This window comes from Chiloscyllium punctatum, chromosome 18 (assembly GCF_047496795.1).
Source record: "Chiloscyllium punctatum isolate Juve2018m chromosome 18, sChiPun1.3, whole genome shotgun sequence".
Lineage (NCBI taxonomy): Eukaryota > Metazoa > Chordata > Chondrichthyes > Orectolobiformes > Hemiscylliidae > Chiloscyllium > Chiloscyllium punctatum.
This window is the reverse complement of record NC_092756.1, coordinates 77,205,114-77,337,218: the sequence shown is the minus strand read 5'-3', so window position 1 is coordinate 77,337,218 and position 132,105 is coordinate 77,205,114. Positions and strand designations below refer to the sequence as shown.

Here is a 132,105-nt window from a genome sequence, read left to right as displayed (position 1 = left end):
ATTACAGGAAGGACATGGAAGCTTTGGAAAGGGTTCAGAGGAGGTTCACTTGGATGTTGCCTGGGATGGAAGGAAGGTCTTATGAGGAAAGGCTGAGGGAACTGAGGCTGTTTTCATTGGAGAGAAGAAGGTTGAGAGGTGACTTAATCAAGACATGTAAGGTAATCGGGAGGGCTGGATAGGGTGGACAGCGAGAGCCTTTTTCCTTCGATGGTGAAGGCTAACATGAGGGACATAGCTTTAAATTGAGGGGTGATAGATTTAGGACAGATATCAGGGGTAGCCTCTTTACTCAGAGAGTACTAGGGGCGTGGAACAATACCTTCAACAATAGTAGACATTAAAGGCATTTAAATAGGCATTGGACATACATATGGATAAAAATGGAATAGTGTAGGTTAATGGGCATCAGATTAATTTCACAGGTCGGCACAACATCGAGGGCCAAAGGGCCTGTACTGTGCTGTAACATTCTACAATGCATCTACAAAAGTTGGTAAGAGTCTTTGTGGACATACTGAATTTTCTTAGCCTCCTGACAAAGCAGAGGCACTGTTATGTTTCCTTGACTGTCAGATCAACGTGAGTGGTCCTTAACAGATTGTCGGTGATCGTCACTCCCAGGCTCTTGATGCTTTTTACCATCTCCATCTCACCACCAGGGACTTGCTGACAGGGGCATGCTTACTTCCTGAAGTCAATGACCAGCTCCTTCATTTTGCTGATGTTGCAGGAGGACGTTGACAATGCAATCCAGGAGCCCAAGATAATTCTCTGGAGACATGGTTTCAAGTGTCCCCTTGGAATCTGGAAATGAAAGGTAGTCTCAGGATAGGTGACCATAACAATTGGCAAATTAAGCCTCTCAGTTTAAGGCCAATTACAGATAGGCAACAATACTGGCCTTAGCAATACCCACATCCCCCCCAAAAAATAGAAGATGGGAAAGAAAGGTTACTGCTCCTCCAATCTGGGTAACTGGAGAGTCTGACTGCTTTCCAATCTCTGTGGGAAAAAGTGAGGGCTCAGATGCTGGAGATCAGAGTCGAGAGTGTGGTGCAGGTCAGGCAGCATCCGAGCAGCAGGCGAGTCGACATTTCGGGAGGTAAGCATAGGTGTGGGCTAATTGGACATGGCTGATAAATGTGATTAAAAACAAGGACTGCAGATGCTGGAAACCAGAGTCTAGATTAGAGTGGTGCTGGAAAAGCGCAGCAGGTCAGGCAGCATCCGAGGAGCAGGAAAATCGATGTTTCAGGCTGGAGCCCTTCATCAGGAATGTGATGACAGCTCAAGAAATACACAGTGCCAAAGTTGGCAACCATAATTGGAGGTGGGTTGATACATCGTTGATATTTGCTGGAGCCCTTCCTCATGCCTTTGTTACCTCAAGACTTGGAAAGCAACACATTAATGGCCAGGTCTTCAGATACAGCAGTTTACTCATGGCCAGATACAGCAACCCGCTCACAGCCAGTGTCCCTTGGTCTGCTACCTGTAAATTCAAGGTCATTCAAAACTCTGCTGCCCAGGTCATAACTCCCCTTTACCTACTGCTAGCCTCAATCATCTCAAAGTTAAGCAAAACCTTAATTTTCAACCCTCATGCCTGACATTCCCATTCAATATTTCCATCATCCTACACCTCCCTATCTCTGTAATACCCCCAGGTCCAAATTTTTTCAAGATAACTGCATTCTGGCCATTGAGGGAGTGCAGCGTAGGTTCACGAGGTCAATTCCTGGAATGGTGGGATTACCTTACGCTGAAAGACTGGAGCAACTGGGCTTGTATACCCTTGAGTTTAGAAGACTGAGAGGGGATCTGATTGAGACATATAAGATTATTAAAGGATTGGACACTCTGGCAGCAGGAAACATGTTTCCGCTGATGGGTGAGTGCCGAACCAGAGAACACAGCTTATAAATACAGGGTAGACCATTTAGGACAGAGATGAGGAGAAAGTTCTTCACCCAGAGAGTGGTGGCTGTGTGGAATGCTCTGCCCCAGAGGGCAGTGGAGGTCCAGTCTCTGGATTCATTTAAGAAAGAGTTGGATAGAGCTCTCAAGGATAGTGGAATCAAAGGTTATGGAGATAAGGCAGGAACAGGATACTGATTAAGGATGATCAGCCATGATCATATTGAATGGTGGTGCAGACTCGAAGGGCAGAATAACCTATTCCTGCACCTATTGTCTATTGTCTACATGCAATTCTGGCCTCTGTACAATGGCCAAATCTGATTGTTCCAAGAGTTGGTTGGTCTTGATCTGTGAAATCCCCCCCCCAAGTTGCTTATTTTGGTATACTCCTTTAAGACATTGCTTAAAACCAAATCTTGGACTAAACCTTTGGCCATCTGCCAGAATATCTCCCTATGTTACTTCCTAATAGTCAAGGTGTTTTATTGGTATGGAGCAATTGTCCATAAAGAACCATGTGCCTCTCTCTCCAGTAGAGGGACAATTGATTATGTATAATGTGAGGATAATCATTCCAAAAGCCTGGGGTAAGGTGAGGGTGTCGAGTCTCCATAAACTATATCAGCGAGTGTGGAAATTCAACCAGCTTCATAATATATCATAATCTAGTCCTTTAGCCAACTGAGCGAACAACTAATGCTTTATTATTAAAAATCCCGAAAGAACTGTGGATGCTGGAAAAACAGAACAGGTCTGGCACCATCTGTGGGGAAAAATCAAAGTTAACATTTCAGTGACCCTTCTTCACTGGACCTGAAGTGTTATGTCTGATTTCTCTCCACAGATGGTGCCAGACCTGCTGAGTTTTTCCAGCAATTTCTGGTTTTGTTACATGCTTTATTACACCGAAAGTGTTCTATGAATGCAGATGCTTGTTATTCTTTTTCATCTCTTTTGCTGTTGTGCTGTTTGCCTTACACAATGGAGAGAAAGCATTTTCATTTAAACTTCTCTCACTGAAACAAAGGACAGGTCTGTCCCACGATTGAATCGTTGTCACTGTGTCGGTAATGTGCACCCCTCTGAATCAGAAAGTTGTGAGGTTGAGTCACAGTCTGGGTGCTGAGCTGTCCAGGCTGTCACTGTAGTGTACAACTGAGGGAAGGTCTTTCAGAGGAGATTTTAAACCTGTCTGAAGTGGATTGAAGATATCCCTCAAGGCATTATTTCAAAGAACAGAGGAGGTAGGTTTTAAGGACTGTCCAAAAGGAGGATTGTGAGGTAGAGTTATGTAGGGAGGGCATTCCAGAAAGTGCCCAGGCAGATAGAGGTGGAACCACCAATGATGAACCAATCAGGGAAGTTTCAGGTGGCAGAATTGAATGAACACAGACATCGCAGACTGGGGGAGATTCCAGAGAAAGGGATGAGTGGGACCATGTGGGAAGTTGAAAACAGGTTGAGGGTTTTAAAGTCAAAATGTTGCTTAAGTGGGTGCTATTGGTGTCAAAAAGTGTGGCGCTGGAAAAGCACAGCAGGTCAGGCAGCATCCGAGGAGCAGGAGAGTCGACGTTTCAGGCCTAAGTCCTTCATGAGCAATGTCAGGGTGAAGGGCCTATGCCCGAAATGTCAATCCTCTTGCTCCTCGGATGCCGCCTGACCTGCTGTGCTTTTCCAGCGCCACACTTTTCAACTGTGATTTTGCAGCATCTGCAGTCCTTACATTTTCCTGGGTGCTATTCATGGTCAGTGAGCATGGAGGAGTGGCAATAGGAAATGTGTCTTGGTCTGAGTAGGACACTGCTGATATAAAGTTTATAAAGAGTAGATAATTGAGGCCAGTCAGGGGTGTGTTAGCTTAGTCAGGTCAAAAAGGTGCCAAATACATGGATGAGGATTTAAGCAGCAGATGAACTGAGAAGGTATTGGTAACCTCACAACCTTTAAAAAGTACATGGATAAATACTCGAAATATCATAACATTCAAACTTACGGGCCAAGTACTGGAAAGTGGGATTAATATAGATAGGTCAGTTTGGGCGGCACGGTGGCACAGTGGTTAGCACTGCTGCCTCACAGAGCCAGAGACCCGGGTTCAATTCCCGCCTCAGGCGACTGACTGTGTGGAGTTTGCACGTTCTCCCCGTGCCTGCGTGGGTTTCCTCCGGGTGCTCCGGTTTCCTCCCACAGTCCAAAGATGTGCAGGTCAGGTGAATTGGCCATGCTAAATTGCCCGTAGTGTTAGGTAAGGGGTAGATGTAGGGGTATGGGTGGGTTGCGCTTCGGCGGGGCGGTGTGGACTTGTTGGGCCGAAGGGCCTGTTTCCACACTGTAAGTAATCTAATCTAATCTAATCTAATCAAACTCAATGGGCCAAAGGGCTTGTGTGCTGTATGACTCTATAGAGTCAGGTGATATCAAAAGAGCTGAAAACTGGGATTGTTGATGGCTGCACAGATATCTATTCAAAAGCTGTCTTAAGGTCACTTAACATTATGATTGGACTCGTTCAGCTTCAGACGTTTGCTAAGGAGTGTGACTTAATGACGTAATTCTGTAGACATTTTCTGTGATGTTGGCAACATTCAGAATGGATGGGTGTAAGGTGCACTCTAGTGGTTGCAGCCAGAATTACGTGTGAATTGCATTTACTGAAATGGGATTGATTAAGTAGCACATCAAATTTGATTATTACCAGCATAAGTACTTTTTTTTAACCAACTTGAGAATTGTTGATGACTGCCAATTATCATCTTTGGCCCAGGAGGTGGACAAGTTTAATTATCGAGACTCATTCATTTAGGTAGTAAATTGTTCTAGGAATTTTTTAAAAGTTTCAAATTTTAAATTTTGATATTTCTTTCTTACTATTCAGTTGCATCCCTTTTTCTCTCATTTAAACCTTTCTTTTTCTACTCATTATTTAGTTTTGTACCTGACTTAAACATTAAATTCATTCACTTTCCTCTGTTAATTTCCTTTAATCATTGAATCAGAATGAAACAACTCAGAATGAAGCCATTGAGTCTCAATCAACTCTTCAGTAAAATAATCCAATTTGTTCCACTCCTTTGATTTTCTTCATATCCCCACAAATATTTTCCTTCAAGCATTTATTCAATCCCTTTTATATAATACGCACATCTAATAACTCAGGAAGCCTAAATGGAAAGGAACATCAGGGCAGGAATTACACTTAATGGAGGATCCTGGGGAATGTTGCCAAACAAAGAGATCTTGGGGTGTAGGTTCATAGTTCACAGGTTCTTGATAAATAAAGTAATCAAAGGTTATTGGAGTCACAGGTTGGCAGGGCATTTGGTATACTTGCATTTATTGGTCAGTGCATAGAGTATAGGAGTTATGTTTTTTAGATTAGATTACTTACAGTGTGGAAACAGGCCCTTCGGGCGAACAAATCCACACCGTCCCTCCGAAGAGTAACCCGCCCGGATCCCATTCCCCTACACCTAACACTACACACAATTTAGTATAGCCAATTCACCTAACCTGCACATCTTTGGACAGTGGGAGGAAACCGGAGCACCTGGAGGAAACCCACGCAGACACAGGGAGAACGTGCAAATTCCACACAGACAGTTGCCCGAGGTGGGAATCGAACCTGGGTCTCTGGCGCTGTGAGGCAGCATTGCTAACCACTGTGCCACCATGTTGTGGCTGTACAGGACATTGGTTAGGCTGTTTTTGGAATACTGCATTCAATTCTGGTCTCTCTGCTATTGGAAAGACATTATTTAACTTGAAAGGGTGCAGAAAACACTTACAAGGATGTTGCCAGGATTGGACAGTTTGAACTGCAGTGAGAGGTTGAATAGGTTGGATTATTTTTCCTGGAGCTTTGGAGGCTGAAGACCTTATAGTAGTTTATAAAATCATGAGGGGCATGGATGAGGGTGAATAGCCAAAGCCTTTTTCCCAGGGGAGGGGAGTCCAGAACTTGAGGGCATAGGTTTAAGGTGAGAGGAAAAGATTTGAACACGCAGAGGGTGTTACTTGTATGGAACGAGCTGCCAGAGGAAGTGGTGGAGGCTGGTACAATTACAACACTTAAAAAGCATCTGGATGGGTACATTAATTGGAAGGGTTTAGAGAGATGTGAGCCAAATACTGGGACTTAATTTAGGATATCTAGTCAGCATGGACAAGTTAGATTGAAGGGTCTGTTTCTGTGCTATATGACTCTATTATTTATAAAATAAAGTCACTAATTGTGGCTTACAAAGGCTCATCCCAGACCAGGACAAACAGTTCTGCAAACCCATTCCTTGGTCTGCTTTATATATTTTTTTAAAGTAGCTTGTTCAGAGATGTTATTACATACTTCTGGAGCAAGTGGGACCTGAACAAGCCTCCATAGATGGGGATACTACCACTGTGCACAGATGATCAGTTCCTGCTGGGCAGGCCATTGCCTGTTACCAAAGGAACTCATACTCAGCAAGTTCCACAAGGAGATTAACTAGTGACTCCTCATGGGCCTTGTAAGGGTTATCACAAAAACCCAAATTAAGAGCACGACAGCCATTCTGCCCCTCAAACTGCCCCAGTATTTGATAAGATCATTGAAGATCTCATTGTTTCTGTCTACTCTCGAAAAAACTTTGACTGCCTAGTTTTAGAGTTGTACCATATGGAAACAGACCCTTTGGCCCAACCCTTCCATGCTGACCAGATATCCCAACCCAATCTAGTCCCACCTGGCAGCACCTGGCCCACATCCCTCCAAATCCTTCCTATTCATATACTCATCCGGATGTATCTTAAATGCTGTAATTGTCCCAGCCTCCACCACTTCCTCTGGCAGCTCATTCCATCCACGCACCACTGCGTGAAAAAGTTGCCCTTTAGGTCCTTTGAAGTGTTTCCCCTCTCACCTTTAAACCTATACCCTGTAGCTTTGGACTCCCCCACCTTGAGGAAAAGACGTTGGCTATTTACCCTATCCATGCCCCTCATGATTTTATAAATGTTCATAAGGTCACTCCTCTGCCTCTGACGCTCCAGGGAAAACAGCCCCAGCCTATTCAGCCTCTCCCTATAGCTCAAACCCTCCAATCCTAACAACATTCTTGTAAATCTTTTTTGAACCCTTTCAATTTTCACAACATCATTCCTATAGCAGGGAGACCAGAATTGTACAAGTATTTCAATAGTGGCCTAACCAATGTCCTGCACAGCCACAACATGACCTCCAAACTCCTACACTCAATGCACTGACCAATAAAGGAAAGCACACCAAACACCTTCTTCACTATCCTGTCCACCTGCAGCTCCACTTTCAAGGAGCTATGAACCTGCACTCCAAGGTCTCTTTGTTCAACAACACTCCCCAGGACCTTACCATTAAGTGTATAAGTCCTGGCCTGATTTGCCATTCCAAAATACAGCCCCTCACATTTATCTAAATTGAACTCCATTTGCCACTCCTTTGGTCCATTGGCCCATCTGATCAAGATACCCATGTATTCAGAGGAAACCTTCTTCACTGTCCACTCTTAATCAAGAATCTGTTTAACTCAGCTTTAAAATGAGTCAATGGTGCTGCCTTTCCTGCTGACCAGGGAGAGAATTTCACAGAGTAAAAACTCTTTCAGAGGGAAACTTAATCTCATCTCTGCCTTTAATAGGAGAACCCTTATTTGTGCTCCTGTTTCTCCTACTGAATGAAATATCCTCTCAGCATTCACTCCTGTCCCTTCAGAATGTTATATTTTTCAATATTAACAGTGCTCACTCTTCAAAGATCTAAAGGATGCAGACCCCACGTCCAACCCAACATCATAAGATAACCTCTTCACCCCAGCAATCAATTAAGTCCACCTTTTCCACTAACTATTGTAATATGATCAATGCAAAGGTCCAGCAAATTTCCACAAACAGCAGCAAATTTCCACAAACAGCAGCATGGTAATGAACAGATCCTCTGTTTTAGTTGTATTGATTGATAGGTAACAATTAGCAAGTGCATCTTTGAAATAATGCCACAGGCTCTTTAACGTCCACCTATGAGAGCAGATGAGACCTCAGTTTAAGTGCAGCATACTCTCAATGTGACACAGGGAGTCAGTATTGACTTTTGTGCAGATTCCTGGAGCGGAACTTAATTGGCTAATCTCAGAACAATGGCCAAAGTATGGTTGCTAAAAGTGACATGTCTCCATGTGTAGAGACTTATTCTCGGCAAACGAAAGGATTACTTTCAAGCCTTGTGTCTTAAGCCTATAATTTCCCGCTGCTTTCTCCATGGAGAGGCCTTGGCTATGAAACCCTTATGCTCTAAACATTGACTCTCCTGCTCCTTGGATGCTGCCCGACTGGCTGTGATTTTCCAGCACCACACTTTTCGACCTTGACCACAGTCAACTTATCAACCAATCAGCACTCTATTCTCCTGTACCATAAACTGCAGTGATTGAAATTTAGACACTTCTGCTTTTAGTCTTGATGAGTGCAAGATGTAAAGCTTTGATAACATCTCTCCCTCTTTCTTTAGCAATAATTCTTAATTTTTCTAATTCTGTTGCCCAATGTTTTACCTTTTCTAATCTATTTTCGGGGTATGTTTGTTTCTCTTGGCACTTAGTTTTTAGCATGATTTTTAATTAATCTATGAACACCAGCCTTTTTGTACATCTCTACTGTCCCTCTTCATGTTCTTATCTTCACTCAGTCATAAACGTCTTACCTGATTTAGATGCATAGATTCAAAGTCCAAGCCCATCGTGGCAGGACGGAGGACATGCTGCATTGTCAGAAATGCCATCTTTTATCCAAGATGCTACAATAAAGACCCATCTACCCCTTCCATTGTATCACCTTTGTGCAAATTTGAAGAACTTGGCACTCTTCCAATACCTTGACAAAACCTACCACAAGTGATATGTATATATAATCAATAAATATTCAGTTATTAACTTTCATCCATCTAGATCATATGATTTTAATCAACTACTTTAGCTCCTAAGTTGTGCTTCTTTTATTCTGCATGAATAGGAAGGGAATAGAGGCATACAGATCCTGTAAGTGAAGACAGTTTTAGTATGGAAGGGCAAAATATGTCAGCATAGACTTAGAGGACCAAAGGGCCTGTTCCTATGCTGTATTTCTTTTTTAATTCTTTTCTCATTACGATAACTCAGCTTTCTTATTGATCTTTTACATGAATTTCTTGATGATGGCAACTTACAGATTTGCTGTTTGAGATATGATGCACTTTGTTCCTATGCCTTCTTTGACACCTTTGCAATCTAGAGAAAAATGCTTCTGCCTCCAAGACTTTAGATTAGATTAGATTCCCTACAGTGTGGAAACAGTCCCTTCGGCTCAACTAGTCCACACTAACCCTCCGAAGAGTAACCCACCCAGACCCATTACCCTCTGACTAATGCACCTAACACTATGGGCAATTTCGCATGGCCAATTCTCCTGACCTGCACGTCTTTGGATTGTGGGAGGAAACCCACGCAGACACGGGAGAATGTGTAAACTCCACACAGACAGTTGCCTGAGGCTGGAATTGAATCTGGGAACCTGGTGCTGTGAGGCAGCAGTGCTAACCACTGAGTCACCGTGCCGCCCCAAGACTTGGGCCTCCCTACCCGCCACCATTCTCCCTCCCCATACCCCTCTCACTGTTATAATGCATTAGGTTCCTCTTTTTTTTGTCTTTGTGTTACCATGATTCAGAAAATTCAGGGGAGCAGGATTTACCATGCATTCACCTCACCACCGCTCCAATGACTAGTAGTGATAAAGGTACTCGTTACAAAACATGAAGTTTCAGAATATTGTGGGACTCTCTTTTTTTGGGTAAAATGGAGTGAAGGGGGTCACATGAATTGTTTTCATGTGTTGGTTGTATAAAGGATGAAAATAGCCATGTGTTCAGTAAAGCAGAGGATGGTTTTTTGCAGGGAAGATGATACAAGATGGCCTGTAAACAATTACCAAAGCATCTGTGCAAATTGTACATAAACAATTACATCTTCAGTGACTGAGTTCCTAGGAAAGAATTAGGCATGGCAGGTTTTGTAAACAGTTCCACTTTAAACCATCTGTTTGGATTCAACTTAGAATGAACTTGGGAATCTAAAGGGTATAGCTTAGTGGCATTGGGAGACAATGGCCTAGTGGGATTATTGCTGGACTGTTAATCCAGAGACCCAGACAATGTTCTGGGAACCCTAGTTTGAATCCTGTCACGGCAGATGGTAGAATTTAAATTTAATGAAAATCTGGAATTTTAAGTCTAATGATAGCAGTGAATCCATTGTCAATTGTTGGAAAGACCCACATGATTCACTAATATCCTTTAGGGAAGGAAATGGCCATCCTCACCTGGTCTGGCCTTCACGCGAGTCCAGTCCCACAGCAGTGTGGTTGACTCTTAGGGTTGGGCGACAAATGTTGACCTAGCTTGCAACATTCTCCCTCAGTGATTGAATGTTTAAAAATTCTACCTGACTACAAGGTCCATGTGATTAATTTAACCATGGAGATGAGTTCATGAGGGAGCTCAAAGAAAGTTATTGTAGCATCGGTTTGCAGCAGGTTTTCTCATAATCTCCGAATCTCTCTGTCTCAGTCTAAGGGAATCTGACAGAGAGTAAGCAGAGAGGTAAAGGCAGTAAGTCTCTGATTCAATACATGGGCAAGAGTGGGAGCTTGTGCCAGGAGGAAAGAAACCAGATTTTTGAAGATTAATGTGATTCAAAAGATTGACTGAATTTTGGTCAAAGAGAAGAATCTCCAGTTTAATCACATCATAAAGACCAGGTTAACGATTAAAAGCTAAAGTAAATAAAAACAGAAATTGCTAGAAAAGCTCAACTAGTCTCACTGTACTAAACAGTACTGAAGTAGTTCTTAAAGAGTCACTGGATCTGAAATATTAACTCTGCTTTCAGAATAGATGTTGACAGACCTTGAGTTTTTTCCAGCAATTTCTGATTTTGTTTGCGATTTCCAGCATCTGCAGTTTTGTTTCGGTAATGAGAAGAAAAGACAAGTAATAAGCTCTCAAGTTATGAATCACTTTGGATTGTTCCCAGAGAATGGAGCACCTAATCGAGAGGCAGAGCAGTAAAACCATGGGAGGGGGATTTTTATTTCTAGTGTTAAACGTACAAGCCTTTTCTCAGTAAGTTGCCTATCAAAACAGTATTTATTCAATGTTGCTTTTAGTTTGTGTTACAATTGAACCTTAAAATGCAAAATTTTATCACATGATCCTTCCAAGCCACAGTGGAAGCTTGAACATCTTTTAAGTAAGAAGCTTAAAAACAAAATACTGATGATTCATTAAGTTACCCATGAAGGACAACAGCAGCTTCAATTACCCAAAGTACCAGGAGGAGTCATTAACATTAGACTCAACATTGTTGCATTTGGCAAATATTTAAATACCAAATGCCATACAATGACTTTGGGTAGTTCACATTTGGAGTTAAGAGTTGTACAGCACAGAAACAGAACCTTTGGTCCAAATTGTCCTTGCCAGATATCCTAAATTAATCTCGGCAGTATTTGGCCCATATTGCTCTAAACCCTTCCAATTCATGTACCCACCAGATGCTTTTTAAATGTTGTAATTGTATCCACTCACACCAGTTCCTCTGGCAGCTCATTCCATACACGCACCGCTGTGTGTGTGAAAAAGTTGTCCTTTAGGCCCCTTTTAAATCTTTCCACTTTCACCTTAAAAGGAGATATCAGACTTGATTGAATTAGCCTCCTATGCTATCCTGTCAGATATCCATTAATCTCAATGGCATTACTTCATTATTCAGTGCTTGCATAGCCAGCTGTAACTGATGAAGAATAATAATGACACAATCTATTGAAATAAGACAACCAAGACAGACTCAAATATAAAAACTCATGATTTTTTATGTATTACATATAGCACACAACTACGGTTTACAGTGCTCAACTAAAGACAGTTCAAAAAGCACTTATTATAAAAGCTCAAGATGTTTAAAAAAAATTCTAAACCTTTACACATTTTCTTTTAAATTTTGGAAGTAAGAATACATTTTAATGGCAACACCCAGCCTGTAGATGGGAGCACAGGTTTTGGAAATTAGTTCATCGTGGTGCTAAAGCATTGAGAAAGGAAAACAGCTTGATCAGTAAGACAGCTCGGTACTTACGTTGAAAACAGAATAGGTCCAATGACCCATGGTTTTCGCCCAGAAGGGGGTGGAAATTGAGCTCAACATGTATTGAGGAGGACGGTGACCTAGCGTGTGATTTGAACTCATCAGGATGAGGTACATTAGTATGTTTCTGGCACGCAGTAGAAGCATGTCTTATCAGAGAAGATACAGTCAAGAGTAATGGACAGCTGAAGCAGGGAGCGAGGAGTGGTGGTGGGGGGAGGGGTGGCAACTGAGGAGGCAGATATAGTAAAGGTCCCCCTACTCAGCTCCAACAACACACACTGCTATTTGCGAGTTTGACATTTTCTATTCCCTTAGCTGCCATCTCCATGATCTGTTAGCCAGAAGAAACAAGTCAATTATTTATTGCATGCAGTTGAGCTGCATCCAAATTCTGATCGCAGAGGTGAAAAAACAAGTACAATTAGACTTGAAGAAACAGTGTCAGAGACCTATCTTGGATTATGAGGCACACATTTACTTGACTTGGATTTACAAGTTCTGATTCAGCGGCAGCTTGGATTGGTGGAACAAGCTTGAAGAATTGAACGGCCTCCTTATGTACCTGTTCAATTTCTCACCGACTGCCCAAACAATTTAATCTATTTGCTCAGTAAATAACCCAGGGTTTAGCAAGGTGGACTCAGAGCTGCATCCAAACCAAATCTTTGTATCTAAAATGTAGCATGAATTTGGAAGAACGAGAGTTTATCTTATCGAAACATATAATCCTGAGAGTATGTGCCTTGTCAGATTCCGAGAGAATGTTTGGTGTTGCAAACAATTAGAGGGGGTCAATTTAAAACGGAAATGAGGAGACATTTCTTCAGCCAGAGTGTGGTGGGCCTGTGGAATTCACTGCCACGGAGCGCAATGGAGGCTGGGACGTTAAATGTCTTCAAGGAAGAGATTGATAGATTCTTAACCTTGCAAGGAATTAAGGGTTATGGGGAGAGTGCGGGTAAGTGGTGTTAAAATGCCCATTAGTCGTGATTGAATGGCCGAGTGGACTCAATGGGCCAAATGGCCTTACTTCCACTCCTATTTCTTATCTTATAGTGTTGCACGGGTGTCCAGAACGGATTTAAAAATAAAGGCTGTCCCTTTTAAGGCTGATACAAGGAGGATTTGTTTTCGCTCAGAGGGTTGGTCAGCCTGGAGTTTCTACTCCAACAGCAATATATTCTGTGAGAGTTTAACAGATTTTGGATCAAAAATGGATTTTGGGGAATAGGCAGGAAAGTGGAATTGTGGTCGCAATCGGATCACAATCGGAACGGCCTACTCCTATTCTCATTTCAGTTGATCGCAGTTATAAAGAGGCCAGCCAGTTGTTTCAGCAAGGTGCACTGCAGTGCAATCAGGCTAAACCAAACCAAGCAGATTGTGTGCTTACAAAGGGATATCCTAGAACTGGACTGTTTTACATTTCCATCCAAACATTCAGAACTGCCCAGCCTGGTCAGATTTCATATGTTAAAACTATCAGCTCGTCATTGGCAAGATAGACATTCTTTAAAAGAAATATTTTATGGGAATGTGAGCAACGCTGTCAACGGCAGCATTGGTTGTCCATCCATAAGTGCCTCTGAATTCTTGAACTGCTATAATCCACGGGGTGTAGATGGAGGAGTTGTAGGGATTTGATCCAGACACAGTGAAGGAACAGCAATGAGGCAGCACAGGCAGGTCCATGTCAGAGGTGAGCTAACTCATCCCTACAATTAAACTGGGTGAAAATAAAATAAATCACACCACTTCAAAAGAAACATCTTTAAATAGTATTTAACCCTTTAAATGTGTTTGGGGAGGGTAATTTTGATAGCAAATAATTGACAATGTGAATATTTAATAGCTCCATGCATATTTTCCATTTCGTCAGAGGAGGCATATGAGAAGGAATAGTTAAAATTTACTTAGTAACCTTCATGATTTTAATAAGGACATGTCACAACACAACTAGGTCCATGTTGTGATTCAGTTAGCAATACACCAAATACTATTTTATTCTAGTAATGGATAGTTAGCTGTACAACAAGTCTCACTGAATACTTACAACTGCCTGCCCTGAGTATCAAAATAATTTATGATTTCTTAACGATAGGAACATAGAAAAGAGAAGCAAGAATCAGCCATTCCGATCCTTGATCCAAAATTCTAGATCTTCTACCTCAGCACCATTTTCGTGCACAATCCCCACATCCCTTAATATCTTAATCTATTGATCCCGGTCGTGAATAGATTCAATGACTGAATCTTCACAGCTCGCTGGGGTAGAGAATTTCAAAGATTCAACTTCTCCAAGTGAAGAAATTCCTCCTTATTTCAGTCCTCAATGTCCTACCCTTTTCTTCTGACATTGTGTGTCCTGATTGGACGTATTGGATGGTATGGTGGCTCAGTGGTTAGCACCCGGGTTTGATTCTACCCACGAATGGAGTTTTGCACATTCCCAGTGTCTGCGCAGGTTTCCTTTGGGGAACCTGGATTTCCCTCCCACAGTCCACAGATGTGCAGGTTAGGCAGATTGGCCATGCTAAATTCACCCGTAGTGTCCAGGGATGTGCAGGCTAGGTGGATTAGCCACGGGAAATGTGGGGTTACAGGGATAGGATAGGGAGTGGGTCTGGTGGGGGAATTCTCTTCAGAGGGTCGGTTTGGACATGTAGGACCAAATGGCATGCTTCCACACTGTAAGGATTTGATGTTTCTAAATTCCCCCACAACCCCACACCAACAACAGCCAGGATGGGAGGTGCTTCCTGAATTTAATCCATTGAGGTCTGGAAGAGTTTTTATATGACAACTGCAGAACTACTGCAAAGCAACTCTCAGCTCACACTACAGCCTGCAACCTAATGGAAAAACAATAAAGCACGGTTATATTAAAAGGCACCGTGTAAAGGCAAATTGTCAGTGAATATTTCAAACCTTGTTCAGAATGTCTCAGCCAATTTGACAAAAATCACCAGTTTTGTTGTGCAACTTTAAACTAAGATACAGATGCACAATTACTGGCTTAAGCACAAACTCTCCATGCAGAGAAACTTTCTCAACAATAAGCATACTTGACAAGAGATGGCACTTATTAATGAAGAGCAGATACACAGTGGCCTCAAAGACATCATTATCCTACAGAAAAGAACTGAAAAATGGAGCAAAGTAAGGGAATGGTGTTATGTACCTTCCAACAACAACTTGTATTTGTAGAGTACCTTTGTGGGAGAATGTCCTAAGGTGCTCAAGGAAAGATTAAGCCTAAATGTTTGAAGCTATTATCCGTAATGAACTCAGTCCCGAACTGAAAACTCAACTATAGAATAATTTCAAAAAATTCTGGAGAAACTGAACAAATTTGGCAGCATGTATGGTGAGAAAAACAAAGTTAACATTTTGAATCCAATATGGCTCTTCTTTTGAAGATGTTCACTTCCAATGAGCAGGTAATTTCCATCTATTACTAAAAACACTATTTTAATGCTGTCTGGTTAATGCAATAAAATGTTCATACAAAGAAACTACTAGAGCAATAATGAGGTTTTAAAATTAAATGGAAGAAGTAGTTTCCAGTGGCAGGTGGGTAGGAAATCTGAGGACCCACGGATTGTAAATGAACCAGGATTTTAAAAAAAATACAGTTCGAGAGAAAACTGCCCAAAAGCACATGGAAGTAAATTCAATAAATATCAAAGGGGAGTTTTTTTTGCAGGGAGTTAGAAAAAGGGTAGGACTGGAATAGCTCAACAAAATATACCAATCTTAACACAGAGCATCCAGACTCACTTCCTTCGACAGCACCTTCTGAACCTGCAATCTCCACCATCTAAGGGACAAGGGCAGCAGAGATATGGGAACACCGCTACTTGCAATTCCTCTCCAGACCATATGCCACCCTGATTTAGAAGTATAGCGCCATTCCTTCAGTGTCACGAGGACACAATCCTGGAAGTCCCTCCCAAACAGTACTGTGAAGGCTCCTTTGCCAATTGGACTACAGTGGTTCAGGAAGATGACAAACTCACTAGCTTCTCCAGGCAATTAGGAATGGATGTAGTGCTGACCTAGCCAGCAATGCCCACGATCTGTGAGTGAATAAGTAAAATCAAGAACAATTACGTAGGTACCTGTCAAGTTGTTCAGGAAAGGAAAGGTAGAGTTAAGATGTAATGGATAAAGAGACAAAACTTTGCAAGGTTTTGCTAGTCTAAAGCAAAAATGAGGTGGTGTTAAACCCTATGATCCTGTATGAGGCAGTCTATGCATAGAATCAACTTTGAAAGAGAACAATTAATCACAAAACATTACATCCCTTATAAGCTGTGCTCAAAGCAAGGGATTCATATGAGTGTACCGACAATAAAAAAAACCATGGAAGAATTAAATGGAGTTAATGCACCAAGGACAGAATGGGAACTGCTGTGAAACACAAGAGATGCTGCATTTTCAATTGTATAAAATAATTCAATTGAAATAGAAAGGTAACTGCAAACATAATGGATAGCTGAGCACCTAAAAGTTCAAGGTAGGTTTGGCACCTGTGAATCTGGGCTTCCATTGGAACACTGCAGTTTCTTTGTTTCAGTGGGCAACTAAGCAGTTACATATTACCAACTTTTTTTTATTCCAGATTCACAACTCTAAAACAAAATTTGTGACATACATCTTGTTTAAACATTACAGACTTACAAAATGACATGTACCCGTGATAACATTTAGACTTCAGTGTAAGATGATCCAGCGCTTGCTTTCTCATTTGGTGTTGAAGTGGTCCCACGTAGGTGCCAGTCAGTCCATAATCTCTATGGTAAATCGCAATCTTCCCACTACGCCCTGCAGTATGTGTCTTGACAGTTCAAAACCAGGCTTTCACCCCACTCAACAATAATTACAATACTATGGGAAAGGGTACAGAACACACGTGTTCCTCCACAGCCAAGTCTTTATGTACAATATATTATTCAGTTTTCTGGTATTCTTCCAGTTCCAACAATCCACAAAGATCAAAGGCCTGGCATGATATAAGCAATGTTATCCAGAGTATGGGCCTGGGTGGATAAACAAAAATATCATCAGAAAGCAGTTTCTGTAACTCGAGAGGACAATCTGATCTTAGTCCAACTAATACTATGCAAATTCCACCTCCCGTCAGTCTTTCTTGGACAAGGAAGATGGTTAGAGGGAAGAACACAACCGAAAGGGCACTGTTTCAACCAACATGATATACATGTGGCAGAACTTGCAGTCAACAGCCTACTTCAGCAAATCTCTATAAACATCAGCAAATAGAACTCCTGACAAAAAACATCTCCCCATAAAAGCAGGGTGAAACACAGCAAGTATATATTTTTTTAAATCCAGAGGACTGCGGATACTGGAAACACCAAATCAGAACTGAAATTGCTGGAGAAACTCAGCAGGTCTGGCAGCATCTGTGGGAGAAGGCAGAGTTAATGAAGAAGTTCTCAAAAAAAGGTCACTGGACCTGAAATGTTGACTTTGCTTTCTCTCAACAGATGCTGCGGAGTTTTTGAATAGCTTTACAAATTCTGTGCCCACAATTATTCTCCATATATGATAGAAGGAGAGAGTTAACCTTGTGGCTGAGGAATAACGTGCATGGGGGTTTAATAGTATCTTGGACTATGGATAATACTTTGCTTGGGATCTGTTATGATGCACTTGCTATGGTCATCAAATCAAAACTTGAACCTGAAACTTCAAATGTAGGGAAGCTATCACCGTGCACAACGCCTTAAGGCCAAGAAATACTGTCATAGTCAAAAAACAAAGGATCTTGCTCTTCTTCATTGTCCAATGCCCCCTGTATTTATCTACACAGGACCAAGTAAAGCCTTTCAGTCAAAACTGTCTGCCAACAGTCAATTACTAGGCTTAGAAATGAGTAACATCTGATATACAGAAGGCAAGTCAATTTGTTGCACCATACCAAATAGAAAACCATGGTTCCCACTGATATTTAAATCAGTAAAAGAAAACACAGAAAACCGAGCTGGTCTGAATCACAAAACAAAAACAAACCTCAGCAATCCAGCATCCAAAGCCAAGATAATGCCACATCAGCAACAGAGTGTTTACTGACACCGACTGATGTGCTCTCTGTGGCAGAACAAACAGACTCACTCTGAAACACTAAAGCCACCCAGTATTTAAAATGGAGAGAGATAACGAAAGTAACTTACATCCTACGATTTCCAGAAAATGCTTAAGTATCAGTACTTAGTAACAGCACCCTTGCAAAATCACAAAGAAATTAGGTAGTCACTTTTTTGTTTGTGAAAAGGAAATCATGTCTGACCAAATCATTTTTTGAGAGTATAACAACCAAAACATATTCTGTTTTCCAAAGTGATTAATGTCACACTTGTTCACATTTCAATCCATCTGTCACCTTCTTACCCGCTCACTTAACCTGTCTACCTCTCATTGCAGCTGTCTATCTGTGTCCTCTTGACAGTTCACATTACCACCATGCTTTGCAAACTTGAACACGAACTTCAGCCTCATCATTTAAATACGTGACATGGACCGTAGAAGCTAGTATTAAAGCGCAGATCCTGTGGGATTCCACTAGTTCCACACAGTTATCCTAGCCTCTGCTGTCTGTCCATCAAGTGCTCCTCAACATTATCTTCCAATCTCATCAGTCTTAATCCTGTGTAACAACCCGTTGTGTGAAAATTCAGATAAACCAGATTCTCCATTATCACCTTTTTGAAAGTTACCATTGAACCTGTTTTAACCGCCTTTTCATAATAACGCAGTGTTGACAAAAAGGATTTTCCTCATTCCTAAGCGGTTTCCCAATTACCTGAGCTGGGTCTTCTAATTGTCAGTCTATCTGCCACTAAAAAAGATTTTCTGTCATTATGATAAGAGAAACAGTCTTCTATTCGCTTAGTAACACAGAACGTGAGCACTGCTGAGAAAAAGAAATGAAATTGAAGTTTTTCATTTTGCATTCATTATGAATAACAAAGATGAAAAGGTTCAAACAACTGAAGTGTGTTATTTATGTGTTTGTCCCAATATGCGCATGATGAAAAGCTTTGATTGCAGGTCTCCCTTTGCCCTCATCAGAAAGATTTGCTTTGATTTGTTAGTGTCACATGTACCTAGGTACAGCGAAGAGTTTTGTTTTGCGTGCAGTACAGACAGATCATATCTGAAAATGTGTTGTAGCAACACATTTTCAGCTCTGATCTCCAGCATCTGCAGTCCTCACTTTCTCCAGACAGATCATACCATTCAAAGTGCATAACGGTACTAGAACAAATAGACAAATACAACGTTACGGCTGCAGAGAAGGTGTACAAACAGAGAGGTCAACATTAAATTTGAGTGGTCCATTCAGAAGTGAGAACTTGGGATAATCCTGGCTTGTAAATATTAGGTTAAATTCTACAGGACCAAGCACGGTCTTAGCTCACTTGCGATCAGGAGACTTAGAGTACAGAGAGGCATCAGCCTCAGATTATTCACTCATTGTCAAATCTCCTTGGAAGGCAAGATACTAATTCTGATGTAAAATTGGAGCAAGGCAGTAAGGGAAATACTTTACCAGGACTTCTTTTGGACACCCATTGAGACATTCAACCTGTGCAGTGAGGCAAGTTAAAGGACCGAGTGCACAGATGATGGAATCCAGCAGGACAGAGAGACTCCCAGACACTGCCACCATCCCCTAGAAACAAGAATGAGACATTTTACTCTAACCAATCTTTTAATGCAAGGCAAAAGTATGACTCTGTTATATATAATTCTAGCCATAACCTTTTAAAAAAAAAATCATGCTTCGATACCATGCATCATTGGAGCTACTAGGGCCAGGAAGGTCCCAGATTTGATTTCCTGGGCATTAATCCCAATGAGGGTGGAGCTCGGAGAAACTACAATGATTTCAAAATTATTGTACTGAAGAACTGTTTGCAATGCCAGCTCCCAATTAGAGTCATAGGGCACAGAAACAGACTGCTCAGTCTAACTTGCCCATGCCAACTAGACATTAGCCCATATCCCTCTAAACGCTTCCTATTCATGCACCTATCCAGATAGCTTTGTCATGGACCAAGCCAGGCCCCCTCAAAACATTTCAAGAAAGTAGCCTAGATCCTAACTTAGCTAGTTGTTTTAAGCAGATGTAATACAGATATTCCAGGAGTGATGCAGCTGGTCAAACCACTTAGTTTTAAACAGAATAGAATTTATTTACAAGATTACCAAATGAAACAAAAAAAAAGAACGAAATACTGAATAATGTAACATCCCAGAACTCAACAAAATTATCCCATCTTAATAATACTGTTTCAAATATTTGCAACAATCCCCATAACACCCCTTGGTACAAAAGGTAAAATCAAACACAGGGTTTTACAGGAGAGAGTGAGAGTGAGTGAGAGTGAGAGAGATTAGCATGGACCTGCTTCTTTGGGTCACAACTGCCTGACTGCTTTCAGTGAGCAGCCAGACTGCCAAAAAACCAAATCAAACCAGAGAAAAGCTGAGCTGGGAGAACTAGCCACTCCCCTTTTATTGTACAGGTGTTTTTTTTTAAAGAAAGCCTTTCTGCCTGAGGCAGTATCTGTTAGCTACAATCAAACTGGTACCAAAACCCATTCAAGCCTGGACTTTATGGAACCTGTGTTTTTATGACCTCTTGAAAAAAAAAGAATATAACCCCTTGTTAAAGAAGCTGTATCACCACAGTTTTTAAACATAATTGTACCAGCTTAAATCTTTCCCATCCCACCTTAAACCTATGCCCTCTAGTTTTGGACTCCCCTAGCCTGGGACAAAGACTATGGCTATTTATCTTATTCACGTCCCTCAATAATTTTATAAATTTCTATAAAGTTGCCCTTCAACCTCCGACACTTCAGTGAAAAATGTCTCAGCCTACTCCTTGTTATAACTCAAACCCTCCAGTACCAGCAATATCCTTGTAAATCTTTCCTGGAACCTCTCTTGTGCATTAGCTTGTTTCCTCAAATTAAAAAAAAAAATTTTTTTAAAAAATGGAACATTTCAAAATCACCCCCCAAATAGATTTTTCAACAGAAGAAATATCCAGTGACCAGCACTGGGCAGTGTGTCCGTACTTCAGGTGAACACAGGACCAGATGACTGTGTGTTTGGTCAAACAGCATTAAAATATAGATATTAGGTGAGGATAATGACAAGACACATTTTAAAATTGTATGGTTAAAACAGTTTTCTTTTTAACTTTCTGCCAGATACATAGTAATGCTCCCTTGACTCCAACAGCAGGCTTCAGGTGGGCTCATAGAAACACTGTGTGTTGCCTTGGCACAACCATCAGCTCAAGGTTTCCTCCCAGTGACAACACAGAAAGCTCTCTCTGGCTTTAAGTTTGATGAGGAACTTTACAGCCAGCAGACAATACAGCTGAGCTTCACTCAAGGCAGAGTCCTGAAGATTAAAGGATACCGTCTATCACATTGTAAAACCAAATGTCTTCGTTCTCTCAAAAACCTGACTAACCTGGGAGACCTGCTAAAGTTCATAAGGCAAGGGTAATATCAACAAGACAAGATTGATATTCACAAATTGTGAAATGAGTCCACATTTTACTTTTAAAGTATACATGTTAATAGAATTTTATAGCCATAAGAGGCCATTCAGTCTAACTGGTTCATGCCAGTGGCAACCTTCCACACTGTAAGTAATCTAATCTAATCTAATCTAAATGTTAGTGGGCAGCACGGTGGCACACTGCTGCCTCACAGCACCAGAGATCCGGGTTCAATTCCCACCTCAGGCTGTGTGGAGTTTGCACATTCACCCCGTGTCTGCGTGGGTTTCCTCTGGGTGCTCTGGTTTCCTCCCACAGTTTAAAAATGTGCAGGTTAGGTGAATTGACCATGCTAAATTGCCCATAGTGTTAGGTGAAGGGGCAAGTGTAGGGGAATGAGTCTGGTGTGGGTTGCGCTTTGGCGGGTCAGTGTGGACTTGTTGGGCCGAAGGGCCTGTTTCCACATTGTAAGTAATCTAATCTAAAAAGTAGTCCAAAACCTTTCCACCTTACCATATCAGCACATCCTCCTATTCCTTTCTCCCTCAGCTCTTTACTTAAATATATTGAAGTAGAAAGGTGTTTAGAGGAGGAGGGCTTTTGCATCATTGCACAGGTACACAATCCTTTACCCAAAACTGTTGGGGCCAGATGGTTTTCAGAATTCGGAACTTTTTGGATTTTGGAGTAAGTGACAGTTTAACAGCGATATTAAAAAAATCTTACTGAACAGCAGACACACCTGTGAGTACTACGAGCCCCGAGACAGAACTGATGCCTGCCAGTGCTGGGCCATGCCACCACTTCACGTCGGAGTGAATGTAGGTTGAATGAGTATGGATTTGGGTTAACTGTTTGCATGGCAAACAACATTGTTATGGAGGAAACAAAAACTTCAGATTTCGGAGCTTTTTGGATTTTATATAAAGCATTGTGTACCTGTACAATTTCATTTCAGGCAGGGAGAAAGGTTTTAGTTATAAATCTTTGAAATTGCCAGTCTAAATAACTTGACCACTGCAGGGCAAAATTAAAATTTCTATTTAAATTTGGTGTTCTGGGCAAACATTAAAGTATGGGGGGGTAATTTGGAAACTCCCTTTTATCTTCCAGTAAAATAATGTCAGATTTATCTTGCAGTTAATTTTTCTCCTGTATTTAAGGGAATTGTCCAACATTTCTTTTTACCAGTTTCACATTAACATCTCACCTCAGTTTCTTGCAATCGGTGACCTATGAGACTCAATGATTCACCCAGAAGCTGCAAGTGGGCTGCAACATCAATTGGATCGATCTCTGGCATTTTAATGGGGGAAGAGGAGTGACTGCTTCCTCCCAATCCCAGCAAATGGGTTGATTTCTTGTGTGATGATGCCACACTGGATAGAGACGAAGAATTTTGTCTGCCTGAAATACAGAGGAGAATAAAAGAGGAGAAAATCATAGAATTTGTTCATAGCAAGTGACAGACAGGCTTCAGAAGGCACCTTCCAGTCTATCCAGACTCTCTCTCGCAATTCCAACATCTTTTGTTTACAATGTATACATCTGGGAAATTCCTCTCTCCTCTTGAAGTCTCACCATTCAGCCCTTGCTGTTGTTCTTCTGTTAGATCATGGTTGATCAGACCTCAACTCCGTTTACCTACAATATTCCAAAGTCTTGCCAAACAAAAACTTACTAAATTCAGTACTGAACTTTGTGAATTGCCTCCAGAATCCAAAGCTTTTTGGGAGTTCAAGTTTCAGATTTTTCACTACCCTTTGTTTCAAAAAAATGTCTCCTGATATCATTCCAAATGGTCTTGGTCTAATCACAGGATAATGCAACCTTGTTATGGACTTCCCTAACAGAGAAAATAGTTTCTCAAGATCTACTCTAGATCTCAATTAGGTCACCTCAAAACCTGGTAAGTTCCAGAAATACAAGTTCGTGGAACCTGACCTCATTATTAAGACCTTCCAGCTCTGGTGTCCTTTTGATGAACTGTAACATATCCCGTAACAGGCAGTAGGTAAATATCTTTTCCAAGGTCTCCTGAAGGCATTTCTCCAGATAGGGACAACCAAAAAGTCTGTCCAACTGCTCACTAAAGAGAGTTACAGGATAAACGACTAGACAAAAAAGCATAAAGGCCAAGCCTTCTCAAGCTTCATAGTTGAAATACCATAGCCAATTTTCCTGCCCTCATACGGTGAATTCTATTGAGACTTCTGGAAGGGTGCAGAGGAAGGTCATTAGATTCATTCCTAAAGAATCTCAGTTATCGAGAGAAGCACTGCACACTTTGGACAAGAATAAACTTAGGGGCAATTTAACAGAGCTTTAGAAGATGAAGTGTGTGTTGAAGTTGACTGTTTGTTTCCACTAAATATGGAAGAGCAGGGGTCATACCGAGGTGGTGCAAGCACAAATTGGGATTAGATGTTAAGAGGTGCTCCCCATCCGACAAGAACAGTGACTCTGGCTGGAACAAATCACCTCAGCAGCAGCAGTGTGCACCATTTACAAGATGCACTGCAAGAACTCAGCAAGGCTCCTCTGACAGAATCCTCTAAACCCACAACCTCTTACCACCTAGAAGGACGAATACAGCAGTTACATGGGAACACTACCATCTGCAAATTCACTTCCAAGCGATACACCACACTGATGTGGAACTATAGTGCCATTCCTTCACTGCCATTGGGTCAAAATCTGAGAACTCCCCTCCCTAACAGCAGTGCCTGTGTACCTACACCACATGGGACTTCAGCAATTCAAAAAGGCAGTTCACCGACCCTTTCTCAAGGGCAATTAAGGGTGGACAATAAATGCTAGCCTATTCAGCACCCACATCGTGAATTAATTTTTAAAAACGCTTGTACATAAAGAATGATGATGCACAGAATGGGGGTGGTGGTGACCATTTTAGAGAAGGTGGGGACAGGGAGAATTCCCCAGATTGTTTTGTCTAATTGGTTTGGGATTTAATCTGTTTTCCCAAGAAACTACCTGGCCTCCAGCTGGGGTGGACAGTGAATAAATTGAGATTGTAGCTGTGGAGGGGCATGCTGGAGCAGACTGTGGTTCGGTCCCTGTTTATCATTATTCATGTAGAATTGCTCTCTGGTAAGAATACCTTTCTGTTTAGTAGCTGTCTCTTCCAATAAGTCAGTCAGTTTCCGCTTCACTGTCATGGCCTCCGCTTTGTTCTGCTTGTGCTGCAGGTATTGGCACTTTTGCTTCCAGACCTACAATTACAAAGAAAATCTCACATTCCCTGCAGTGGGATAAATTTAAGATCAGTTCTCATAATTAAGAACAGCTTGAGAATAAATCTTTGCAAAACCCACTAACAGGAAAGTGTTGAAGTCGACATTATTGAAAATTGCAATCCCCCTTAAAATTTAATTAGATTAGATTACTTACAGTGTGGAAACAGGCCCGTCAGCCCAACAAGTCCACACCGACCCGCTGAAGCGCAATCCACCCATACCCCTACATTTACCCCTTACCTAACACTACGGGCAATTTAGCATGGCCAATTCACCTGACCTGCACATCTTTGGACTGTGAGAGGAAACCGAAGCACCCGGAGGAAATCCACGCAGACACGGGGAGCACATGCAAACTCCACACAGTCAGTCAGAATTGAACCCGGTTCTCTGGCGCTGTGAGGCAGCAGTGCTATCCACTGTGCCACCGTGCCGCCCACCAAGGGTGCCTGTTTCTATCTGAAAGATGCCTGTTTCTATCTAAATGCATTGTTCAAGAGGCACTATTTACAGGAGGCAGTGATGTAGTGGTAATGTCACTGGACTGGACATCCAGAACCTCAGGTTAATGTTGTGAAGACATGGGTTTAGGTCCCACAGTAGCATGTGATAAAATTGGAATTCAATATAATCTTGAATTAAAATCTGGTCCCATCTAATTCAGTAATGTCTTTTAGGGCAAGAAATCTTCCATTCTTACCTGTCCAGTTTATATGTAATTCCAGACCTACAGCAAAGTGATTGACTCTTAACTGCCCTCTGAAGTAGCCTAGCAAGCACCAAGTTGTATCATACTTTTGAGAATCTAAACAAAGGAAAGAAACCAGACAGACTATCCAGCATCAACCCAAGTGTGCCAGCAAATGCAGCTGGTTGACCCGCAAAGTCTTCCTTCATTTCATATGGGAGCTGGTGGTAAAATTGGAAGAGCTATTCCACAGACTAATCAGAGCAACTGCCTGACACAGTCATACTTGTGGAATCATGCATTACACACCATCACAGCCAATACTATTCTATTCCTGGATATGCTCTGTCCCATTGGCCGGACAGACTAACAGAGGTGATGGCAAAATGATATGCAATCAGGGAGGAGTTACCCTGGAAGCCCTCAACATTGCCTCCATGCCCCATAAAAGTCTGATGGCATCATGTGAAACATGGACAAATAACTCCGCTGATTACCATCACCTTCCCTAAACTGATGAATTAGAACTCCTCCATGGTGCATGCCACTTGGAGAAAGTGGCAAGAGCACAGAAATGAGTTCTGAGCTTCACTGTTCATCCTTAAGAGTGACTCGGTATCAATGTGTTTGACTAAGCTGGCCAAATCCTAAAGTACATAACTACTAAAGTGGGTCTGTGGCAGGTGGCAAGGGAATGAGCAAAATGGGAAAATCTTCCCACCAATCTGTTTGTTGAAGATATGTCTGTTCATGACAGTATCATTTGAAGTAACCACTGCATAGTGGAAACCAAATCCTGTCTTCACAATGAGGATGCCCTCAATCATGTTGTGTAGCTGTATTATTGTGCTAAATGGAATTGATTTGGTACAGATTGAGCAACTCAAACTAGGTATTCTTGTGGGCCTATGGAATTACTTTAGTGAAGTATATGGGAGATGATGATGCCTAGTCTTAGAAGGAATGACAACTAGCTTTTAAATGGAGTTGGGTAAGGGATAACAGTCACCCAGAAGTCATAAGTAACTATAGTAATTAGCCACAAGGATTCAGATAGATGATACGTGGATTGCCAGTTCCCAAAATAAAATAGGAAGTGAGAATGAGAGAAGATTCAATGGAATGAGCCAGCAACTTCCTGGGAGTAGATCAGGAGTTTGAGGGAAGAACAGATACCACTACCAAAGTCTGCAAAACTTCAAGGATGAACACCCCCTTGACTCCAAACCACTGCAGTCCACTACCTCTGCTTCTCCATTCTACAGAACAGCTTTGGGATGGAAACAACTCAAGATCATAACAATTAAGAACAGGAGTGGGCTGTTCAGACCCTTAAGTCTGCTTTGCCATTCAAGATCATAGCGAATCTGATATTCTTTGCATCCACTTTCCTGCCCTTCCCCATAACCTTTGACATGCGTGAAAATGCATGTGAGTGTGCAAGTGAACAAGAATGCAAGACAGAGTGAGCAAGTACGAGAAAGCGAAAGACTTAAATATACACAAGAACTCTGCCTATAGCTTTCTGAGGCAAGCAGCTCCAAGAACTCTCAATCCTCAAGATAAGAAATTCCTCCTAACCTCATTTTAAATTGGTGTCCCTTTATTGCGAGACTATATTGTCTGAATCTAGACTCTCCCATGAGGGGAAATATCCTCACAGCATTTACTCCATCAAGCTCCTTAAGAATCAAATACGATGCAATGAGATTACCTCTCATTTTTCTGAACTCCAGTGAGTAAAATCAAGAAGTGTGGCACTGGAAGGTACAGGTCAGGCAGCAGCCAAGGAGCTGGCGAGTCAACGTTTCGAGCAAATTCCACCCCCCCACTTCCCGAAGGGCTTATGCCCAAAACGTCGACTCTCCTGCTTTTTGAATGCTGCGTGACCTGCTGTGCTTTTCCAGCACCACACTTTTCGACTCTGATCTCCAGCATCTGCAGTCCTCACTTTCTTCCAGTGAGTAGAATTCTAACCTGTTCAACCTTTGCTCAGAAGACAATCCCTCCATCTCAGGAATCATTCTAGTAAAACCTCTCTAAACCGTCTCCAATGAAATAATATCTTTTCTTAAATAAGGGGATCAAAACTGTTCTCAGTACTCCAGATGAGCCATAATTCTATTAGTTTTAAAATAGCAATGGAAATGATACACTGGATCCAACAGTTAAAGGTCAAAATGGACCAAGGCCGATTTTGACAGTATTACACAAGAATTTTCAAAAGTTGATTGGGGACACATATTTGCAGGTAAAAGGATGGCTCGAAAATGAGAAGCCTTCGAAAAGTTCGGCTATGACAGTGCTATGAAGAACGCAATGAGGGGTATAGGCTTCCTAAGCTCATAGATAATTTAAAACAAAAAGGTGTAAAGCCTGAATATACTCCCTGTTATTTGCAGAGGACAGATTCCTACTTTTGAACATACATCACTTCTAGCAATTATAAATGATCCACATTACAAGCTTGGCTAATTATTTTCAACTGGCTGTTGGTCAAGCTATTCCCCCCCCCCCCAACAGAAAAAAACAACTTCACTTTATTTACTATGTAATTTTTACAGCATAGCATTACATGCTAATGGCATACTGGCCTTCATAGTGACGGGAGTGGGGGGGGGGGGGGGGGAAGGAAAGGAGACAGAGATGGGCTGGGGGAATGTAGCTAGGAATGCGATAGGTGGACGTAGTTGGAGTTGGTGGAGATAAGTGGGAATGGAGGGTGGAGTGGATAGTTGGGAAGGAAGATGGACAGGTAGGATAGTTTAAGAGGGCAGTGCCGACTTGGATCTGGTATAAGTGAAGGGAGAGGAGATGAGGAAACTGGTGAAATCGACATTGACCAGCTGTGTTTTTGATTCTAAGAATAAAGAGTTAGCCATTCAGGACAGAGATGAGGAAGAACTTCTTCGCTCAGAGTTGTGAACCTATGGAGTTCTCTCACACAAGCAGCTTCTGAGGCCAGTTCATTAGATATATTCAAGGGGGGAGCTGGACGTGGCCCTTGTGGCTAAAGGGATCAAGGAGTATGGGGGGAAAAGCGGGAAAGGGATACTGAGGCTGTATGATCAGCCATGATCATATTGGATGGTGGTGCAGATTAGAAGGGCCGAATAGCCTACTCATGCACCTATTTTCTATGTTTCTCCAGACTTCAAGTGACCAAATGTTCGCATCACTGGTAACAATTTGTTGATTTTTTTTCCCCCTGTGCTCTGACCAAGGGTTTAAGATTATTCTTAAAGAGTGGCACTCATAACTAGACATAGGGTTCAGAATAATTTCATTTCTTGTAACTATTTATAAAGGTAATATGTTCCTTGTGGGTGGGGTATTAACAGTCTAATTTATCAAGTCAGCCTCAAAAACCTGTTTGTGCACAACCCTAATCTCTCATTTCCTGCATAAACTTTACAACTGCACCATTTACTTTATATTGACTCTCATTTCTTCGAAACTAAATACATCAGTTCACAGTTCAGTATTACATTTTATCTGCCTATTTCACCAATCTGCTGCCATCCTCCTCCCTGTTTACTATGTGGAAACTTTTAAATTATGCCTTATACTCCCAAGTCCAGGTGATTAATATACATTGAAAAGAGCAGTGCACCACATACAGACCCTGCAGAACCTTAGAAAGACCACTTCACATTTCCACACTACTTCAAACAACCACTCTCATTATTTTCTTCTTTGTCTCTTATTCATTTTGCTGCTGCAGTGCATTTAACTCCATTGTCTTTGCTAACAACTCTATTCAGCAGAAATGCCTTTTCAAAATCCATGCACGTACAATGTCTTGTTTTATTGAGTCATGATATGTCAGCATCGATGGCTTGGCCAGCATTTATTGCCCACCCATAAATGCCTTTGAGAAGAACATGGTGAGCCATTTTCTTGAACCACTGCAGTTCATTGGGGGGTGGGGGGGAAGCAATGTTGGAGACAGTGAATGTTTAAGATGTTGGAAGGGGTGCCAAGTTGAGTGCGACTGGAGCTGCCTCTCCAGCTAAGTGGAGCCTATTCCGTCACTTGTGCTTTGCAGAGGGCAGCCAGGCTTTTTTTCCTGATGAAGGGCTCCTGCCCAAAATGTCAATTTTCCTGCTCCTCGGATGCTGTCTGACCTGCTGTGCTTTTCCAGCACCACACTAATCTTGACTCTGATCTCCAGCATCTGCAGTCCTCACTTTCGCCTGGGGCTTTGGGCAGTCTAGTCCTGAGAAACTGGGCACAAAATGCTTTGCCTTTGATGACAGAAGACGACCATCAGCCCCTTGAGCCTGCTCAGCCATTCAATAAGCTCATGACATATTCCCAATAAATCTTGATTCATTGGGTTGGGATATCTGGTCAGCATGGATGGGTTGGACCAAAGGGTCTGTTTTCATGCTGTACATCTCTATGACTCTAAAAAGATTTGCCTCACAAGAATCTATCTACCTCAAGCATGTCAGACATGGTTTTCTATGACTCCTTGTTAACAACTTAGACCTTTTGATTGTGTCCACCTTTTCTACTGAAGCTATAGCCTCTTGAAAAGGGATGGATATAGATACGCCATGATACAATGAAAGGGCGAATGGTCTACTCCCGCTTCTATTTCTGTGCTACCTGATCTGACCCCACAATAATGATTGACTACAGAAAATCCTGCTGTCTAACTTCTCTTGCAGCAGTCAGAGCATTGGCAGAATACGATTTTAAAGGATTTGATGGGATAAATGTTCTGGTTTGTCAGGGAGAACAAAACCAGCATTCAGAAATAAAATACTGTCATAATTCCAGAAGGTGGCTAAAATGTGGAACAAGGAGTGGCTGCGGTGAAGAAAATTTAAAGGGAGAAAGGAACACAGAGTGAGATGAAGAGTGAAGGGATGTTCGGATGATACATCAACACTGACATGGAACAATTCAGATCCGTAACAGGTTTTCATAAATAATTTTCAGAAACATCAAAGGTATCATTGTATGTACAATCAAATAGTTAGTCTAACTTAGATCCAAATCAACTGATCATGCCTTGGCAAGCGTCATTCAGTACAGGTCGTTCTGCTATAATGCGCATTTCATCAAACCAAATTCGCTGTAATGTCATTGACAAACTGGGCATGCTGTTTCTAAAGCACGTACTTTTAAAATGTGTGTTGGCTGTAACATGATTACATCGCCAACACTTTAATTGCTGTTTGTAAAGCACAATTTTTCTATAATGTAGAGTTGTACAAGAACACAACCATTGATTATGGAAGAACTACCTGTACTGAAGCTTTCAGTGACAGTTGGAATATCACATGAAGTTAGATGCAGACTCATGATTGAAAATTAACATCTGGGCTCTAAGGGTCAGTGCTTCCTCAATGGAGAGAAGTGGGAAATCCATATGCTTAACATTTAGCGTAAATTAATAGACTTTCAGTGAGTTAAAGTATTCTCAATGTGTTGAGAAACAGCATCACAGGTCAAAAGGTTGTAAGATCAAGGTACTCTAGGATTTAAGAACGTAATCTGGCCCATGTAAGAAGGCATTAAAAATAGCATTACATTTTTGTGATACAATGCCAAAAATCTATTAACAGAATTTGAAGAAAACCAGAGTCCTCCCGATATACTGACCAATACTCTTCCCTCAAAATGTTAATGAGGCATACCCTTGTTTGACAACACATCAGCTTCAGACTGCAAACTCACTGGGCCATGGCATCAGTTAATTTTGTCTGATCACGCAAGAAAAATGTGTGTTGGTATGTCTGCTATATTTATCAGATGTCATTTGTTTGTTTTTGCTGTGTGTCAGATGGTACTGTCCTTTAGCTGATATCACGTACAGTTTAAACAATGATCAAATATACTTCAAAAATAAATGTTTGTTTGCAAAATTCTTTGGATTTTAGTGGATGTCAAAAAAAAAACTACACAAATGCAAGTTCCTTCTTTTAATAACAATACCATAAATCATTAACTTCTTTTAGCTTCACATTTATATATAGATGGGTGTCCATTTTGGAATAAAACTAGCATTGGACAATTTGGTTTGATTAATTCTGTGTGAACATTACCCAAGCTGTATGCAAAGTAACAGATGTGCTTAGTTTATAATAGGGGTGTTCCGAAAGGCTGGTCTGACAAACAACATACGAGTGGGCAATGCTTACCTGTTTCTCCTTGTCAGGAAGTTGTTTCCAGACTTCAGCTAACTTTTTGCTGAGCTCACCAAAATCTGTGATAAAGATAACGATCAGCAGTGATTCCAATTTACATTTAATCATAATGACATAACTGAGCAGACACTGCCTTGCTGATTTATTGAAGCGTGAGACTGATGATTAAGTTCACCGTAGTGTACCAATTCTCAACTTGGGATGCTCCAATAAAGTCAAAACCAATAAATTAAGGAACAACGTCAACATCTCTGCAATCAATCAGAGTTTTCCTTTATGATCTCAGCTTTCTTTATTCTCAAATTAGAATTTTATTGCTCAAATTCTGGTCTGTGTTTGCTGGATCAGTATTCCATCCAGTTTAATTTAGTATTAAAACAACAGTTTCAGTATAAAGTGCAGCATTAAGCAAGCAGTCTGTATTAATGAGACACAAAGCAGGAATGTGATGCTGGCTGCATTTCATTTCTAATGTGCCTCGTCAGTGCATTATCATGTTGGATGGCAATTTTGTCTGGATTTTTACAAATGACCTTCAGATATCAATGGAAGCTGACCACCCTCCAGCAGCTCTCCATTTATATCCTCCACACCTTAACATATTCAATTTGAAGATAGCCTAAACAGAGCACAAAATAATCATGTAATTATAACATAAAGCAGCACAGGTGGTCATTCAATGCATCACATACATCATAAAAAAAGCCAGTCATGTAATTCTAATCTCTGCCTTTTCTCTATGCTCTAAAAGTTTTTTTAAAAAATTGGTACCAGCAACTTCCTAGGCAAAAAATGATCCAAACCTCTCCACTCTGCCCCCAAAGCACCACAACAATTCATTCACATCTGGAGCTTTTGACCCTGTGTGTATTCGTCTAAGATGATGTCAAGCATGGGCCTTCCTTATTGCATTCACTACCAAATCCCATTTTGTATACTAACTATCAGTGGATTAATTGAAACAACTGGCTGAGATTTGTCAACCGGGGACACCAGAGATTAGATTACATTACATTACATTACAGTGTGGAACAGGCCCTTCGGCCCAACAAGTCCACACCGACCCGCCCAAGCACAGCCCACCCAGACCCATTCCCCTACATTTACCCCTTCACCTAACACTACGGGCAATTTAGCATGGCCAATTCACCTGACCTGCACATCTTTGGACTGTGGGAGGAAACCGGAGCACTCGGAGGAAACTCATGCAGACAGGGGGAGAATGTGCAAACTCCACACAGTCAGTCGCCTGAGGTGGGAATTGAACCCGGGTCTCTGGCGCTGTGAGGCAGTAGTGCGAACTACTGTGCCACCCACTTTTTTTAAACAAACATCCCAGACCCGTTTACTAGCATTTTTTTTTAAAAATGGGGTACACATGGCCAATTGAGGAGACACTTCATGGTTCTCAAAGAAAATTCTCATTCACAGCAAACATGGTTGATGTATCATTAAGGTTTTGAAAGAGACAACAGGGCTAATATAACTGGCAGAACAACCAGAGTGACAGAGGAAAACACAATGAAATTGCTTAAAATAATCTGGCCTTAAAGAATGATGAAGGCATCATCAACAGCAACTGGATAAGTATTTTAAGGAGACTTTTTGTTTTTAAAAACAAAGCTTTGGAGAAAGGGCACAAGCACAATGGGGTGATGGTCTCCTTTGTGCTGGAACATTCTATTATTTTATATATTGGTGATGTCAGCAATTTGAGCAGCTGTCAGTCACCTCTTCTGGAGTAAAGAGAAATATTCCTAAATGGTCTCTTAACTAGTTAAGGGCATTAGAGACAAGTGCCTGTCCCAATTTCTCCAGTTTCCAACATCAGGCACAAATACCATGAGAGTCCCTCGTCCTAAGCAAATAAGCACGCTGGCAATATGTATATGCAAAAAGAGACTTTCACCTATTCCTGGATGTTCAGCAACAATATTAATCCTGTACTCCTTGCAAAACAGCTGATAAGCGGACATATTCTTCTTTTTCTGTAAGAAATACAAAAATATAATTGCAAACGTGACTCCCAATCACTTTGGTACCTGTGCCAGCATCAAGCTATACAAACTGCTGCTTTGCAATGATAAATTTCAACACGTAGACAGGTTAATTGTGTTTTTTTTCCAATGATCATCTGTGACAAACATGTTGGAGGATGATGACGTTATACAATGATACATACAGTCATAGAATTATACAGCATGGAAACTCATCCATGCTGACCAGGTTTCCCAAACTAAACTAGTCCCATGTGCCTGCTTTTGGCCCACATCCCTTGAGAACGTCTGTATTGATGTACCTGTCCAAATGCCTTTTAAATATTGTAACTGAACCTGCCTCTACCACTTCCTCTGGTCACTCATTCCATAGGAATGCAGGAAAGATGTCTCTCAGGTCCCTTTTAAATCTTTGTCCTCTCAACTTAACCTACGTCCTATAATTTTGGACTCCCCCGTCCTGGGACCTTTACTATTCACTTTATCCAAGCCTCTCATGATTTTATAAACCTCTACAAGGTCACCCCTCAACCTCCTATACTTCCCTTTGTTGGACGTCCCACTGCAGCATCAAATATTCTCAGGTCAGTTGTTGGATATGGAGTAAAGTTCCATTCACAAAGGTGAAACAACATATTTTAGGATCATTATGAAGTAGTTATTTGTTGGCATGTTTTTGCTGATAGCTGCTTTTTGTTTCAAAGGTAAATTTGCAACTGCATCCTGGGCTGCGGCTCACATTAGGAGGAAGAGTAAAAGTAATGATCAAATAAAATCAGTACAGTTAGCACCTTTGGGCTCCCACTGATGGAACAGACTGCATCCAGATACAATAACAAGATACTGCAAACTTAGAACATCTGAAACATAGAAAATGCTGGAAATACTCAGCAGGTCTGAGATACTACCAGAACTACTGAGTAAGTCCTGCAGCCTGCTGGGCACACACCATTATGAATCACAAAGATGGGTCAGTAATAACAGCTTAGAACTTTGCAGCACAAGGGAGCTGCTGACCTCAAAAGAAATATCCAGCCTCCTGCAGCCAACTTCATAAAGGATATTAGCATGGCAATTGCTGATTCAAGCACCTATAACTCATTCCAGCATTGGTACACATAATGTCATGTCCAGTTCCCCTAAACTCAACACCCCAAAATTCTCTCCTGAGTCTCTCTTCACTTGGCCCCTTAAAGTCCACCTTTGTGACCAGGCTTTTGATCACCAGAGCCAAAAATCTCATGATGTGGTGTAAAATTTTATTTGACAATGTTTCTGCAAAGCTTTCCTATTTTAAACATTCTACATACAAGGAACTGCTTAACCAAAACAGTACCAATCAAAATAATAAAACCAAGGTACTGAACTTTACACAATAATCTAACATATCTGTTCATAATAAAACCACCAGTGGTTTTAAAACTGTATAAAATAATTAACCATTAGGATAACTAGCTATCAGGGAATGAAAGAGAAGTCAGCAAACATCAGATAAAATTGGTGATACTTGAAGTCAACCTGTAGGAACCAAGAAGCTTATGTTGTTGCATCTTTAGGAGTCAACATTAGTGCTGAAAAGAGAGGTGTTACTTTCCTCTTTATTTAGCAGGATAAATGCAAGAATGCCAAATTCAAACCAAAAGAACAACTCATACTAGAAGTGACAACAGTGCTGATAGGTTGGCAAATCAGTAACATTCATAAGATGGCTCATTTAGAGTCATAGAGATGTACAGCACGGAAACAGACCCTTCGGTCCAACTTGTCCATGCCGACCAGATATTCCAACCCAATCTAATCCCATCTGCCAGCACACGGCCCATATCCCTTCAAACCCTTCCTATTCATATACCCATCCAGATGCTTTTTAAGTGTTGCTATTGTACCAGCCTCCACCACTTCCTCTGGCAGCTCTTTCCATTCACGTACCACCCTCTGCATGAAAAAGTTGCCCCTTAGGTCTCTTTTCTATCTTTTCCCCTCACGTTAAACATATGCCCTCTAGTTCTGAACTTCCGAAACCCAAGTAAAAGACCTTGTCTATTTCCCCTATTCATGCCCCTGATTTTATAAATCTCTATAAAGGTCACCCCTCAGCCTCCAACACTCCAGGGAAAACAGCCCCAGCCTATTCAACTTCTCCCTATAGCTCAAATCCTCCAACCCTGGCAACATCCTTGTAAATCTTTTCTGAACTCTTCCAAGTTTCACAACATCTTTCCGATAAGGAGGAGACCAGAATTGCACGCAATATTCCAACAGTGGCCTAACCAATGTCCCGTACAGCTGCAATATGACCTCCCAACTCCTGTACTCAATACTCTGACCAATAAAGGAAAGCATACCAAACGCCTTCTTCACTATCCTATCTACCTGCGACTCCACTTTCAAGGAGCTATGAACCTGCACTCCAAGGTCTCTTCGTTCAGCGGCACGGTAGCACAGTGGTTAGCACTGCTACTTCACAGTGGCAGAGACCCGGGTTCAATTCCTGCCTCAGTCTGTGTGGAGTTTGCACATTCTCCCAGTGGCTGCGTGGGTTTCCTCTGGGTGCTCCAGTTTCCTCCCAGAGTCCAAAAATGTGCAGGTTAGGTGAATTGGCCATGGGAAATTGCGCGTCGTGTTAGGCGAAGGGGTAAATGTAGGGGAATGGGTCTGGGTGGGTTGCTTTACAGAGGGTCGGTGTGGACTTGTTGGGCCGAATGGCCTGTTTCTACATTGTAGGGAATCTAATCTAATCTACACATAACATTTGCTAAAAGTGATGTTCATTCATATGCAGGAACATGTTCCTTGTAAAAGAATAAAACTTTTTCAAGCTTTTTTTGAGTTACCCAGGACCTTAGTGAGCCAAAGATTCTCCATTGCTTTCTCCAGGGGCATCTGCCTTAGTCAGACTTGCCAACTAATCGGCATCCTTTCTTCCTGGACCATAAATGGTTGTGATTGCTAGAAATTTGACATTCTTATGATTGTCCAAATGAGTGCTTCAGTCACATGTCTTTTTCTTCAGCAATAGTCAGCTGTTACTTTATATAGAAAGGATTTTCCTAATTAAGTACTTGGGAAACCTTCTCATCACCCCAAATGCATACATCTTCCCCTTTTCCATTGCTACTGCTCTATCCCCAGCACAACAATTTTGCAGCCACAGCCTCCCTGCATGATCTCCACTGCAAACTTCCCTCCTTTCCAGTGAAGAGTGGGGGGAGTTTGTAGTCCTGGTGAAAGGTAGAAAAGACAGGAATGACTGAGGCCGTGGATGAGGTGAACACAGTCTGCATATTTTAATTTTTATGGCTTTTTGTAGAATAAAATGACTGTGTGAGAGAGGGTACAAGCAGTTTTGATTTGGTAAGATGAAGTTCATGAAGAATGTAAGATTGGAGAATGGCAAATGAAGCATTAAAATAATCAAGTCAGTAAGACATAGGCATGGGTATGATATGGATGCAGCAACAAGCAGACTGAGGAAGGGAGGGTTGATTGTTGTGAGATGGTCTTAAGTTTATCAAGGTTGAGAATAGTCCAACTCAGCCAGAGTCAGAGGCTGGGAAGAATTGGGGTTTGGAGTGTGGAGTTGTTGGAGGAATGGAGTTTGCATCAAAAGGTGAAGGTGATGATTCTGGTCTTCATTTGAGAAGGACAAAGTTGCATTTATGTAGCTTTTTAAAAAAAATCTCTTCAGGAGACTGAGATCACTACACAGACAAATAAATTTTTAAAAGACTCACCCAAGGATTGATGTCAGACAAGCAGCCTTAGAGGAGAGGTGTTCTTAAAATGTGAATACAATTTATTTCAAATCCCAACATTTAAAAGTCACATTTCCTAAACCCTTACTACAAAGAAAATTATAAAAAGAAAACCAGACAGAATCACTCAGACAATTTAAAAAAAACAATGCAATAACTGATAACATTGCCAAGTGCATCATCCTTATCCCATTTTATATTTTTGATACCATTATACTTTTGTCCAGACTCATTCTCCTCACAGAAAACCAATGCTTCAAACTTCTAGAGAGGATTATTTACTCTGAACATTCCTACCCTGACTTTTTCTACTTTGCTTTCTAACTTCTTTCCTTTACTATTGGCCTTGCAAGACAACCACCTTCTGAAATTTAAGAAACCCTATTTTGCCTTGCTATGGTAGATTGTTCACAACCCAGATGGAAAAACCCAGCATGTCTGGGAGCATCTGCGGAGGGAAAGCTTACATTTGTTTAGATTAGCTTCAACTCCACCTCAAATTTTGAAGACTTAAGTTCAAGTTATTTTGGGTTTCTCCCATGTCTGATAGACAAAAACATGATGCATTTACATTCACCAAAATTACAAGAAAAGCTACAACCAAAAACAGTCATGTCATAATCTTCTGCTCTGAATGTTTTAGTGGATCAGCAATGCAATTAAATTGGCAACATTTATTGCTCAAGCTCACATGTAGTTGCTGGAGCAAGGTTTCTTGGTCTTCAGACCAATGGGAATGTGACTCTGCTTGCTGTACTTACATAGATGAACAATTTATCACAGGCAGAATAAACGATTCATTTGACCGATTCAAAGATTGCAAACTAGATTCCTCATGAGCTTTTCTGTGATGGACTGCATTTTATCTGAATACATTAAATAGTATACAGCATTGTACCATAGTGATGACTACTATTTTCTATATTACAACAGTGGCTAAACTTCAAAAATACTTAATTGAGATTGGCATAAAGCAGTCTTGGACACCCTAAGTTTGTGAAAGGCACTTCTAAATATCAATCCTCCTTTCCTTACATGCACTCACTTTTAATATGACAGTCACTGATGTGACAATATCCGGCTTTAAGAGGTTATTTTGTTCTTTTTTTGAAGAGAGCTTTTAAGGCAGAGGTACTGGGCAGTGTACCAGAGCCACTACAATAGAACAATAGAAGCAGCCTGAATGGGTGTGGTCAAGCTCCCACAGAATCAAGATTATTAGTTTTTAGTTTTCAGCAGTTGCTGTTGAGATCTTGAAGTGGAATCTATTTTTTCCCTTTTTTTTAGTTATGGTCAAAAGCTGGGAGTTCTCTTCCCGCTATTGGAGTTGTGTGTGAGACAATTTATTTTCTAAATTTGCCTTTTGCCAAAAGGTGTGTTTAAGGGATGTTACTATAGTGGACCAGTTACTTTGTATTAGTTATAGCATCTATTATTCTGTGAAGTTTTCCAATAGCGTTAGATTATTTCAATTCCTGCTTTCTTTTGTTTTAACTATAGCGGATGAATAAAGTGTGCTTTGCTTTAAATCTGATAGTTAAACTAATTGAATTGCATCAGGAATGCAACACCTTAAATTTATCTTTAAAGTAAGAAAAAATTAGGGTCAAGACATACTTCTGAATATTTTGACGGAATTTGGTCAGGTCCATAACACTGGGATAAGAAATTGCTGCTATAAGAGCAACAAAACAGACTAAATTGCGACCATCAATTTAATTCCTCTAATTTAATATTCAACATCAAGAGAAATTCCAAGCATTGGTTCAGAATAGCCTCACCTTTTCTGGTTTCTCAACTTTTTCTTTATCTTTTTCCTCCTTTTTCTTCTTTTTCTCACTCTGTCCTTCCATGTGGAATATGGAAGGTGGGGGCACATTAATTGCATAAGGTGTGCTAACAGTCGACTGCGTTGGGTAGCAGCACTTGGTCGTTGCTAAGATCTTCACAGGGGAATGGGCATGCAACTTCTTTGATTTGGAGTGTTTCTTCTCTCGGTGTTTCTCCTTGTCCTTCTTTTTTTTGCTCTTTTTGTCTTTTTTCTTCTTCTTTTTCATTTCGCGGAAGGAGTCATCGATAACCAGTTCTCCCGCCTCTAGCTCACCACCAGAGGACGATGCCGTCTCCAGCGCCTCAAGGCCTGAGAGGTCACACTCTGAGAGGTTGCCAGCACGGACCTCACTATAAAAACGTGTCTCAGAATCAAAGCTCTCACTGGTTCGAGATTCTGACCTGTGCTTTTTGCGAACAACCGTTTTTGGCAGGCCTTGGGCCTCGAGGGCAGAGTGGAATGTGGCATGATCCTGCTCCCTGCTCATCTTCTTTGATGATTTCTTAAGGCTTGATGATGTGGCAAAGTTGAATGCTTCATCATCTGTGCCCGATTTGTCCTTAGGCGAGAGGAGGAGCTTCATTTTTAAACCTTCTGCCTCACGCACTGTCACAGTGTCTGTATTTACAAAAATTGGCTTCATTTTTTTCGCCTTATGTAAGTCCCCTTCTTCAGGGGTTTCCTCATGCTCTGCACTACTGGTCTTCTTCTTATGCTCCTTCCTGATCTCAGGGTATAAAGGAGGATAGGATGGTGAGCTAAAAGCAGCAAGCGATTTCTCAGGTTTCTTGGAAGGTTTTGGAGCTGTTGGTATGGGTGAAGTGATGGCCTTGAGGAGACCCATGGCGGTGTCAGCCTGATGACCCTCAGACTTCTTTTTCTTTTTCACAGGTTCCATCGGTGACAATTCTACATTCGCACAGAGAAGAGAAAAGAGTGAATGGCTTTGCAACACAATTTCACAGAAACTTAGGAATGCTGAACATGCTGGGCACCGTCCTCCAGAAAAGAGAAGACTGCAGGATGACTGTAAACAAGTCTTTAAAATTATGAAAGGATTCAGTAGGGTAAATATAGACATGATCCCACTTGTGAGGGGAGTCTAAAACGAGAGGGTATAAATGTAGGGAAAATACTAAAAATAAAATCCAGTGGGGAATTTAGGAGAAACGAAATTTTCCCAGTCAGCACTTAAGAACATAAGAATTAGAAGCAGAACATAAGAATTCAGCCCCTCAATTCTGCTCTTTCATTCAGTACAATTACAGCTGATCTCACCTTGACTTCAACTCCACTTTCCTGCCTGTTCCCCATGATTCTTCAACCTGTTTCTGATTAAACATTTGTACTCATTAAATTTACTCCATGCCCTGGCACCTACCACACTCTGGATGTTGAATTCCACACATTCATGACCCTTTGAGGGGGGTAATTTCTCTTCACCTTTAATTCTATTATACCTTTTCCTAAAATTATGAACTCTCATTTTCATATTGGCCCACAAGAGGAAACATCTTATATCTAATTTGTCAATCACTTTTAGGATTTTATATATCTTGGTTAGACCACAAAACTTGCCAACTCAAGGAGTAGTTAAGGTGAATAGCATCAATGCTTTGTATGGGAAGATAGATAAGGAAATGAAGAAAGAACTGGGTGATTATGCTAATGAAGTAGAAATGGCAGGAGGCCTGGGTAAATTATGAACATGGCATTGACTAGCTGGGTCAAAGAAATCCAGTTCTATACTGCAGGCTGGTGATTCTCAAATTTACAGTCTGTTGACACTTTCCAAGAGTTAGCAATGAATTGTCCCCAACGCAGAGTTTTAAAGATTCCAGGCCTCCATGTCAAAAGGTACGACCATGCCACTTATTATGAACTCCGATTCCTCCACCCAGCACCCACAACTCCAGATTCTTCCCCTTCCCTCTAAATACTCTCGCCATAGACTATTACTCCATGGTCTAGCTCCCTTTCCACACTGCCGTATCTGAACTCCTGCCCAAGATAAACTCAGCAGTAAAAAGCAGGCACACATAACGCACTGGTACATGGCAGCAAATATCTGCATACTCTAAAGCATTATGAAGAAATACTATTTACACCCAGAACTTTGCAGCAGTATTATATCGGTTATTTAGGATGGGCAATAAATGCTGGCATACCAGCAATGCCCAAATTCTTTGGAAGAATTGTTTAAGACGTAATGTGGATATAGAAGTGTCCATGATTATAACAGATTTGGAGGAGCCAGTGTCGGACTGGGGTGTACAAAGTTAAAATCACACGACACCAGGTTATAGTCCAACAAGTTTGTTTGGAAGCACTAGCTTTTGGAGAGCTGCTCCTTCATCAGGTGGTTATCCACCTGAAGGAGCAGCGCTCCGAAAGCTAGTGCCTCCAAATAAACCTGTTGGACTGTAACCTAGTGTTATGCAATTTTCAACTATGAATATAACTCTTTGAAAGTGAAATCTTCACCTAGAAAGGTTTGGGGACCTCCATTCTGAGAGAGTGAGAACAATGCTCTCATTCACACCACGAGCTGAAGACATTTCAGAATACAATCAATCGTTTTCTTTGCATTATTTTCCCCAACTCCAAACATTTTCCTCACTGCTCTTCTGAAAACACTAACTCATTGGAGGATATCAGATCTATCAGCACTGGTCACCCATCAGTACCTCATCTGTGTGGTCACAATATCATTTCAATGTTTATTACAGGACAAAGTGAAATTCGCCCTCTTCTGATGCCAGTACAATAGTCAGCACTGGACCCCTTTTGATGACCAATTCTGGCACCTTTGCCACGACCCAAAGCACCATTTGGAACAAAACTCAGTTAACTATTTGGTACTATACCCAATAACCTCGAAGCTTACACAGTATTTACAACGTAGAAGCATGTCACTTGTACCAACAAGTACATGCTGATGTATATGTTCCTCATAAACCTCCTTCCATTCACCTTTTTTTGTCAGCATGGGGGTTAAATGAACAAGTACTGATCTCATTTTCTGAATGTATCTACGTTATTTGCCTCAACTATTCCACTGAGTAGTGAGGTCCACATTCTCTCAGTAAAGAAATCTCTCGTGCATTTCCTATTGGATTTACTGGTGACTCAATTCTGACCTTGTCTGCACATGGCAACATTCTCCTTATGTACACCTTATCAAAGCCTTCCATAATCTTAAAAGATCATTATCAAATCATCCCTTAGTCTTCTCTCCACAATGAAGGTTTGAGCAATCATAGCTGTTGAATTTCCCATACTCCATCATTGAGTCTGAACCTTGAGGAATCCAAGTATGACCTTCACAGAGCCATTAAGACAGCCAAGGACCAATACCGATCCAAACTAGAGATGGAGACAGACACCCGGCGACTATGGCAAGGACTGAATGACATCACAGGTTCTAAAAGGGACAGTGCAAGATAACAGACGATGACATATCCCTCCCAGATCATCTCAACGCCTTCTGTGCCCACTTTGAGTAGAATTTCAGCGGAGAGGTATCACCCATTCCTACAGGTCCTGACGAACCTATCCCAACAGTCACTGCATGAGTAGTCAGATCAGTTGTCCTTTGTGTGAATCCAAGGAAAGCGATACCAGACGGAATACCAGGCCGTGCACTCAGAGCATGCGCAGATCAACTGTCAGAGGTCTTCTCAGACATCTTCAACCTTTCCCTGCAGCAGGCCACTGTCCCTGCCTGTTTCAAGAGGGCCAACATCATCCCTGTGCCTAAGAAGGCTCATGCAGCTTCTCTCAATGGCTACCGCCCAGTGGCCCTAACTTCGGTGGTCATAGCATTAATCGACTCCAGCCTCCCCACTACTCTTGACCCACTCCAATTTGCCTGTCGAACCAACAGATCCACATCAGATACCATATCACTTGCCCTTCACTCCTCCCTAGAACATCTTGACACCAAGAACAGCTATGTAAGGATCTTACTCATTGACTACAGATCAATCTTCAATACTATTATCCCCTCGAGACCGATTACTAAACTTAATGATCTCAGACTAAGCCCCACTCTCTGCAATTGGATCCTCAGTCTCCTGACCCACAGGCCGCAATCAGTGAAGATTGGGGACAATATTTCATCCTCATTAACGCTCAACACTGGAGCCCTCGACTGTACTCACTGTATACCCATGACTGTCGCCAAATACCAGGCTAATGCCATTTACAAGTTTGCTGATGACACCACCATAGTCGGTTGAATCTCAGATGGCAACAAAACAGACTACAGAAGGCAGATGGAAGACCTGGAAAAAGGTGCACTGAGAACAACCTAGCTCTCAATGCCAGCAAAACCACGGAACTCATTATTGACTTTTGGCGGGATGTTACTCATGTCCCCCAACACATTAACAGCACAGAGGTGGAACAAGTGGAGAGTGTCAAGCTACTGGGAGTGGTGATCCACAAGCTTTCTTGGACTCATGCGGACGCACTGGTTACAAAGGCCCAACAACATCTCTTCTTCCTCAGGCAGCTGAGGAAATCTGGCATGACAGCGAATACCCATGCCAACTTTCATAGGTGTGCCATTAAGAGCATTCTGTCTGGATGTATCACTACCTAGTAATGGCAACTGTACCATTCAAGATCGGAGATGGTTACAGAGACTGGCATACTCGGCCCGGACAATCATAAAGGCCAACCTCCCATCTACAGAATCTATCTACAACGCCCACCGTCAAGGAAAGGCCACCAGCATTCTCAAAGATCCATCCCACCCTGGCAATGTTTTCTACAACCTCTACCATCGGGGAGTAGGTACAGAAGCCTGTACACACGCACCAGCCGGTTTTGAAACTGTTCCTACCCTAATGTTAGAATACTGAATGGACTCTCAAACTCTTAACATTCACCTGTACCCATGTTTTCGTTTTTGCCACTGTTAACCTCTTATTATTTACTTATCTATGCTACGTAACTATGTGATCTGCCTGTATTGCTCGCATGACAAAGCTTTTCACTGTGCCTCGGTACATGTGATAATAAATTCAATTCAACCCAACCCTGCGCAATCCCACAATACGGTCCAGTGTTGAGAGTATGCTATCAAACAGCATTGTTATGAAAAATACATATTATCATAAGAGCCTGCTAATTCACTTTCAAGCAAAAATCTCATACCTGAGAAAGGGGCTTATGGGACTTTGTGATAGGAGAAGCTGAGATTATCCTCTTTCAAGCTGAGAAGGCTAAGGGGAGATTTACTGGAGGTGTTCATAATTATGAAGGGTTTTGATAGGCTGCAAAGATAGGAGAAAAATTCCAATTGTTAAAGAGGTGGGTAACCAGAGGCAAACGAACCCAAGGAGACATGAAGATAAACACCATGACCTTCTGTTATTTTTTTTAGTTCTGTGGAGAGAATAATCAATGTCCAGCACCTTACCAAAGGGATGATGCCATCTTGCCAGAGTCTTCAAACACAAGAATTTTGCTGGGACAGACTTCAGTATAGAAATACACCTCAGACTCCTAACAAGTGGAAACATCTTCTCAATATTCTCAAACCTTTTGTTAATTTTAACAAACTCTATTCAAAAGTCACCTTGCAGTCTTTTCTAGAGTGAGGAGCCTCAACCTGTTCAACCTTTCCTCACAGTTAGTTTCAACATCAGCTTGGTAAATATTTTCTACACCTTTTCTAGTGCCTTGACTTGCATCCAAAAGGGGAGTGTGTGAGAGAGAGTGTGAGTGTGAGAGTGTGAGAGAGAGAGAGAGTGTGAGAGTGTGAGAGTGTGAGAGTGTGAGAGTGTGAGAGTGTGAGAGAGAGAGTGTGAGAGAGAGAGTGAGAGTGAGAGTGAGAGTGAGAGTGAGAGAGAGAGAGAGAGAGAGAGAGAGAGAGAGAGAGAGAGAGTGTGAGAGAGAGAGAGTGTGAGAGAGAGAGAGTGTGAGAGAGAGAGAGAGTGAGAGAGAGAGTGTGAGAGAGAGTGAGAGAGAGAGAGAGAGAGAGAGAGAGAGAGAGAGAGAGAGAGAGAGAGAGAGAGAGAGAGAGAGAGTGTGAGAGAGAGAGAGTGTGAGAGAGAGAGAGTGTGAGAGAGAGTGTGAGAGAGAGAGAGCGAGCGTGTGAGAGCGAGCGTGTGAGAGAGCGAGCGTGTGAGAGAGCGAGCGTGTGAGAGAGCGAGCGTGAGAGAGAGCGAGCGTGAGAGAGAGCGAGCGTGAGAGAGAGCGAGCGTGAGAGAGAGCGAGCGTGAGAGAGAGCGAGCGTGAGAGAGAGCGAGCGTGAGAGAGAGCGAGCGTGAGAGAGAGCGAGCATGAGAGAGAGAGAGAGAGCGAGCATGAGAGAGAGAGAGAGAGCATGAGAGAGAGAGAGAGAGCGTGAGAGAGAGAGAGAGAGCGTGAGAGAGAGAGAGAGCGAGAGAGAGAGTGTGTGAGAGAGAGAGAGATCACAATCAAAAACTAATGTCGGAAATAACTTCAGAAAATACCTCCATAGTAGAATTCTTCGCCCATTAAATGATGTAATTTCTTCTTTTTCTTATGAATATCGGCAGCCAACAGGAAACCTTCAGTATCCTGAATTACAACAGTAAAACTAAGGCTTAAATTCAAAACTTTACAGCCATTAAACATGAACGTAAGCAAACATTTAGTAACTACAACAAAGTATATGTTTATCAATACAAGTCAAGGTTAAATGGATAATTAAAAGATGAGAAACAAGCTTTTGGAAAAGGATCAAACTGAAGGATGGGTGTTGTGGTGCATTACATCACAACTCTTTCCTTTGTGCTACATGAGCCTTCATAGTTGGGGTGTGGAAACTCTTACACTGAGGAAAAACGAGTTTGGATCGTTTCATTCAAATTCTCAGTAGTCTACAGCACAAACCTACCCTCAAAATTCCACAACTTTATTCAAGTAGATTCCGGCAAAGCAGAACAGAAAAAAGAACAGCACCTTTTGGAGTAGACACCAATGCTTGTCAGTCTAGAAACATGTTAGTAGAGGATGCCTTGGTCCTTATAGAATGTTGCAACATCTTCAGGGAAAGTGGACATCCTCCAAGTGAGAGTGACCTCATTATCAACATACAAGATTGCACATGCAAAGGGTTTAACAATTATCAACAGCTGTGAGATGGTTGTTGGCATTTGTGGAAGGCCTCCGAGGTTATGGTGGCAGCAATGCTGAAGGAACAAACCCCACTTAAACTTGGAATACAGGATTGCATCCATCAGCCATAAAGCAATGTAATTATGTTCAATAAATTTCTATTTTACATTATTCAGGAAACTCTCCAAATCACCCAATTCTTGAACATTGAATGATAATGATCCCAATGGTACTCCTCCATATGAGAGATAATTGAAGAGATTATCTGTCCATAACAAAGCAACTATTGTCGTACAGGTTGGAGGTTTTGGGCCAGCTGCCGTTTTCCAGTCCATCACCTTCAGATGTCAGTTTCTGATGATCCTCCCAACTACACCAAGCACTTTGTAACATAAAATTCACAAGGAACTGCACTGATTAACTCACCCTCACAGTACACAATGCAAGTTAAGACAATGATGTGACCACACAGCAACCCTGTTTATTAGTGATGATTCAGAAAGGCGGGTTTGTCGATAGCCAACATGCGGCAAAGCAGGGTGTGGCTTACAGTTGATCCACCAAATAAGTTCTCGATCTTTGTTGCCCCACTGAATGCAAACCATGGCTCTCCATCAAGAGATAGGAAAACATTGACCATAGACAACAACACACTACAAAGCAGCTCAACGATGAGAATTAAATATGGCAGTTGTTAAAAAAAGTGTAAAACTAAAAAGGGAAAAAAAGGATATTGTATAAGTTGTTGCACCAACTGTATGTTAGAATAGGATGCCATAACGTTGCCAGCGTACAAGTTAATGCTGTGTCAGTGACGGACGCCCCTCTGCATGTAAAGAGTCATATTTGAAAAAACACAACAGATGCAACATGATCGAGAAATGGTAGGAAGACAATGGAGACAAAACAATTAAGAGAGGGTGCTCACAAAGAGCAAACCTCACTGTGGTTCCACAAAGGGAAATATTCTCCCTTTTTCTGACTCCTCCTTCAGTTATGGTTCCACAGGTAGCGCACACACTCCAGTATTCACCCACTATTTGTGTCGATACCTCAAAAATGAACGATAGCAGAATGTTTGGCTGCAGCAAGACCAGAACTGCTTGCTGTATATTGATCCGAAGCAGCTGATTTATCCTCTTGTACTCCAGGAGTGAGAACTGTAATGCTTCCTTACCAGCCCCTGCCCAAGTCAGAATATGCCTGGGATCATATTCTCACAACATATACTTAGCAAGGCAAGTGACACTTGGGAGTTTTTCATGTAGTGCAAAATGAGTGGAAGGAACGCCAAGTTTCAGGAAATTGCTGTTATCAAAGTTAGCTTTCATCTGCCTGTAACCAAGAGCACAGCATTTTTTCCATCAATCACAATGCACATGACAGCAAGACAAGGATTGGCTTGTGACTCAACTGTCACAGTAGGAGCAATGGAGATGGAAGGAGCCCATAAAGACTGACCCATAATATGGGCTGAACTTGCAAATTCACTGACGCACAGGTGGAAATGCTTACTGTATTCCAGTGTTTAATCATGATTGCCAAAGTTCAGAAAAATCTGATTCAAAGATTTTTCAGTCAGTCATTCCCTCCACCACACCATCACTCCCAACCTTCCAACCAACTGCAAAGAACGAAGAGTGATTATTTGAAATATGCTTTTTGACATGTCTGTTGTGGGTGAGCCAGGCCATTGCAGTTTTCCTGCTTTGGGTTGTGCTGCGATCAAAATAAAACAAGTACGCCTTAGGTGGATGCTTCTCAGCTTCCCCGTCTGAATCACAGTTCCTAGATCTAACGCCCTTCTGGTCACACTTTCTTAGATGGAGGCAGATGCGAGGTGGGAGCAACTGCACACAGGATGGGCAAAAAAACAGCAAGGTTTAGAAAACAAAAGACAGAAACAGCCCTCACCTTCGCTTTCTTTTTGGCTGACTTTCGGACTTCTGCATCTATTTCCTCCTCTTCTCTCAGCAAATCTTTATACGAGCGCTTCTTCTCTCGTTGGCTTCTGCCTGCTGCCAGACCCACCTCTTCAATTCCGCTTTCACCCACTACACAATCTGCAACAGCAGTAAAGGGCTTACAAATCATCTATTTATATTTGAAATATGTATATATATTTACCCCTCCAATTTTTGTTTTGGGAGGGGAGGGAAGCAATGTGGGAAAGAAGGTGCTTCCTGGCAGTGACACCTTTCCTCTTTCAGCTCAGGGGTACAATGATTTGGGCTTCATGCTCCTTTCCAGCACCATCACTGCAGTTCCTTTATGACCTGCAGAAGTTTTAAGTATGGGTGGGTTATCTCTATTAGATGTGCAGTTGAATTCTCCTCACAAAGAGGCCCAGTCAAGAACTGGTGGTCTCCGCCTCGTTCGTTAGAACAGGTCAGCTTTGGTTCATTTACCATCTCCTCTTCTGCAACATGAAAGCCAATCATCTATCAAGAGAAAGCTTATTAACAGGTCTCTCCCTGTGACACTCTGTAACCAGCCTCTCCAATGCAATGGAGCACCCCGATATGTGCGGCTCTACAACTTTGCCTCGGCTTGCTGCCTCCTCTTGACAAAGCATTTGACATTATCCCAGGTGTAAACTGACAACTTGCATCACTCCAAGACTTCAGTGTACCAAACAATCTTAGTGAATGGATAAGCAAGTTTAAATGTTCAGTTGATAAAATTAGGTGTGCGCATTTGGGAAGTCCAGCATCGTAAAGGCTTTTTTCTTCTGCATAAACCGTCATCAGCGTGCTCTTTGGCATTCCTCAAGATAGGTGATGAAAAATAGCCCAACCAATGGTCGCAGCAAGCACTCGATGCACTAAACCTCAATTACATTTTTGAATTCAATGATCAGAAGAATCACCCCTGAATGCACATGCTCAAGCTTCAGTGGAATCACAGAATGGTTACATCAAGGAAAGGGGTCCATTTGGCTAGGCATGATCGTCCAACACTCTGCAATAGCAACTCAGCTGGTCCCTCCTTTATCCCAGGAGCCCTGCAATTTCTTTTACCTTTCCAGTTGTTTCTCCAATTCCCTTTTGAAAAGCATGATAAGCAGGTGGCCTATTATCCTCCTGAAAATCAGATTAACTAATCACCTTCTAAAGATCCTCGACAATCATGATGGAGGACCTTTAGAAATCTATTAGGATCAAATCTGAACACAGATATGAAAGAGTTCCATAACAATCCAGAAAAGGCAGGTGACTACAAGTCAAACATATTAAAAGTCTATATCCATTCCTAGCCCACATTTTTTCCTCGAATTCTGCAGAACGTGTTCAATATTTTTAAAAATCCAAAAGCCTTGTGGTTTGCCATTCAGTTGCAGGAGAGATATCGATGTTGCTGCTCCTCAGCCACGATCCAACTGAATGACAGAACAAGCTCCTGGGGCCGAACAGCCCGTAATGTCAGGGTGTTAAACTCCACAGTAGAACACCCAAGTGAAAGTCAAATGGTTTGGGCTTCCCCTAGAAACTGAGTATCACATTCTTGCCTGGGTTCCAACCTTGAGGATGCTTCTTGGCAGGTCAATCAACTGAGCTGCAACAAGGAAGTTGGAGAGTATCTCTAGAGCATGTAATGTCCTGCCTGACTGCATCAGGACCCTCCTTTTACATGAAGTAATGGAAGCAAAAAAAGTGGACTGAAAACAAATACCAAATTAGTAGCTAGGTGAAAAATAACTTGAAACAAAGCATATTTATTAGGTTTTTGAAGATACAAAAAAGTTATGATCAGAGCATCTTATTCAAGTATATGTGTTCAGAGGTAAGAAACATCAACGCTTACAATCGAGTTCCACCACAATCATCACTTGTTTTGCCTTCAATATCAGAATTAAGCATTCCCGCAGCAGGAATAGCAGAGCAGATGCAGTACGTCTTTACACTAAGTGGTGCAGAAGAGCACCTCCTGATCGGTCATCATCAAGCTTTATTGCCCCAACCTACCTTGTGCTGGCAACAGAGACCCACAAGATTTGTGAGCTGTGTGTGACTGCCTGATGGTGCCAAAGGCTGATGGGAAAGTAAATGGATGAATGTGTGTGTCAGGGGAGCTGGTACAGTACTGCTCTCAGGAATTCAGAAGTGTGAACAAAAGGCAACTCAAGATCATTCTGTAAATTCTGGTCCAGTCTATGCCAGCTGAAGGAAAGTCTTGTGCTGTAGACTTACATTGAAAACCTGAGGCAGATGGGTTAAATTTTGGGTTTTTCCAGGCATGGCTACAAAATGTAGATATTCATTCAGTCCACGTGAATTGGAACCCACGTCCCAGAGATAAAAAATTATATGCTAAATCACCATGCATCCATCCCATTAACTATTTAAATTAATCACATGCTGCAAATACAAACGATTTTGTGAACGATTGAGAGAAGGTGCAACGTTACAGTTTGCTATCCCACATACTGTATATATGTCTTATTATCTTATGACTGCAATTAAATTGTTACAAGTAAGAAATAAAGACAGCTACCATAAAACTTAATGTACTGCATGGAATTTGTTCAACAAGCTGTGTTGATATATTGTCTTTACACTAGTAAATCAAGACTCTCAGGACTGCTATCAAAAAAAAACAAACTGATACTGGGCCAGTCAAGCGATAACCAAAAGCTTGGTCAAAGAGATAGGTTAAGTAGCTTTCCAGAATAGAGAGAGGCAAGAGACTGAGAGGTTTAGATACGGAATTCCAGAGTTTAGTATTTAAAGCAGCTGGATGCATAGCCGCTAAAGCAAACTCGGCACACTTTTGTTGGAAACCCTACAAATGGCCCAGTGTATGTTACATTGGCAGGAGAAAAGGCCTCTGCCATACAGCATTATTGCAACAATGTTTTATTTCAGTACTGAGAGCACGTATACCAAAACTGATAAGCAATACAAACCAGCAAAGGGAGAAGCACCAGACTTTGGCAGATCAGCTCACCAGACCTGCAGTGGGCATGGAGAGAGTGTGCTTCTACAGGAATCGGCCGGGTCCTCCTACTCCTGGTTCCCAAATAGCGTATGTGAATATTATGATTTGAATCAGATGATTCCCAGTCAAAAAGGTTGCTCATGTTAACCCAGGAATCTCGTGTCCTGAGTTCTGATTTTTCTACTTTGTTTTACTTGGATTCTAACCAATACTAACTTTCACCAGGAGAAAGTGAGGACTGCAGATGCTGGGAATCAGAGCTTAAAAATGTGTTGCTGGAAAAGCGCAGGAGGTCAGGCAGCATCAAAGGAGAAGGAGAATCGACGTTTCGGGCATAAGCCCTTCTTCAGGAATGAGGAGGGTGTGCCAAGCAGGCTAAGATAAAAGGTAGGGAGGAGGGACTTGGGGGAGGGGCGTTGGGAATGCGATAGGCGGAAGGTGGTTAAGGTGAGGGTGATAGGCCAGAGAGGGGGTGGGGGCAGAGAGGTCGGGAAGAAGATTGCAGGTCAAGAAGGCTGTGCTGAGTCTGAGGGTTGGGACTGAGAAAAGGTGGGGGGTGGGGGGGAGGAGAAATGAGGAAGCTGGAGAAATCTGCATTCATCCCTTGTGGTTGGGGGGTTCCTAGGCGGAAGATGAGGCGCTCATCCTCCAGGCGTCATGTTGCTATGGTCTGGCGATGGAAGAGACCAAGGACCTACATGTCCTTGGCGGAGTGGGAGGGGAGTTGAAGTGTTCAGCCATGGGGCGGTTGGGTTGGTTGGTCCGGGTGTCCCAGAGGTGTTCCGCAAGTAGGCGGCCTGTCTCCCCAATGTATAAGAGGCCACATCGGGTGCAGCGGATGCAGTAAATAATGTGTGTGGAGGTGCAGGTGAATTTCTGATGGATATTGAAGGATCCCTTGGGGCCTTGGAGCGAAGTGAGGGGGGAGGTGTGGGCGCAAGTTTTGCATTTTTTGCGATTGCAGGGGAAGGTGCCGGGAGTGGAGGTTGGGTTGGTGGGGGGTGTGGATCTGACAAGGGAGTCGCGGAGGCAGTGGTCTTTCTGGAACGCTGATAGGGGTGGGGAGGGAAATATATCCCTGGTGGTGGGGTCCGTTTGGAGGTGGCGGAAATGACGAAGGATGATCCGATGTATTTGGAGGTTGGTGGGGTGGTAGGTGAGGACTAGTGGGGTTCTGTCCTGGTGGTGATTGGAGGGGCGGGATTCAAGGACAGAGGAGCGGGAAGTGGCGGAGATGCGGTGGAGAGCATCGTCAACCACTTCTAAAAAGAAATTGCGGTCTTTGAAGAAGGCGGCCACCTGGGTTGTTTGGTATTGGAATTGGTCCTCCTGGGACCAGATGTGAGACCTCTCCATCTCTATCTCGGACGACCGACTCAACACGGACGTATACTATAAACCGACTGACTCCCACAGCTACCTAGATTACACCTCTTTCCACCCTGCCCCCTGTAAAAACGCCATCCCATATTCCCAATTCCTTCGCCTTTGCCCGCATCTGCTCCCAGGAGGACCAATTCCAATACCGAACAACCCAGATGGCCTCCTTCTTCAAAGACCGCAATTTCCCCTCAGACGTGGTTGACGATGCTCTCCACCGCATCTCCTCCACTTCCCGCTCCTCCGCCCTTGAACCCCGCCCCTCCAATCACCGCCAGGACAGAACCCCACTAGTCCTCACCTACCACCCCACTAACCTCCAGATACATCGGATCATCCTTCGTCATTTCCGCCACCTCCAAACGGACCCCACCACCAAGGATATATTTCCCTCCCCACCCCTATCAGCGTTCCAGAAAGACCACTCCCTCCGCAACTCCCTTGTCAGATCCACACCCCCCAGCAACCCAAACTTCACTCCCAGCACCTTCCCCTGCAACCGCAAAAAATACAAAACTTGTGCCCATACCTCCCCCCTCACTTCCCTCCAAGGCCCCAAGGGATCCTTCAATATCCATCAGAAATTCATCTGCACCTCCACACACAATGTTTACTGCATCAGCTGCACCCGATGTGGCCTCCTATACATTGGGGAGACAGGCCGCCTACTTACAGAACGTTTCAGAGAACACCTCTGCGACACCCGCACCATCCAACCCAATCGCCCCGTGTCTGAACACTTCAACTGCCCCTCCCACTCCGCCAAGGACATGCAGGTCCTTGGCCTCCTCCATCGCCAGACCATGGCAACACAACGCCTGGAGGAAGAGCGCCTCATCTTCCGCCTAGGAACCCCCCAACCACAAGGGATGAATGCAGATTTCTCCAGCTTCCTCATTTCCCCTCCCCCCACCTTGTCTCAGTCCCAACCCTCGAACTCAGCACTGCCTTCTTGACCTGCAATCTTCTTCCGGACTTCTCTGCCCCACCCCCACTCCAGCCTATCACCCTCACCTTAACCTCCTTCCACCTAGCACATTCCCAACGCCCCTCCCCCAAGTCCCTCCTCCTTTTATCTTAGCCTGCTTGGCACACCCTCCTCATTCCAGAAGAAGGGCTTATGCCCGAAACGTCGATTCTCCTTCTCCTTTGATGCTGCCTGACCTCCTGCGCTTTTCCAGCAACACATTTTTAAATACTAACTTTCACGTTTGAAAATGGCTCTTTTGGCCTGTTCACATTTCACAACAAGTTAATGCTTTTTGATAAGACAGGTTGCGGCAGCAGGGCAAAAATCTCAAGATACAGAAATGAATTACTTAAAAAACGTAAACAGCAAGTTTGCACTGCATAAAGAGGGCCATTAACAATATGTTAGTAACAATATGCATGACATAAGGTACATGAACCACTCCTAAACTTAAATAGTGCCCCTTGAAATAAAAGACATTTATAAAATTTCATGTGTATTATATTAAAATAAACTGTAAAAGCAACCTCAACAAACCAAATGTCTCTTTGTACTTTACCAAAAAGAAAACATCTGATGGAACAGATTTAAAAACTGAAACTGTGCAGATTCAAAACAGCAGCAGGAAATTAGCCACGCAAGAACGTGTGAGCTTCTGAGCTTAGTCAAGCACCGAGGACTCTTTCCAAACAAAAATCATACAGTTTAGACACAACTGGATTGGTCCAAGCTACATTCAATTTGACATCACCCAAAGCAAATTACCTTCTTTTCTCTTGAATGCTTCATCATAAGCCATGACTGGAATATGAATTTAAAATATTGTCTGACTGGGCAAACATTTGGAAAACCAGGTGCTTCGGCCAGTTGGAGATCTCATCTGCATACAATCCTGCAGCATATAAGAGAGAAAAACAAAAATATCATATTTTAACATATCTCTTTTCACAGGACATAATTATCAGGAAGGATGAGACGGCCTGGAGCTTTTTCCCCTGGGGGTGCAGGGTGACCTGGTGCACATTAGAAAAAATACATAGACAGAAATACTGTGAAGAAATCCAAAAATATGGCTTGTGGTTATTTTAAAAAATGCAAGAAATAATTCAGAAATGCACTGATCTACAGAAAGTTGAGAATGTGGAATTTATCATATCCTTGATATGTTAGTAATTACTTGATATCTTTATGGGATTTCTGGACTTGACTAGATGATTGAAAAAGGAATGAGATGGGCATATAGAAAGGTTTAGGAGAATATTGTAGGAGGTGATGCAAAAGTGGGAGAAAGCATGAGTTCATATTAGCACCAGCATGGACATGGGCCAAGTGGCCACTTTCTGTGCCATAAACATTGTGATTCTGTGCTCTGCAAATTCTATGGAATATTTAGAACTATACATCATCATCATCTCTTCCTGTCTACACAGATCGCTGCTGGTGTCTTGTTTAAATAACATTTGAAACAGGCAGCACAATTAAAGCAGCAGTTTTAACATCAATAAATTCCATTAATTTATTCCAAACCCATGACCCATACTCTCTAAAAAAAGTACTTGGGCTGCAGATACACGGGAACACTACCAGCAGCAAATTCTTCTCTAAATCACACAACATCATGACTTGAATGGACCACCATTCTGGGTCTGGGTTAAAAACTCTCTTCCTAACAGCACTGTGGATATACCTACACCAAAAAGACTGCAGTGGTTTAAGACAACAACTCTCCACCACTTTATCAAGAGCACTTAGAGATAGGCAATACATGCTGGCCTAGTTAGAAACATCCACAACCCAGGAACATTAAAAAAAAACTGGAAATAATCTCCGATTTGTTTTTCATTCCATCATGGGACGCAATGCATCTCTGACTAGGCCAGCATTTGTTGCCTTTGAGAAGGTGATGGTGAGCTACATTCTTGCACTGCTGCAGTTTATGTACACCCACAGTGTTGATGGAAAGGGAGCACCAGGATTTTATGTCATTGGCACAGTTCAAGTCAGATGGGTATGTGTTATTATTAATGCCATTCTTTCATCAACTCAGTCAGCAGTCATAAAATGAAATTAAAGGTGAACCTTCCCCAACCTAATACTCAGATCATATAGATTATATAGTCTCAACGGCAGTTCACCCAGCGAGAAAAGTCAAACATGAACGCCTTCCCTAGGAGGTTGCTCCTCAAGAGCTTACCTTTAAAATAAATTCACAGCTGAAACTTGCGGCCAAGACAATTCACTAAAACTTTTGATGGAGGGTGAGTATTTACCAGATATGGTTTGACTTTGCTAGCCATTGTAAGCAAGCTGTGTTCCTGAGATTTTCTGATGCAACAACATGCATTGAACCTTTGTCCATCTTGCATGTTGAACAGGGGAACCCTTACTGGTGCTTTAGACAATATTCATCCATCTAGACTTGATACTCTTATTCCTTTCCCCAGTTCCTTCCCGCTGATATCACTACTCCATGTTCAAATGCTAACAATAAAATGTAAACTCCATCACCAGGCACAGTTGGATATGAAGAAGCCATGGCACCACTCAAAGAAAGCAAGGAATTCTGCCAATGTGCTCATCATAATTCCTTCCCAAATCCAGATTATTTAACTAATTCATACTGTGTATATAGGTGTGATTCAAGAGGTAGCACATCCACTTCTGTATCACATGGACTCTGGTTCAAGTCCCACTCCACAACTTCAGCACAAATATAAAAGTGGATGTGAATATTCCCCTTAATGCAATCTTATAAAGGGTTGTTATTACCATGCCAGCATATATCCATTAAACAAAATCATGAATGGATTCCCTGATCATTATTACATTGCTACCTATGGGAGATCCCCGTGTGGAAATTGGCTGCCATGATTCCCACATGACAACTGCAAGTAAATATCAATTAGACACAGCTCCTTGAAAGTGGAGTCGCAGGTGGATAGAATAGTGAAGGCGGTTTTTGGTATGCTCTATTTTATTGGTCAGAGTATTGGGTACAGGAGTTGGGGGCGCGGTGGAAGGAATTACTTGGAATTTTATAATTCCAAGTAATAAGAAAACAATAAATTAAAACTCAGTCTCTCAATGTTCACACAGAATGTGTCTTCCAAAATGCTCCTCTGTATCTCCAGTCTTTCTTCTGCTGATTCTGCTGTCTGGAATGTTTCCTCTGTAATTTATTCTGTTCTGAATACTGAATCCTGGTGTCAGGAAGATTATCCAAGAGTGACAGGTACCTGTATAACTGGATGCTGCTTTTCCCTCCCCCACCCCCCCCAAAATCCTTAATTGGCTGAATCCAACTTGTTGCCAAAACATTAAAACAAGTCTGACGTTTTCCAATCATATAGCCAATTGTTACATGTTTCCATTTTAAAATTGTCTGTAATCTCCAGATACTTGCAGACACTTTTACATCTCTAAGCTTTGAAAAGCACTTATCTCTTAAAAGGGACCATGCATTCTTCCCTATTATTTTTACAAACAAATTCTCGCTTCCTGCCTTCCACTTCATGAGCATTCTACACAACGTCATGACACTTTATACATCAAAAAGTACATTTTTTGGCTGCAGTGCAGTTGGAGAAGCTGGTGGGAATGTACAGACAAATCTTCCTTGATTTCTCTTTCTGATACGATGCTGTATCAAAAATGAAATTTTGTCTTACAAAACAAGACAATGCCCTTCAAAAGCAATCCATTGCTCGTGGGGTACTCCCGATCCATGATGTAGCATTGTATTTGTGCGAGTACTTTTCTTAATGTGCAGGCCTTCCACTAGGCAGCAGTGTGCATCACTTACAAAAAAGATGCAAAAGACACCCTGAATGTCTCGCTGAAATGTGGCAGAATTAATATTAATGACTGGGGAGAACTTGCTACCAATCACTTAAAACAGAAACATGCCCATCAAGCTGCTTTGAGACCAAGTACCTTAATGATGAGGCAATGCAGCAGCAGACGTACATGCTGCACTCAGGATCCCACGACATCTGGGGACGTCCTACCTCAGCTGTCCAAAGATCTGCAGGATGGCAGTCAGTCACATGAAGACCCAAGGAAGATACTCATAGCCCTGAGCAGATGTAATCCTCGAATTGAGGGACAGCTGTTGGCAACCAGGATGAGCTGCACTGTTGTAACACACCAAAGTTCCTTTAACAGCAAATTCCAAAGCCACCATCACTACCGCCTACTTGCGGAACGTTTCAGAGAACACCTCTGGGACACCCGGACCAACCAACCCAACTATCCCGTGGCTCAATACTTCAACTTCCCCTCCCACTCCACCAAGGACATGCAGGTCCTTGGACTCCTCCATCGCCAGACCATAGCAACACGACGGTTGGAGGAAGAGCGCCTCATCTTCCGCCTAGGAACCCTCCAACCACAAGGGATGAACTCAGATTTCTCCAGTTTCCTCATTTCCCCTCCCCTCACCTTGTCTCAGTCAAATCCCTTGAACTCAGCACCGCCTTCCTAACCTGCAATCTTCTTCCTGACCTCTCCGCCCCCACCCCCACTCTGGCCTATCACCCTGACCTTGACCTCCTTCCACCTATCGCATTTCCAACGCCCGTCCACTAGTCCCTCCTCCCTACCTTTATCTTAGCCTGCTGGGGACACTTTCCTCATTCCTGAAGAAGGGCTTATGCCCGAAACGTCGATTCTGCTGTTCCTTGGATGCTGCCTGACCTGCTGAGCTTTTCCAGCAACACATTTTCAGCTCTGATACTCCAGCATCTGCAGTCCTCACTTTCTCCTCCACTATCACTACCAACTAGAAAAACAAGTATCACAGGTGCATGGGACTACCACCTGCAAACTCCCCTCCAAGGCCACACACCCATCCTGATTTGGAATTACATTATCGTTCCTTTGCTGTTGTTGGGTCAATTCCTGGGACTAACTTCCTAACATCACTGAGGATACACATATGACACAGACTACAGCTGTACAAGAAGATACCTCATTACCACCTTCTCAACAGCAATCAGGAATGGCCAACAAATGTTGGTCTAGCCAGCAAAGCCATACATTGTGAACATATTTTTAAAAATCACATGTTTCCTGCATGGTGCTCTATTTGAAGTAAGTTGGATCTGCTACAACAAACATTTCTTCAATGCGACTTTGATTTAATGCGATCAAAGCATTTAGACCGTATATAATGAGAACTTTTATTACATGTCTTGGCTGTAATGCGATTCCAGCTCCTCTAGTTTAGACAGTGCAGCTATTGCACGACTTTCTAATAACACGAGATCGCACAAGAACAGAACTATTGCGTTATATCAGAACTGGCTGCATTTCAATTCAGAACACAAACAGCATTACTTTAAAACACTGTCAAAAAATATAACAATAAAACCGTTGGATTGCCGTAAAACATACCTGTCTCAATAATTATAGAAGGAAACCTGCTCTTTTTAACTATTCTGTCAAAGACCAAACTGCCTTCAGTCAACATAGTTGACTCAATTGCTCTGTAAAGGTGCCCATGCGAGCTGTCTTGTCAAACCATTACAACAGTGATTTCAGAAGGTAGCTCATTAATACCTTCAGGCCCACTAGGAATGGGCGATATAAAGCAGTGTTGCTAGTGTCAGATGTGCCCTATGAATTAATTCTCTCTTTGAAGGCAACACATATCCCAATCTTAATAACTTCAAAGCAATAACTTTTTTGAAGCCTTGACTGTAAAGAATAATTTGAGAGTAAAACTGTAAAATGTCTGAATAGTTATTTGGTTTGGGATTGACCATTATAGATATGTACGAGTTGTTCTGATTTCAAAAGGAAGGATAAAAAGGTGAATCTAGCAACATGTTCTCCAGTCCTAGATTTCCATTGTGTTATAATGATCTGATATAAAGATGAATTTTAGGTTTTATTATCACGAGTTTTTTTTTCTCCTGGGTAATTTTCTCCGATCCTATAATGGGCCTCGATTTCTCACTGTATTAGATTTTTGCAAGTCCTGGCCAACATTTAGGGCAAAATCATAAACCTGGACATTTGGCAGATTTCCAAATGCTTCTTGGGATGAAAGGATTGGCCTTTGAGGTGTGATCGAGTAGGCTAGGTCTACATTTCTCAGAGTTTCAATGAATGAAACACTTCATATAACTTCTCAAAGGGCTTAGCAGGGAAATGCTGGGAAGATTGGAAACAAACAGTATGATCGCAAAATAACTTATTGGCCAATCTGCAATTTGCTCAACTAAAGGATTTAGAATCTCTGGAATTTTGTTTAATCACAGAGAGCTGTGGACACTCCATCTAGTGCATTCAAGCATCCAGGAATATGGCAGGAAAACGGGCTAAAGAAACAGATTGGCTAGAATCTGAGTGAAGGGTACAAAAGGCCCCAAGGGCGGAATGGTTGACCTTTGCTCCTTATATTCCTATCACAAAGGAACCCTTTTGGATAAAATAAACAGTGGTCAGAAACACAGGAATAGAAAGCACTTGAGAAACTCAACAGGTCTGGCAGCTTCTGTGGAGTGAGGAGCAAAGTTATCTTTTCCAGTTCTACATATTCTTATTCAGAAGAGGGATTGTGGAAGAATGGCTTTGTGCATGGGAAATACTGTCCAACAAACTTGAGTTTTTGAGGTTAACAGACAGAAGAGCGGTAGATGTTGTCTACATGGACTTAATAAAGTCGAAAAGTGTGGTGCTGAAAAAGCACAGCCGGTCAGGCAGCATGAGGAGCAGGAGAGTCAGCCTTTCGAGTATAAGCTTGACTCTCCTGATCCTTGGATGCTGCTGACTGGCTGTGCTTTTCCAGCACCACTTTTCGACTCGGATCTCCAGTCCTCACTTTCTCCTAATGGACTTCGTAAATCCTTTGACGAAGTTCCACATAGTAGACTAATTAGTCAAGTTAGATCATATGGGACTCAGGGAAAGCTTGCCAATTGGATATAAAATTGGCTTGACAGTAGGAGAGAGAGTGGTGGTGTAGGTGGTGGAGGTCTATGACCAGTGATGTTCCATAGGGATTGATGCTGGGTCCATTCTTGTTTGTCATTTATATAAACAATTTGGATGAGAATTTAGGAGAAAATTGGTGACGTGGTCAACAATGATGGTTATCTAAGATTGCAAAGGAACCATGATCAATTGTGCCAACGGCTTGAGGAGCAGCAAATGGAGTTTAATTTAGATAAATAGAAGGTATTGCATTTTGGTAAAACAAAGAAGGGCAGGACTTATACAGTTAATTGTAGGGCCCTGGGTAATGCTGTCGAACATAAGAGACTAAGGGTTCTGGTACATAGTTCTTTTAAGGTTGCATCACAGGTAGACAGGGTAGTTAAGGCAGGCATTTAGCATGCTTGCCTTCAATGCTCAGTCTTGAAGTATTGGAGTTAAAACATCATGTTGGGGTTGTACAGGACAGTGATGAGGCCACTTTTAAAGTATTGTGTCCAAACCTAGTTGCCCTGCTATAGGAAGATTATTATTAAATTGGAAAGGGTTCAGAAAAGATTCACCAGGCAGTTGCTGGGACTGCAGGGTTTGAATTATTGGGAGGGGATGGATAAGCTGGGACTTTTTTGACTTGAGTGGAGGAGGTTGAGAGGTGACTTTATAGAAGTTTTATAAAATCATGAAGGGTATAGATAAGCCGAATAGCAAAGATATTTTCCTAAGGTTGGTGGAGTGCAAAAACTAGGCGGCATATTTTTAAAGAGGAGAGGAGAAAGATTTAAAGGGGACCTGAGAGGCAACTTTTTCCACACAGAGGTATTTGAATGTGGAATGAACTATCAGAGGAAGTGGCAGATTCAAGTAAAATTACAACATTTAAAAAACATTTGGAAAAGTACATGAAAAGTTTTAGAGGGATATGGGACAAACGCAGGCAAGTGGGACTAGCTTAACTTGGGAAACCTGGTTGGCATGGACAAGTTGGACCAAAGGGTCTGTTTCCATGCTGTATAACTCTATAGGAAGCATAGTGCACTCAAAACATTAACTGTTTTGCTCATCACGGCTGCTACCATAACTACTGAGTTTCTCCTGCATTTATCATAAAATCATGAAGGTTTACAACACAGATATACACATTATGTCTGTGCCAGTCATGAAGCATGCACCTATTCTAATCCCGTTTTACAGCACTTGGCCCATAAGACTTGAATACTATGATCTTTCCATTTTTATTTCAACACTCCAGCATCCACATAATTTGACTTTTATGATGATAACAGGAGAGTCACATGAATGAAGCAACAAGGCCAGAAGAGGACATATGAAGCAAAGGACCTCTCTCTGCACTGTACATTCAATATATTAACGGCCTCATATTTCCAACAGGCACAACTAAATAGTGATTGGATAAAACAAACAATACTGCCCTGAGGACTAGTCAGCACAGATCAAAATTGGTATGCAAGGATCAAGTTTTTACTGAGAAACTGGCTAAGATTTTGGGAACTTAGAAAATGTAATAGAACATAGAAGAATACAGCGCAGTACAGGCCCTTCGGCCCTCGATGTTGCGCCGATCAAAGCCCACCTAACCTACACTAACCCACTATCCTCCATATACCTATCCAATGCCCGCTTAAATACCCATAAAGAGGGAGAGTCCACCACTGCTACTGGCAGGGCATTCCATGAACTTACGACTCGCTGAGTGAAGAACCTACCCCTAACATCAGTCCTATATCTACCCCCCTTTAATTGAAAGCTATGCCCCCTTGTAATAGCTGACTCCATACGTGGAAAAAGGTTCTCACTGTCAACCCTATCTAACCCTCTAATCATCTTGTACACCTCTATCAAGTCACCCCTAAACCTTCTTTTCTCCAATGAAAACAACCCCAAGTGCCTCAGCCTTTCCTCATAGGATCTTCCTACCATACCAGGCAACATCCTGGTAAACCTCCTCTGCACCCGTTCCAGTGCCTCCACATCCTTCCTATAGTATGGCGACCAAACCTGCACACAATATTCCAGATGCGGCCGCACCAGAGTCTTATACAACTGCAGCATGACCTCAGGACTCCGGAACTCAATTCCTCTACCAATAAAAGCCAGTACGCCATATGCCTTCTTCACTGCACTATTTACCTGGGTAAATAGATCTTAAATAGACAACAAAATATGATTCAATATTTAAATATCGACAGTATTAAACATTGCTTAAAAGGCACATGAAGTCAAAGATTTTTGTCAAGCCCTATTAGTGTTGAAACACAAGAAAACTAACTTTCGAAAGGAAACAATATTTGATACAGCAGGATAAAGGACGCCGACTGGTTGGTCTATAGTTGGCACAGAGTTGCAACAGGAACTGCTGTCAATCTTAGTAAAATGATGAAATTCAACTATTATTTAATGAAGATTAATTTAAATTTCTGATGAAAAGTTTCAACTTTTAATTTTTTTGCCAATGCTTAAGTCCTGTAATTAGTCCAAGCTATTATTTTTAATCTACAATTTAAAGATGGAGAAAGAGACACTGGAAAAAGTTGCAAAAATTATTTACAAGAATATCAGAACTGAGAGGTTGTGTTAAATAGATTGGGAAGGTTTCCTGCAGAGGAGATGAAAGCAGGATGAGCTGAGAGGTCTTGAGATTATGAAAAGAATCAAAATGCTATATGTGGATAAGATGGTTCCAGATAAAAGGGATTTCAATACCAAGCGGGTCACAAAAAAAATTAAGAATGCTACCAAGCATCCTTCATTAATAGAGTACATAGAATGTGGAAATAGAATTTATTAACCATTTTACAACCCATCAAGCCAAAGCAGAAGCAAGTCATCCTCACTGAATAACAGGAGAGTGTGGGACTTGGCTCAAAGGACTGGTGGAGGGAAATGATGAATGATAAACATCCTAGAGAAAAGAACAGACAGACATGATGTGGTGAGATGAAGAGGTATGGGTAGAGGTTAATATAGACAAATATTTCAGGCCAGCTTATTTAAATGACTTGACTGTGCTGAAAGCTCTGACATAAATTACTGGAGAAACTCAGCAGGTCTGAACCAAAGAAGAATCACTTGACTCAAAACGTTAACTTTCTTCCTCTCCACAAGTGCTGCCAGACCTGCTGAGTCTCACCAGCAATTTCTGTTTTTGTTTCAGCTTCCCAGCATCCACAGTTGAGAGACTTATTTTATCTGTTTAATTGAATTACATCACGATTGTGACTAACAGTTTACCCAATACAGATCTACATCAAACTCTTAATAAAATTATTTCTCAATGATAGTCTCCCATCTCTCCCTTATCCATGGATTAATTTCAGATTTCAAAGTAGAATGTAATTGGGAAAACAAACTATATTTAAAAAAAAAATGAAATTTAAAATAACGTACTGCATATAGAATAAATACTAATATTATAGGAGTTAAATTTCACGCTGCTATATTTAACTTTAGAATTGCTCAGAGGTTGTCACCTCTCCCTAGACAGCCCTTTTGCCTTCCCGCCCTTTCTCTTCATCTTTGCGCCCAGCATCCCCCCCTCACCCTCCGACGCTCATCTGCCCGAATCCTCCCGTCAGCGGACGCCCACCGGCAGCGCTCTTCCCCCGGCCACAGTATCCAGGAAACACCGACGCTTTGTCCCAATGAGGTAGGCCGCCCACCGGCGTCGGTGCCTCCCGCTGCTTCCCGGCGAACCCGAGCCGTTTGCTCTGGGTTTTATTGTTGTTTTTTTTTTATTTTAACGGCTCGGGAGACGCCCGCGGATCCGTGCTCTCTAAGGCTGAGGCTCTCACCGTAAAGCCACCGACTGGGGCCGACATTCCTCGCCGAGGGCCGCCATCTTGGGCGGACAGAAGCGGAGAAGCTGTGGGCAGGCGGAGATAAGCGAGCACAGAGCGCATCGATCCATGTCTCCCGCCTCCCCGGGGCTCCTGGTGGGGGGAGGGGGGAAGAGCCACTCACAATGTCACCCCAAAGCTTTCTACAACTCAATAATTCTGTAGGTAGGCATGAGATAAGCAATTGGAAAAGCCACAAGACTACATGGATCTCGTTTTCTTAGGCGTGAATCATACATTTCCACAAAAATTTACTCATAATGTCACCCCTAAGCTTTCTCCAACTTAATAATTCTGAAAGTAGGCATGAGATAAGCAATTGGAAAAGCCACAAGACTACATGGATCTCGTTTTCTTAGGCGTGAATCATACATTTCCACAAAAATACAGCCCCAATTTCTAGATTTTACCATGATGCATTATTTTGTCATATTCATCTCTTCAAACAAGTTTAGCTTCCCATCTGAATGTCACACTTGCAGCATCACTACTACATTATTATCATGGCATGAGTATGACAAAGATCCCCCCCCCCATGGCAAGTTCATCACATTAAATAGCTATGTAAATATAAGTCGTTGGCTTATCTTGACGAGTATTGTTCTAACATGGATGTAAAAATGGATACAATCTGGACAAGACTCTAAATCAAAGTGAAAAAGAAGGTCCCTGGCAGGATCTGGATTCTGAACAGTTAAGATCCTCATATTTCACAAATGAAATGTTCTCAAATACGAATTGTTACCCTCAGCAATGCAAGGCACAGTTTTGTTTTCCAACATATAAGTATATTGTACACCCATCTGGACAAAGTAATTCCTCATCAGCTAACACAAGTAACAATTTTTTTTAAATTCCCAAGATGTGTATTTTTCTGTCTCCAAATAAACGCAAATAATAGCTGTAATTACATCGTGTTTCCTACAGGAGGCAGAAGGTTAAGGTAAAAGTAACGAAGTTTCAACATAGACATTTTCTTTTCTTTTTTTTGCCCTTAAAAAAAACTGATGGTAATAATTTTGGAAAATAAGTTCTCCGACGAAATCAGAATACAGATTCCAAACTTTCTATGAATCCAATCGTAAAGGTGGATACATTTCCGTTAAACATTACAAATTAAAAAAATCAAAGGTGAAATTGTATGTATTTTACTTTCAAAAAAGTTTGAAATTAAATACATACATCAAACTTCTTTAAAGAGGAGCAAATATACTTAATAAGTTGATCTATGAAGGCCAGTGTAAAGAAAATGAACACACCCCAGATGGGACTCGAACCCACAATCCCTGGCTTAGGAGGCCAGTGCCTTATCCATTAGGCCACTGGGGCTTCTTGAACAGAGGTGAAGTTATCGGTTTTAAATAGTGTAGCTCGGCTTCATTATAATGTGGTTTTCTGTGAGTGTTTTATATTCTAATTGCTTTCCTCCTATTTCATCTCATGCCACATTGGCAGCTCCTTTATGAATTGATGTCGCCTCCCGTTTGCCCCCAAAATGGACAGCCAAACTCCAAATTTGCAGAGTGAAACTTTGAGGAAAATGTAGCAGACAAGTTTGGGGGGGGGGGGGGTGGGGAAGGGGTTCGGTGTTATTTTGCGCAGCATCAAAAAAAATATTTGCAGTTCGTGAGGACGGAGTAAAACTGCAATGAGAGCAAACCAACAGAATCATAGCGAGCATTTTAGCCCATTGCTGTCTCTTTCATTCAAGTTTTCCAATTGCCTTGCCCCAAGTTCCTATTGAACACTATATACACCATCAACCCAACGCAGACACAGGGGAATGAGAAGCACAGTTGATTGAAGATGAAGTTGACAGAGCACTAAGGTCAGCAATGGAGGCCAGGCTTAAAAACTGGACACCCCAGATGGGACTCGAACCCACAATCCCTGGCTTAGGAGGCCAGTGCCTTATCCATTAGGCCACTGGGGCCCCAATGGATAGAGTGAAAGGACACAACAACTTCTGATGTGGTTGTGGCAAGTCAAATTAAACACAGTAGGTTGTATTTTGTCAAAATTGCCAGCTGAACCACATGCACATATGATATTCATGATAAAGCCAATGGAAATTATTTGAAGATTGGTCTACCAAGGTTTTAAATCATGGGGCTATAGTTATGCATCTGGATTACTTGCCTTCGTTTGTTGAGGTAAAAACTGAAAGATCCACAGATGCTGTAAACCAGAAACACAAACAGAAATTGCTAGAAAAGCTCAACAGACTGGCAGCATCTGTGGAGAGAAATCAGAGTTAACATTTCAGGTCCAATGACCCTCCCTCAGAACTTGGGGGTTCTGAAAAAGGGTCACTGGACCTGACTCTGATTTCTCTCCACAGATGCTGACAGACATGTTGAGTTTTTCCAGCAATTTGTGTTTGTGTTTATTAGTCAAGGAATTGAATACAATTACAGAGAGGTTACAATGGAGCTGCATAAGATGTTAGGCCACAGATGGATTACTTGGAGAACCCAGTTTGCAGTTAGGACAATAGGTGGGAGGCAACTGCTGAGGATAACACAAAGAATTTACAGGGGAGGTGGACAGATTAAGTGAATGGGCAAAACTTTGGCAGCTGGAATATAATGTGGGAAAATGTGAGATTATGCATTTTGGCAGGAAGATTAGAACAATTGGACGTTATTTAAATGGAGACCATCTGAAGAAAATTACAGCACAGAGGGATTTGGGAGTCCTCCCAAATAAATCACAAAAATGTAATAAACAAGTTGAATTGGTAATGGGGAACATAAATTGCCTGTTTTTCAAAGACAATAACAGAAGTTGCTGGAGAAACTCAGCAAACCTGGCAGCATTTGTGGGAAGAAAGCAGAATTAATGTTTCAAGTCCAGTGACTCTGTTACAGAACTGTTAGTAGCTAGGGCACTTTGTATTTATGCTGAAGCCAAAGTGAGGGCAGGGGAGGCAGTGAGAAGATAGGTGGAGACAAAGTGGAGAGAGAGAGAGATGAAAGTGATAGGTAATGGATAGCAGGCCAAGACAGAAGAAAAGATGAATAAGAGATAATAAGAGATGAGTGAGAAAATGCTGGAAACAAAAAATGCTGGAAATCACAGCAGGTCACAGCATCTGTGGAGAGAGCAAACTAATGTTTTGAGGCTAAATTGCTTTTCATCAGACTCTTCATAACTGTCACGTAGACTTGAAAAATTATTCACTCTCCACGGATGCTGCCTGACCTGCTGTGATTTCACACATTTTTTTTGTTTTCAATACAGATTCCAGCAGCTGAATAATCTGTTCTGAGGAAATAGGCTAGCTGTGCTGAATGTAACCCATATGATTTGAAAATGGGCCGTAGGAGTATGTGGGAATGGGTGACTGTGACTAATTTTGTGGGATGGGCAAAAAACATGAAAGGAATGGAATCAGGTTCTAAAATTGTTGAACTTGATGTTGAGCCCTCGAGGCTGCAAGATCCTCAAGTGGAAAATGAGATGTTGTTCTTCGAACTTGTGCTGAGCTTCACTGGAACACTGCAGTGGGCCTGTGACAGAAATGTTGGTGTGGGAACATGGTGGTGTGTTGAAGTAGCAGGCAACTGAAAGCTCAGAGTCGTCGTTGCAGACAGACCATAGGTGTTCTGCAAAGTGGAATATAACAATAGGGAAGTCTTGTTAAAACTATACCATATACTTTGAGAGTGTGGTGTTGGAAAAGCACAGCAAGTCAGGCAGTATCTGAGGAGCAGGAGAATTGATGTTTCAGGCATAAGCCCTTTACCAGGACTTCCTGATGAAGGGCATGTTATGACACAGGGTAAACTCGCCTGCTTAATTTAAAATCAGCAACACAGAAAAGATTTATCCTGTGCAGTAATTTGTTAAGAAATCGAGTGGCCAAGAACTACGTAAAGAAAAATTAACAATAGGCAATAGTCAATAGGTGCAGGAGTAGTCCATTCAGCCCTTCGAGCCTGCACCGCCATTCAATATGATCATGGCTGATCATTCGTAATCAGTATCCTCTTCCTGCCTTACCTCCATGACCCTTGATTGCACAATCTTTAAGAGCTCTATCCAACTCTTTCTTAAATGAATCCAGAAACTGGGCCTCCACTGCCCTCTGGGGTAGAGCATTCCACACAGCCACCACTCTCTGGGTGAAGTAGTTTCTCCTCATCTCTGTCCTAAATGGTCTACCCCATATTTTTAGGCTGTGTCCTCTGGTTCGGCACTCACCCATCAGTGGAAACATGTTTCCGGGTGCCAGAGTGTCCAATCCTTTCATAATCTTATATGTCTCAATCAGATCCCCTCTCAGTCTTCTAAACTCAAGGGTATACAAGCCCAGTCGCTTCAGTCTTTCAGTGTAAGGTAATCCTGCCATTCCAGGAATTGACCTTGTGAATCTACTCTACACTCCCTCAATAGCCAGAATGTCTTTCCTCAAATTTGGAGACCAGAACTGCACACAGTACTCCAGGTGTGGTCTCACCAGGGCCCTGTACAGCTGCAGAAGCACCTCTTTGCTTCTATACTCAATCCCTCTTGTTATGAAGGCCAGCATGCTATTAGCCTTCTTCACTACCTGCTGTACCTGCATGCTTGCCTTCATTGACTGGTGTACAAGAACACCCAACTCTCTCTGTACTGCCCTTTTACCTAAATTGATTCCATTTAGGTAGTAATCTGCCTTCCTGTTCTTGCCACCAAAGTGGATAACCATACATTTATCCACATTAAACTGCATCTGCCATGCATCTGACCACTCACCTAACTTGTCCAGGTCACCATGTAATCTCCTAACATCCTCATCACATTTCACCCTGCCACCCAGCTTAGTATCATCAGCAAATTTGCTAATGTTACTATTAATACCATCTTCTATATCATTAATATATATTATAAAAAGCTGCGGTCCCAGCACGGATCCCTGCGGTACCCCACTGGTCACTGCCTGCCATTCCGAAATGGAACCGTTTATCACTACCTTGAAAGTATTTCTGAAAGTATAACAAAGAATAATTAACTAACCACTATTTGTAATTTATTTCTCTAACCTATCCTTTACCTTCCCTTCTATAATACTAGTCTGATAAAACTCCCAGTTAAGATTTACAAAACAACACTGCTTATCTCAAAACCAGGCAGCTTTGGGTCTTTTTTTTTGGATCTTCCTGTGTCTTCTTTTCTCCTTACTGGGAATTTCTGCGTCACAGGTTAAGAATGGAAAAGGTACTTTTAAGAGAGATTTTTTGTCAAGCAATCTGTTGCATGCTTGGACTTGGCAGTTCTCCTCTCAAGCTTTCAATTTTACCCTGTCTTATACCCCCAAAGCATCGGATTGTGTCATTGACTGTTAAGATTGTCAATATATTCAATTCAAACGGGATTGGAGTTTGATATTTTTCAGGGTATATTAAAACTGAATGGCTGAATTCGAATTTGTTTTTTTTTGTCTCCAGGCAACAAGCTAATCAAGTTGTTCGACCAAATGTTACATATATTGTTGCCTTATTGAGAACACTTGGTGCTGTATCCAGTAGTTCTGCTGCTTTTAACTCTTTTAAAGGTACACGCACATCTTCATAATAGGTACATGCTTGAAACATCAATTCTCCTGCTCCTCGGTTGCTGCCTGACCTGCTGTGCTTTTCCAGCACCACACTCTCAACTCTGATCTCCAGCATCTGCAGGCCTTGCTTTCTCCTACACAATATACCAGTCAGACCACGGCTGTAGTACTATGAATAATTTTGGGCCCTTTATCCAAGGAAACATATACTGGCATTGGAGTCGGTCCAGAGAAGGTTTGCTATGCTGATCTGAGATTTGGAAAGACTGTTTTCTAAGAAGAGGTTGGGTAGGTTGGACCTGTACTCATTGGAGTTTAGAAGAATGGAAAGCAACCTTATTCAAATATATGAGAGTCTGAGGGAACTTGCAGGGTACATACAGAAAGATTATTTCCCTTTGCGGTAGAATCGAGTACTAGAAGGCGTAATCACAAAGTAAGAGGTCACTTTTTTAATACAGGGATGAAAAGGAATTTATTCTCTCAGAGGGCAATGAATTGGTGGAATTCTTTACCTCAGACTGTTGAGGCTGGTTCATTAAACATGTTCAAAGCTGAGGTAGACAGATTTTTAATCAGGAAGGCAATCAAAGGTATGGGGAAAGACAGGAAAGTGCAGGATTATCAGACCAGCTGCCTTCACATTAAAAAGTGGTACAGGCTCAATGAACTGAATGATCTGCTTCTGTTCCTCCATCTTATGATCACAAGGTGTAATGTAAGCAGTTAGGCTACAACTGGAGAACTGTGTTGGGTCCTGGTAACCACATTATAAACAGAATGTGATTCCACTCGAGAGGGTGCAACGGACATTCATTTGAATGTGGCCTGGGTTGGAGCATTTGATTTGTGCAGACAGACTAGATAGTCTGGGATTGTTACCTTTAAAACAGAGGAAGCTGGGGTGGGACCTGATTGAAGTGTCCACAATTATGATGGCATCGATAAGGTAGATAGGAATAAACCTTTATCCTTAGTAATATGGTCAATAATCAGGAAACATGGATTTAAGGCAAGGGGCAAAAGGTTTAGTGGGAATTTCAGGAGTAATCTTTTCAACCAGAGTGTAGCAAGTATTTGGAATTCACTGCCTGAAAGGATGGTAGAGGGGGAAACTATCACAACATTGAAGAAGTATCTAGATGAACCAAAGCATGCAAGGCTATGGGCCAAGTGCTGAAAAATGGGCCTAGAGTAGATAGGTGCTCGATGATCTGTGCAGACACAATGGGCCAAAGGGCCTCTTTCCATCTATAAAAATCTTTGATACTATGAGTCTCTTGTGGCAACATTTCTCCCTGCGGAATTTTCCTTAGGAAGGAAGAATGCTGATCGACTGGAAGTGAATGGTCTTTGTAATCTGTCTGCATACCCATCTCGTTCTAACATTGCCACTTGGCCTTTGCAACTTGCTTCAGTCAGTTCCCGCTTGCTGAATTATAGGTTCCAGGTTTGCTTTTCATTTTGTCCAATAAATAATCTTGGTCAACTCCACCACAGTGGGAGAAGGTGCCTGCAGTTCTTTCGTACAGCCCCTTTGGCAGTAAGGATGGTAAACAATTTCCGTTGGTTCATATCTCCATGGACATGCATAGCTTTTCTGTTTCATCGTAGAATCATAGAATCATACAGTTAAGAAATAGACCCTTTGGCCCAATCAGTCCATGCTGAATATAATCCCAAACTAAGCTGGTCCCACTTGCCTGCTCCTGGCACATATCCCTCCAAACCTTTCCTATTCATGTAGTTATCTGAGTATCTGATAAACATTCTAACTGTATCTGCATCTACCACTTCCTCAGGAAGTTCATTCCACAGTTCAAACCACTCTTTGTCAAAAATCTGCCCTTTATAGCCACAGAAGACTTCTGCACTACCTGCCTACCTCTCTTACCTTTCCTGGAGTTGACCCATCTATGTGACTGTATCTGCAAATTTTCTCCCTTTCTATAACTGCCATCCACCACATCCCCTTGCTCTTGTAAATTCCTCATTGCCTCTAACTGTCTCTCCAACCTATCCATTCGATCTGATAGGATTTGCAACCAATGGCATTTATTGCAGATACAATCCTCAGTAACCAGTAAACTCTCCCTAAACTCTCACATCCGATAAGAAGAGCATATCACTCTACTTAAAGGCCATTTTTCCTTCTTTCAATCTACAGACCCAGAAAATAGCACTGTCTTATTCCTTTACAAAACACTGCTCCAGGCTAACTTAATACGTATGGCTTAAATTTTTAAGTTTAATCAAGAAACGTATCTCAATAAAACAAATGATCAAGAAATAACCTGCTCTACTCACGACTGCAGACTTACTGTAAGGCCACACTTAATAATATTCACTTATCTATTTCTGTGCTGTGATCTCTCCCAAACAGGTTCCTTCAAGATCAGTTGTGAATGTCACTGATTGTTAATTTTCTCAGATGCACTTCGATGTCCAGTGATACATGAATTCAAACAGCAAAGGAAGTAACTGTACAGGTTCACTGCTGTGTCAGTTAGCAGTGTGGGTTTCTCTCTCTCTCTCTCTTCCTCTCTCTCTCTCTCTCTCCTGCACTGACTTCACCATGTGTTTCCTTTGTCTGTTCCTGACCCTTTTAAAAGTGCTGCTGTTTTGACTTTTTTTTCTCCAAAGTTCCCAGATCGTCTCAACGCCTTCTATGCTTGCTTTGAACAGAATTTCGGCAGAGAGATAATACCTATTCCAACAAGTCCTGACAAACTTATCCCAACAGTCACTGCATCAGATGTCAGATCAGTTTTCCTTTGTGTGAATCCAAGGAAAACGATGGGACCAGATGGAGTACCAGGCTGTGCATCCAGATCAATTGGCAGAGGTCTTCAGCCTCTCCCTGCAGCAGGACACTGTCCCTGCCTGTTTCAAGAGGGCCAACATTATCCTTGTTCATGCAGCATGTCTCAATGGCTACTGCCCAGAGGCCCTAACTTTGATGGTCATGAAGTGCTTTGAAAGGCTGGTCACGACATTAATCAACTCCAGCCTCTTCACTACTCTTGACCCACTCCAAGTTGCCTGTCGGACCAACAGATCCACACCAGATGCCATATTTCTTGCCCTTCACTCCTCCCTAGAACATCTTGACACCAAGAACAGCTATGTAAGATTCCTACTCATTGACTACAGTTCAGCCTTCAACACTGCTATCCCCTTGAGACTGATTACTAAACTTAGTGATCTCGGGCTGAGCCCCACTCTCTACAACTGGATCCTCAGTTTCGTGACCCACAGGCCACAATCAGAGAATATTGGGGACAATATTTCATCCTCGCTAACACTCAACATTGGAGCCCCCCAGGGGTGCATAATCAGCCCCCTACTGTACGCACTGTATACCCATGACTGCGTCGCCAAATACCAGACAAATGCCATTTACAAGTTCACTGATGACACCACCATAATCGGTTGAATCTCAGATGGCGATGAAACAGACTACAGACGGGAGGTGGTAGACCTAGAAAAATGGTGCACTGAGAACAACTTAGCTCTCAATGCCAGCAAAACCAAGGAACTCATTACTGACTTTCGGTGGGATGTTACTCATGCCCCCCGACACATTAACAGCACAGAGGTGGAACAAGTGGAGAGTGTCAAGCTCGTGGGAGTGGTGATCCACAATAACCTTTCTTAGACTCTTCATGTGGACGCACTGGTGACAAAGGAGCAACAACATGTCTTCTTCCTCAGACAGCTGAGGAAATTTGGCATGACGGCAAATACCCTTGCCAACTTTTATAGGCGCATCATTGAAAGCATTCTGTCTGGATGTATCACTACCTGGTATGGGTATTGTACCATTCAAGATCGGAGATGGTTACAGAGAACATCTTGACACCAAGAACAGCTATGTAAGATTCCTACTCATTGACTACATGGTGAACTCAGCCTGACAGTCACAAAGGCCAACCTCCCATCTATAGAATCCATCTACCAGGCCCGCTGTCAAGGAAAGGACGCCAGCATTCTCAAAGATCCATCCCACCCTGGCAATGTTTTTCTACAACCTCTACCATCGGGGAGAAGGTACAGAAGCCTGAACACATGCACCACCTGGTTTTGAAACACTTTCTACCCTACTGTTGTTAGAATACTGAACGGTCTCACCGACTCTTAACCATCACATGAAACTGTGTTTTTGTTTTTGCTGCTGTTTACCTATTATTTACTATCCATGCAAATAAAACTCTATGATCTGCCTGTATTGCTCGCAAGACGAAGCTTTTCACTGTGTTTTGGTACACATGACAACAAATTCAATTCAATTCAATTCGATTCAATTCAAGTTCCAAAACAATCCAACAACATATAAAACAATAATTGCAGCTCCTAGAATTCGAGGACATCACCTGCAACACCTAAAATACCTTAAAAAAGGAGCAGTCTGTTACAGCCAGAAATTTTTCCCATCCTCCACCTTTGATGGCTATCCCCATTTCAAACAAGTATGCTGTTTTGGAAAGTATAGGGAGTGATGGATTCTCGGGGGAATGTAGCACGAACAGCCAAGTTTCTGGTATAGAGACGGGCTCTAATGCAATGAGGGGTGCATCGGGTTCCAAGAGATCAATTGTGTTTGGGGACTCTCTAGTCCAAGGCACAGACAGATGTTTCTATGGCCAGCACGAAAAAGCAGACATGGAAGATATAGAATGTCAGGAAATAGATGGTGACACCTTCAAAATGTCCATATTACAGAGGAGGAAGTGCTGGATATCTTAAAACACATAAAAGTGGATAAATCCCGAGGAGATGGGCCAGTGGGCTGAGAATTGGCAGATGGAGTTTAATTCAGATAAATGCGAGGTGCTGCATTTTGGGAAAGCAAATCTTATACACTTAATTAGATTACTTACAGTGTGGAAACAGGCCCTTCGGCCCAACAAGTCCACACCACCCCGCCGAAGCGCAACCCACCCATACCCCTACATTTACCCCTTACCTAACACTACGGGCAATTTAGAATGGCCAATTCACCTAACCTGCACATCTTTAGACTGTGGGAGGAAACCGGAGCACCCAGAGGAAACCCACACAGACACGGGGAGAACATGCAAACTCCACACAGACAGTCGCTTGAGGTGGGAATTGAACCCAGGTCTCTAGCGCTGTGAGGCAGCAGTGCTAACCACTGTGCCACCGTGCCGCCCTCAAAATGGTAAGGTCCGAGGGAGTGTTGCTGAACAAAGAGACCTTGGAGTGCAGGTTCATAGCTCCTTGAAAGTGGAGTCGCAGGTAGATAGGATAGTGAAGGCGGCGTTTGGTATGCTTTCTTTTATTGAGTACAGGAGTTGGGAGGTCATGTTGCGGCTGTACAGAACATTGGTTAGGCCACTGTTGGAATATTGCATGCAATTCTGGTATCCTTCCCATCGGAAAGATGTTGTGAAACTTGAAAGGGTTCAGAAAAGATTTACAAGGATGTTGGCAGGGTTGGAGGATTTGACCTATAGGGAGAGGCTGAATAGGATGGGGCTGTTTTCCCTGGAGCGTCTGAGGCTGAGGGGTGACCTTATAGAGGTTTACAAAATTATGAGGGGCATGGATAGGATAAATAGGCAAAGTCTTTTCCCTGGGGACAGGGAGTCCAGAACTAGAGGGCATCGGTTTAGGGTGAGAGGGGAAAGATATAAAAGAGACCTAAGGGGCAACTTTTTCGCACAGAGGGTGGTGTGTGTATGTAATGAGCTGCCAGAGGATGTGGTGGAGACTGGTACAATTGCAATACTTAGGAGGCATTTGGATGGGTATATGAATAGGAAGGGTTTGGAGGGATATGGGCCGGGTGCTGGCAGTTGGGACTAGATTGGGTTGGGATATCTGGTCGGCATGGATGGGTTGGACCGAAGGGTCTATTTCCATGCTGTACATCTCTATGACTCTCTAGGACCTGATCAGGTGTACACTAGTACTCTGTGGGAAGCTAGGGAAGTGATTGCTGGGCCTCTTGCTGAGATATTTGTATCATCTGTAGTCACAGGTAAGGTGCTGGAAGACAGGAGCTTGGCTGACATAGTGCCACTGTTTACGAAGGTGGTAAGGACAAGCCAGAGAACTATAGATGAGTGAGTCTGACATCGGTGGAGGGCAAATTGTTGGAGAGAATCCTGAGGGACCGTATGTATATGTATTTGGAAAGGCAAGGACTGATTAGGGATAGTTAACATGGCTTTGTGCATGAGAAATCATGTCTCACAAACTTGAAGAAATCACAAAGAGGATTGATGAGGGCAGAGCATGGACGTGATCTATATGGACTTCAGTAAGGCCAGAGCCAATAGACAATAGGTGCAGGAGTAGGCCATTCTGCCCTTCGAGCCTGCACCACCATTCAATATGATCATGGCTGATCATCCTTAATCAGTATCCTGTTCCTGCCTTATCTCCATAACCCTTGATTCCACTATCCTTGAGAGCTCTATCCAACCCTTTCTTAAGTGAATCCAGAGTCTGGGCCTCCACTGCCCTCTGGGGCAAAGTATTCCACACAGCCACCACTCTCTGGGTGAAGAACTTTCTCCTCATCTCTGTCCTAAATGGTCTACCCCGTATTTTTAAGCTGTGTCCTCTGGTCCGGCACTGACCCATCAGCGGAAACATGTTTCCTGCCTCCAGAGTGTCCAATCCTTTAATAATCTTCTATGTCTCAATCAGATCCCCTCTCAGTCTTCTAAACTCAAGGGCATACAAGCCCAGTCGCTCCAGTCTTTCAGTGTAAGGTAATCCCGCCATTCCAGGAATTGAATTCGTGAACCTACACTGCACTCCCTCAATAGCCAGAATGTCTTTCCTCAAATTTGGAGACCAGAACTGCACACAGTATTCCAGGTGTGGTCTCACCAGGGCCCTGTACAGCTGCAGAAGCACCTATTTGCTTCTATACTCAATCCCTCTTTTTATGAAGGCCAGCATGCTATTAGCCTTCTTCACTACCTGCTGTACCTGCATGCTTACCTTCATTGACTGGTGTACAAGAACACCCAGCTCTCTCTGTATTGCCCCTTTACCTAAATTGATTCCATTGAGGTAGTAATCTGCCTTCCTGTTCTTGCCACCAAAGTGGATAACCATACATTTATCCACATTAAATTGCATCTGCCATGCATCTGACCACTCACCTAACTTGTCTAGGTCACCCTGTAATCTCCTAACATCCTCATCACATTTCACCCTGCCACCCAGCTTAGTATCATCAGCAAATTTGCTAATGTTATTGCAAATACCATCTTCTATATCATTAACATATATTGTAAAAAGTGCTGGTCACTGCCTGCCATTCCGAAATGGAGCCGTTTATCACTACTCTTTGTTTCCAATCAGCCAACCAACTTTCAATCCAAGTTAGTACTTTGCCCCCAATACCATGCACCCTAATTTTGCTCACTAACCTCCTATGTGGGACTTTATCAAAAGCTTTCTGAAAGCCCAGGTACATTACATCTACTGGATCTCCCTCGTCTATCTTCAGAGTTACATCCTCAAAAAATTCCAGAAGATTAGTCAAGCATGATTTCCCCTTCATAAATCCATGCTGACTCTGACCTATCCTGTTACTACTATCCAGATGTGTCATAATTTGATCCTTTATAATAGACTCCAGCATCTTTCCCATGACTGAGGTCAGACTAACTGGTCTATAATTTCCTGTTTTCTCTCTCCCACCTTTCTTAAAAACATTAGCCACCCTCCAATCCGCAGGAACTGATCCTGAATCTATCGAACTCTGGAAAATAATCACCAACGCATCCATGATTTCCCGAGCCACCTCCTTCAGTACCCTGGGATGTAGACCATCAGGCCCCGGGGACTTATCAACTTTCAGACCTAACAGTCTCTGCAACACCAATTCCTGGCAAATATAAATTCCCTTCAGTTCAGGTCCTTCAGCCACCGTTACCTCAGGGAGATTGCTCGTGACTTCTCCAGTGAACACAGATCTGAAGTACCAATTCAATTCTTCTGCCATTTCTTTGTTCCCCATACTATGTTCCCCTGTTTCTGTCTTCAAGGGCGCAATTTTAGTCTTAACCATTTTTTTTGCCTTTCACATACTTAAAAAAACTGTTACTATCCTCCTTTATATTATTGGCCAGTTTACCTTCGTACCTCATTTTTTCTCTGCATATTTCCTTCTTAGTAATCCTCTGTTATTCTTTAAAAGCTTCCCAGTCCTCCGTTTTCCCACTTATCTTTGCAATGTTATACTTTTTCTCTTTTAACTTTATATGTTTCTTAACTTCCCTCATCAGCCACGGCCACCCATGCCTCCTCCTAGGATCTTTCTTCCTTTTTGGAATAAACTGATCCTGCAACTTCTGCATTATACACAGAAATATCCGCCATTGTTCCTCCACTGTTATCCCTGCTAAGGTATTGCACCTTGAACTTTGGCCAGCTCCTCCCTCATAGCTCAATAGTTCCCTTTATTCAACAGAAATATTGTCACTTCCGATTGTACCCTCTCCCTCTCAAATTGCAGATTGAAGCTTATTGTATTATATTGAAGATTATTGTATTATGTAAGGCATTCAACAATGAAGCCTGCTTAGCAAGGTTAGGTCTCAGGGAAAACAGGGAGAACTAGCCATTTGGATTCAGAACTGGCTCAAAGGTAGAAGACATAGGTGGTGGTGGAGGGTTGTTTTTCAGACTGAAGGCCTGTGACCAGTGGAGTGCTGCAAGGATTGGTGCTGGGCCCTCTACTTTTCATCATTTATATAAATGATTTGGATGTGAGCATAAGAGGTACAGTTAGTAAGTTTGCAGGTGACACCAAAATTGGTGGTGTAGTGGACAGTGATGAAGGTTACTTCAGATTACAACAGGATCTTGATCAGATGGGCCAATGGCAGATGGAATTTAATATAGATAAATGAGAGGTGCTGCAATTTGGGAGGCAAATCTTAGCAGGACTTGTATACTTAATGGTAAGGTCCTAAGGAGTGTTGCTGAACAAAGAGACCTTGGAGTGAAGGCTCATAGCTCCTTGAAAGTAGAGTTGCAGTTTGATAGGATAGTGAAGAAGGCGTTTGGTATGCTTTCCTTTAGCGGTCAGAGTATTGAGTACAGGAGTTGGGAGGTCATGTTGCGGCGTACAGAATATTCATTAGGCCACTTTGCCTCCAATTCTGGTCTCCTTCCTATTGAAAGGATGTTGTGAAACTAGAAAGCTTTCAGAAAAGATTTACAAGGCTGTTACCATGGTTGGAGATTTTGAGCTATAGGGAGAGGCTGAATAGGCTGGGGCTGTTCTCCCTGGAGAGTTGGAGGCTGAGGGGTGACCTTATAGAGGTTTATAAAATCATGAGGGGCATGGATAGGATAAATAGACAAAGTCTTTTCTCTGGGGTGGGGGAATCCAGAACTGGAGGGCATAGGTTTAGGGTGAGAGGGGAAAGATATAAAAGAGACCTAAGGGGCAAGTTTTTCTTGCAGAGGGTGGTATGTGTATGGAATGAGCTGCCAGAGGAACTGGTGGAGGCTAGTACGATTGTAAAATTTAAAAGTCATCAGGATAGATATATGAATAGGAAGGGTTTGGAGGGCTAAGGGCTGGGTGCTGGCAGGTGGGACTAGATTGGGTTGGGATATCTGGTCGGCATGGATGGGTTGGACCGAAGGGTCTGTTTCCATGCTGTACATCTCTATGACTCTTTGTCTTTTTAAAATCTCTCTTCTCTCACCTTAAAATTACACCCCTAAACTCTTGAAATTCCCCCATACCTGGGAAAAGACACTTTCCATTAACCCTATCCATACCCCTCCTAATTTTATATACCTCAATGTGGTCACTTCTCAACCTCCTACATGCCAATGAAAAATGTCCCAGCCTATCCAGCCTTTCTTTATAATTTAAATCTTCCATACCTGGTAACATCCTGGTCAATCTCTTATGAACTCTTCTGAATCGGTTCTTAACAATATCCTTCCTGTGACTGGGCAATCAGAATTGGACACAATCCTCCAGAAGAGGCCTTTAGATGAAAAAGAGATGATCTCACCAAAACATGGCACGTTCTCAAATGGCAGGTTACTGCTGGGAAGGTCAGGAACAAATGGTTGGCCAATTTGGGGTGACCCCAAGGAGAAATGTACTCATTTAGAGGATTTGGAATCTCAGGAATTTTCTATCTCAGGGAGTTTTGAATGCCCAGTCTTTTGAGTATATTCAAGATAGAGACTGATGGATTTATGGATGTAACAGGAATCAAGAGAGATAGAGCTAATACAGGAAAATGTGCTGAAGGAGCAGATCAGCTACATCCTCAATGAATTGCAGGACATCATCCCTGTCATGTCTCTTTAAGAGGTGGAACTGTGCAATTCATTCCACTGCCCTTCTTCGGACAAATGTTCCATCCTCTTACTTATCCAATTACCTTGAACCCAACTTTGCATGAGTTCAATGCAAATGTCAGGATATTTAAAGAGTCAGTAAGAGGTGAAGTCAATTTTAATTGAGTCGGAAGAGGTTGGACGAAGCTCATCCACAGAGACAAGTTTAAAAATCGAATACCCAAGACGGGACTCAAAGCCGCAACCCCTGACCTTGGAGACCAGTGCCTGGTGATTGCTTCCTGGCATTGCCCATCGAAGGGCAAACCAAGTATATTCATGTCACTTGTTGGTCTTCCAGAACAAGGAGATGACCTTGAAGTCTGAGGTCTTCTTGCTGAAGGTATTAGAATCAGACCATCCAAGTTCCTGAAATGCATGTAAATTTCATATTGTATGTGTAAGAGAGGTCTTTAGTTTTTATATGGAGTCAAACTCCAATATTTGTTTGTTTATTTGATATGTCACTATATCGGACTGCATTTGTGACAATGTATATGGACAAAGAGATTTTTTAATGAATGAAGTATATTTTTGAAATATACAAAAATGTTGCAGACTCACTCAGGTGGGGTTGGAAACCAAAAGCTATACAAACACTTCTTTTTAAAGGCCACCCAGGAACGGTAATATTAAATGTACTTTACACACTTTATGTAAGGAAACTCAACTTTCCTCAAGTATTCTTGTTGGTGATGCAGACAAGGGGGAACAAAATTTGGTTTGGATTACAACTTGATTTTATTAACAAAATATTAAAACAGATTGTCAGCATTTCACAAATTCCCACAATCTTTACTCGCTCTATAGCTCTATCCATCTGAGAAAGGATATTAACTGGAACAATCCATGTTGGGCCATTGGAATCTCCTTCCTGTCCCGATATAGGGCTGGCTCTCTTTTACAAGGGGGGGTCTCACAAGTTCGGGCAGATTTTCTCTCTCTCCAGACATTTGTTTATTTTAAAGATATACTTTATTCATAAAAAGTCACATGGGAATGCATACAAAGGTTCTAAATCAGTTGTGTACAGTCTATGCAGAGAGATAAGAACCAACAAATCATTGGAATGTTGACATTTCTCAAAGCTTCTGTATCGTTGTGAACAAAAAGGCATTTTGTACTTGGGCAGGAACCGATCTCTGTTCATTGTCAGGCACCAAGAGGGTCTGAGAATTGAAAGAATGATGTGATAATTTGTCAGAATGACCTTAGACTGTGTTGTTTCCCTGTTACACCTTGACAGCAGCTGCCCAAAACTTTAGTATGCCCCTCAACATGTCATCTGAGATGTTGGAACATGCTGGGATGTAATACTCGTTTGATGCCAAGGCTTTACACTGGCAAAAGGCTATGTGTGCCCTAGTAGCATATTGGGTAAACCACTGTCCTCCTCAGTGTGGGATTGTGGGTTTAATTCCCCTCTGGGCTGCTTACATTTTAAGCTTGGTCTTTGTAGCTGACTTTCGTCCCTTGCCAACTTCATCACGATCCAAATTGACTGCATTTTTCAACTGCTTTGTTCAAAATCACTCTGCCTGTGTTGAGATTATGGCGAATGATGGGTAATAGAAATGTGCACAAGGTAATTCCAGGATATGGAAGATCTTGGGGTGAATTGCCTGAAAGAGACAGCACAGCCACAATGGGCTGAATACCTGCTATGATTTCTGTTGATTTGTCCTCAATGCAGCTTTTTGCAACATCTCCACTTACTCCTTCCCCACTAACTGCAAATATCTTCAAGGTGCTGCACAAAATAACATTGAGCCCTTTGCTATTTTCCTGTCTCAGATTTGAGTTGTGCAAAGTTGGAGTTTGGTGGATTTCTTGTCTGTCCGTTTGGGGACAAATGGGAGGCGAGATCGATTTTTTAAGCAGCCAATTTTTTAGCATGAGATGGAAGGGGTATAAAACAATCAGTGAGAGTATAAAACTGAGAAAAGCACAATATGAGCCATCAGGGTGCAGTATTTAAAGGCTGCCAGTTTAACAACAAACATGTAGCCCCAGTGGCCTAATTGGTAAAGCATTGGGCTTCCCTAAACCAGGGACTATAGATTCAAGTCCCATCTGGGGGGGATAGCTTTTCATAACTTGCCCCCTTTCAACTTTACTTCTAATTTACATTATAAAAATCCCCATGTCTGCATTCAGTTGATGGGAAGTGCTGTCCAACATGAACTTGCACAAAGTTGTCGGGGATCTGCAGGATTGGGGTGAAGTTGTCTGAAAGAGACAGCAGAGCCAGAATGGTGAAAGAACCGCTGAGAATCTCCTGGGGCTGGCATGGTGACTCAGTGCTGCCTCACGGTGTCAGGGAACTGGCTTTGATTCCTCCCTTGGGTGCCTGTTTGTCTAGAGTTTGCACATTCTCTCCATGGGGTACTCCGGGTGCTTTGGTTTCCTTCCACAGTCCAAAGATGTGCAGGTTCAGTGGATTGGTTTTGGGGAATGCAGGTTGCAAGAATAGGGATTGGGCCTGGATGGACCCAGAGGCTGAGTGTGGACTTGCTGGGGTGAATGGCTTGTCCCCCTCACTCGAGGGCTTTTATGAACATGTTTGGAGCAGATGGTCAGAGCTTTGTTGCAAATCCCAGTCAAGGCATTGTTAAGGGACTGGCATCCAGGTGTGTGTTCATGTCCTTCTTTTCCCTGACCTTGTAGAATGTTCTGTAGCTTTGGCCAAAGGGGTCATGAGCTGGGTTCACATCATCCAATGGGGTCACATTGCCAGGAGCTAGACAACGGATTTACTCAGACTGACACTTCCAGTCATCGAGTCAAAGAGATGTACAGCACAGAAACACACCCTCGGTCCAACTCGTCCATGCTGAACAGATATCCCAACCCAATCTAGTCCCACCTGCCAGCACCCGGCCCATCTCCCTCCAAACTCTTCCTATTCATATACCCATCCAGATGCCTTTTAAACGATGTAATTGTACCAGCCTCCACCACTTCCTCTGGCAGCTCATTCCACACACACACTACCCTCTGCCTGAAAAAGTTGCCGCTTAGGTCTCTTTTATATCTTTTCCCTCTCACTCTAAACCTAAGCCCTCTAGTTCTGGAGTCCCCCACCCCAGGGAAAAGACCTTGGCGGTTTACCCTATTCATGCTCCTCATGATTTTATAAACCTCTGTAAGGTCACCCCTCAGCCTCCGACGCTTGGATCCTATCCTTAGAGGAACTGGTATCAGCTTCCACCGCTGTGACTCTGTGTTCAACCTCATCTGTCCTCATTTCCAGGTCTCCCAGCTGCTGTTCATGCTTCTGCAGCATGATCGAGATCAGGGCCAGCATCACCTCTATCTGCTTCCCCAACATCTCGCGAGATTTCGCGAGCTCCTTCCCCAGGGCCTGGTAGGTAATCGAGTCCGAGGATCCTGCAGGTTGGGCCGGGGGCCTGGCCCCGGACACTGCTCCTCCCTTCTTCAACATCTCTGGACGATGAAAATGCAGGTAAGTTGCTTTTTCACAATGTCCTGGGACTCCACAAACCTTTTAGAGTCCCAGGATATCACGATGGTCCAGATTGGGTGGGATAGAAATTCTTCCCCCTTGTGCTGTGGTGCGAAGCTCTGCAACATGATCGTCCGAGATCACCGCCATCTTGGATTCCCAGAGTGCAGTGAGAGAATAAAACTCAGAACAACACACAATGAGAGGTCAGGATGCAGTATTTAAAGGGTGCCATTTTTGTTGAAACGTTGCAGCCCCAGTGGCCTAATGGATAAGACCTTACTATCCTAGGCCAGGGATTGTGGGTTCAATTCCCATCTGGGGTGTCTGACTTTTCCTTATGTGTCGTTAATCTTTAAACCACTTTGAAAACATCCTCTTGTCGACATTCAGTTGATGGGATGTGGTGTCCCATGTGACCTTACACAAGTCTTTTGGGGATCTGCAGGATTAAGGCTAAATTCCCTGAAAGAGACAGCACAGTTACAATGGCTGAAAACCTGCTGAGATTCTCCTGGGAATGGCATGGTGGCTCAGTGGGTAGCACTGCTGCCTCACAGTGTCAGGGACCTGGCTTTGATTCCTCCCTTGGGTGTCTGTTTGTGTCGAGTTTGCACATTCTCTCCATGGGGTACCCCGGGTGCTTTGGTTTCCTCCCACAGCCCAAAGATGTGCAGGTTCGGTGGATTGGCTTTGGGGAATGCAGGGTGAGAGGATAGGGGTTGGGCCTGGCTGGGATGCTCTTCAGAGGGTCAGTGTGGATGTGATGGTCTGAATGGCCTCCTCCCACCCCACTCTAGGGCTTCTCTGAACAAGTTTGGAGCAGATGGTCAAAGGCCCAGTCAAGGCTTCGTGAAGGGACTGCCATCCAGGTGTGTGTCCCTATGCTCCTTTTCCCTGATCTTTCCGAATGTTCAAATCAACATCATCACATTAAAGATATTTTGTTTCTTGTCTTAATGAGAAGGGATTTGCCTTCAAGAGCACAAAGGTTTTGGATGTTGTCTCTTGAGGTTTGCTGATGAAACCGTTGATGTGCAGGGCCAACTGCAGATAATGGCAGAGACACTCTCCAGTGGTGACTGTCAGCGTTACCAGTCATGAAGACTTCATCCAAGAAACTGACGGTGATCTTGACTGCAGTCTCACCACGGCCTGCAAATCACAATCGGCTTAACCAGACTCAAGAACTAAAGAGAAACCAAGAACATCTCACCGATATTACCATGAAGGTTGGTCCCAGCAAAGGATCAACAGCGAGACCGCAAAAACACATTTCATATCTCTCTGTGCTGTAACTTTCTGCTGTCTTTCTCCATTGAAATAATATCCAGCTGCTTTATTCTTCCTACCAAAGTGTATGACCTCACACGTTCCCACATTGTCTTTCATTTGCTGAGTTTTTGGCTACTCCCTTAACCCATCCACCTCCCTCTGTAAACTCTGTGAGTCAGCCTAAGCAGTTGCCTTCCCACAAATGTTTGTCCAATCTGTGGATGTGGCACTCCAAGTACTCCAACGATGGCCTAACTACCTCACATCTCCATCATAGCCTCCTTGCAATTGTATTCAATACCTTGACTAAGAAAGGTAAGGACCCAAATGCATAGCCACAGCCCCATAAGTTGCAGCCTTGAACACCCAGATTTCAATCATTTCTATTGACATCTGTGGGCAGCACGGTGGCACAGTGGTTAGCACTACTGCCTCACAGCGCTAGAGACCTGGGTTACCTTCCCGCCTCAGGCGACTGAGTGTGGAGTTTGCACGTTCTCCCCGTGTCTGCGTGGGTTTCCTCCGGGTGCTCCGGTTTCCTCCCACAGTCGAAAGATGTGCAGCTCAGGTGAATTGGACATGCTCAATTCCCTGTAGTGTTAGGTAAGGGGTAAATGTCGGGGTATGGGTGGGTTGTGCGTCGGTGTGGACTTGTTGGGCCGAAGGGCCTGTTTCCACACTGCAATGTAATGTAATCTAATCAAATACATATTGGACCTTATCATAAATACCAAACATGCAGGTAATCTGGGGTTCAGCTGGTAATGTTGACAGAATATAGCTTAGCCTGACACTAACACAACCAAAACAGAAGTTGCTTTGTACATAGATTGGTAACTCTATCTGTTGGAGCCCCAGTGACCTCATGGGTAAAGCACTAGCTTTCTTAAACCAGAGATTGTGGGCTCAAATCTTATTTGGGGTATTGATTTTGTTGAAATCTTCACTGTGCAGCTGATCACAATCCTGTGTGGTCACGTGTCCATGGCAACAAAATCAGGCATTCTCAATTGATCCTGAGCTGGAGAAATTTGACCTGATCGAAAATTGGCCAAACTAAATTAAACAGCAGCTATCAGCTCCAGAGAACAGTGCAGCTAAGATCAAAGAGTTACAAAGGTTCAAGAAGAACCAGTTCCAACCAGACTGAGGGTTGTGTATTGGAGAAGTGTCAGCCTGAGTCAATCCACTTTATAGCTCCTCGCATGACAACAGTGAAGGGTATTGGTGCGACCCCAATGAATGATGTGAACCCAGCTCATGACCGTATTGGCCAAAGCCACAGAAGATTCTGGAAGAAGGGACAGGAGAAGAGGAAAACACACCTGAACGTCAAACCCTTAGCGAAGCCTTGACTGGGTCCTGCAGTGGAGCTCTGACCATCTTCTCCAAAACTGTTCATAAAAGTCCTTGCGTGAGTAGTGCAGGCCATTCAGCCCATCACATCCACACTGACCCTCTGAAGAGCATACCATCCAGGCCCAACCCCTATCCTCTCACCGTGCATTCCCCAAAGCCAATCCACCAAACCTGCACATCTTTGGGCTGCGGGAGGAAACCAAAGCACCCGGAGTACCCCATGGAGAGAATGTGCAAACTCGACACAAACAGACACCCAAGGGAGGAATCAAAGGCAGGCCCCTGACACTGTGAGGCAGCAGTGCTACCCACTGAGCCACCATGCCATCCCCAGGAGAATCTCAGCAGGTTTTCAGCCATTGTGACTGTGCTGTCTCTTTCAGACAATTCACCTCAATCCTGTAAATCTTGTGCAAGAAGATGTCGGGCACCACTTCCCATCAACTGAATGCAGACATGGAGATTTTCCCAAAGTAGATTAGAAAAAAAGTTGACAAAGGGCAAGTAACTGATACCCCAGATGGGACTCGAACCCACAAGCCCTGGCTTAGAAGGCCAGTGCCATATCCATTAGGCCACTGGGGCCACACACTGGGCTGGAAATCACAGCCTTTATGTACTGCACCCGACCTCTCTTACTGTGTGTTTCTGAGTGTGAAACTCGAACTGATTGTTTTTGACCCCAACCATCTCATGCTAAATTGTTGGCTGCTTGATAACTCAATCTCACTTCCCATTTGTCCCCAAACGGACAGACGAGAAATTAACCAAACTCAAATGTTGCACAACTCAAGTCTGAGGAATATGGAGCAGACAAGGAAATAGCAAAGGGCTCAATGTTATTTTGTGCAGCACCTTCAAGATATTTGCAGTTAGTGAGGAAGGAGTAAGTGGAGATGTTGCAAACAGCTGCATTGAGGACAAATCAACAGAATCATAGCAGGCATTCAGCCCATTGTGGCTGTGCTGTCTCTTTCAGACAATTCACCCCAAGATATCCCATTTCCTGGAATTACCTTGTGCAAGTTTCGAATAATCATCGTTAAAAATCAGACAACACCAGGTTGTAGTCCAACAGGTTTATCTCAAAGTACTAGCTTTCGGAGCACTGCTGCTTCATCAGGTGGTTGTGGAGTATAAGATTGTAAGACACAGAATTTATGGCAAAAGTTTACAGTGTGATGTCACTGAAATTATATATTGAAAAAAATCTGGATTGTGTGTGAAGTCTCTCAACTTTTCGAATGATCAGGTTAGTTTCAGTTCGTTCATGTGTAAATCACAAAATGTTTTTCATTGCCAAGTGAAATGGCAAGCTGTCCAATAAAAGCTAAATGCTGTGAATGCTGGAAATCTATAAACAGAGAAAACGCTGGAGAAATCATGACTCAAAAACATGATTGAGTTTTCTGAAAAAGTCACAAAGAGGATTGACGAGGGCAGAGCGGTGGATGTGATCTATATGGACTTCAGTAAGGAGTTTGACAAGGTTCCCCATGGGAGGCTGATCAGCAAGGTTAGATCTCATGGAATACAGGGAAAACTAGCTATTTGGATACAGAACTGGCTCAAAGGTAGGAGACAGAGGATGGTGGTGGAGGGTTGTTTTTCAGACTGGAGCCCTGTGACCAATGGAGTGCCACAAGAATCAGTGCTGGGTCCACTGCTTTCCGTCATTTACATATATATGTTAGTATCATTATGAGGTATCATTAGTAAGTTTGCAGATGACACCAAAATTGGAGGTGTAGTGGACAGCAAAGAAGGTTACCTCAGATTACAACGGGATCTTGATTAGAAGGGCCGATGAGCTGAGGAGTGATGGGTGGAGATTAAATTAGATTAATGCGAGGTGCTGCATTTTGGGAAAGCAAATCTTAGCTGGGCTTATAGACTTAATGGGAATGTCCCAGGGAGTGTTGGTGAACAAAGAGACCTGAGAGTGCAGGTTCATAGCTCCTTGAAAATAGAGTCACAGATTGATAGGATAGTGAAGAAGGCATTTGATATGCTTTCCTTTATTCTAAATCAGTTGTGTACAGTCTATGCAGAGAGATAAGAACCAACAAAACATTGGAATGTTGACATTTCTCAAAGCTTCTGTATCGTTGTGAACAAAAAGGCATTTTCTACTTGGGCAGGAACCGATCTCTGTTCATTGTCAGGCAACAAGAGGGTCTGAGAATTGAAAGAATGATGTGATAATTTGTCAGAAAGACCTGAGACTGTGTTGTTTCCCTGTTACATCTTGGCAGCATCTGACCGAAACTTTAGTGTATCCCTCAACATGTCATCTGAGATGTTGGAACATGCTGGGCCGTAACGCTCGCTTGATGCCAAGACTTTACACTTGCAAATGACTATGTGTGTCCAAGTAGCATATTGGGTAAACCACTGTCCTCCTAAGTGTGGGATTGTGAGTTCAAATTCCCTCTGGGCTGCTCATGTTTTAAGCTTGGTCTTTGTAGCTGACCTTTGTCCCATGATTCCTGAAGAAGGGCTGATGCCCGAATCCTCGATTCTCCTGTTCCTTGGATGCTGCCTGAGCTGCTGCACTTTTCCAGCATCACATTTTCAGCTCTGATCTCCAGCATCTGCAGTCCTCACTTTCTCCTCGACTTTTGTCCCATGCCAACTTTATCACGATCCAAATTGACTGCATTTTTCAACTACTCTGTTCAAAATCACTGTGCCTGTGTTGAGATTATGGCGAATGATGTGTAATAGAAACTTGGACAAGGCAATTCCAGGATTTGGGTGATCTTGGGGAGAATTGTCTGAAAGAGACAGCGCAGCCACAATGGGCTGAATGCCCGCTAAGATTCTGTTGATTTAGAACATACTACATAGAACACAGAACAGTACAGCACCGAACAGGCCCTTCAGCCCACGATGTTGTGCCGACCATTGATCCTCATGTATGCACCCTCAAATGTCTGTGACCATATGCATGTCCAGCAGTTTCTTAAATGTCCCCAGTGACCTTGCTTCCAGAACTGCTGCTGGCAACGCATTCCATGCTCTCAAAAGTCTCTGTGTAAAGAACCCGGCTCTGACAGCCCCTCTATACTTTCCTCCAACCAGCTTAAAATTATGACCCCTGGTGTTAGCCATTTCTGCCCTGGGAGATCGTCTCTGGCTATCGACTCTATCCATGCCTCTCATTATCTTGTATACCTCAATTAGGTCCCCTCTCTTCCTCCTTTTCTCCAATGAGCTCAGTCAACCTCTCTTCATAAGATAAGCCCTCCAGTCCAGGCAGCATCCTGGTAAACCTCCTCTGAACCCTCTGCAAAGCATCCACATCTTTCCGATAATAGGGCGACCAGAACTAGTCGCAGTATTCCAAGTATGGTCTAACCAAAGAAAGCATTTGTCCTCAATGCAACCTTTTGCAACATCTCCACCTACTTCCTCCCCACTAACTGCAAATATCTTGAAAGCGTTGCACAAAATAACATTGAACCCTTTGCTATTTTCCTGTCCGCTCCATTTTCCTCAGATGTGAGTTGTGCAATGTTGGAGTTTGGTTGGTTTCTTATCTGTCCGTTTGGGGACAAATGGGAAGCGAGATTGATTTATCAAGCAGCCAATTTTTTAGCATGAGATGGAAGTTGTAAAAAAGAATCAGTGAGAGGATAAAACTGAGAAAAACACAATATGAGCCATCAGGGTGCAGTATTTAAAGGCTGCCAGTTTAACAGCAGATATGTAGCCCCAGTGGCCTAATGGAGAAGACATTGGGCTTCCCAAGCCAGGGATTGCGAGTTCAAACCCTATCCTGAGTGGCTAACTTTCCTCGATTGCCCTCTTTGAGCTTTACTTCTCATCTACATTTTTAACATGCCCATGTCTGCATTCAGTCGATGGGAAGTGCTGTCCAACACGAACTTGCACAAAGTTGTCGGGGATCTGCAGGATTGGGTCGAAATTGCCTGAAAGAGACAGCAGAGCCATAATGGGGAAAGAACTGCTGAGATTCTCCTGGGGCTGGCATGGTGACTCACAGTGTCAGGGACCTGGCTTTGGTTCCTCCCTTGGGTGTCTGTTTGTGTCGAGTTTGCACATTCTCTCCATGGGGTACTCGGAGTGCATTGTGTTCCTCCCACAGCCCAAAGATGTGCAGGTTTGGTGGATTGGTTTTGGGGAATGCAGGTTGCAAGCATAGTGATTGGGCCTGGATGGGATGCTCTTCAGAGGCTGATTGTGGACTTGATGGGCTGAATGGCTTGTCCCCCTCACTCTCGGGCTTTTATGAACAAGTTTGGAGCAGATGGTCAGAGCTCTGCTGCAGATCCCAGTCAAGGCTTTGCAAAGGGATTAGCATCCAGGTGTGTGTTCATATTCTTTTCACTGATCTTGCAGAATGTTCTGTAGCTTTGGCCAAAGGGCTCATGAGCTGGGTTCACATCATCCAATGGGGTCACATTGCCAGGAGCTAGACAACGGATTTACTCAGACTGACACTTCCAGTCATCGAGTCATAGAGATGTACAGTACAGAAACACACCCTCGGTCCAACCCGTCCATGCTGAACAGATATCTCATCCCAATCTAGTCCCACCTGCCAGCACCCGGCCCATCTCCCTCTAAACTCTTCCTATTCATATACCCATCCAGATGCCTTTTAAACGATGTAATTGTACCAGCCTCCACTACTTCCTCTGGCAGCTCATTCCCCACACACACACCACCCTCTGCCTGAAAAAGTTGCCCCTCAGGTCTCTTTTGTATCTTTTCCCTCTCACTCTAAACCTAAGCCCTCTAGTTCTGGAGTCCCCCACCCCAGGGAAAAGACCTTGGTGGTTTACCCTATTCATGCTCCTCATGATTTTATAAACCTCTGTAAGGTCACCCCTCAGCCTCCGATGCTTGGATCCTATCCTTAGAGGAACTGGTATCAGCTTCCACCTCTGTGACTGTGTGTTCAACCTCATCCGTCCTCTTTTCCAGGGCTCCCAGCTGCTGTTCATGCTTCTGCAGCATGATAGAGATCGGGGCCAGATTCACCTCTATCTGCTTCCCCAACATCTCACGAGATTTCGCGAGCTCTTTCCCCAGGGCCTGGGAGGTAATCGAGTCCAAGGATCCTGCAGGCTGGGCCGGGGGCCTGGCCCCGGACACTGCTCCTCCCTTCTTCAACATCCCTGGACGATGAAAACGCAGGTAAGTTGATTTTTCACAATGTCCTGGGAGTCCACAACCTTTTCAGAGTCCCAGGATATCGCGATGGTCTGGATTGGGCGGGATAGAAATTCTTCCCCCTTGTGCTGTGGTGCGAAGCTCTGCAACATAATCATCTGAGATCACCACCATCTTGGATCCCCAGAGTGCAGTGAGAGAATAAAACTCAGAAAAACACACAATGAGATGTCCGGGTGCATTATTTAAAGGCTGTTATTTTTGTCTTTACTGTGCAGCCCCAGTGGCCTAATGGATAAGGCACTGGCCTCCTAAGCCAGGGATTGTGGGTTCAAGTCCCATCTGGGGTGTTGGCCTCTTCCTTATGTGTCCTTGCTCTTTAATCCACTTTGCAAACACCCCCATGTCCACATTCAGTTGATGGGATGTGGTGTCCCATGTGACCTGACACAAGTCTTTTGGGGATCTGCAGGATTAAGGCTGAATTCCCTGAAAGAGAGAGGACAGTCAAAATGGCTGAAAACCTGCTGAGATTCTCCTGGGGATGGCATGGTGGTCAGTGGGTAGCACTGCTGCTTCACAGCATCAGGGACCTGGCTTTGATTCCTCCCTTGGGTGTCTGTTTGTGTCGAGTTTGCACATTCTCTCCATGGGGTACTCCAGGTGCTTTGGTTTCCTCCCACAGCCCAAAGATGTGCAGGTTTGGTGGATTGGCTTTGGGGAATGCAGGGTGAGAGGATAGGGGTTAGGCCTGGCTGGGATGCTCTTCAGAGGGTCAGTGTGGATGTGATGGTCTGAATGGCCTCCTCCCACCCCACTCTAGGGCTTCTCTGAACAAGTTTGGAGAAGATGGTCAAAGGCCCAGTCAAGGCTTCGTGAAGGGACTGGCATCCAGGTGTGTGTCCCTATGGTCCTTTTCCCTGATCATCCCGAATGTTCAAATCAACATCATCACATTAAAGACATTTTGTTTCTTGTCTTAATGAGAAGGGATTTGCCTTCAAGAGCACAAAGGTTTTGGATGTTGTCTCTTGAGGTTTGCTGATGAAACTGTTGATGTGCAGGGCCAACTGCAGATAATGGCAGAGACACTCTCCACTGGTGACTGTCAGCGTTACCAGTCGTGAAGACTTCATCCAAGAAACTGACGGTGATCTTGACCGCAGTCTCACCACGGTCTGCAAATCACAATTGGCTTAACCAGACTCAAGAACTAAAGAGAAACCAAGAACATCTCACCGATATTACCAAGAAGGTTGGTCCCAGCAAAGGATCAACAGCGAGACCGCAAAAACACATTTCATATCTCTCTGTGCTGTAACTTTCTGCTGTCTTTCTCCATTGAAATAATATCCAGCTGCTTTATTCTTCCTACCAAAGTGTATAACCTCACACATTCACACATTGTCTTTCATTTGCTGCGTTTTTGGCCACTCCCTTAACCCATCCATCTCCCTCTGTAAACTCTGTGAGTCAGCCTCAGCAGTTGCCTTCCCACAAATGTTTGTCCAATCTGTGGATGTGGCACTCCAAGTTCTCCAACGATGGCCTAACTACCTCACATCTCCATCATAGCCTCCTTGCAATTGTATTCAATACCTTGACTAAGAAAGGTAAGGACCCAAATGCATAGCCACAGCCCCATCAGTTCCAACCTTGAACACCCAGATTTCAATCATTTCCATTGACATTTTGGACCTTATCATAAATTCCAAACATGCAGGTAATCTGGGGTTCAGCTGGTAATGTTGACAGAATATAGCTTAGACTGACACCAACACAACCAAAACAGAAGTTCCTTTGTCCATAGATTGGTAGCTCTATCTGTTATAGCCCCAGTGACCTCATGGGTAAGGCACTAACTTCCTAAACCAGAGATTGTGGGCTCAAATCTTATTTGGGGTTTTGATTTTGTTGAAACCTTCACTGTGCAGCTGATCTCAATCCTGTGTGGTCACGTGACCGTGGCAACAAAATCAGGCATTCTCAATTGATCCTCAGCTGGAGAAATTTGACCTGATAGAAAATTGGCCAAACTAAATTAAACAGCAGCTATCAGCTCCAGAGAACAGTGGAGCTAAGATCAAAGAGTTACCAAGATTCAAGAAGAACCAGTTCCAACCAGAGTGAGGGTTGTATATTGGAGAAGTGTCAGCCTGAGTCAATCGACTTTATAGCTCCTGGCATGACAACAGTGAAGGGTATTGGTGTGACCCCATTGGATGTTGTGAACCCTGCTCATGATCGTACTGGCCAAAGCCACAGAAGATTCTGGAAGATCAGAGAAATGTAGGGTAGGAACACACACCTGGATGCCAGTCCCTTCGCGAAGCCTTGACTGGGCCTTGCAGTGGAGCTCTGACCATCTGCTCCAAACTTGTTCAGAGAAGCCCTAGAGTGGGGTGGGAGGAGGCCATTCAGCCCATCCCATCCACACTGACCCTCTGAAGAGCATCCCATCCAGGCCCAACCCCTATCCTCTCTCCCTGCACTCCCCAGAGCCAATCCACCGAACCTGCATATCTTTTGCAATGTGGGAGGAAACCAAAGCACACAAACAGACACCCAAGGGAGGAATCAAAGCCAGGTCTGACAGAAGGTACCACCCACCCAACACAGACCTGGGGACTTTTCCAGCGGAGATGATCAATTGACTTGACCTCGGATGAAGATCAGCCATGAAGACAAGTGTTAAAAGTCAGACACCCCAGATGGGACTTGAACCCACAATCCCTGATCTAGGAGGCCAGTGCCTTATCCATTAGGCCACTGAGGCCACCTGTATGGTGTTAAAATGGCAGCTTTTAAGTTTGTTTTCCAAGAACACACTGACTGTGGCTCAGCCAGCACAGAGTCAGTGCCCTGGACTGAGGGGATTCTAAATCTCCAGGTTATACATGTTTTTTTCTTTATCCCCGAAAATCCAGCTGGCTGGACAGGGGGCAGCCTTGGTGTACTCCTCTCCCAAAGTGAAGGGGCAGTGCCATGGAGCCATTAACTTTAAAACTAATTGCACCTGCCTCCACTTGGTCCACATCCACACAAGCATTTCCTGCCATGTACCTGTCCAAATGTCTTTCTCATAGAATCCATACAGTGTGGAAACAGGCCATTTGGCCCAACACGTCCACCCAGACTCACTCCCCTACATATCCTCCTGACAAATGTACCTAACCTTCACATCCCTGAGCAGTCTGGGCAATTTTGCATGGCTAATTTACTTGTGGGAGGAAACTGGAGCACCTGGAGGAAACCCACACAGACACGGGGAAAAAGGGCAAAATCCACACAAACTGTCACCAGAGGCTGAAATTGAACCTCGGTCCCTGGTGCTATGAGACAGCAGTGCTAACCACAGAGCCAACTTGGAAACTCTACACAAGCAGTCACCCAAGGGAGGAATCAAAGCCAGGTCCCTGACACTGTGAGGCAGCAGTGTTACCCACTGAGCCACCATGCCATCCCCAGGAGAATCTCAGCAGGTTTTCAGCCATTGTGACTGTGCCGTCTCTTTCAGACGATTCACCCCCCATCCTGCAGATCCCCGAAAATCATGAGCAAGAACATGTTGGGCACCACTTCCCATCAGCTGAAAGCAGACAAGGGGGATTTCTCCAAAGTCTATTAGAAATAATGTGGACAGTGAACAAGCCATAAATAACCAGACACCCCAGATGCGACTTGAACCCAAAATCCCTTATCCAGTCGGCCACTGGGGCTACACCCATGTAGTTAAAATGGCAATCTTTAAATACTGAACCCTCCCCTGTCATATTGTTTTTTTCTGAGTTTTCTACTCTTACTGATTGTTTTTTACCCCTTCCATTTCATGCTAAATTGTCAGCTGCTTGATAAATTGATCTCGCCTCCCATTTGGCCCCAGGCGGACATTTGAGAAATCACAGCCTGTCAGACAGCGTCCGAGGAGCAGGAGAGTCGACATTTCGAGCATCGGCCTGAAGAGCTTATTCTCGAAACATCGACTCCCCTGCTCCTCGGATGCCGCCTGACCAGCTGTACTTTTCCAGCACCACACAGTTTGACTCTGATCTCTCACATCTGCAGTGCTCACTTTCTCCCAGTCGAGAAATCAACTCAACTCCAACTTTGCAGACCCACAGTTTGAGGCAAATGGAGCAGAAGGAAAAGGGCTCAATGTTATTGTGTGCAGCACTTTCAAGATATTTGAAGTTAGTGGGGAAGGAGGAAGTGGAGATGTTGCAAAAAGCTGCATTGAGGACAAATCAACAGAATTTTAGCGGGCATTCAGCCCATCTCTTTCAGACAATTCTGTGCTGTCTCTTTCAGACAATTCACCCCAAGATCTCCCAAATCCCGGAATTACCTTGTGCAAGTTTCTATGTCACATCATTTGCTATAACCTCAACGTAGGCACAGTGATTTTTAACAGAGTACTGTTGATGAAAAATTCAGTCAATGTGGATTGAGATGAAGTTGACATGGAATGAAAATCAGCAACAAAGCCCAGGCTTAAAACCCAAGAACCCCAGATGGGACTTGAACCATCAATTACCAGCTTAGGGAAGCCAGGGCCTTATCTATGAGGACCCTCGGGCTCCCACCTTGCACTGTCTGTGGAAAGTGTTGACCTCAAACGAGTGCTACAGCTGAGCATGTTCCAAGATCGAGGATTACATGTTGAGGGGCACACTAAAGTATGGAGCAGCTGCTGTCAAGGTGTAACAGTTAAAGAACACTGTCTAAGGCCTTTCTGACCAGTTATGACATCGTCCCTTCATTTCTCAGACCCTCTTGGTGCCTCAGAATGAAGAGAAATCGTTTCCTGCCTCAGGAGAAAGCTCTGCCCGAACCTGCGAGACCCCCCTTTGTGGAAGAGAGCCAGCTCTATATCGGGACAAGAAGGAGATTCCAATGGCCCAACATGGATTGTTCCAATAATATCCTTTCTCAAATGGATAGAGCTATAGAGCGAGTAAAATTGTGGGAATTTGGGAAATTCTGACAATCTGTTTTAATATTTAGTTAATAAAATCAAGTTGAACCGCAAACCAATTTTGTCCCCCATTGTCTGCATCACCAACAAGAATACCGAAGGAAAGTTGAGTTTAATTACATTGTGTTACTCATGTTTATCTGGTCGATCAGTGGAAATTAAAAGCCGTGTCACACAACAGGCAGAGTCAATCTTTAGCTGAGTAGAAATTCCGCAGAGAGAAACAGACTTACTTTGTGATATAATAGGTAATTCCTGTCCCATTGATCTATTAACTGCAGGGAACTTTCAGATACGTGGTATCTTTAGAGCAATTAAATATCCTCCCAAGATATATGCTTTCACTCTCAACTGAAGATGTTATAACTTCAATGACTAAGAGTATGAACCAATAAATCAATGCCAAGCCAGTTGAAGTATTACACTTGGCACATCATCATCGCTGTAATTGCAGAATGCAGCATAACCTATTCCGTCTTCTAACCTACTGACAGCCTACTTTTCAGAAGTCTCCTTACACGACTCTGAAAACAAATTAAAAGAAACCAATTAAACCAAATAAGCACAAATTAAAATGTCCCAGTCATTTAAAAAGTCTCTGTAACAAAAGTCAAAATATCCCAAGAAAGCTTACACTTACAGAGTCACAGAGTTGTACAGATCCTTCGCTCCAATTCGTCCATGCCAACCAGATATCCGAAAGTTATCTAGTCCCACAAACCAGCATTTGGTCCATATCCCTCTGAAGTCTTCTTATTCATGTCCCCATCCAGCTGCCTTTTAAATGTTACAGAGTCTTAGAGTTATACACCACAGAAACAGACCCTTTGGTCCAACCCGTCTATGCCGACCAGATATCCTGAATTAATCTAGTCCGACTTGCCAGCATTTGGCCCATATCCCTCTAAACCCACCCTGTTCATATACCCCCATCCAGATGCCTTTTAAATGTTTTGGAGGAGCCGGTGTTAGACTGGGGTGGACAAAGTTAAAAATCACACAACACCAGGTTATAGTCCAGTGGGTTATTATTCCTCTCACCGTAAACCTATGCCCTCTGTTTTTGTACTCCCCCACCCTGGGGAAAAGACTGAAGCTATTCACCCTATCCATGTCCCTAATGATTTTATAAACCTCTATAAGGTCACCCTTCAGCCTCCGACACTCCAGAGAAAATAGCCTCAGTCTATTCCTCCTCCCCCGAGAGCACAAACACTGTAACCCTTGCAACACCCTTGTAAACCTTTTCTGAATGCTTGCAAGTTGTACAACCTCTTTCTATAGCAGGGAAACCAGAATTGAACGCAGTATTCCAAAAGGTGGCCTAACTAATACCTGTACAGCCACAACCCAACATCCCAATTCCTATACTCAATGCTCTGACTCATAAAGGCAAGTGGATCAAATGCCTTCTTCACTGTGCTATCTACCTGCAACTCCTTCTCTTCCTAATCTGTGTATATGTGAGTTACAATAATCTTTTTGCATTCTGATATGAATAGATTCACTCTTTTGTTAATTCAACATATCCAGGTTTAATTGGATACTTTTAAATACCAATTCAATTGGTTTGTGAAGAAGACATCCACAAGAAAGGGTCCCTTTTAAAATTAACCTGTTTGTGACCAACCAAGGATCCAGGTAAATGAAGAAAGGAAACCATTTCATCCCTGCTCACCTGGGAGCTTAACAATTTGGGGTATCTGTCTGGAACTGTAATAACGTGGGGAACAATTCTCACACCAGCCTCTCTTTGTAAGTGCTCCATGTATTTACGAAACAATGCCCTTCACCAGCACATCTCAGTGATATATTTAACATTCCATTCACATTAATCACTCCAAGGGCATGATCTACATTAAGAATATAAACAGTAAGTGTTGAAACTCTCAGGTTTGGAAGCATGTGCTGAAAAAAACAAAATGAATATTGCAAATTGATAATTGTGTTTCTCTCCACAGATGCTACCTGAGCTGCATTTCAATATTTCCTGATTTTATTGCAGATTTCCAGCACTTGTGGTATTTAACTTGTGTATATTTTTTTTATGTAAGGAAAATGGAGATTTGAAAATATTGAATGGGACTTTTGCTCATTAACCTCTTGGGAATTGTCTCCTATTGAATGATTTGATTCAGACTTTAGACAAGGTGCAATCATGACAAAGTCTGTGGGATTGTACTTATTATATATCAAGGAACAGCTCATCAAATAAGGCAATCCTCTGAAACAGATGAATTCTCACCTCAAGTTTGGGGAGAAAGATATAAAAGTATTAGATGGGGGTGAGATCTGATCAACTTCAGAAAAACTTTGATCTTAAAACTACAATTCTACAGTGAAAGTGAAATATTGCGAAGTGTATGGTTAATTGTCCATGATAGTTGTTTCACCGTATTTAATTTTTATAAGTATCTGTAGAGTAATTAATAAACATATATTTAAGAACCATTGTCATGCATTATTTTGGTAATTTTATAATTTGCCATTACTTTCTCTTCACCTTATTCAAGGAGAGTGTTTATTACAGTGAGTGATACCACACAGTATTTCAATTGCACTGAATTGGTTTTGAAAGATAACTCAATAAATGCAGGTTGATGCTGTCGATGGTTCCTGTCGATATATTTCGTTGACCTGTTCAGACGTGTTATGATGTTAAGTCTTAGGCAGAAAGAGGAAGAAGTTATAAATAAGGTTCAAGATACTGAAGACAGACAGAGCCCTGGAGATAACAGGAATGAACTCAAACTAGGAAATAGAGAATTTGAAGGGACCATGCGATGTTTATGGAAAACAGGATTAAGGATCCTCCAAGGCATTTTACAGAGGAATAACAAGCAACAGGTCGCCAGGGAAATAGTATGTCTTCTCAGAGCAAAGGAGGGAATTTACACATGGAGCCGGAGGAAGTGGGTGAGGTTCTCAATGAATAAACTGCATTGGTATTTCCAAAGAATTCTGGTTGTCCAAGATGGAGGAAGGGAAAAAGGTGTGAATGTAAGAGCTGCCCCTTTTTTGAGGCATTTTGGGTGTTGGAGGTGATTTCCTCAAATTCCAGGAGCAGCAATTACTGTTTTATTATGCAACTTTGAGGGAAAAAAAAACTCAAAACATCGGCACTTTTAAAAGGAAAAAAGGCAGACAAAGAAAGTGAGTACATGGTCAGGAGGGTGGGAGGGAAGAAACCGACACTGCTCACTGATATGGATAGGAAGGGTCAAGAGGGATATGGGCCCAGTGTGGGCGAATGGGACGAGATTAGATTAGGGTATGTGGTCGGCATGGATGGGTTGGAGCGAAGGGTCTGTTTCCATGTTGTCCATCTCTATGGCTCTATGACATGGTGGATGGTGAGTCTTGTATATTGATATTCTAGAGCATGTCAATATTAAAAAGGAGGTGTTGGGTGTTTTGAAAAGCATTAAGGTAGACAAGTCCCCAAGACCTGATGGAATCTATCATAGAATCCTGAGAGAGGCAGGTGTGGAAATTGCTACGGATTTGTACAAAATATTTTATATCCTTTCTGGTCACAGGAGAATTCCTAGAGGACTGGAGAATACCCAATGTTGTTTCTTTCTTTAAGAATGGCAAAAAGAATAATTCAGGAAATTAAAGGCCAGATTGGCTTCCTGTTATTCATTGCTTGGACATCACTGTCTGTGCCTGGATGGTACCCTCTGGAAGTCACTCTGTAAAGATCTCCACCCCTCTACCTTGGGGTCTCAGGATCTCAAGGTGTTCCTCTCTTTGGCCAAGGTTTCGGTCCATGTGTAATGGTTTCCTGAATGTTGTTCCTGTGAAGTGCCTTGTGCCATGAAAAGGGATCCCTACATGCAGGCTGTAGTTGGGTTGAAGTGTTATGGAGAACAGGCAGGAAAGTGGAGATGAGGCCGAGATGAGATCAGCCATGATCGTGTGGAATGACAAAGCAGGCTCGAGGAGCTGAATTGCCGAATTTTTAAGATCTTCGGAGCACAACCAAAGACAGAGCTATCAATTGCCGTGGGTGTCTAACATGGTATCTCACCTCAGATGCATCATGAAGAGGGTGTCCATGTTCAAAGCCCGGGGTTGTGAGTTCATATCCCATTTGGGCTGTTATGTTTTTAAACATGAACTCTGATCAGCACCCTGTGTCTGTTTGATCTCAATTCCAGTTAATAAGGGGAGATGGTGGTGCAGTGCTAGACCTGGAGTAGGAATCCAGAACACCAAGTTCATGGTGTGGGGGAGATGGACTGTAATCCCACCATACAAGGTGGTGAAATCTCAGCTCAGGAGGAGCTTTGTCTGATGGGAACCATATATTGCTATTGAGGTTTGTTAGGAAGCTAACTGGTTCCATATTCTCCGTTCAGGAAGAAAACCTGGTGAGACTACAGACCCACAGCAATGTGGTTGACTCACCCTCTGGGCAATAAACACTGGCCTAGTCAGAAACATATCGCATTCCCTCCCTGTAGCTCGGTCACAATCCTGGAACACCCTCCATTGATTCATTGTAGGTTTACCTCCAACAAATGGTCAAAAATCACACCACACCAGGTTATAGTACAACAGGTTTATTTGAAAACACGAGCTTTCGGAGCATTGCTCCTTCATCAGGTGTAATGAGAGAGGAGGCATCAGACAGAATGTATAAGTAAAATATCAAAGGGTCATACAAGTGATGCGAATGTATTGAACAAATCCAAAATGGCCGACTCCCTCCTGTTAAATCTTCAATCTGTTCGAAAGGAGATACAGGCAGCACATGGATTGCAGTGGTTCGAAAACATAGCTCCCAATCACCTTTCAGGGGAAACTAGGGAGAGGCAATAAATGTTGATCTAGCCAGCAATGTTCACGCCCTGGAAATGAATAAAAACAATCCCACAATGGAATAAACCGCCAGGGGAAAAGTCATAGTGTAATGACTTGAAAACATCAAGCCCCAACTTTGGATGGTTTCTATTGTTATGTTTTACATTATCATCTAAAACGCACCAGTCATTGACATAAAGGTTATGATTTGGAGGAGCCGGTGTTAGACTGGGGCGGACAACATTACAAATCACACAGCACCAGGTTATAGTCCAACAGGTTTATTGGGAAACACTAGCTTTCGAAGAGCTGCTTCTTCATCAGGTGGTTGTGGAGCAGGATCGTAAAACACTGAAGTTTTAGCAACAGGATTGCCGTGTCATGGCATGTAATATTAAACAAATTGAGCTGAAGTCTTTCATCTTTTAGAATGATCATGTTAGTTTCAGTTCCTTGTTATGTACATCCCAGACCTTTGTTAAAGTTACATTCTCAAGAGAGTTTTAACAATCGGTGCCATCTCAGCTCAGATAATGCATTGAAGATGTGAGGTTAAAATCTGTCAGTGTCCCAATGTTCGGTCAGACTGATTCTATTTCTAAAGTGGCATTTACAGAATTTTACATGGTTTTATGCAGTTTTTGAGCAAAACTAAAGATAATTCTGAACGTACAAATTCACCCCACAAACGTAAATGTGTGTGTGTGCAGAGGAGACTGAGTGAGTGTGTGCATTTGGGTGTGCGTGGGAGGGGGCGATGGTGTGAGTGTCTGTGAGAGTGTGTGTATGTGTATGTGTTTGAGTGTAATGGGGTATACATCTGTGAGAAGGTGTGTGTGTGGGTGTGCGTGTGGGAGTGTGTATGTGTATTGTGTGACAGGATGAGTGTGTGGGTGTGTGTTTGTGTGTGTGTACAGTGCAGTGCAGTGGGGTCAGCTGTCGTGTGACATGAACCCATGGTCCCAGTTGAGGCCATCCCCATGTGTACCAAAGTTGGTTATCAGCTTCTGCTTGGCCACGTTTCGTTGATGCCTGTCCCAAAGTCCACCTTGGAGCATGGTTACCTGAAGGATCGAGGTTGAAAGTCCCTGATAGTTGAAGTGATCTCTGACTGGGAGGGAACACCTCTGTTTGGTGATTGTTACGCGGTGCCCATTCATCTGTTGCCGTAGCCTCTGCTCGGTCTCGCCAATGTACCATGCATTGGGCATCCTTCCCTGCAGCGTATGAGATTGACAACATTGGCCGAGTCACATGAGTACCTGCCGCGTACATGGTGGGAGATGTCCCCATGTGTAATGGCGGTATCCATGGCGATACTCTGACACGTTTTACAGTGTCTGCTGTGACAGGGTTGTTTGGTGTTATCCTGAAGGCCGGGCAGTTTGCTGTGAACAATGGTCTGTTTAAGGTTTGGTGGCTGTTTAAAGGTGAGAAGTGGAGGGGTGGGGAAGGTCTTGGCGAGGTGCTCATCCTCATCGATAATGTGTTGCAGGCTGTGGAGAATGTGACGTAGTTTCTCAGCTCCTGGTAAGTACTGGACAATGAAGGGTACCCTGTTGGTTGCAGGTCGTGTCTGTCTCCTGAGGAGGTCATTGCAGTTTCTCGCTGGGGCATGTCAGAACTGGCGATTGATGAGTTAAGCATTGTATCACATTCTTATCAGGGCATCCTTGTGTACTTCCAAGTGCCCCTCATGTTCCCCCTCACCAGAACAGATCCTGTGTCAGTGTATGGCTTGTACAGAGGGGACGTCTGTTTTAATATGTTGAGGGTGTGTTTGTGGTTGAGTGAGGTTCTGTGGTGTCCATCCTTGATGGAGATGCATGTGTCCAAGAATGAGACAGATACTAAACAGTAGTCCATGGTGAGTTTGATGGTGGGATGAAACTCGTGAAATGCTGGTGAACATAAATGTTGGGAGAGTGCAGCATTGTTCTGACATGAACACAACCAAGGTTGAGGGGATCAATTCTCCTGACATGGCCCCAGAAGCACGTGTTGTCCCATTGACCTTACAGCTCCATCTCTGATCTTCTAAGCTACTGCCTGTGGTTTACATCCCTTCTGGGGATACTTTCAATTTAAACATTCTCTCCAATTAAAACCCTCTCACTGCATTATCTCCATTCAAATTAATTTAATCTCTGACCTCATGTCTTTAAAACTCTGCATGGCTGCTTTGAGATCATCGAACTGTACAAACATTGAGCTTGCTTGACCTCTATACTGTCCTGTTGGCATTTCACAGGAAAAAATGCAGGTGAAATAAAGTTATTCCACACTCAATAATTTATATTTACATTCAATGAGTTGGACCAAGATAACAGTGAACCTAAAGGTGGAAGATTCATTGAAAATATTTGGTTTGCAAGTAATGATAGACACAGTGAAAAGTTTTGTCTTGTGAACAATACAGGCAGCTCACAGAGTTCAGTAGCATAGATAAGTAAATAATAGGGAAACAGCAGCAGGAAACTGTTTCAAAACCGGTTGGTGTGTGTATTCAGGCTTCTGTACCTTCTCCCCGATGGTAGAGGTTGTAGAAAAACATTGCCAGGGTGGGATCGGTCTTTGAGAATGCTGGAGACCTTTCCTTGACAGCGGGCCTGGTAGATGGATTCTACAGATGGGAGGTTTGCCTTTGTGATTGTCTGGGCCGAGTTCTCTGTAACCGTCTCCAATCTTGAATGGTACAGTTGCCATACCAGGTAGTGAGACATCCAGACAGAGTGCTGTCGATGGTGCACCTATAAACATTGGCAGGGGTATTCTCTGTCAGTTATATCCGATGTTCTGGAGGGATCAGTGTTGAAGGGTTGGTTTGTTGATGAGAGTGTGATGAGAGCTGGCTTCCAAAAACAACCTCTCCAACTGCACTCTCAGGAATCTCGTCCCCATCCAGAAACAGCAGCCACTTGATCACCACCTTCAACATTCAATCCTGCAGATCCCCGAAAATCATGTGCAAGATCATGTTGGAGACCATTGACCATCAACTGAATGCAGAGATTGGGATTTTTCCAAGATAGATTAGAAATAAAAGAAAAGCCACATAGACACCCCAGATGGGACTTGAACCCACAATCCCTGGCTTAGGAGGCCAGTGCCTTATCCATTAGGCCACTGGGGCCCCATGTGGTGGTTCACAATCGGAGTCTTTAAATACTGCACCCTGATCTCTAATAGTGTGTGTTTCTATGTGTTGTTCTCTCACTAATTGGTTCTTCCCCCTTCCATCTCATGCCAAATTGTTGGCTGCTTGATAAATTGATCCCGCCTCGCATTTCTTCCCAAACGGATAGATGAGAAATCAACCAAACTCCAACTTTGCACATCTCAAGTCTGAGGAAAATGGAGGAGACAGGAAAATAGCAAAGGGCTCAATGTTATTTTGTGCAGCACCTTGAAGATATTTGCAGTTCCTGGGGAAGGTGGAAGTGGAGATGTTGCAAAAAGCTGCATTGAGGACAAATCAACAGAATCAAAGCAGGCATTCAGCCCATTGTGCCTGTGCTGTCTCTTTCAGACAATTCACCCCAAGATCTCCCAAATCCTGGAATTATCTTGTATAAGTTACTACTTAACAGCATTTGCCATAATCTCAACACAGGCACAATGATTTTTAACAGAGTAGCTAAATATTCCAGTCAATTTGGATTGAGATGAAGTTGACATGGGATGAAAATCAGCCACTGCAAAGACCAGGCTTAAAAATGAAATCCCTGAAATCCCAGATTTCAGAGGCCAGTGCCATAGCCATTAGGCCAGGAGGGCACTATGTTGGTAGACCACTGGAAACAGTTGACCTCAAATGAGTGCGAAAGCCAAGCACACTCCCAGATCTGTGACAACACACTGAGGGACGCACTAAAGGTTCAGGCAGCTGCTGCCAAGGTGTAACAGGGAAACAACACAGTCTCAGGTCTTTCTGACAAATAATCACATCGTTCTTTCAGTTCTCAGACCCTCTTGGTGCCTGACTCTGAACAGAGATCGTTTCCTGCCCAAGTACAAAATGCCTTTCTTTCCACAACGATACAGAAGGTTTGAGAAATGTCAATATTCCAATGGTTTGTTGGTTCTTTTCTCTCTGCATAGACTTTACACAACTGATTTAGAACCTTTGTATGCATTTCCAAATGATGTTACAAACTGTTTCAAAACTTTGTTAATAAAATCAAGTTGAATCGCAAATCAAATTTAGTCTCCCTTTGTCCCCATCACCAACAAGAATACTTGAGTAAAGTTGTGAGGAATTCATCAGACCAATGAGACTCCAGGAATTCTTCCAAGATGTCAGCAATGATCCCAATGAGCCAACCAACGAACGGGAACAGTCATCAGAGAGATCCATCGTGGAGCGACCAAAGAAGGAGTCGATTTGTATCCCTGCGGAGAGCCGCTGTCCTGACCTTGAGATGTATGCTCAACTGTCAGGAGATGGGTGAATGACAGATTTAAAAATCACACAACACCAGGTTAGAGTCGAACATGTGGAAGCACTAGGTTTCGGAGCACTGCTCCTTCATCAGGTAGTTGTGGAGAATAAGATTGCAAGACACAGAATTTATAGCAAATGTTTACAGTGTGATGCAACTGAAATTGTATCTTGAGAAAGACCTGGATTGTTTGTTAAGTCTCTCATCTTTTAGAATGGCCAGGTTGGTTTTCGTTCTTTCATATGTAAATTGCAAAACTTTTATCAAAAGTTATATTCTCAAGTGAACTTTAATAATTGGTATCGTGTCGGCCCAGATGATGTATTGAAGGTGTGAGCTTCCCTGTGTGAGGCTGTCTGTGCCACAATGGTCAGACTGATTCTAATTTAAAAACAGATTTACAACATCTTACATGGATTCATACAATTTTTGAGCAAAGTAACATGTATTTCTGTAAGTACAAGTTCATCACACAAACTTATGTGTGTGTGTGTGTATATACGTGTGTGTGTGTGTCTGTGTATGTGAAAATGTGTGTGTGTGTGAATGTGTGTGTGTATATGTGTGTGTGTGTGTGTGTGTGTGTGTGTGTAGGTGAATGGGGTCCCCTGTAATGTCCCAGTTGAGCCCATCTCCATTGTTACCAAACTTGGTGATCAGCCTCTGCTCGGCCACTTTTCATTGTTGCCTGTCCCGAAGTCCCCCTTGGAGGAAGGTCCGAGGTCGAATGTCCCAAATTGCTGAAGTGTTCTCTGACTGGGAGGGAACACTCCTGTCTGTTGACACTCATGACAGCCCCAACCCCCATCCCATACACGCACATGCACACACACACACAAACACACACATGCACACACGCACTCGCGCACGCACACACACACACAAGCACATATAAGTTTGTTGGTGAATTTGTATTTGCAGAACTACATTTTACTTTGCTCAAAAACTGCATGAACTGCACAGCAAAGGAGAGAATTGTGGCTGCTCCCAGAGTCAGGTGGCTCAGTGTTTAGCACTGCGACCTCACAATACCATGGTCCCCGGTTCAAATCCAGCCTTAGATAACTGCCTGTGTGGAGTTTGCACATTGCTCTGGTTTCCTCCCACAGTACAAAGGTGAATTGGCCATGTTAAATTGCCCATAGTGTTACCTGTTTCCACACTGTAGGTAGTCTAATCCAGGGGAAGGATCTGAAGGCCCTAAATTATCCAGGACTCCTCAGCAGTGGGAAACCAGAAAAGAAAACCTTACGATGATGAGCCGAAGACATAGGAATGGAAGTAAGGCCATTCAGCCCATCAGGTCCACCCTGCCATTCAATTGTGAATGATGGACATTTCAATGCCACTTTGTGTCACTCTCATCGTCATCCTTAGGCTGTGCCCATGGGTCTTGATGGAAACACATTCCCACCATCCACCCTTTCTAAGCCATGCATTATCGAGTAAATTTGTATGAGATCTCCACTCAACCTTCTAAACTCTAATCAACGCAATCCCAGGATCCTCAGCTGTTCATTGTATGTTAAGCCTCCCATTCCAGGGATCATCTGTGTGAATCCCCGCTGGACATGCTCCAGTGCCAGTATGTCCTTCCTGAGCTGTGGAGCCCAAAATTGGATACAGTATTTCAAATGGGGTCTAACCATAGCTTTATAAAGTCTCAGAAGGACATCGCTGCTTTTACATTCCAACCCTCTTGAGATAAATGGCAACATTACATTTGTTTTCTTAACCACGGACTCAACCTGCAAGTCAACCTTTCGAGATTCCTGGACTATCATTCCCAGATCCCTTTGTACTTTGGCTTTATGAATTTTCTTACTGTTTAAAAAATAGTCCATGCCTGTATTCCTTTTTCCAAAGTGCAAGTCCTAGCATTTGGTCAGGTTGAATTTCATCAGCCATTTCCTGGACCACTCTCCTAAACTGTCTGAATCTTTCTGCAGCCTCCCACCTCCTCAGAACGACCTGCTTCTCTGCCTAACTTTGCATCATTGGTGAACTTCACCAGAATGTCCCCCAGTCCCTTCATCCAGATCATTAATATATAAAGTGAACAGCTGCGGCCCCAACACTGAACCCTACGGGATACCACTTGTCACCAGCTACCATTCCAAGAAAGAACCTTTTATCCCAACTCTCTGACTTCTGTCAGACAGCCAATCCCCAATCCATGGCTCACCTCGAACACCATGGACCCTCACCTTACTCAGCAGTCTCCCGTGAGGCACCTTATCAAAGGTCTTTTGGAAATCGAGGTAGATAACATCCACTGGTTTTCTCTGGTCTAACCTACTTGTTACCTCTTCAAAGAATTCGAACAGGTTTGTCAGGCATGACCTCCCCTTACTAAATCCATGCTGACTTGTTCTAATCCAACCCTGCACTTCCAAGAATTTAGAAATCTCATCCTTAATGATGGATCCTAGAATTTAACCTACAACCGAGATTAGGCTAACAGGCCTATAGTTTTCCATCTTTTATCTTGATCTTTTCTTGAACAAGGTGTTTACAACAGTGATTTTCCAATCATCTGGGAATTTCCCTGACTCCAGTGATTTTTGAAAGAATAAAAATAGCCTCTACTATTTCCTCAGCCACCTCCCTCAGAACTCTAGGATGTCGACCATCGGGGCCGGGAGATTTATCAATTTTTAGACCTTTCAGCTTTTCTCGCACTTCCTCTTTTGTAATGGCTACCATATTCAAATCTGCCCCCTTACTCTCCTTAATTGTTAGGATAATGCTCATGTCTTCCACTATGAAGACTGACACAAAGTATTTACCAAGTTCTTCAGCCATTTCCTTATCTCCCTTCACGAACGTTTCTGCATCAATTTGGAACGACCCAATTTCTACTTTTGCCTCTCGTTTGTTTCTTATGTATCAAAAGAAACTTTAATAATCGTTTCTTACATTACTGGCGAACTTACCTTCATATTTGATCCTCTCCTTCCTATTTCTATGTCTTTGTTATCCTCTGTTTGTTTTTGTCATCTTCCCAATCTTCTCATTTCCCAGTGCTCTTGGCCACTTTGGAGTCTCTCTCTTTCCCTGTGATACATTTCCTGACTTCCTTTGTCAGCCCTGGCTGTTTAATTCCCACCCCCTGATGGATAAGTTTCTGCCAAGAGAAGACTGAGGGAGTTTGGGATCCAGTACTCTCTGAGGTATCCGGCGGTGTTCCGATAACCTTACATGGATCCGTACATCTCTTTGATACATCGGAGAAGGCAAGAGACTTTGTGGACAAATTAACCGAATCTGAACAATTTAGTATCTACAAATAGTGTTGTTTGGTTATGTCTTTGTTGTTTTTTAAAACAACTGAGGAAGTCCAGTTGGAGCTTTCTTTTCCTTGTTTTCCCGATTGGTAATAATCCGGTTTAAACTGTGTTTTGTGGCAGTTGAGATGTGTACTTTCAATTTCTAAGTGAATTTATAACAGAGGATGGGTGGGGTATTTACCCCATCGATCTTAAATGTTTTTTTCTTTATTCATAAAGTAAATATGGTATATTTACTTTCTATTCTGCTTGTGTTTGTGGTACAGCTCTAGCTAGAAGGAGGGAAAATGGTTGGGATGGCTAGATGCCCACTTATGGGCAATTTGGGATGGGTAGTTGCCCCCTCTGGGCAGGAGGTGAGTTTCCCTATTCAGCGCCATTGGCACTTTATATGGTGGTTTGTCTTGCTTTTAATCTTTGATAGTTTTGGAGGTTTGTTAAATGTAGTGGTTTCAGTTTTTGTAGTTTTTATATTTGATGGATCATATGACACTAAGTCTCAGTGATTTGTGGTTCGAGTTCCTCCTCTCTGGAATTTAAATGTTACTGCAGAAGGTTATGGCTAATGACTTGATTAAATGGTGAACCTGGAATATCAAGGGTAGTCACTCACCAATTAAGAGGAAGAAGGTACTTTTGAGTCTTAGAAAGGAGAAAGTGGAGATTCCTTTGTTACAGGAGACACACTTGGATGACAGGGAGCATTTGAAACTACAGCAGAATGGCTTTGATCGGGTTTACTTCACATCATTTAATACTAGAAATAGGAGAGTGGCTGTAATGTGAGGAGGAATCTCCCATTTAAGTTACAACAGTGTGTTAAAGACACACACAGAGGAGGTGTGTAATTCTAATAGCCTTGATAAATGGGGAAGAATATGGTATTTAAATTTTTATTGCCCTCCAGCTCAGCCCCTCAACCTTTTGCGAGATACGTTTTCTAAATTGATCACTCTGGAGTCCTGGCATATCATTATAGGGGGAGATTTTAACTGTCTCATGGATCCCACAGTACTGAGGTTCCCCAAAGCCCCCCCTCCCACCCCCGATACCCTCTGTACAAACAAAACAATTAATGGATCTGTGTGTGGAGTGAGGGTTGGTGGACATCTGGAGGTGTCTCCACCCTACAGGCAGGGATTTTACAATGTTTTTCCAATCCACACAGATGTCACACCAGGATTGATTTTTTTCCAATCCCTGTGGCAACCCTGGACTTGGTGGCACCTTGTACGATCGGTAATATTACCATCTCTGATCACACTCCAGTGTCCCTGTTGGTTAAGATTAAGGACGTTACAGTGGGTCCAAGGCACTGGCGAATGGATCCCTTTATCCTCAAGGATAATACGTTTGTGGAGTATTTCTCTCAGGAATATTGGCCTTTCCGAGACATTAAATCACGCTCAGTTAGTAACCAATCCTTCCTTTCGGAAATTGCCAAAGCCTATGCCAGTGGGTCAGTTATTTCCTACTCTGCCAGTAGGAGGCGGCAGAAGGGTGAGCAGCAACGTCTCCTCGAAACACAGTTGAAGGCAGCTGAGAAGGCCTACTTTGACAGGCCCTCGTTGGTCAAGTTACAGAGGATTACGGCGCTGCGGTCTGCATTGAATTCCGTGCTCACGCAGACAGCAAAGAACGAGCTTTCTTTTGCAAAGCAAAGGTTATATGATCATGGAGACAGGTCTGGCAAATACTTAGCATATCTCGCTAGGAAAAGGAGAGCCCCTCAAGCCATTACGGTGATTAGGGAAGGGTCTGGGAACCGAACGTGTGACTCCAAAAAGATTAATGTGTCATTCCAGAGATTTTACTCTAAATTATACCAATCTGAGGTTTGTGAGGAGGGGCGGGCCAAAATGGAGGCTTTATTCAAGGATCTGGAGCTCCCGGGTGTGACCCCCGAACAAGAGTCTTTTCTCAATGTCCCCTTAACAGAGCAAGAGGAGCAGGAGGCTGTGAAGCAGCTTCAGAGTGGAAAGGCACCTGGTCCTGATGGACTTCCCAGCAAATTCTAGAAGGAATTTATAAACATATTGTCAGGCCCGATGTTCAACATGTTTAATGACCCATACAGCCATGTTGGTCTCCCGCCATCTCTGAGAGAGGCCAATATTTCGCTTATTCTTCAAAAAGGGAAGGTCCCGGGGGACTGTGCTTCTTACAGGCCCATTTCACTCTTAAATGTGGACTTTAAAATCCTCTCCAAGACCCTTGTGTTAAGGCTGGAGACTGTGTTACCTTCTATTGTTAAAGAGGACCAGACGGGCTTCATAAAGGGCCACAGATCCTCCAATAATGTTAGGAGGCTGCTTAATGTAATTCAAGTGTGTCAACAACAGTCAATATAGGGATTGGTGATTTCTCTAGATACAGAGAAGGCGCTTGACCGAGTTGAGAGGGCGTACCTTTTCTATACTCTGGAGCGGTTTGTTTTGGGCGAAGTTTTTATAAGATGGGTAAAGGTTCTCCACAATGACCCTCTCACTGCAATCATCACCAACACGGTGTGATCAAGCAATTTTAACATTTTTGGGTCAGCCGGCAGGTCTGTTCCCTTTCCCCACTGCTTTTTACAGTGAGGATTGAATCATTGGTGGAGGGCATTCATAGGGATCCCAATATATCAGCTCCAGACGTGGGGTCAAATTTACATCAGAATTTATTGTATGTGGACGATGTCCTAATTCTTTCGTCAAATCCAGCAGTTTCAGTCCCTCGCCTGTTAGCATGCATCTGTGTGTTTGGCACCTTTTTGGGGGACAAGATTCATCTTTCAAAATCAGAGGCTATGCCTATGGGTGGTCTTATGAAAGTGTTAAGTCTTGAGGGTGAATATCGATTCCCATTTAAAAGGTCACGGGGGGTTTTGTGTATTTGAGCATGTTCATTACTCCAGTTCTGAATCGGCTGTTCAAAGCCAATTTTGTTCAATTATTTGACAAAATCAAACAAGACCTTCAAAGATGGAGGCGCTTCTGGTCTCGTGTTTGGGTCGGATAGTGTTTATTAAGATGAATATTCTCCCTCGTTTACTATCCCCTATATGGATGCTCCCTCTGATTTTCGATAAGCAAACATTCAGGAGACTCATGGAGCCGTTAACTTTAAAACTAATTGCACCTGCCTCCACTTGGTCCACATCCACACAAGCATTTCCTGTCATGTACCTGTCCAAATGTCTTTCTCATAGATTCCATACAGTGTGGAAACAGGCCATTTGGCCCAACAAGTCCACCCAGACTCACTCCCCAACATGTCCTCCTGACAAATGTACCCAACCTTCACATCCCTGAACAGTCTGGGCAATTTTGCATGGCTAATTTACTTGTGGGAGGAAACTGGAGCACCTGGAGGAAACCCACACAGACACGGGGTGAAAGTGCAAAATCCACACAAACTGTCACCAGAGGCTGAAATTGAACCTCGGTCCCTGGTGCTATGAGACAGCAGTGCTAACCACGGAGCCAACTTGGAAACTCTACACAAATAATCACCCAAAGGAGGAATCAAAGCCAGGTCCCTGACGCTGTGAGGCAGCAGTGCTACCCACTGAGCCACCATGGCATCCCCAGGAGAATCTCAGCAGGTTTTCAGCCATTGTGACTGTGCTGTGTCTTTCAGACGATTCACCCCCCATCCTGCAGATCCCCGAAAATCTTGAGCAAGAACATGTTGGGCACCACTTCCCATCAGCTGAAAGCAGACAAGGGGGATTTCTCCAAACTCAATTAGAAATGACGTTGACAGTGAACAAGCCGTAAATAATCAGATACCCCAGATGGGACTTGAACTCAAAAACCCCAGCTTTAGGAGGTCAGTGCCTTATCCATTTGGCCATGGGGGCTCTACCTGTCAAGGGTCAATGGCAACCTATAAATACTGAACCCTGCCCTGTCATATTGTGTTTTTCTGAGTTTTCAACTCTTACTGATTGTTTTTTGCCCCTTCCATTTCATGCTAAATTGTCGGCTGCTTGATAAATTGATCTCGCCTCCCATTTGGCCCCAGACAGACATTTGAGAAATCACAGCCGGTCAGACAGCGTCCGAGGAGCAGGAGAGTCGACATTTCTAGCATAGGCCTGAAGAGCTTATACTCGAAACATTGACTCCCCTGCTCCTCGAATGCCGCCCGACCAGCTGTACTTTTCCAGCACCACACAGTTTGACTCTGATCTCTCACATCTGCAGTGTTCACTTTCTCCCAGTCGAGAAATCAACTCAACTCCAACTTTGCAGACCCACAGTTTGAAGCAAATGGAGCAGACAGGAGAAGGAAAAGGGCTCAATGTTATTTTGTGCAGCACTTTCAAGATATTTGCAGTTACTGGGGAAGGAGGAAGTGGAGATGTTGCAAAAAGCTGCATTGAGGACAAATCAACAGAATCATAGCATGCATTCAGCCCCTTGTGGCTGTGCTGTCTCTTTCAGACAATTCGCCGCAAGATCTCACAAATCCTGGAATTGCCTTGTGCAAGTTTCTATGTCACCTCATTTGCCATAATCTCAATGTAGGCACAGTGATTTTTAACTGAGTACTGTCGATGAAAATTCAGTCAATGTGGATTGAGATGAAGTTGACATGGAATGAAAATCAGCCACAAAGCCCAGGCTTAAAACCCAAGCCCTACGAGATGGGACTTGAACCCACAATTACCAGTTTAGGGAAGGCAGTGCCTTATCCATTAGGACCCATGGGCTCCCACTGTATGCTCTCTCTGGAAAGTGTTAACCTCAAACGAGTGCTCCAGCTAAACATGTTCCAAGATCGAGGATTACATGTTGAGGGACACACTAATGTATGGAACAGCTGCTGTAAAGGTGTAACAGTTAAAGAACACTGTCTAAGGCCTTTCTGACCAGTTATGACATTGTCCCTTCATTTCTCAGACCCTCTTGGTGCCTCAGAATGAAGAGAAATCGTTTCCTGCCTCAGTAGAAAGATCTGCCCGAACTTGCGAGACTCCTTTTGTGGAAGAGAGCCAGCCCTATATCGGGACAGGAAGGAGATTCCAATGGCCCAACATGGATTGTTCCAGTTAATATCCTTTCTCAGATGGATAGAGCTATAGATTGAGTAAAATTTGTGGGAATTTGGGAAATGCTGACAATCTGTTTTAATATTTTGTGAATAAAATCAAGTTGAACCGCAAACCAAATTTTGTCCCCCTTTGTCTTCATCACCAACAAGAATACTGAAGGAAAGTTGAGTTTAATTAGATTATGTTCCTAATGTTCATCTGGTTGATCAGTGGAAATTAAAAGCCATGTCACGCAACAGGCAGAGTCAATCTTTAGCTGAGTCGATGTGATGGTCTGATTGGCCTCCTCCCACTCCACTCTTGGGCATGGACAGTTATTAACCCATAAATCAATGCCAAGCCAGTTGAAGTATTACACTTGGCACATCATCATCGCAGCATTTGCAGAATGCAGCATAACCTATTCCGTCTTCTAACCTACTGAGAGCCTACTTTTCAGAAGTCTCCTTACATGACTCTGAAAACAAATTAAAAGAAACCAATTAAACCAAACAAGCACAAATTAAAATGTCCCAGTCATTTAACAAGGCTCTGTAACAAAAGTCAAAATCTCCCAAGAAAGCTTACACTTACAGAGTCACAGAGTTGTCCAGATCCTTCGCTCCAACTCGTCCATGCCAACCAGATATCCGAAAGTTATCTAGTCCCACAAACCAGCATTTGGTCCATATCCCTCTGAAGCCTTCTTATTCATGTCCCCATCCAGCTGCCTTTTAAATGTTACAGAGTCTTAGAGTTATACAGCACGGAAACAGACCCTTTGGTCCAACCCGTCTATGCCGACCTGATATCCTGAATTAATCTAGTCCGACATGCCAGCATTTGGCCCATATCCCTCTAAACCCACCCTGTTCATATACCCCCATCCCGATGCCTTTTAAATGTTTTGGAGGAGCCGGTGTTAGACTGGGGTGGACAAAGTTAAAAATCACACAACACCAGGCTATAGCCCAGTGGGTTATTATTCTTCTCACTGTAAACCTGTGCCCTCTGTTTTTGTACTCATCCACCCTGGGGAAAAGACTGAAGCTATTCACCCTATCCATGTCCCTCATGATTTTATAAACCTCTATAAGGCCACCCTTCAGCCTCCGACACTCAAGAGAAAATAGCCTCAGTCGATTCATCCTCTCGCGAAAGCACAAACCCTGTAACCCTTGCAACACCCTTGTAAATCTTTTCTGAATGCTTGCAAGTTTTACAACATCTTTCTATAGCAGGGAAACCAGAATTGAACGCAGTATTCCAAAAGGTGGCCGAACCAATATCCTGTACAGCCACAACCCAACATCCCAATTCCTATACTCAATGCACTGACTCATAAAGGCAAGTGGATCAAATGCCTTCTTCACTGTGCTATCCACCTGCAACTCCTTCACTTCCTAATCTGTTTGTATGTGAGTTACAATAATCGTTTTGCATTCTGATCTGAATAGATTCACTCTTTTGTTAATTCAACATATCCAGGTTTAATTGGCTACTTTTAAACACCAATTCAATTGGTTTGTGAGGAAGACATCCACAAGAAAGGGTCCCTTTTCAAATTAACCTGTTAGTGACCAACCAAGGATCCAGGTAAATGAAGAAAGGAAACCATTTCATCCCTGCTCACCTGGGAGCTTAACAATTTGGGGTATCTGTCTGGAACTGTAATAACGTGGGGAACAATTCTCACACCAGCCTCTCTTTGTAAGTGCTCCATGTATTTACGAAACAATGCCCTTCACCAGAACATCTCAGTGATATATTTAACAGTCCATTCACATTAATCACTCCAAGGGCATGATCTACATTAAGAATATAAACAGGAAGTGTTGAAACTCTCAGGTTCGGAAGCATCTGCTGAAAAAAACAAAATGAATATTGCAAATTGATAATTGTATTTCTCTCCACAGATGCTGCCTGACCTGCATTTCAATATTTCCTTATTTTATTGCAGATTTCCAGCACTTGTGGTATTTAACTTGTGTATAATTTTTTTAAGTAAGGAGAATGGAGACTTGAAAACATTGAATGGGACTTTTGCTCGTTAACCTCTTGGGAATTGTCTGCTATTGAATGATTTGTTTCAGACTTTAGACAAGGTGCAATCATGACAAAGTCTGTGGGATTGTACTTATTATATATCAAGGAACAGCTCATCAAATAAGGCAATCCTCTGAAACAGATGAATTCTCACCTCAAGTTTGGGGAGAAAGATATAAAAGATCAGTATTAGATGGGGTGAGATCTGATCAACTTCAGAAAAACTTTGATCTTAAAACTACAATTCTACAGTGAAAGAGAAATATTGCGAAATGTATGGTTAATTGTCGATGATATTTGTTCCACCTTATTTAATTTGTATAAGTATCTGTAGAGTAATTTATAAACATATATTTACGAACCATTGTTATGCATTATTTTGGTAATTTTATAATTTGTCATTCCTTTCTCTTCACCTGATTCAAGGAGAGTGTTTATTACAGTGAGTGATACCACACAGTATTTCAATTGCACTGAATTGGTTTTGAAAGATAACTCAATAAATGCAGGTTGATGCTGTAGATGGTTCCTGTCGATATATTTCGTTGACCTGTTCAGACGTGTTATGATGTTAAGTCTCAGGCAGAAAGAGGAAGAAAGTATACGTAACATTCAAGAAACTGAAGACAGACAGAGCCCTGGAGATAACAGGAATGAACTCAAACTCGGAAATAGAGAATTTGAAGGGACCATGCAATGTTTATGGAAAACAGGATTAAGGAAACTCCAAGACATTTTACAGAGGGATAACAAGCAACAGGTCGCCAGGGAAAGAGTATGTCTTCTCAGAGCAAAGGAGGGAATTTATACATGGAGCTGGAGGAAGTGGGTGAGGTACTTAATGAATAAACTGCACTGGTATTTCCAAAGGATTCTGGGTAGTTCAAGATGGAGGACGGTAAAAAATTGTGACTGTAAGAGCTGCCCCTTTTTTGAGGCATTTTAGATGTTGGAGGGTGATTTCCTCAAATTCCAGGACCAGCAATTACTGTTTTATTATGCAACTTTGGAGAAAAATAAACTCAAAATAATGGCACTTTTAAAAGGAAGAAAGGCGGACAAAGAAAGCGTGTACTTGGTCAGGAGGGCGGGAGGGAAGAAACCGACACTGCTCACTGATATGGATAGGAAGGGTCGAGAGGGATGTGGGCCCAGTGTGGGCGAATGGGACGGGATTAGATTAGGATATGTGGTCGGCATGGACGGGTTGGAGCAAAGGGTCTGTTTCCATGCTGTACATCTCTATGACTCTATGACATGGTGGATGGTGAGTCTTGTATATTGATATTCTAGAGCATGTCAATATTAAAAAGGAGGTGTTGGGTGTTTTGAAAAGCATTAAGGTAGACAAGTCCCCAAGACCTGATGGAATCTATCATAGAATCCTGAGAGAGGCAGGTGTGGAATTTGCGACGGATTTGTACAAAATATTTTATATCCTTTATGGTCACAGGAGAATTCCCAGAGGACTGGAGAATACCCAATGTTGTTTCTTTCTTTAAGAATGGCAAAAAGAAGAATTCAGGAAATTAAAAGCCAGATTGACTTCCTGCAACTTCCTGTTATTCATTGCTTGGACATCACTGTCTGTGCCTGGATGGTACCCTCTGGAAGTCACTCTGTAAAGAGCTCCACCCCTCTCCCTTGGGGTCTCAGGATCTCAAGGCGTTCCTCTCTTTGGCCAAGGTTTCGGTCCATGTGTAATGGTTTCCTGAATGTGGTTCCTGTGAAGTGCCTTGTGCCATGAAAAGGGATCCCTACATGCAGGCTGTAGTTGGGTTGAAGTGTTATGGAGAGCAGGTAGGAAAGTGGAGTTGAGGCCGAGATGAGATCAGCCATGATCGTGTGGAATGACAAAGCAGGCTCCAGGAGCTGAATTGCCGAATTTTTAAGATCTTCGGAGCACAACCAAAGACAGAGCTATCAATTGTCGTGGGTGTCTAACATGGTATCTCACCTCAGATGCATCATGAAGAGGGTGTCCATGTTCAAAGCCAGGAGTTGTGAGTTCATATCCCATTTGGGCTGTTATGGTTTTAAACATGAACTCTGATCAGCACCCTGTGTCTGTTTGATCTCAATTCCAGTTAATAAGGGGAGATGGTGGTGCAGTGCTAGACCTGGAGTAGGAATCCAGAACACCAAGTTCATGGTGTGGGGGAGATGGACTGTAATCCCACCATACAAGGTGGTGAAATCTCAGCTCAGGAGGAGCTTTGTCTGATGGGAACCATATATTGCTATTGAGGTTTGTTAGGAAGCTAACTGGTTCCATATTCTCCTTTCAGGAAGAAAACCTGGTGAGACTACAGACCCACAGCAATGTGGGTGACTCACCCTCTGGGCAATAAACGCTGGCCTAGTCAGAAACATATCACATTCCTTCCCTGTAGCTCGGTAACAATCCTGGAACACCCTCCATTGATTCATTGTAGGTTTACCTCCAACAAATGGTCAAAAATCACACCACACCAGGTTATAGTCCAACGGGTCGATTTGAAAACATGAGCTTTTGGAGCATTGCTCCTTCATCAGGTGGAATGAGAGAGGAGGCATCAGACACAGAATGTATAAGTAAAATATCAAAGGGTCATACAAGTGAGGGAATGTATTGAACAAATCCAAAATGGCCGACTCCCTCCTGTTAAATCTTCAATCAGTTCGAAAGGAGATACAGGCAGCACATGGATTGCAGTGGTTCAAAAAGATAGTTCCCCATCACCTTTCAGGGGAAACTAGGGAGAGGCAATAAATGTTGATCTAGCCAGCAATGTTCACGCCCTGGAAATGAATAAAAACAATCCCACAATGGAGTATACCGCCAGGGGAAAAGTCATAGTGTAATGACTTGAAAACATCAAGCCCCAACTTTGGATGGTTTCTATTGTTATGTTTTACATTTACATCCAAACCGCACCAGTCATTGACATAAAGGTTATGATTTGGAGGAGCAGTTGTTAGACTGGGGCGGACAACGTTACAAATCACACAGCACCAGGCTGTAGTCCAACAGGTTTATTGGGAGACACTAGCTTTCGATGCGCTGCTTCTTCATCAGGTGGTTGTGGAGCAGGATCGTAAAACACTGAAGTTTTAGCAACAGGATTGCAGTGTCATGGCATGTAATATTAAACAAATTAAGCAGAAGTCTTTCATATTTTAGAATGATCATGTTCGTTTCAGTTCCTTGTTATGTACATCCCAGACCTTTGTTAAAGTTACATTCTCAAGAGAGTTTTAACAATCAGTGCCATCTCAGCTCAGATAATGCATTGAAGATGTGAGGTTAAAATCTGTCTGTGTCCCAATGTTCGGTCAGACTGATTCTATGTCTAAAGTGGCATTTACAGAATATGACATGGTTTTATGCAGTTTTTGAGCAAAACAAAACATAATTCTGAACGTACAAATTCACCCCACAAACGTATATGTGTGTGCATGCAGGGGAGACCGAGTGAGTGTGTGCATTTGGGTGTGCGTGGGAGGGGGCGATGGTGTGAGTGTCTGTGAGAGTGTGTGTATGTGTATGTGTTTGAGTGTAATGGGGTATATATTTGTGAGAAGGTGTGTGTGTGGGTGTGAGTGTGGGAGCATGTATGTGTATTGTGTGACAGGATGTGTGAGTGTGTGTGTGTGTGTGTGTGTGTGTGAGTGTGTGTGTGTGTGTAGTGCAGTGGGGTCAGCTGTCGTGTGACATGAACCCAAGGTCCCAGTTTAGGCCATCCCCATGGGTACCAAACGTGGTTATCAGCCTCTGCTCGGCCACATTTCGTTGTAGCCTTTCCCAAGGTCCACCTTGGAGGATGGTTACCTGAAAGATTGAGGTTGAAAGTCCCTGATTGTTAAAGTGATCTCCGACTGGGAGGGAACACCTCTGTTTGGTGATTGTTACGCGGTGCCCATTCATCTGTTGCCGTAGCCTCTGCTCGGTCTCGCCAATGCACCATGCATTGGGCATCCTTCCCTGCAGCGTATGAGATAGACAACATTGGCCGAGTCACATGAGTACCTGCCGTGTACATGGTGGGAGATGTCCCCATGTGTCATGGCGGTATCCATGGCGACACTCTGACACGTTTTACAGTGTCTGCTGTGACAGGGTTGTTTGGTGTTGTCCTGAAGGCCGGGCAGTTTGCTGTGAACAATGGTCTGTTTAAGGTTTGGTGGCTGTTTAAAGGTGAGAAGTGGAGGGGTGGGGAAGGTCTTGGCGAGGTGCTCATCCTCATCGATAATGTGTTGCAGGCTGTGGAGAATGTGACATAGTTTCTCAGCTCCTGGTAAGTACTGGACAATGAAGGGTACCCTGTTGGTTGCAGCTCGTGTCTGTCTCCTGAGGAGGTCATTGCAGTTTCTCCCTGGGGCATGTCAGAACTGGCGATTGATGAGTTAAGCATCGTATCACATTCTTATCAGTGCGTCCTTGTGTACTTCCAAGTGCCCCTCACATTCCCCCCTCACCTGAACAGATCCTGTGTAAGTGTACGGCTTGTACAGAGGGGACGTCTGTTTTAATATGTTGAGGGTGGGTTTGTGGTTGAGTGAGGTGCTGTGGTGTCCATCCTTGATGGAGATGCATGTGTCCAAGAATGAGACAGATACTAAACAGTAGTCCATGGTGAGTTTGATGGTGGGATGAAACTCGTGAAATGTTGGTGAACATAAATGTTGGGAGAGTGCAGCATTGTTCTGACATGAACACAACCAAGGTTGAGGGGATCAATTCTCCTGACATGGCCCCAGAAGCACGTGTTGTCCCAGTGACCTAACAGCTCCATCTCTGATCTTAGACAATAGACAATAGACAATAGACAATAGATGCAGGAGTAGGCCATTCTGCCCTTCGAGCCTGCACCGCCATTCAATATGATCATGGCTGATCATTCCTAATCAGTATCCTGTTCCAGCCTTATCTCCATACCCCTTGACTCCACTATCTTTAAGAGCTCTATCCAATTCTTTCTTAAAAGAATCCAGAGACTGGGCCTCCACTGCCCTCTGGGGCAGAGCATTCCACACAGCCACCACTCTCTGGGTGAAGTAGTTTCTCCTCATCTCTGTCCTAAATGGTCTACCCCGTATTTTTAAGTTGTGTCCTCTGGTTCGGCACTCCCCCATCAACGGAAATATGTTCCCTCCTGCCAGAGTGTCCAGTCCTTTCATAAGCCTATACGTTTCAATCAGATCCCCTCTCAGTCTTCTAAACTCAAGGGTATACAAGCCCAGTCGCTTCAGTCTTTCCGTGTAAGGCAATCCTGCCATTCCAGGAATTGACCTCGTGAACCTACGCTGCACTCCCTCAATAGCCAGAATGTCTTTCCTCAAATTTGGAGACCAGAACTGTACACAGTACTCCAGGTGTGGTCTCACCAGGGCCCTGTACAGCTGCAGAAGCACCTCTTTGCTTCTATACTCAATTCCTCTTGTTATGAAGGCCAGCATGCTATTTGCCTTCTTCACGACCTGCTGTACCTGCATGCTTGCCTTCATTGACTGGTGGACAAGAACACCCAGATCTCTCTGAACAGCCCCTTTACCTAATTTGATACCATTGAGGTAGTAATCTGCCTTCCTGTTCTTGCCACCAAAGTGGATAACCAGACATTTATCCACATTAAACTGCATCTGCCATGCATCTGCCCACTCACCTAACTTGTCCAGGTCACCCTGTAATCCCCTAACATCCTCATCACATTTCACCCTACCACCTAGCTTTGTGTCATCAGCAAATTTGCTAATGTTATTGCTGATACCATCTTCTATATCATTTACATATATTGTAAAAAGCTGCGGTCCCAGCACGGATCCCTGCGGTACCCCACTGGTCACTGCCTGCCATTTCGAAATGGAGCCGTTAATCACTACCCTTTGTTTCCTATTAGCCAACCAATTCTCTATCCAATCTAGTACTTTGCCCCCAATCCCGTGCGCCCTAATTTTACTCACTAACCTCTTGTGTGGGACTTTATCAAAAGCTTTCTGAAAGTCCAGGTACACTACATCCACTGGATCTCCCTCGTCCATCTTCCGAGTTACATCCTCAAAAAATTAAAGAAGATTAGTCAAGCATGATTTCCCCTTCATAAATCCATGCTGACTCTGTCCTATCCTGTTACTATTATCCAGATGTGCCGTAATTTCATCCTTTATAATAGACTCCAGCATCTTTCCCACCACTGAGGTCAGACTAACTGGTCTATAATTTCCTGCTTTCTCCCGCCCACCCTTCTTAAAAAGTGGCACAACATTAGCCGCCCTCCAATCCTCAGGAACCAACCCCGATTCTATTGAACTCTGGAAAATAATCACCAGCGCATCCACGATTTCCCGAGCCACCTCCTTCAGTACCCTGGGATGCAGGCCATCAGGTCCCGGAGACTTATCAACCTTCAGACCTAACAGTCTCTCCAACACCAAATCCTGGCAAATAGAAATTCCCTTAAGTTCAGGTCCTTCAGCCACTGTTACCTCGGGGAGATTGCTTGTGTCTTCCCCAGTGAACACAGATCTGAAGTACCCATTTAATTCCTCTGCCATTTCTTCGTTCCCAGTAATATATTCCCCTGCTTCTGTCTTCAAGGGCCCAATTTTTGTCCTAACCATTTTTTTGCCTTGGACATACCTAAAAAAGCTTTTACTGTCCTCCTTTATATTCTTGGCCAGTTTACCTTCATACCTCATTTTTTCTCTGCGTATTTCCTTCTTACTAATCCTCTGTTGTTCTTTAAAAGCTTCCCAGTCCTCCGTTTTCCCGCTTATCTTCGCTAAGTTATACTTTTTCTCTTTTAACCTTATATGTTTCTTTACTTCCCTTGTCAACCACGGCCGCCCATGTCTCCTCCTGGGATCTTTCTTCCTTTTAGGAATGAACTGATCCTGCATCTTCTGCATTATACACAGAAATATCCGCCATTGTTCCTCCACGGTCTTCCCTGTTAAGGTATTAAACCATTGAACTTTGGCCAGTTGCTCCCTCATAGCTCCATATTTCCCTTTATTCAACTGAAATATTGTCACTTCAGATTGTACCCACTCCCTCTCAGCTACTGCCTGTGGTTTACATCCCTTCTGGGGATACTTTCAATTTAAACATTCTCTCCAATTAAAACCCTCTCACTGCATTCTCTCCATTCAAATTAAGTTAATCTCTGACCTAATGTCTTTAAAACTCTACATGGCTGCTTTGAGATCATGGAATTAAAACATTTCCAAGTCAGTTTGATCCATGAGGCAACAAATGTTTGATGAACTGGAGCGAAAGGGAGTGGAATTAATTTCTCAGCTCTCCCAAAGAGACAGCATTGACATGATGGGCTTCAGTATATGCAGTCACATTCGAAGATTCATTGATCTGAAAGTAAACAGTCAAATGTCTGTTTCCCCACAGTCGCCTCATCTGTTGTTCGTTTCCTCACTGATGCAGGAATTAACATTGACCCATTTGTTCTTGTCTTTCTGGGACCATTCCTTCAATGTTCGCTGTACAAACATTGAGCTTGATTGACCCCTATACTGTCCTGTTGGTATTTAACAGGAAAACATGCAGGTGAAATAAAGTTATTCCACACTCAATAATTTATATTTACATTCGATGAGTTGGACCAAGATAACAGTGACCCGAAAGATGGAAGATTCATTGAAAATATTTGGTTTGCAAGTAATGATAGACACAGTGAAAAGTTTTGTCTTGTGAGCAATACAGGCAGCTCACAGAGTTCAGTAACATAGATAAGGAAATAATAGGGAAACAGCAGCAGGAACAAAAACACAGGTACAGGCGAATATTGAGAGTCTGTGAGACCGTTCAGTATTCTAACAACAGTAGGGTAGAAACTGTTTCAAAACCGGTTGGTGCGTGTGTTCAGGCTTCTGTACATTCTCCCCGATGGTAGAGGTTGTAGAAAAACATTGCCAGGGTGAGATGGATCTTTGAGAATGCTGGAGACCTTTCCTTGACAGTGGGCCTGGTAGATGGATTCTATAGATGGGAGGTTGGCCTTTGTGATTGTCTGGGCCGAGTTCACCACTCTCTGGAACTGTCTCCGATCTTGAATGGTACAGTTGCCATACCAGGTACTGAGACATCCAGACAGAATGCTGTCGATGGTGCACCTATAAACGTTGGCAAGGGTATTCTCTGTCAGTAATATCCGATGTTCTGGAGGGATCAGTGTTGAAGGGTTGGTTTGTTGATGAGAGTGTGATGAGAGCTGGCTTCCAAAAGCAAACTCTCCAACCGCACTCTTAGGAATCTCGTCCCCATCCAGAAACAGCAGCCACTTGATCACCACCTTCAACATTCAATCCTGCAGATCCTCGAAAATCTTGTGCAAGATCATGTTGGATACCACTGACCATCAACTGAATGCAGAGATGGGGATTTTTCCAAAATAGATTAGAAATAAAGGATAAGCTGCAGAGACACCCCAGATGGGGCTTGAACCCACAATCCCTGGTTTAGGAGGCCAGTGCCTTATCCATTAGGCCACTGGGGCCCCACATGCTGTCTGCCAATGGCAGCCTTTAAACACTACACCCTGACCTCTCATCGTGTGTGTTTCTGTGTGTTGTCCTCTCACTAATTGGTTCTTACCCTTTCCATCTCATGCCACATTGTTGGCTGCTTGATAAATTGATCCCGCCTCCCATTTCTTCCCAAACGGACAGATGAGATATCAACCAAACTCCAACTTTGCACAACTCAAGTCTGAGGAAAATGGAGCAGACAGGAAAATAGCAAAGGGCTCAATGTTATTTTGTGCAGCACTTTCAAGATATTTGCAGTTACTGGGGCAGGTGGAAGTGGAGATGTTGCAAAAAGCTGCATTGAGGACAATTCAACAGGATCTTTGCGGGCATTCAGCCCATTGTGGCTGTGCTGTCTCTTTCAGACAATTCACCCCAAGATCTCCCAAATCCCAGAATTATCTTGTATAAGTTTCTACTAAACAGAATTTGCCATAATCTCAACACAGGCACAATGATTTTTAACAGAGTAGTTAAAAAATCCAGTCAATTTGGATTGAGATGAAGTTGACATGGGATGAAAATCAGCCACTGCAAAGACCAGGCTTAAAAATGAAATCCCTGAAATCCCAGATTTCAGAGGCCAGTGCCATAGCCATTAGGCCACGAGGGCACTATATTGGCAGACCACTGGAAACAGTTGACCTCAAATGAGTGTGACAGCCAAGCACACTCCCAGATCTGTGACAACACACTGAGGGATGCACTAAAGGTTCAGGCAGCTGCTGCCAAGGTGTAACAGGGAAACAACACAGTCTCAGGTCTTTCTGACAAATGATCACATCGTCCTTTCAGTTCTCAGACCCTCTTGGTGCCTGACAATGAACAGAGATCGTTTCCTGCCCAAGTACAAAATGCCTTTCTTTCCACAACGAGACAGAAGGTTTGAGAAATGTCAATATTCCAATGGTTTGTTGGTTCTTTTCTCTCTGCATAGACTGTACACAACTGATTTAGAACCTTTGTATGTATTTCCAAATGATGTTACAAACTGTTTCAATACTTTGTTAATAAAATCAAGTTGAAACGCAAATCAAATTTAGTCTCCCTTTGTCCCCATCACCAACAAGAATACTTGAGTAAAGTTGTGAGGAATTCATCAGACCAATGAGACTCCAGGAATTCTTCCAAGATGTCAGCAATGATCCCAATGAGCCAACCAACGAACGGGAACAGTCATCAGAGAGATCCATCGTGGAGCGACCAAAGAAGGAGTCGATTTGTATCCCTGCGGAGAGCCGCTGTCCTGACCTTGAGATGTATGCTCAACCGTCAGGAGATGGGTGAATGACAGATTTAAAACTCACACAACACCAGGTTAGAGTCGAACATGTGGAAGCACTAGGTTTCGGAGCACTGCTCCTTCATCAGGTGGTTGTGGAGAATAAGATTGTAAAACACCGAATTTATAGCAAATGTTTACAGTGTGATGCAACTGAAATTGTATCTTGAGAAAGACCTGGATTGTTTGTTAAGTCTCTCATCTTTTAGAATGGCCAGGCTGGTTTCGTTCTTTCATATGTAAATTGCAAAACTTTTGTCAAAAGTTACATTCTTAAGTGAACTTTAACAATTGGCCTCCTGTCGGCCCAGATGATGTATTGAAGGTGTGAGCTCCCCTGTGTGAGGCTGTCTGTGCCACAATGGTCAGACTGATCATAATCTAATAAACAGATTTACAGCATCTTACATGGATTCATACAGTTTTTGAGCAAAGTAAAATGTAATTCTGTAAGTACAAGTTCATCATACAAACTTATATGTGTGTGTGTATATGTGTGTCTGTGGGTGTGTATGTGTGTGTGTATGTGTGTGTGTGCGTGAGTGTGTATGAGTGTGTGTGTATGTGTGTATGTATATGTGTGTGGTTTTTTATGTGTGTGTATATGTGTGTGTATATGTGTGTGTATATGTGTGTGCGGATGTGTATGTGTGTGTGTAAATGTGTGTGGGTGTGTATGAGGGTGTGTATGTGTATGTGTGTATATGTGTGTGTGTATGTCTGTGTATATGTGTGTGTATATGTGTGTGTAGATGTGTGTATGTGTGGGTGTGTATGTGTGTGTATATGTGTTTGGGTCTGTATGTGTGTGTGTATGTGTATGTGTGTATATGTGTGTGGGTGTGTACTTTTGTGTACGTGTGTGTATGTGTGTATGTGTGTGCGCGTATGTGTGTATGTGTGTGCGCGTATGTGTGTATATGTGTGTGTGTATATACTTTTGTGTGTGTGTGGGTGTGTGGGTGTGTGGGTGTGGGTGTGGTTGTGTAAGTATGTGTGAATATATGTGCGTGTGTATGTTTTTGTATGTGTGTGAGCATATGTATGCGCGTGTATTTTGGTGTGTATGTTTATGCGTGTATGTGCGTGTGTTTATATATATGTGTGTATGCGTGTGTATGTGCGTGTGTGTGTATGTGTATTTTGTGTGTGTATATGAGTGTGTTAATGTGTGTGCATGTGTGTGTATATGTGTGTGCGTGTATGCGTGTGTTGTGTGTATGTGTGTGTATTGCGTGTGCATATATATGTGTGTGTTGATGTGGGTGTGTATATGTGTGTGTATGTATGTATATGTGTGTGTATATGCATGTGTGTGTATGTGTATGTGTGTGTATGTGTGTGTGTATGTGCGTGTGTGTGTAGGTGTGTGTGTATGGGTCTGTCTATGTATGTATATGTGTGTATGTGTATGAGTGTGTTTAAGTGTATGTGTGTGTTTGTGTGTGTATGTGTGTGTTTGTGTGTGGGTGTGTATGGGTGTGTGTATATGTGTACGTGGGTGTATGTGTGTGTATGTGTATAGGTGTGTGTATGTGTGTGTATGTGGGTGTGTATGTGTATGTGTGTGTGTTTATGGGTATGTGTTTATGTGTGTGTGAATATGTGTGTGTATGTGTGTGTATATGTGTGTAGGTGTGCGTATATATGTGTGTGTGGGTGTGTGTGTGGATGTGTATATGTGTGTGTGGGTGTGTGTGTGGATGTGTATGTGTGTGTATGTGTGTGTGTGTGTGTGTTAAGTGTATGGGTATGTGTATGTATGTGTATGTGTATCTGTGTATGTGTATGTATGTGTGTTTATTTGTATGTGTGTGTATGTGTGTGTGCATGTGTGAGTGTACGTGTATGTGTATGTGGGTGTGTATGTGTATGTGCGTATGTATATGTGTATGTATGTTTATGTGTATGTGTGTATGTCCGTGTGTGTGTGTATGTGTGTTTGGATGTGTGTGTTTGAGTGTGTGTATGTGTGTGTATATGTGTGTGTTTGGGTGTGTGTGTGTGGGTGTGTATGTGTGTGTATGTATGTGTGTATGTGTGTGTATATGTGTGTGGGTACATGTGTGTATGGATGTGTGTATGCGTGTGTGTATATGTGTGTGTGCATGTGTGTGTGTGTATGTATATGTCTGTGTGTATATGTGTGTGTGTGTTTATGTGTATGTGTATGTGCATAGAACATAGAACAATACAGCACAGAACAGGCCCTTCGGCCCAAGATGTTGTGCCGAACATTTGTCCTAGCTTAAACAGCTATCCATGTACCTATCCAATTGCTGCTTAAAGGTCAACAATGATTCTGACTCTGCCACTCCCACAGGCAGCGCATTCCATGCCCCCACCACTCTCTGGGTAAAGAACCTACCCCTGACATCCCCCCTATACCTTCCACCCTTCACCTTAAATTTATGTCCCCTTGTGCGTGAGTGTGTTTGTGTGTGTGTATGTGTATGTGTGTGTGTATGTGCGTGTGTATGTGTATGTGTGTGTATGTGTGTGTGTATGTGTGTATGTGTGTGTGTGTGTATGTGTGTGTGTGTGTGTGTGTATGTGTGTGTGTGTGTGTGTGTATATGTGTGTGTGTGTGTGTATGTGTGTGTGTATGTGTGTGTGTGTGTGTATTTGTGTGTGTGTGTGTGTGTGTGTGTGTGTGTGTGTATGTGTGTGTGTGTGTGTGTATGTGTGTGTGTGTGTGTGTGTGTGTGTGTGTGTGTTTGTGTGTGTGTGTGTGTGTGTGTCTGTGTGTGTCTGTGTGTGTAGGTGAATGGGGTCACCTGTAATGTCCCAGTTGAGGCAATTTCCATTGTTCCCAAACTTGGTGATCAGCCTCTGCTCGGCCACTTTTCATTGTTGCCTGTCCCGAAGTCCCCCTTGGAGGAAGGTCCGAGGACGAATGTCCCGAATTGCTGAAGTGTTCTCTGACTGGGAGGGAACACTCCTGTCTGTTGACACTCATAACAGCCCCACCCCCCACCCCATATATGCACACACACACACGCGCACACACACACACACGCACGAGCACACTCACATACACACACGTATATACACACACATGTACACACACGTACACACACACGCGCACACACACATACACACACGTATGCATACACGCGCGCACACACACACGCGCACACACACACACACGCACACACACACGCGCAAACACACACGCACACACACACACACACACACACACACACACACACACACAAGCACATATACATTTGTGGGGTGAATTTGTATTTGCGGAACTACATTGTCCTTTGCTCAAAAACTGCATGAACGACAGAGCTAAGGAGAGAATTGTGGCAGCTCCCAGAATCAGGTGACTCAGTGGTTAGCACTGCTGCCTCACAATACCCGGGTCCCAGGTTCAATTCCAGCCTTTGATAACTGCCTGTGTGGAGTTTGCACATTGCTCTGGTTTCCCCCCACAGTACAAAGGTGAATTGGCCATGTTAAATTGCCCAGAGTATTACCTGTTTCCACACTGTAGGTAGTCTAATCCAGGGGAAGGATCTGAAGGCCCTAATTTACGAGGGCTCTAAGCTCATGCGTTTCCAGGACTTCTCAGCGGTGGGAAACCAGAAAAGAAAACCTTACGATGATGAGCCTAAGACATAGGAATGGAAGTAAGGCCATTCAGCCCATCGGGTCCACCCTGCCATTCAATGGTGAATGATGGGCATTTCAACGCCACTGGGTGGCACTCTCATCGTTCACCCTTAATTCCTTGCGCGATCAAGAATTTATCAATCTCTGCCCTGAAGACAATTAACGTCCTGGCCTCTGCTGCGCTCCACGGCAATGAATTCCACAGGCCCACCACTCTCTGCCTGAAGAAATGTCTCCTCATTTCCGTTCTAAATTGACCCCCCTCTAATTCTCAGGCTGTGCCCATGGGTCCTGATGGAAACACATTCCCAGCATCCACCCTTTCTAAGCCACGCATTATCTAGTAAATTTGTATTAGATCTCCACTCAACCTTCTAAACTCTAATCAATACAATCCCAGGATCCTCGGCTGTTCATTGTATGTTAAGCCTCCCATTCCAGGGATCATCCGTGTGAATCTCCGCTGGACATGCTCCAGTGCCAGTATGTCCTTCCTGAGGTGTGGAGCCCAAAATTGGATACAGTATTTCAAATGGGTCCTAACCAGAGCTTTATAAAGTCTCAGAAGGACATCGCTGCTTTTACATTCCAACCCTCTTGAGATAAATGGCAACATTACATTTGTTTTCTTAACCACGGACTCAACCTTTAGAGATTCCTGGACTATCATTCCCAGATCCCTTTGTACTTTGGCTTTATGAATTTTCTCACTGTTTAAAAAATAGTCCATGCCTGTATTCCTTTTTCCAAAGTGCAAGTCCTAGCATTTGCTCAGGTTGAATTTCATCAGCCATTTCCTGGACCACTCTCCTAAACTGTCTAAATCTTTCTGCAGCCTCCCCACCTCCTCAGAACAACCTGCTTGTCTGCTTAACTTTGCATCATTGGTGAACTTCGCCAGAATGTCCCCCAGTCCCTTCATCCAGATCATTAATATATAAAGTGAACAGCTGCGGCCCCAACACTGAACCCTACGGGACACCACTTGTCACCAGCTGCCATTCCAAGAAAGAACCTTTTATCACAACTCTCTGCCTTCTGTCAGACAGCCAATTCCCAATCCATGCCAGTAGCTCACCTCGAACACCATGGACCCTCACCTTACTCAGCAGTTTCCCGTGAGGCACCTTATCAATGGCCTTTTGGAAATCTAGGTAGATAACATCCACTGGGTTTCCCTGCTCTAACCTATTTGTTACCGCTTCAAAGAATTCTAACAGGTTTGTCAGGCATGACCTCCCCTTACTAAATCCATGCTGACTTGTTCTAATACAACCCTGCACTTCCAAGAATTTAGAAATCTCATCCTTAATGATGGATCCTATAATTTAACCTACAACCGAGTTTAGGGTAACTGGCCTATAATTTTCCATCTATTATCTTGATCTTTTCTTGAACAAGGGGTTTACAACAGTGATTTTCCAATCATCTGGGAATGTCCCTGACTCCAGTGATTTTTGAAAGATTAAAAATAGCCTCTACTATTGTCAGGCCCAATGTTCAACATGTTTAATGACTCATACAGCCATGATTGTCTCCCGCCATCTCTGAGAGAGGCCAATATTTCGCTTATTCTTAAAAAAGGGAGGTCCAGGGGGTACTGTGCTTCTTACAGGCCCATTTCACTCTTAAATGTGGACTTTAAAATCCTCTCTAATCCTCTTGTGTTCAGGCTGGAGACTGTGTTACCTTCTATTGTTAAAGAGGACCAGACGGGCTTCATAAAGGGCCGCAGATCCTCCAATAATGTTAGGAGGCTGCTTAATGTAATTCAAGTGTGTCAACAACAGTCAATATAGGGATTGGTGATTTCTCTAGATACAGAGAAGGCGCTTGACCGAGTTGAGAGGCCGTACCTTTTCTATACTCTGGAGCGGTTTGTTTTGGGCGAAGTTTTTATAAGATGGGTAAAGGTTCTCCACAATGACCCTCTCACTGCAATCATCACCAAAAGGGTGTGATCAAGCAATTTTAACATTTTTTGGGTCAGCCGGCAGGTCTGTTCCCTTTCCCCACTGCTTTTTACAGTGGGGATTGAATCATTGGTGGAGGGCATTCATAGGGATCCCAATATATCAGCTCCAGACGTGGGGTCAAATTTACATCAGAGTTTATTGTATGTGGACGATGTCCTCATTCTTTTGTCAAATCCAGCAGTTTCAGTCCCTCGCCTGTCTGCATGCATCTGTGTGTTTGGCACCTTTTTTGGGGGACAAGATTAATCTCTCAAAATCAGAGGCTATGCCTATGGGTGGTCTTATGAAAGTGTTAAGTCTTGAGGGTGAATATCGATTCCCATTTAAATGGTCACAGGGGGGTTTTTTGTATTTGACCATGTTCATTACTCCAGTTCTGAATCGGCTGTTCAAAGCCAATTTTGTTCAATTATTTGACAAAATCAAACAAGACCTTCAAAGATGGAGGCGCTTCTG

General features: G+C 43.1%; 1 protein-coding gene and 6 non-coding genes across 12 annotated transcripts; 1 reads left to right on the top strand and 6 right to left on the bottom strand.

The window, feature by feature from the left end:
• Positions 1 to 11,807: 11,807 nt before the first annotated feature.
• On the bottom strand, positions 11,808 to 64,570 carry hmgxb4a (HMG box domain containing 4a). Of its 6 annotated transcripts, none has more exons than XM_072588485.1 (11): positions 64,475 to 64,570; positions 54,492 to 54,618; positions 48,353 to 48,501; positions 45,811 to 45,898; positions 39,294 to 40,252; positions 33,670 to 33,748; positions 31,755 to 31,819; positions 24,776 to 24,887; positions 22,865 to 23,061; positions 19,684 to 19,806; positions 11,808 to 17,149 (listed from the first exon to the last, which is right to left on the bottom strand). In XM_072588485.1, the coding sequence occupies exons 2-11, from the start codon at positions 54,523 to 54,525 to the stop codon at positions 17,105 to 17,107; spliced, it is 1,851 nt and encodes a 616-aa protein (XP_072444586.1). In that variant the 5' UTR covers positions 54,526 to 54,618; positions 64,475 to 64,570; the 3' UTR covers positions 11,808 to 17,104. The 6 variants fall into 6 exon arrangements, with proteins under 6 accessions (XP_072444586.1, XP_072444588.1, XP_072444587.1 ...); XM_072588487.1 differs by lacking the exon at positions 64,475 to 64,570 and adding an exon at positions 64,270 to 64,391; XM_072588486.1 differs by lacking the exon at positions 64,475 to 64,570 and adding an exon at positions 64,224 to 64,343.
• Positions 64,571 to 65,775: 1,205 nt separating this feature from the next.
• trnar-ccu (transfer RNA arginine (anticodon CCU)) lies at positions 65,776 to 65,848 on the bottom strand. Its single transcript has one exon. It is a non-coding gene; the product is annotated as a tRNA-Arg (tRNA).
• A 531-nt stretch (positions 65,849 to 66,379) lies between these two features.
• On the bottom strand, positions 66,380 to 66,452 carry trnar-ccu (transfer RNA arginine (anticodon CCU)). Its single transcript has one exon. It is a non-coding gene; the product is annotated as a tRNA-Arg (tRNA).
• Positions 66,453 to 87,032: 20,580 nt separating this feature from the next.
• Positions 87,033 to 87,105, bottom strand: trnar-ucu (transfer RNA arginine (anticodon UCU)). The gene has a single exon. It is a non-coding gene; the product is annotated as a tRNA-Arg (tRNA).
• Positions 87,106 to 91,939: 4,834 nt separating this feature from the next.
• Positions 91,940 to 92,012, top strand: trnar-ccu (transfer RNA arginine (anticodon CCU)). The gene has a single exon. It is a non-coding gene; the product is annotated as a tRNA-Arg (tRNA).
• A 12,494-nt stretch (positions 92,013 to 104,506) lies between these two features.
• trnar-ccu (transfer RNA arginine (anticodon CCU)) lies at positions 104,507 to 104,579 on the bottom strand. The gene has a single exon. It is a non-coding gene; the product is annotated as a tRNA-Arg (tRNA).
• Positions 104,580 to 124,666: 20,087 nt separating this feature from the next.
• Positions 124,667 to 124,739, bottom strand: trnar-ccu (transfer RNA arginine (anticodon CCU)). Its single transcript has one exon. It is a non-coding gene; the product is annotated as a tRNA-Arg (tRNA).
• Positions 124,740 to 132,105: the final 7,366 nt, after the last annotated feature.

Bases quoted from the DNA above. Each gene is read 5' to 3' on its own strand.
- hmgxb4a (XM_072588485.1), bottom strand. From the start codon at position 54,525: ATGGCTTATGATGAAGCATTCAAGAGAAAAGAAG. The intron at 31,820-33,669 runs GTGAAAGTCTCT...TCTTTATCACAG, and splicing joins TGCTGAACATCCAGGAATAG to ATTTTGGTGAGCTCAGCAAA. The intron at 24,888-31,754 runs GTAAGCATTGCC...TTGTAATTGTAG, and splicing joins TTCCTGACAAGGAGAAACAG to GTCTGGAAGCAAAAGTGCCA.